The 144,179-nt window shown below is 43.1% G+C and overlaps 4 protein-coding genes, 6 long non-coding RNA genes, 1 other non-coding gene and 1 pseudogene across 19 annotated transcripts; 4 read left to right on the forward strand and 8 right to left on the reverse strand.

Moving 5' to 3' along the window:
* Positions 1-3,532: 3,532 nt before the first annotated feature.
* LOC113006520 (histone H1 pseudogene) lies at positions 3,533-4,586 on the reverse strand (annotated as a pseudogene). Its single transcript, XR_013901669.1, has one exon. The product of XR_013901669.1 is annotated as a histone H1 pseudogene (transcript).
* A 20,162-nt stretch (positions 4,587-24,748) lies between these two features.
* LOC113006522 (uncharacterized) lies at positions 24,749-25,849 on the reverse strand. The gene is made up of 2 exons (XR_003269764.2): positions 25,039-25,849; positions 24,749-24,962 (listed from the first exon to the last, which is right to left on the reverse strand). It is a non-coding gene; the product is annotated as an uncharacterized LOC113006522 (long non-coding RNA).
* A 66-nt stretch (positions 25,850-25,915) lies between these two features.
* Positions 25,916-29,763, reverse strand: LOC145420365 (uncharacterized). Its single transcript, XR_013901670.1, has 3 exons — positions 29,510-29,763; positions 29,257-29,431; positions 25,916-26,327 (listed from the first exon to the last, which is right to left on the reverse strand). It is a non-coding gene; the product is annotated as an uncharacterized LOC145420365 (long non-coding RNA).
* A 2,662-nt stretch (positions 29,764-32,425) lies between these two features.
* Positions 32,426-36,896, reverse strand: LOC113037624 (uncharacterized). 2 transcript variants are annotated; one of them, XM_026194894.2, is made up of 6 exons: positions 36,738-36,896; positions 36,550-36,631; positions 36,396-36,458; positions 36,221-36,283; positions 35,938-36,104; positions 32,426-33,139 (listed from the first exon to the last, which is right to left on the reverse strand). In XM_026194894.2, exons 1-6 carry the CDS (start codon positions 36,751-36,753, stop codon positions 32,577-32,579), a joined length of 954 nt encoding a protein of 317 aa, XP_026050679.1. In that variant the 5' UTR covers positions 36,754-36,896; the 3' UTR covers positions 32,426-32,576. The 2 variants fall into 2 exon arrangements, 1 of the variants encoding a protein (XP_026050679.1); XR_013901668.1 differs by lacking the exons at positions 32,426-33,139; positions 35,938-36,104; positions 36,221-36,283 and having other exon boundaries at positions 36,550-36,643; positions 36,738-36,871.
* A 2,835-nt stretch (positions 36,897-39,731) lies between these two features.
* On the forward strand, positions 39,732-45,342 carry LOC113006518 (ankyrin repeat and SOCS box protein 2-like). Its single transcript, XM_026142534.2, has 10 exons — positions 39,732-39,806; positions 40,443-40,793; positions 41,125-41,235; positions 41,326-41,495; positions 41,566-41,721; positions 42,227-42,472; positions 42,570-42,741; positions 43,282-43,852; positions 44,242-44,395; positions 44,497-45,342. Exons 2-10 carry the CDS (start codon positions 40,450-40,452, stop codon positions 44,622-44,624), a joined length of 2,052 nt encoding a protein of 683 aa, XP_025998319.2. The 5' UTR covers positions 39,732-39,806; positions 40,443-40,449; the 3' UTR covers positions 44,625-45,342.
* A 1,426-nt stretch (positions 45,343-46,768) lies between these two features.
* Positions 46,769-49,412, forward strand: LOC113006521 (uncharacterized). Its single transcript, XR_013901671.1, has 2 exons — positions 46,769-46,878; positions 48,035-49,412. It is a non-coding gene; the product is annotated as an uncharacterized LOC113006521 (transcript).
* Positions 48,866-62,596, reverse strand: LOC145420364 (uncharacterized). The gene is made up of 2 exons (XM_080289525.1): positions 62,401-62,596; positions 48,866-49,032 (listed from the first exon to the last, which is right to left on the reverse strand). The coding sequence occupies exons 1-2, from the start codon at positions 62,594-62,596 to the stop codon at positions 48,938-48,940; spliced, it is 291 nt and encodes a 96-aa protein (XP_080145651.1). The 3' UTR covers positions 48,866-48,937.
* On the forward strand, positions 62,469-93,974 carry ubr7 (ubiquitin protein ligase E3 component n-recognin 7). 7 transcript variants are annotated; one of them, XM_080289521.1, is made up of 13 exons: positions 62,469-62,609; positions 63,194-63,330; positions 66,322-66,444; positions 71,224-71,357; positions 71,474-71,534; positions 71,720-71,815; positions 79,048-79,101; positions 81,196-81,301; positions 81,414-81,484; positions 81,558-81,722; positions 81,908-82,073; positions 93,567-93,628; positions 93,710-93,974. In XM_080289521.1, exons 3-13 carry the CDS (start codon positions 66,328-66,330, stop codon positions 93,797-93,799), a joined length of 1,122 nt encoding a protein of 373 aa, XP_080145647.1. In that variant the 5' UTR covers positions 62,469-62,609; positions 63,194-63,330; positions 66,322-66,327; the 3' UTR covers positions 93,800-93,974. The 7 variants fall into 7 exon arrangements, with proteins under 7 accessions (XP_080145647.1, XP_025998324.1, XP_080145648.1 ...); XM_026142539.2 differs by having other exon boundaries at positions 81,558-81,635; XM_080289522.1 differs by lacking the exon at positions 63,194-63,330 and having other exon boundaries at positions 62,475-62,609.
* On the reverse strand, positions 79,352-80,553 carry LOC113006523 (uncharacterized). Its single transcript, XR_003269765.2, has 2 exons — positions 80,485-80,553; positions 79,352-79,678 (listed from the first exon to the last, which is right to left on the reverse strand). It is a non-coding gene; the product is annotated as an uncharacterized LOC113006523 (long non-coding RNA).
* Positions 93,975-95,621: 1,647 nt separating the features above from the next.
* LOC145420366 (uncharacterized) lies at positions 95,622-102,714 on the forward strand. Its single transcript, XR_013901672.1, has 5 exons — positions 95,622-95,897; positions 98,390-98,487; positions 99,120-99,180; positions 99,630-99,710; positions 102,475-102,714. It is a non-coding gene; the product is annotated as an uncharacterized LOC145420366 (long non-coding RNA).
* Positions 102,715-117,894: 15,180 nt separating this feature from the next.
* Positions 117,895-123,046, reverse strand: LOC145420587 (uncharacterized). Its single transcript, XR_013901911.1, has 3 exons — positions 122,585-123,046; positions 118,447-118,536; positions 117,895-118,226 (listed from the first exon to the last, which is right to left on the reverse strand). It is a non-coding gene; the product is annotated as an uncharacterized LOC145420587 (long non-coding RNA).
* A 449-nt stretch (positions 123,047-123,495) lies between these two features.
* LOC145420665 (uncharacterized) lies at positions 123,496-124,360 on the reverse strand. Its single transcript, XR_013901981.1, has 2 exons — positions 123,816-124,360; positions 123,496-123,684 (listed from the first exon to the last, which is right to left on the reverse strand). It is a non-coding gene; the product is annotated as an uncharacterized LOC145420665 (long non-coding RNA).
* Between the last annotated feature and the right edge of the window lie 19,819 nt (positions 124,361-144,179).

Below are 144,179 nucleotides of genomic sequence, written 5' to 3' on the forward strand. Positions count from 1 at the left end.
CATCCGCTGGAACGTTGAAGGCAATATAATTACACTGCAAAGCAAGACACAAGTAGGCAAGCTTCTTCATGTTTCTCGTGCACGGGAGAGAACCGGATAGGCACCGTTCCTTCGCTTGACCCCAGTTGCTCTCGTCCGTTCTCCCGTACCACTCTTCTTTTATTGAGGTTACATGAATATGCATAAGTTCATTAACATATGACGTCTACATACACACAAAGAGTACCTTGCCTGTGTGTGTGTGTGTGTGTGTGTGTGTGTGTGTGTGTGTGTGTGTGTGTGTGTGTGTGTGGACTGCTGATCAAAGGGTCAAACATCCTTGGTCAGGAAGAGGGTAGCCTCCCCCTCACCCTGGATGGTTCATCCTAGATAACACGGTGAGGAAGTCCTGCAGTTCATCTAAACAAAGAGCACTTAGACTAGAACAGATGCAACTACGTTAATCCTACCATAAAACAATAAGACACGGTATGACCTCTCATGCTCCCAAAGTGCTGTCTAATACACACAAAGTTTGCAGACTATCAAGGATCAAAACCTCTACCAATCTACAACTAATCACAAAACTCTAAGCATATATAAGTAAATATTTCTAAGCATAAATGACAATCAACAATACAAATCTAACATTTCCCCCCTTTTTGACCTTTATGCTTGAAAAGTTCCCAGGTATGAATACCTCATGTCTGACAGTTTCAATGCAAACATTTTTATACTCAGCATATGTCAAATCACCCTAAATTACTGTAATGATACACAGTTTAACAAATGTATTAGCAGTTATCCCATTCCTCATTGATCTTATCTCATGGCAAACTGCATCCCACAAACAAACAAAGAAATTGTTAATTTAATAGTGAAAATAAGAAGATAACATTTTCAAAAACATCTCAGCTTGGTGGTGCTTCCTCCGGGTGTGCACATCACATGTCTCTCTGCAGAGTGGTTTAAGCTCTGCAAAGCGTCATGAATGTCTCTTCCAGTTGTTTCCATCACTGTCCATAGGACCAGAGTCCAAATGTATGTAGAATAGACATTCAAACATACCAGTTGGTTTTGTTGTTCGTCAACATGGGTCTCAGCTATTTCCAAGCTGCAGACCTCTCAGCACTCTAGTTTTATGGCCTCCACCAACCCCCATCACCTCATTCAAGCCTTCGTCCTGTGAGGGGGATATTTGACTATATATATATAGATATATGACTCCTTAATTGTCCACGCTCATGGGTACACCACTTGCATAGGTTTAATATTTGTAAATAAAACGGCTAACCACACAAATCACTGCAACAATAATAAAAAACATTGTTTAATGTTAATCCTTGGACCCCTCCTCTTGACGCATGGACACACCCATGCGTCAACTCACCAAACCTGGATTCCTGTCTTAAAGAAAAAGATTAGCTAGATCATATCCCAGGCAACATCAGGGCATCTCCTCCCCTGGAGCAGCACCACCCTGGACCTATAATCCTGCAATAAAAATGTTAGTGTGTTTTGCATATTAAGTTTGCTTAACACCTGGTTCTCCCAGGAGCCTGCATACACACCATCATGGCCTGGAAAGCAAAATCTGGAAGTAAAATCAAACTTCATACCTGTAAACAATTGTATCATAAGAACAAGAAGCATTCAACATCAGCAAGACAAGTGTCATGTGCAGGTTTTCTCAAATCAGTAAACTACAATTATTTTCATAAGTCGCCTCAGACATGGATCATCCCATGTACTCAGGCAACATTAATGTAATCGGTGACTGCTCTTAAGCAAAGTCACTCCACTTATATATTACTATGGGCTCAAAAGTGGCCAGCTAATGAGCCCATATCAAACTATCCCAGAAACACTGTATCTCTTATTTGTTTTTCTCATGTCACTTGTCCGCTTCTGCCGAATCCTCTACACGCAGTCATAGAAAAACAAACATTAGCAACACAGTGACCATTGGTGGTCAGACGCAGGTCGACAGGTTCCAGAGGTGCCATAAAAAGACCATAAAGTTAGCCATCTATAGCTGTGGAAAGAAGTAACACCAGTTCTCAACACAGGAAATTTCACACATGTTATTCACATTATCAAAGTAGCCATCACATTTTCCCATCAACACAATGCAACAGCATCACCACTCATAACCTGTAAACACAGTTTTCCTCACACATAAACCCAGAAATCCTGTAGTAGGAAAAAACATCAACCAGTTGTCCTGGTATAAATCGCATCATCAATCCACATGAAGAACTGGCATGCTGTAAGAAAAGAAAATGCAAATATTAGCGCTTGCGCAGGCGTATGCATACTTTGTCACAGTTATCTCTGTGAGCAACACAAGCCTATGAATAACACACCTGATAAATGCACAGACGCAGAAAATGGCATTTAAAAGGTTAAATCATCATGCAACCTCGAGTGTTGCTGTCATCTTTCTGCTCCTGTAAAAGGAAACACATGGGTTCATCTGCACCTTTGTCAGGTGGGGGTTAACTTCACACAATCATGTTCAGTCAGTCAGTCAGTTATTTTAAAATTCTCACTCATTCACTCAGTGGTTCCTTCTTTTGCTAATTGTGGAAATTATCATCGCATTCGTTTCCACGCTCAGCAAAACGACGTTATTTCAAAAAGAAAAATAATTTAGACTGGATTTCCTCGTTGAATCCTTTTTGGGGGGGACTCTCATTTCCTAATTGTCCCAAATAAGTGGCTTTCTCCTGAGCCCATTTTAAATGTGGAGAAACTCACTTGCAACAATTTTCTTGACGACGTGTAACGCTTTTAATTCCCAACTTGCAGATCTGCTCAAAGAAAAGAAATTCACAAGCAAAAATCAGTGCTTGTTCAAAAATGAAAAATAAAAAATAACAGAGATTATCAAACCAAACTTTCAGTGCACTGTGAAAGTATCAAAATAAAAAGGCCTTGTTAAGTCATGACACAAACTCCTCATCAACTTCACAACAGGAGAAGAATTATCAGCTAGATTCACTCCAAACCAACCATCAACTGCACAACACACAACATAACCCTAATGTCATATTAGCTATGAGTTTAATCACCAGGTCTGTGCTCTTCACTCATTTAAGCCACAGATCTATTTTATTCAATTTTTCCTTTTCCCCTTCATCATAAAACATGTGACATGCTGTCATGCACTTCACAAAAGACGTTTGTTCTGACGTATTCAGAGTTGTGTATCTAAATACAGGATTCACTCGCACATCAAAACAGGAAACTCAGTGTTTTAGAGTCTCCACTCTAACAAACTCCAACACATCCCATTCACTCGTGCTAGAATTCAGTCACCTTTCATTAATCTAAAAACCAATCAAATAATTTGCATATCGGCTATTAACCCACTAAGTTGACAGGACAACAGAAATGCATGTTCAAAATAGTATCACAAAAGACAATTTCCCTCATACAGTAAATTACTTGTGCTGCTCAATCAAGCAGGAAGCTTCTCCCAATTTACTATATCAACAAATAAATTTATTGTCTGATCTCTGGTTGGTCAAACCAGGATCTTTTTTCCCCACAAAAGTTAAACTGTTGTCCTGCAACCTAGAGAGTCAATTTTTTGCATTGGATAAATTCAGCATTTGATAACAAGTGTCTGCTAAATTGACACTATTTTAACACTGATGAAAGATAACAAGCTAATTTTCATTGCATGGGTGTTTGTGTTATTAGGCAGGTCTAATGCATGTCTGTGGAGCTGCATATCCAGCAGAGCATGTTCTTACAGCTGCCTTTCCTACACACTTCTCTGCTATTATTTAATCATTTCTTAACTAATGTGCTGTGAGTCCACTGGTCTTTGCATCACACGGGGTGACTTGGACAAGATGATAAACAGACTCACGCTTAAGATGTTGTCTAATCTTCATAAGCTCTCTTGTGTTTGTGTTAGTAGGGTTAATGCATGTTCTGCTTGTGTGTTGTGATTCTGTATATATTTCTATTTTCGCAGTGTTTCAGACTCCTTCACAATTTTCCAACTTAAGCAGTCAGTTTTGTTTTCCCCAGGTTTGCTAACCCAAATTTTGATTTCCCACATTTAATAACAAAATTTGTGTTCTCACCACTCTCACTATTGTCCTCTGCCACATCAATAGTCCAATAGCAGGCAGTTTCTCCTTCAGCTTTGTCCTGTCCCTCCTCTGATGCGGTTGACTTTGTGCTAGTGGCTGAAGTGCTGCCGCTGCCTTCTTGGGCGACTTCTTAGCAGCTGCTGCTGGTTTCTTGGCTTTGGCCGCGGCGGGCTTCTTGGCTTTGCTCTCAGTAGCCTTGTTCATCTTGAAGGATCCGGAGGCCCCGGTGCCCTTGGTCTGCACCAGAGTGCCCTTTGCCACCAGGCTCTTGATGGCGGTCTTGACACGGGCCTTGTTCTTGTCCACATCGTAGCCTCCGGCAGCCAGAGCCTTCTTGAGAGCGGCCATGGACAGGCCGTTGCGCTCCTTGGAAGCGGCCACGGCTTTCACAATCAGCTCGCCCACGCTGAGGCCGACCTTCTTGGGCTTGGAAGTCATCGTCTTCTTCTTCTTGGCCTGAACCTCTGCACAGGGCGCAGGGCGTGTTTATGATGGAGCCTTTCCCACCACAGCACTGGCACGTTGAACGCATCATGAAGGGTCCATTTCTTTCATGTCGCTAGCCAGCATGCTAGCCGCATGTGGCTTGCCCGAGTCACTCAGTCCTTTCTGAGCATTTCAACATGCTGCCACCGCCATCTTGCTCGCCCCTCCGTGGAATTCATCCAATCAGACAGGAAGATGGGTTTGCTTTCTTCTGCTGCTGCTGTTTATCCACATTGCTGCTGCTTTGCTGGGACTTTTTGTGCTCAGGACTTGCTGCTGTCTCTTTATCATGTTATTGCTTTGGAGCTGCATTCCTTATCTTCAGGGAGGAGTGAGCTCGCTTGTGAGGTTGAGAAACACATGGCACTGTAAATAAGTTAGCCAGAAACTTGGCCTGCATGTTTCCAATGATGTTAAAGTATAACTTTCTTCCGACTGCTGCATGTGGAAAATTGATTCAGGTCTGCTTTTCACCTGAAAGTGACAAACTAAGACATGTTCATTATTATCATCACTGCTTAATCAACACACATCTCTCTCTCTGTTTTTGTGAACAATCCTTTCTTAAAAGCAAAAAATAAAATCGTGGTTGTTTTTGGCTGATCAACACAAAACCTTTTCCCTATGATTTATTTTTCATCTACAATATAAATTCTTCCTCTTTTTCATCTGCATAAATAAATCACATGGCTGATGATACCATGGTGATCCATAAATATAATCACCAGTTTATTCAATTATTTTTAACCCAACAAAACAAATAAGATAAGATAAGATAACCTTTATTAGTCCCACACGTGGGAAATTTGTTTTGTCACAGCAGGAAGTGGACAGTGCAAAAGTTATGAGGCAAAAATTAGAATACAATAAGAATAAATACAGTACACAACTGTACAGAATAGAATAAAATACTATATACAGTAGAATACAATAAAATAAATATACAATAAGATAAAAATAGAATACAAATACTATATACAACTGAGTAAAAATACAACGATGACAGAAAGGATTATTGCACTTAGTATTATTGCATATGTATGGATGTGTGTGCTTGATCAGTTAAAGTCTTTATTATGGAGTCTGACAGCAGTGGGGAGGAAAGACCTGCGAAATCTCTCTGTCCCACACCGTGGGTGCCGCAGTCTCCCACTGAAGGAGCTGCTCAGTGCTGTCACAGTCTGCTGCATGGGGTGGGAGATGTTGTCCAACAGGGATGACAGCTTAGCCGCCGTTCTCCTGTCACTCACCACCTCCACTGGGTCCAGAGGGCATCCTAGAACAGAGCTGGCCCTTCGGATCACCCTGTTCAGTCTCTTCCTGTCCCCAGCAGAGATGCTGCCGCCCCAGCAGACCACACCATAAAAGATAGCAGAAGCCACAACAGAGTCATAGAAGGTCTTCAGGAGTGGGCCCTCCACTCCAAACGACCTGAGTCTCCGCAGCAGGTACAGCCTGCTCTGCCCTTTCCTGTAGAGGGCGTCTGAGTTATGAGTCCAGTCCAGTCTATTGTTCAGATGAACACCAAGGTACCTGTAGCTGTCCACAGCCTCAATGTCCATACCTTGGATGTTCAGTGGTTGCAGTGGAGAATGCTTGTGCCTGCGGAAGTCTACCACCAGTTCCTTGGTTTTACTGGCGTTGATCTGGAGGTAGTTCAGCTGGCACCAGTCCACAAAGTCTTGGGTCAGACCTCTGTACTCCTTGTCGTCCCCATCAGTGATGAGGCCGACTATTGCAGTGTCATCAGAGAACTTCTGCAGGAAGCACTGGGTGGAATTGTGGGAGAAGTCTGCAGTGTAGATGGTGAAGAGGAACGGAGCCAGAACCGTTCCCTGTGGGGCCCCCGTACTGCAGACGACCCTGTCCGACACACAGCCCTGAGTCCTCACATACTGTGGTCGGTCGGTGAGGTAGTCCAGGATCCAGGTAGTGAGGTGATGGTCCACTCCAGAGTTCACCAGCTTGTCCTTTAGAACCGAGGGAAGAATGGTGTTGAAGGCACCATAAAGGCAAACAAACAAGGCAAATAAAGGCAAATAAACAAAAACATGATGCTGATGCTACACACACACGAGTCAAGGTGCAGGAAAACTGCTCACGGGAACGCTGCACACTCCAGTTATCACAGTTATCAGAGCTCTGTTCCCCTCTCTTTGAGTAGTTCTCAGACAGCTCTTGATCTGATAATGTGTAGCTTGCTCATCAGCTCAGAAGAAAAAGAAAAAAAAAAAACGCAACGCAACATCACACAGTAGTTGCATGCTCTGCCCACAGCGGCAAAGTCTTACACTTTCATATTCAATACAGCTTCTCCATCATGTACTATTAGATGTTTCATACAGGGTTCAGCATATTAGTTGTCTTCACAGGTGTGCTGTATATCTCAACAATGGCTCATAATAAGTCTTTCACACAGGTCAAGTGCCTATATGCACTTCATTAGTTTGAATATTTATCTATATCACTTCACCTCATATGTCATTTTACAAAATTTGAGCAACCACAAGCTTAATGTAGATTACTTTTAACAACTATCCACCTCAATTAAATCTATGGTCTGGCACACAGGCTGTTGTCGATCAGGGCAAGCTAAAGAGTTAACATTTTGTGTCAGCAAGGGGTGGGGGAAAAGCCATCCACCAGAGCATATCTCAAGTGCTACTGATGTGGGCTGGCCCTGTCCACACACTCCTGGCTGCTTAGGAAACCATGATAACAACAGCAGTCGGTGTCACAGACCACGTGTTCTACTCCGTACACACTCACACAACAACAACAACAACAAATATCCTCACTCACAACCAACAAAAATTAGGCCTATTGTCTCAACGCAGTCTCACACAGTGACCGCATGCTCTGCCGCACACAGTGGCAAAGACTTACAACGCAGTCTCACACAGTGACCGCGTGCTCCGCCGCACACAGTGGCAAAGACTAACAACGCAGTCTCACACAGTGACCGCGTGCTCTGCCGCACACAGTGGCAAAGACTTAAACTTACTTGGCGTTGCTTAGCGTGTAATATCAGCATCGAATCCCGCCGATCGCCATTCATCGAGGAGAAAAGACAGACAGCGAATCCACAGGAACTTCCTGGCTGACGTCAGTCTTTCAGCGTGTCCCTCCTCCCCTCGGTGAATGCGATTCCAGGGCTCCGGCTCTCGAAGGACCAATTTATGATAGGTTTGTAGCTTGAACCCATCCGCTGGAACGTTGAAGGCAATATAATTACACTGCAAAGCAAGACACAAGTAGGCAAGCTTCTTCATGTTTCTCGTGCACGGGAGAGAACCGGACAGGCACCGTTCCTTCGCTTGACCCCAGTTGCTCTCGTCCGTTCTCCCGTACCACTGTTCTTTTATTGAGGTTACATGAATATGCATAAGTTCATTAACATATGACGTCTACATACACACAAAGAGTACCTTGCCTGTGTGTGTGTGTGTGTGTGTGTGTGTGTGTGTGTGTGTGTGTGTGTGTGTGTGTGTGTGTGTGTGTGTGTGTGTGTGTGTGTGTGTGTGTGGACTGCTGATCAAAGGGTCAAACATCCTTGGTCAGGAAGAGGGTAGCCTCCCCCTCACCCTGGATGGTTCATCCTAGATAACACGGTGAGGAAGTCCTGCAGTTCATCTAAACAAAGAGCACTTAGACTAGAACAGATGCAACTACGTTAATCCTACCATAAAACAATAAGACACGGTATGACCTCTCATGCTCCCAAAGTGCTGTCTAATACACACAAAGTTTGCAGACTATCAAGGATCAAAACCTCTACCAATCTACAACTAATCACAAAACTCTAAGCATATATAAGTAAATATTTCTAAGCATAAATGACAATCAACAATACAAATCTAACACATTTCACCTCTCATCCTAGAAGCTTCTTCAGCTCTAACACCAAATGGTGGAGAATCCCAGGTATTTAAACCCTTGTGGGAGTTGTCCCTCAATAGGGTTAGAACCAACACAGACAAATCATGTCTAAGTGACTCCAGTTTGTTCATGTAAATGGGGAGTCCTCTTTCAACACGTTCTCATCCCAAAGTGTAACATATTACGCCATGTGACAAATTGTCGGTATGTTACACTTCTGGCTACCCAAAACGTCTCTATGTTATGTGTACGGAAATGTCAGGAAACACGAGTACCGTTTGGAATTAATCTACACATGTACATTTCGTTTTACTTTCTCATCATTAATCACTTTGGAAAACACTATCTAATACGATTAAGACTGTGTTTATGTCATGATAGCTGTGTGGCAGGCAGGATGAGGACCCAAAATGCAAACTCACGGACTCAGGGGATAAACTCAAAATCACAGCTTTAATGCTGGAAGGCAGATCACAAGAAATACAAAACCTAAACCGGGAACAATAACTAACACTTGCAGAGAGACACAGGGAAATCCACGCAGCTAAGAGGGAGACTACGACACAGAACTGAGGGAGACGCAGACGCGGAACAGAAAACAAAAAGGAAAGCACAGCTCAGTTCAGGGGGCCGGCCGTGCACAAGGCAACGGCGACGACGTGGAAACAGTTCAGGGGGCCGGCCGTGCGCAAGGCAACGGCGGCGACGAAGGAGACGACGGAGCAGTTCAGGAGGCCGGCCGCGCGGAAGGCAGCGGCGGCGGCGGCGAAGGGGACTGAGCAGTTCAGGAGGCCAGCCGCGCGGAAGGCAGCGGCGGCGGCGAAGGAGATGACGGAGCAGTTCAGGAGGCCGGCCGCGCGGAAGGCAGCGGCGGCTCTCCAGTGTTAGGCGTGCTGGCCATGGCCCGGTGGGCACAGGACCAGACGAGGCAGGACCAGACGAGGCACAAGCTGAAGCTGGACCAGGAGGAGCAGAAGCCAAAGTCGAAGCTGGGCCAGACGAGGATGAAGACTCTGAGGCTGGGCCAGACGAGGACGAAGACTCTGAGGCTGGGCCAGGCGAAGATGAGGCTGAAGCCGGAGTCGAAGCTGGACCAGGCGACGGTGAAGCAGGAGCTGAGACTGAGGCCGGACCAGGCGAAGCACAGGCTGGAGCTGGACCAGGTGTGGCAGAGGCGGAGGCTGGACCAGACGGCGACGTGGACGGAGACACGGAGGCCGCAGCTAGCGTGGATGAAGACACGTCCACTGCAAACGAGGACGAGGCTGCTGGGGGAGCAGCTGGTGGCTGAACGGGCCCCTCGGAGAGGTTCCCCTGAACCCCCAGCGGAGACGAGGAGCGGCTGGAGAGGTTCCCCTGAACCCCCAGCGGAGACGAGGAGGTGCTGGCCGGGCTGAGCAGAGCCGCCAGCGGAGACGAGGTGCTGGAGAGGTTCCCTTGAACCCCCAGCGGAGATGAGGAGCTGCTGGAGGGGTCCTCCTGAACCACCAGCGGAGACGAGGTGCTGGAGAGGTTCTCCTGAACCCCCAGCGGGAACAGAAGCAGAGCCAGCAGGTGCAGAGATTTCTGCCTGAGGGGACGCTAACTGTAGCTGCACAGGGCACGCAGTCGGCTTGGGATGCAACCGCTGGGGCTGTGCAGGACAAACAGTCCGTCCAAGCTTTGTTAGCACGACGCTGTCCTCAACTGGCTGAGTGAGCTCACAAGAGCCTCCAGCAGAGGATGGCGGTGACTGAACGAGTTGCTGAACTACTAACTGAGCTAGTAACAGAGTTAATGACTGAGCTGATAATGGAGCTGATAACTGTACTAGAGACTGAACTGGTGACAAAATAAGAAACTGTGCTAATAACTGAGCTACTGACTGCGTTATGGACAGAAATGCCAGTTGTAGTGGTAGTTGCGCTTGTGGTTGAGCAGGTGTCTGACTCTTAGCTGCTCTCCTTCTGGGAACAGGAACAGGTGCTAGGCCTGGCCGAACACTAGTCATCCCCACTCCCACCCGAGTAACTGAGACGGGTGCAGTAGTCGGCAGGGTCACGGCTGACCTCACCCGGGGAACCGGAACAGGCACAGGCGACGGCTGGGTGTCCATCAACCCCACCCGAGGAGCAGGTACGGGTGCCGGGATGAACGGAGCCTCTGCCAGGCTGGGGATAGAAGCAGGGACCGGCTGGACCTCAGCCACCCTCTCCCGAGGAACTGATACGGGAGCAAGGGAAAGCTAGGCCCGCGCTGCCCTGGTTACAGGAACTGGAGTTTGAGAGCAGAGTTCAGGAGCAGCAACAGACACTGGGAAAACCAAGTTATTGACGCCAAACTCAGTTTTAGGAGATCTAGGTTTAAAGCAAGCAGGTCCTAGGAAATCCACTGCTATAACACTCTCCAGGTTAGCGCTAGCAGTCCTGGAGGAGGTTAGCTCAGGGACAGTCACCGAAGCAGTTTCAAAACAGACAACATCAACAACTGTCTCTTGAGGAACGGTGTGCTGTCTAACACAGGTCAGAGAAGGAAGAACGCCAGAGACAGTTCTTTTCAGAATCGAGGCTGGAAGGACAAACACAGGTTGAGAAACAAAGTCAATTTTCATATAGTCCATAGGTGAACCAACTCGGCAGGCTGACTCAGATCGAACTGGATGGGGAGCCACACAGTCCAGGGACGAAGTAACACCCACAACAGTTTTCACAGCAACAGGTTCAGAGGAGTAGCGAACAGGATCAAGCATGCGTTGCCGTGGGTCACAAAACTTGACCTGATCAAGCAACTCTTTAACGCTTAACCCTAGTCTTTCAGTTAGCTTAGCAAAGGAAGCGACCATCTTGTTATCGCTCACTCGAGAAACTGAATGATTAAACACTGGTTGTGGACCTGACTGGGCACCACTGGACATGTCAAAAGACAGAACGGGTTGGCACATGAAACAGTTACTAGAAGGAGCATCAGTTACAGAACACTCAGTCTCAGATGGTTTGGCTGATGATGGTGGTGGTGTGTGGCTGAGTTCAGACTGGAAAACCCCAGAGTGTACAGGCTGGTTAAAACAGTTCTGTGGGGCTACAATGCTGGTAGCAGTGTGTGGGTGAGTCTGGTGTAGGATAGCTGTCTAAACAGGGAACTGAATACAAAAATACAAGAGAACTAAGAATACTGGGCCAACACGGCCCAGGACCATGACAGTTTAAGGTTAGAGATAAGGCTATGGTAAGGAATAAGATTTACGGTTGGGGCTGGAATACACGGCTGGAACGTGTATTACCACCGGGAGCATCATTCTATTCCCTGAAGTCACTAAATTAGCCCGATTCCATCCACAATCCGGCGCATATCATAGGTACATGCAAGGGTACCTTTTGCTTTCCTATGGGACACCTCGGGACGTGACAAATCATGGGTATGTTATGCATCGGGAATGAGAACGGTCTGCCTCTTCACACAAGAAGGTTAATAATGGAGTTCTACAAGGTTCTGTGCTAGGTCCAATCCAACATTATATATTATTACAACATATACCCTAAACCCATATACATTCATTGCTATGTACTGTAGATGACACCCAACTTTATCTATCCATGAAGCCAGATAACACACATAAATTGGTTAATACCATATACCGTTATTACCGGTAGTTCCCAACTTTAAGAAGGGGGACCAAAGGGTATGATCCAACTATAGGGCAATCACGCTCCTCAGCCTCCCTCGGAAAATATATGGCAGGGTGCTGTAATAGAGACTTGGTCTGTTAGTTGAACCCAGATACAGGAAAAGCAATGCAGTTTTTGTCCTGGTCATGGAACGCTGGACCAGGTCTATTCTCTGAAGAAAATTTCAGGATACATGGGTGTTTGCCCAACTAGTCTACATCTGTGTTATGGAAGCATTTCACTGCTTTCTTTATAGTGGAAGTGATCCAATCAAAAATGATCTCTAAACCTTTTATATATTTTAGTTAACTGAAACAACTTTAGATTTAATCTACGATAATCTTAGGGTATTTAGTTTACTAAAACTAAAAGAATTTAGGTTCCCAAATTATGACTGAAACTAAACTAGATTCGAGGTTCGACTAGCGGACAAATGCTCCTTTCCAGCACCCTGGCATAGACTTTCCCAGGGAGGCTGAGGAGTATGATCCCCCTGTAGTTGGAACACACCCTCCGGTCCCCTTTCTTAAAGATGGGGACCACCCCGGTCTGCCAGTCCAGGGGTACTGCCCCTGATCTCCACGCAACATTGCAGAGGCGTGTCAACCAGGACAGCCCTACAACGTCCAGAGCCTTCAGGAACTCGGGGCGGACCTCATCAACACCAGGGGCTCTGCCACCAAGGAGTTGTTTAACTGCCTCAGTGACCTCGCCCCCGGAAATTGGTGGGTCATTCCCCTCATCCCCAGACTCTGCTTCCTCCTCGGAAGACGTGTCAGTGGGATTAAGGAGGTCCTCAAAGTATTCCTTCCACCGCCTGACAATTTTCTCAGTCGACGTCAGCAGCGCTCCGCTAGCACTATACACAGTGCAGGTAGAGCACCGCTTTCCCCTCCTGAGACGCCTGACGGTTTGCCAGAATCTCTTCGAGGCAGTCCAAAATTCTTTTTCCATGGCCTCTCCAAACGAGGCTTTTCTTGTACAGTACTCAATCCAGGCAGTGCACAGGTTGGTCAGTCTGATCTTACAGTCTTGGGTGACTGCACTATCTACCAGTAGCTGGTGTTTTGCCCCTCTAGTGTTCCTGGCAATTCTTTTCTGTGCCCTGGACATGTATTGAGCCTTGCGCCTGTTCATTCTGGCCACTATGATGCCTGCCAGGAGCTTCCCTATGGTACTGAGGCAGGTTATTGTCTAGCGGTTGCATGGTACTGGTCTCTTCAGTAGCTCTGAACCATTTCAGGGCCTGGTGATGTCCTCCTCTTCATGTTTGATATCCTTTCTTTCTTAGTCTGCCACTATAATGGTTACTGGATCCTGTTAAGGGAAGCTGCTGTGGTCTGCTCTTAGATCCACTACCCACTGAGCATTGTTGTTATGGTTTGCTGTATTTCTTCGGCATCCATTTCTTTATCAGTTCCAGTCTGGTTTTAGAGCTCGGCATAGCACAGAAACCGCCCTTCTGAGAGTTTTTAATGATTTGCTTTTAACTGTTGACTCTGGTTGTGCTGCTGTCTTAGTAACCCTGGACCTGACAGCAGCCTTCGACACTGTTGATCACAACATACTGCTATCCCGCCTTCAACATTGTGTCGGTTTAAAGGGCACTGTCTTAAAGTTTTTCCAGTCCTATTTGAATAATAGGAGTTTTTCTGTTCACCTTGGTGAACTGTCATCTCCCAGAGCTCCTTTAACCTGTGGCGTACCTCAGGGGTCCATACTAGGCCCCCTGTTGTTTATTCTGTACTTGCTCCCTCTGGGCGATGTGCTCCGTAAACATAATGTGTCCTTCCACATCTTTGCCGATGATATTCAGATCTACCTCCCTCTGAGGTTGAACTGCAATGTTTCTTTGCAGCCGCTACTCTCCTGCTTGTCTGACATTAAGACTTGGATGACTCTTAACTTCTTACACCTTAATGAAAGCAAAACTGAAGTCATTGTGTTTGGGCTTCCTAAAGATCCCAACTTCTCTCTTGACTTTTTGGGACCCCTAACCTCCGATTGCACTTCTTCCATTAAGAGTCTTGGTGTTATTTTTGACAATGCTTTTAAACTTGATAAACAAATCAGCTCTGTAGTTAAGGGATCTTTTTATCATTTGCGGATTTTAGCCAAAGTCAAGTCTTACCTTTGCAGGAACGATCTAGAAAGAGTGGTCCATGCTTTTATTACTTCACGGCTAGACTACTGCAATTCCCTCTATGCTGGCCTAGATCGTTCCTGTCTACATCGCCTTCAACTGGTGCAGAACGCTGCCGCTCGCCTGTTGACCGGTTCAAAAAAAAGAGACCACATCACTCCGGTTCTCTGCTCTCTCCACTGGCTCCCAGTTGCCTTTAGGATTGATTTTAAAATCTTATTGCTGGCTTTTAAGGTTTTAAATGGCACTGCACCTTCTTACCTGTCAGAACTCCTTAGAACTTATCGCCTCAGGAGATCTTTGAGGTCAGCCGACCTGATGCTTTTAGATGTTCCCAGGTATAAATTAAAGACAAAGGGAGAGAGGGCGTTTGCTGTGGCTGCACCCAGACTGTGGAACAGTTTACCTCCTCACGTCAGACTCTCCAAAAGCCTAGAAACTTTTAAAACCGCTCTTAAAACTCACCTCTTTTCATTGGCTTTTAGAAAGGTTTAATTTATTTGTTTTATATATTTTTATTTTATTTTTATCAGCGAGGTGTTATTACGAAATTGTGTTCTATTGTATTTTTATCTGTATTTACTGTACAGCACTTTGGTCAGCCTTGGTTGTTTTTAAATGTGCTCTATAAATAAACTTGACTTGACTTGACTTGACTATCACACCTTTTTGCATTTCTTATAGTTAACTTCAATTCAATTCAATTCAATTCAATTCACTTCAGTTCAATTCAATTCAGTTTTATTTATACAGTGCTAAATTGCAACAAAGGCCAACTCTATGTGCTTTATATTTAAAGGTAGACCCTACAATAATACATAAAGAGAAAAACCCAACAATCATATGACCCCCTATGATCAAGCACTTGGAGAGGAAAAACTTCCTTTTAACAGGAGAACCCTGTCCAGGGAGGAGCGGCCATCTGCCACGACTGATTGGGGTGAGACAAGAGAGACAAAGAAAAAGACATGCTGTGGAAGAGAGCCAGAGATTAATAACAAGTATGATTCAGTGCAGCGAGGTCTATTGACACAAAGTGAGTGAAGAAGAAACACCCAGTGCATCATGGGAATCCCCCAGCAGCCTACACCCATTGCATCATAACTAAGGGAGGATTCAGGGTCATCTGATCCAGCAACTATATGCTTTTGGAAAAAGGAAAATTTGAAGCCTAATCTTAAACGTAGAGATAGTATCTGTCTCCTTAATCCAAACTGGAAGCTGGTTCCACAGAAGAGGGGCCTGAAAAATGAAGGCTCTGCCTCCTATTCTGCTTTTAAATACTCTAGGAACAAGCCTGCAGTGCGAGAGTGAAGTGCTCTAATGGGGTGATATGGTACTATAAGATAAGATGGGGCCTGATTATTCAAGACCTTGAATGTGAGGGCAGGATTCTGGATTTAACAGGGAGCCAATGAAGAGAAGCCAATATAGGAGAAATCTGCTCTCTCTCTCACCAGTCCCTGTCAGTACTCTTGCTCCGGCATTTTGGATTAACTGAAGGCTTTTCAGCGAGTTTTTAGGACATCCTGATAATAATGAATTACAGTCCAGCCTGGAAGTAATAAATGCATGAACTAGTTTTTCAGCGTCTCTCTGAGACAGGATAATACTAATTTTAGAGATAAAGCAGTCCTACATATTTGTTTAATGCGTGTATTGAAGGACACATCCTGGTCAAAAATGGCTCCAAGGTTCCTCACAGTGTTACTGGAGGCCAAGGTAATGCCATCCAGAGTAAGAATCTGGTTAGATGCCATATTTCTAAGATTTTTAGGGCTGGGTGCAATACCCTCAGTTTTATTTGAATTTAGAAGCAGAAAATTAGAGGCCATCCAGGTCTTTCTGTCTTTAAGACATTCCTTAATATCTATAATTATAAATAGCCATAATTAAGAAACTTCATTTATTCAACTTCAGAGTCTCACACTTGAACATCTAAACAAGAAAGGTCATAGTTCCATGTTCTTTACAACTTTGATGTCTTATGATAAAGGTCTGCCATGGTTGGAGGCATGGAGATTGGTCATTTAAAAAAACTTACAAGAAGCTGAATGGAATATGGTTTGTTTAAAGTTTCAAACACAGTCAGTGAATATGAGAATGACGCTATTACAACACAAGTAGTTAATGTGAACTTATGTCACCCCTGACTAGTTGGTCTCCTGATATCCCAGACACATCTCTCATCCCTGATGAAGACTTTTTAGTTGATACGTGTATGTAATTTTTGCTTGTTGTATTACTCCAACAATTTCATAATTTACAATATTTTTTTTATCAAAGATTTTGATCATTCTAATTAACAGAGTGACTCCAAAATCTTTCTCCTTTCATTGACATACTGGAAATGTTTAGAAGAAATAGGCACTCCGTTTTGTTGTCTATTGGCCTCCTCAAAACTGAAGAAATGCTGGAAGACTGTTGTTAGACTATATCTGATATTGTTGGTATGTAGCTATCCTGTGAAGCAAAAATGTGTGCTCTTGTATATACCAATACAATACAACTCGAGTAAACTCTAATTGACTGTGGATTCCTGTAGGCCAGGGGGATGATAGTCTTATCATGGAGAAAAATGCAGGTGCCTTCAGTTCATGTATGAATGAAATAAATGGCCACTGATATTACAATGGAGAAACTGACTTACTATAGTCAAAGGAAAATAGCAGAATTTGAAGACATATGGAATGGAAACCCTTACTTGAGTATCTGAAGTCCCCAAATGCATATTATAATATGGTCTTCTGCACTGTTAAAATAAGAAGGGACGTTTAGCTAGCAAAGAGCTATTAAAAAGGTGAGCGTGGTCACTTCCATTTAGGAGATGCCTTTTGAGTTTAAAGTTGCTAGATAATAATGTAGATTATCTACATGATAATCTACATTATCATGTAGATGCTAAATTCAGGTAATTATTTTATCTGAACTGAGCACTAAGTCAGACAAAAAGTCTGAGAAATCAGAGTAAGGGTCAGGAGGATGATAGACAAATACAAACTAAGCTTTTGTGTTTTATTGTTAGGGTGTACGAGTCTTTTGGTTGAATAATAAGCTTTCTGCACCCTCCTTTATCTTTATTTTCCTTAATGGTTATGGCTCCTTGGTTACTAAAGGAGTTTCTAATTTGGACACTGCCATTCTTGTTCATAGCCTTGTTACTTCTCGGATTGACTACTGCAATTCACTTCTTTTTGGTCTTACTCAAAAATCCATCCATAAGCTTCAACGTGTCCAGAACTCTGCTGCCCGTATTATCACCAGGACCCCTTCTATTCACCACATCACCCCTGTCCTGTAGCAGCTTCATTGGCTTCCAGTCAAATATCGCAGCAATTTTAAAATACTTTTGTATACATTTAAGGCTAGTCATCATCTCTCCCCTCCATATCGCTCTGATTTGGTTCATCAGGGTGTCTTAGATCCTCTTCTTCCATTTCTCTCTCTGTCCCCTTCCCCCATCTTGCCACCATGGGGAGCAGGGCTTTCAACTTCTCTGCTCCTTGACTTTGGAATTCTACACTCAAAACTCAAAATTCTCAAAACTCAAAATGAATAAGAACAGAGAAGACCTTAAATTGTCTTAGAAATGAACTTTTAAAGCAAGATTGGAATATTGTATATGAACAAACAGAAGTTAATAAAGCTTACGAAGGATTTTTAAGAACATTTAACACATTACTTGATAAAAACTGCCCAGTAATTGAAATCAATAGGAAACACAACTATGCAGGAAGACCATGGATGACAAAAGGACTACAAAATGCCAGCAAAAAAAAGAATACCTTATATCGAGAATTCATAAAAAAGAGAACAATAGAAACTGAAATGAAGTATAAAACTTACAAAAATAAATTAACTAATATAATGAGATCCTGTAAAAGAGAGTATTACATTAAAAGGTTAGAACACAATAAAGATAACACAAGAGATATATGGAATGTATTAAACAGAATAATCAAAAATGAAACAAGGAATAATGATTACCCTGGGTACTTTATAGAAGGGACAAGAAGTATTAATAACATGGAGGAGATAGTAAATGGCTTTAATGAATTCTTCGTAAACATAGGGCCAAAACTGGCAGAAGAAATAAAGGTTGGTGGAACAGAAAGGGACACTGGTGAAAATATTGAAAGGAATAGTAGCTCAATGTTTTTAAGAGCAGTGGAAGAGAAAGAGATTTATGACATAGTTAGAGGACTTAAGAACAAAACCAGTACAGACTGGAATGATATTGATATGGTAACGGTAAAGACAGTTATTGATGGTATCGTAAAACCATTAAAATATATATTCAACTTGTCGTTTCAAAAAGGAGTTTTTCCACAAAAAATGAAAGTTGCTAAAGTTATTCCCATTTACAAAACCGGTGAAAGACATCATTTTACAAACTATAGACCAGTGTCAATACTCTCCCAGTTCTCTAAGATACTGGAAAAACTCTTCATAAAAAGATTTGACAGTTTTGTGGAAAAATATGAATTAATGACAGATAGTCAGTATGGGTTCAGAAACAACAGATCAACAGCTTTGGCACTGATAGATCTAATGGAAAAGATAACGGAATGTATGGATAATAAGAGGTATGCGCTCGGAGTTTTCTTAGATCTAAAGAAGGCGTTTGATACTGTTAATCATGAAATTCTATTAAAAAAACTGGAAAAGTACGGGTTTAGGGGAGTGGTTTTGGAATGGTTAAAAAGCTATGTAGGGAATAGGCAACAATATGTACAAATAAATGAATATAAATCTAATTTGATGGATATAGCTTGTGGAGTACCTCAAGGTTCAGTACTGGGTCCAAAAATGTTTATTATGTACTTAAATGATATCTGCAGAGTATCGGAGATTTTAAAGTTTGTAATATTTGCAGATGACACAAATATACTGTGTGCAGGTGGGGAATTGCCACAGGTTTTGGAGATGATCACACAGGAATTAACGATATTAAAGAAGTGGTTTGATATAAATAAATTATCATTGAATCTCGATAAAACCAAATTTATGTTGTTTGGAAACCAAAAGAAAAACATCGAAGTAGAAATATGTGTTGACAATGTATATTTAGAAAGAGTAAATGAAATAAAATTTCTTGGGGTGATCATTGACCACAAGCTCTGTTGGAAGCCACACATTACTTATGTTCGGGGGAAATTGGCACGGGGCATTGCCGTCCTGGGAAAAGCAAAGCATATGTTGGATCAGAAAGCACTGCACATTTTATACTGTGCTTTACTACTGCCATATATGAGCTACTGTGTAGAGGTCTGGGGAAACACATACAAAAGTAACACACAAACAATAACTATAATACAGAAAAGGGCCATTAGATTAATAAATAATGTAGGGTACAGGGACCATACAAATGCACTCTTTGTCAAAATGCAAGCTATTAAATTCCAAGACTTGGTGAAGCTTAAAACAGCGCAAATAATGTATAAAGTCAGAAATAAATTGCTTCCCAAAGAAATCTGTAAATTGTTCATAGAAAGAGAAGGTGGGTATAACTTAAGAGGGAAATGGAATTTAAAAATACAAAGTGCTAGAACAACTTTAAGAACTATGTCAATCTCAATTGCAGGAGTTAAATTATGGAACAGTCTAACAGAAGAAATAAAAGACAGTCAAAACATAAAACAGTTTAAAGTAAAATATAAAAACCTAATTTTAAATAAGTATAAGAATGAAGAAAACGGGGTTAACCCAGGACGGTAATGTTGCTGGTAATGGTGTTGCGGTTCTTTTTTTGTTTTTTTGTTTTGTTTTGGTTTGTTGTTTTTCCATAACTTGTGTATCTGCAAATATACACATTCTGTATTTTTCATATGAAAGAAACTATACTGTGGTGGGGCTTGCTAATTGCTTGTTTTTGATTTATGTATGTTATGTTTTGTTTTACTTCATATGTTTCATATGTTTCATATGTTGTTTGTTTAATTTAAGACAAAGAAAAAATTAAATGAATGAGAGGTAAAACTTGAGGGGGTAGGGACAAATAAGTAAATACTTCAGCCTACTCCTTTTCAAACAAATAATGGAATGATATTTTGTAATGATTGTGAAGGCACATGTTTGAAATGTTTGAAATAAAAATGAACTGAACTGAACTGAACTCAAAATTCAAAATAGCTTATCCCACATAATCTTTTCTATTCTGCTACTTTAATCTCTTTTCTGTTTTATGATTCTGTAAATTGCCTGTTTTTATGCTTGTTTTCTATTTTTCTGCTGTGTACAGTGTCTTTGAGTGTTCTGAAAGTCAAATAAAATTTATATTTAATTTCCTAAGTATTTAGAAAATAAAGAACAGTTTCCAGAGTTCATTTAAAACATCCCTCTGCACTCTCAGTGCAAAGTTTGTTAATCCTTGTTAATCCTCAGTTTGGTTGAAATCTTGATACCATCCTTCTTTCTGTGTTCTGGCTTCAGTACCTCCTCATCCTCTGATGCAGCTTTGCAGACTGAAGATCCGATGCTTGGTTGGAGTCCAACGACTCAAACTGCTTCACACTCTGCCACTTCCTGTCAGACTTATTCGCTTCCTGCAATACGACGTCAAGTGTTCACTCACCCTAGGAGTGTGAAATTAATGTATTAGTGTCATGAAGATGTTGCTTTTTGCCTCACTAAATCATCATGGTAACTGGTACTTAACAGATCATCTGGTTTGGAGCAGGTTACGTTCAGAGTTTGAGTTCATGTGGTAATGCAGAAAATATATAAATGTTCTTCAACCTAATTTGAATCTGCTCCTGAGTCTCTTTCGCACTGCTGGAAACACAGAACGCACAGCAAGAATAGGTGTTCAACCAATCACATTCATTTACTCTGATCTCCTGCCGGGCAGGACATTTTTCCATGGATCCAGATTAAAGTCTCAAAGCTCTAATGTGCAGCCATCAGCTTAGAAATAAATAGCAGTAATGATCACACTCAGACAGAAAATCATTAACTGCAGTTCAAATCTTTATTTTACAGCTCTATGCCACAAATAAGAGCTTAACCAGTTTCTGATTTATTTATTTATTTTTTAGATCTTTATGCTCATTATGGATTTTATCGTCATTATTATCTGATAACATCTCTGTTGGGAGAAGTTGGAATTCAAATAGTCGTTTTGTGCAGGAGAAGAGTCAAATGACCTGCAAAATGTCCCTTGTAATGTGAATGTGTTGAGAACCTCTGACTGGGGTTTTAAGTTTGATTGAAACAGCTAACACAGCCTGGATATGTTGAACTTTACTGCTAGTCATACCCATCTAAAGTCACCTGGTACATCTGAGACTGTTTAGGACACAGAAATGTGACACTTTCTATTTTTTAAAGACACAAGCATCCTTTGTTAAGCTCCTCTGTATGTGCTGACTCTTAGTGTGTTGAGTTTACTGTGTGCTGCTCTGGAAGATATTCACCTTTGACCATATTCAAAGTTTGAAATCAGAAAGAGTTCAAATAAACTTTTCTTTTTCAACAGTTGTCACAGAATGGTTTCTATTAGAGGGAAACCCCCAACTATCTGATGATATGCTATAAACAGTACTTGGTGACAGTGGAAAGGAAAAACTCCCTTTTAACATAAAAAACCTCAGACTGCCTCAAACTGGTTGGAGGTGAAGAGAAGAGAAAGGGTCATGGAAGGACATCAGAGGACAGCAGAGGTCAGACTGAGCCAGGATTGGTAAACAGCATTCGCGCTGTTTTTTTTTTTTTTTTTTTTGGGGCCTGTCCCGTTTGGCTCTTTTGCCATCAGAATTGTTGTCTAAAGGCAAAGAAAGATGCCCAACGGATTTACTTTACCAAACTGACCATCCCAGCCTTGCCGTAATGGTCCATTTGATTCACCTTTTATTGTTTATTTTATTTTCACTTACTGAATACGGGACAGACTTGACTGGGGGAAAGAAGGGGAGAAAGAAAGAGGGAAAGAGAAACAGCTGAGAAGAGGGACGGGGGAGAAGGGCAAAAGACAAAAACCAACAGAACGGGCAGAGAAAAAAAAAATGCATATATCAATCACCTGGATCACCTGCTGAGAAAGAAAAAAGAAAGCAAGCAGAAGAGAACAAAAGTAATAGAATAAACAACATCACAATGATATATGGGAATATGACAGTAAATACTAAATGTTAAACATTATTGTGCAGCACATAAGATCAACAGAACACAGTGTGCTTTGAGGTAGGAGCCAAAAAGGGTGTAGTTTGTGGGTGTGATCACCCGTGTGTACACCTGTGAGCATGGACGCGCTTGTTTTTTGTTTTTTTAAAAGGTTCCTTCATGTAATAATCTGCTAGAGGGTGTGGGGGGGCCACAGCCCCGTCCTCCAGGGCGTGAAGCAGGTGTGGAGGAGATCAAAACTCCAGACATCCAGAAGCCCCCAGAACACAAGAGACCAAGGAAGACCAACAGAGGGGCAGCTGCGCCACTGTCCCGGAAAGAGCTGAGGAGAGTCCCAGATGAGGGCTCACTCAGCAGCCGCGGAGCAGAAGCCAGGGGGAGTTGCAGTGACGCGCCCGTGAGCTCCGCCGGCAGCCAGCTGCGCCTGAGTGACCGAGCCCCAGGCCGACATTCGCGCTGTTAATGTCTGAACGCTTACACGTTGTCTTTGGCCTGATCTTACTTTCCTCAGTAGTAGTAATACGATGGCACCTGTCCAATATGGCGGCCAACCAAACCGGTTTGACAACCGGTTTGACCGGTTTCGTGCGTGTGCGCATGCGCGTTCAGTAATACGATGGCACTAGTCCAAGATGGCGGCCAACCAAACCGATTTGACCAGTTTCGTGTGTGTGTGCGCATGCATGTTCAGGTGTGGAAATACCACAGGGGATCAGAGGGGTTATATGAGTTTGTGTTTTTAACGGGGTTTTAATTTAATCAAACCATAGGGTTTTTAATTAAACTATTTTTATCACTTAGGTGTATCGCAACATTCAGTTATGCATGTGTTCTTAAAAGCAATTCTTTGTTTCTTGTTTCATTCTTGGCGGAGTGGAAGCTGTTTTGGTTTCTTTCCAGGGTTGATGCGATCATTTTATTTAAAAGTCGGGATTTCGGAATGTTGAACTAAGAGTGAGACAAAGCCAGCTAGTTTTTTAACACAGTAAATGTCACAAATAGCATTCAGTCCTTTAGAAAATAAATGCTATAAGCAGCCAGTATCGCTCTTTTCAAACTAATCGTCTTTTAAATACACTCATTTTGTGATTCCGGTGTCAACACCTTGCACCGATGCAAGCATTTTATTTATTTAAAAACGGATCAAACGGGCCATTTCTTCTGTAAGGGGTTTCATGGTTTCAGAGTAGTTTTTAACACAACAGATAGTCGCAAATAACATTCAGCAAACGCTACAGTGATACTTCTAAAACGGTGCACACAATGTCGTCTTTTCCCCCAAAGCAACCAGTATCGCTCTTTTCAAACTAATCGTCTTTTAAATACACTCATTTTGTGATTCCGGTGTCAACACCTTGCACCGATGCAAGCATTTTATTTATTTAAAAACGGATCAAACGGGCCATTTCTTCTGTAAGGGGTTTCATGGTTTCAGAGTAGTTTTTAACACAACAGATAGTCGCAAATAACATTCAGCCCTTTAGAAAATAAACGCTACAGTGATACTTCTAAAACCAGTCGCCCAGACCCGCTCCAACTTTTCAACAGCTGGCTAATTGTTTGAATTTGTTCAGGATTGTAAAAGCCCACCGCGGGTATCACTAGTTGAGAGTACCATGCGAACAAGGGCCCCGCCTATTGTTTAAAGTATCGGCTCCTTTGTAATTCCTTGAGAAGACAAAAGCCCTGTAGGGTCTCATTTAAATTGATTGGAGACATACCTTTTCTTTTTGGAAACACTCACCCTATATAAAAAACACGTTCAGAGCCCGAAACCCTGAGCCATTTACGCCTCAAGAGTCGCTGCAGAGCACACCATTTTCTTTGCGATCATCAACACTAACATCGTTCTTTATAACATGGCCATCGTAAACGGTAAGTAAAACAAAACCTATTATTGTGTGCTGTTCAAGTATCCATTGTCTGTGATTGTGTCTTTGTGAAAATTAAATAAAAAGACTTGTTAACATCAACATCTTAGTCATTTGTGGTTTGTAAATCATGGAAAGCACATTGCATAAAATATATCATGATCCAGCCCATCCTGCGCGGTTGGCCAGTTTAAATAAGCTACGTATAGCAGCAGGGGAGGCATCAGATGTAACACCTCCACTATCTCAGGTCAAACATTATTTAGAACAAGACGACACTTACACACTCCACAAACCTGCGAGGATCCATTTCCCCAGAAATAGAGTATTGGTGACAGGGGTCGACAAACAGTTTCAAGCCGATCTGGTTGACATGTGTGAATATGTGGCAGATAATGATAATGTGAGATATCTGCTAACATGTATAGATGTATTCTCAAAATACGCATGGGTTAGATGTCTAACAAACAAGACAGGGTGTCACGGGAGTGGAACGGACTCAGGCGCAGACTGAGGTAGCACAGTTCAACAACACTTTATTAATCACACTGGTGCACTATATACACGTGAAGGGGGGGGAAACACCAGGGTCCCGGGGATCACTTGGCTGGGGAGACACACTTCTTCGCACTCGCTCTGCTCCTCGTCCAAACAGTCTCCACACAAGCAGCTCAGCTCACTCTCCTACTCACGGGGTCCAGGGGTCACAAAAGGGCTGATCCAGGTAAACCTGTTTACACAGACGAGGGTAAGTCGAAGGCAAACACGGGAACAGTAGAATCGCAAGGAAGCCAGGCAATACTAACGAGAGTTACTCAATATTCCAGCGACGAACAGCTCAGAGCCCCAGCCTTAAGAGCCAGAGAACTGCAATCCGCTCGAGATCAGCTGCAGGTGCGTGGGCCAAGGGCAGGAGCCCAATCAGAGCTCCGCCCAGGCAGACAGGTAGGAGAGACAGAGTGAGAGAAAAACAACAAACACTTGTGGCCACACTGGGCTGGCCGGGGAGGCACAGGGACCATGACACAGGGACTGTTGTATCAGCTGCTTTTGAGGATATACTTAGTGAGGGTAGGATCCCTGTGAAACTACAAATAGATGAAAGCAAAGAGTTTTATAATGCAACCTTTAAACAGCTAATGAAGCGATATAATATCAAGCATTTCTCAACAGCTAGCGAGGTTAAATGCAGTATTGTCGAGAGATTCAATCGTAGCTTCAAGGGTAGAATGTGGAAGTACTTAACATCAGCCAACTCCCGGAGATATGTAGATGTCATACCAGATCTCACACAAGCATATAACAATGCTTATCACAGATCTATCCAAATGGCTCCGGCAGAGGTGAATAAGCATAATGAGAAGTCGGTCTTTAACGCGCTGTACAAAACGAGACCTCAGAGGGAACTGCGCTTTAAATTTAATATCGGTGACACTGTACGAATATCAAAACTGAGAGGAAAGTTTCGAAAAGGATACGAGCAGACCTACACCGATGAGATTTTCACAGTCAAGGAACGTATAGGGAGACAGCCCCCAGTGTACAGACTAGTGGATCTAGCAGGAGAGGTATTGAAAGGGTCATTTTATGAGCCTGAGATACAACGTGTGGTTGTTGATGAAAACAAAACATTTAAAATTGAAAACATATTGGCTAGAAAAAAAGTGGGTCGGAAAAAGCAGGTGCTAGTGAAATGGCTAGGATGGCCCAACAGCTTTAATTCGTGGATTCCAGAAAAAGACATCGTTGAGGCGTAATTAACTCAGATGACGCAGCTCTACATACATTCATTCAACACTGAGCATAGACTGAGAAAGCATGAATAAAAAGAACAACAATGCAGGCTTCTATGTAAGCCTCTTCTCGAATGCTTCAGCACATGTTTACCCGGGTAATAAGATATCTAATTTTAGAACAAAGCTAGCAAAACCTATTGTTTTGGATCAGCCGTATGAGGTCGCTGTTATAGAGATACAGTACCCACGCATATGGCGGACTTTTCCACAATCAGATTCGGAAGTGGAAATTCAGGACCCAGTCAAAGATGGAACCTTAGCCGTAACCACGATCGAACTGTCTGTGGGCCATTATGCATCTGTGGAACAGATAATAAAAGAATTTAATTTTAAATGTCAGCAGCACCAAGCCACTGGAGACATTAAAATGCAGTACAACGCAGTTAGTAACCATGCCTGTGTTATGGGGCCTAGGGGGACTATTCTCACATTTAAAGGGAGACTGGCGGAAATCCTAGGATTCAAAACAGGAGACCCGTTTGTACTTCATTATAAAAACACATATGCCCCACACCCCGCAGACATATACGGGGGAAAATATAACATCTTTATTTATGCAGATATCGTTGATTACCAGCTTGTGGGTGACGCCCACGCGAGGTTATTAAGAGCTATAAATATTACAGACGATGACCGCCGCTTGCCTATTCTACAATTTGACAGCCCACACTACACACCTGTGTCAAAGACATTAATCGACGACATAGAAATTGATTTGAAAGACGATCGAAATCAACACATACCCTTTTTATATGGCAAAGTGTTTGTCAAGTTACACTTCCGACCGATAACCCAGCATTTTTGAAAAAAAAAAAAAGGATGGCCGTCTACAACACTGATGACTCAAAATATGTAAAATACTACTTATCACAGGCTGGTGGAGAGCTCGGAGGGTATGTTGGGACCAGTACACAATATGGGACAGGTCTGGGTGGGTTGTTCCGTAGCTTGTTTAGATTTGCAGTACCGCTGTTTAAAAAAGGAGTCAGCATAGTCAAACCACACCTAAAAACAGCCGCATCGGGCATAGTGTCTGATGTCATAACCAACATAACCAGACCCTCAACCACTAAGCAGGACGGTAACGGCTTGTATGTGTATACGCCCAAACCATCTAAGACCCCACCCCCAGGGCAGCCGTTGTCTAAAAAGCGTAAAACCACAAAACCTAGCAGGAGAGCCACCAAACGGACACCGTCACGCAGAGTGAAAAGACCCAGAACCAGTCGTTCAAAAACTGCAGCGTTTGACATATTCTAAATGGCACTGTTACACAGTCATTCGGGAGAATGTGTAAAAACAGAGCTCGATCTTTTTACTGTCCCATACACACAGACTAGCATTGAGAAAAGTACATTTATTGAAATCCCACCTGTATCTGCAATCACTGATGGAGGGCCGATCGAGTTTTACATCTCATCGTCGGGTGAAGATTACCTGGATCTAAATGACTCATATATCTACACACGGGTGAGAATCACAAACGCTGATGGCTCAAACCTGGCTAGGGATGCTAATGTAGGATTTATTAATTATCCTGGATGCAGCATATTTAGTCAAGTCGATATTAATTTGGGAGACCGGCTCATTAGTCAATCATCCAATACATATCCATACAGAGGTGTGATAGAATGTCTTATCAATTATAATAAGGACACTTTAGACACACAGTTCAGCACCGGGTTATTCTGTAAGGATACATCATCACACATGAATGACACATCTATAGAAGGAGAGAACCAGGGTCTGGTGACCAGAGGTGGCTACACAGCAAATAGCAGTATTGTTGAATTGATTGCACCAGTACATGCAGACCTGTTTTTTCAAGAAAAACTGTTACTTAATGGAATCGACCTGTCGCTGAAATTTGTGCGCTCTAAAGACGAATTTGCTCTCATGACAGCGGATGCCAATGCATACAGAGTTAAAATTGTCTCAGCCAGTCTCTTTGTCAAGAAAGTTAGTGTATCACCAAGCGTCAGACTTGCACACAGCAAGGCATTGCACCATGGCATTGTCAGGCTTATCCTGCTAAACCATTCCAACCAAATTTCCAGAGAAAACACTATATCAGAGAATTTTACCAGCTGATACAAACCACAGGAAGACATTTAAAGGACAGATCCTTGGCCATAACACGTGACGACTTTGGTAACGGCTACACTTTATTCTGTTTCAATCTGGAAGCTGACGAAGGACATTCAGGGAATGTGTCGTTAATTAAAACTGGGAACGTGAGATTGGAAACCCGTTTCAGAAATCCACTACCCCGTACAGTGAACCTCTTGTGTTATTCTGTATTTGATTCAGTCATTGAAATATCTAACATGAGACAGGTGCTCTTGGACTACTATTGAGACAAAAACGGTCATGAACACTATAGAACTATCAGCCGTGGTCGGCGGCATTATCAATAAAAACACACATTTCCTAGTAGGGATGGGTATTGATAAGATTTTAACGATTCCGATTCCATTTTCGATTCTGTTTAACGATTCGATTCTTTATCGATTCTCTTATCGATTCTTTTTTTTTTTTAAAAAAGGAGAACACTAAGGTCGATTAGCTCAGAGCTTTGTTTTATATCTTCTCTTTGAACAAGATAGAAATTTAGGAGTAACATGGCCTTACAAACCCAACAGTGAGATCTTGAGAGATCCAGCCTACGGCTCTTCAATGGGGTGTCACAGGGTCCCCAGGAAAAAAAATTGTAAATGTAAAATAATAAAATAAATATTCTTGTGAGACATATCACATATTGACGGGGTCGGGTTATGTTAAAAAGTATAAATTGTTATACTTTGTTCATTGGTTCAAAGGTACCCCACACTTCTTTTTTTGTTTGCTTGTTTGTTCTGGTGTATTTTTCATTTGAACTGTTACTCTGCCAGAGTACTCATATTTACAAGATGGCATTGAACGCCCCATTGGTGTATCAGGAAAACTATTTTGTACGTATGTTCCTTGAAGGGGATTGAAGTCGTTCTTTTTTTCCACCGCAGCGAAGGGCTAGGAGTAGGAGAGGAGCTGCTGTATGTTTTTGTTATCGAATCGATCTGATTGTGAAATAAAGCATATGCAGTGAGAAAGCAACTCCAGGAGTCATCCCTGCCTTAAAGCTGCAACATTCTTCTGTAGCAATAACAAAGTATAACATAAATTGTTCTGTGGCAATTACACAAGAATATCCAGTAATGTCCCTGCCCACAATTAAACACATTCACTTACCAAAAATCGGGGGCATCTGCTGTGGCAAATGGGTGCAAGCCTTTGACCACAAACTTAGACACTGCTCGGTGACATTAGTCTATCCTGGCCTGAAAGGAGACGCTACCGGTAGACTGCAGCGAGAACTACCAGCGAGCGCCAGCCAGACTCTGTCTGTCTCTCTCATCATGGTCACCTACATGTACAGTAATGGCAGGTTTTGGAATAAGGCAGATTGCGCTAACATAATATGCACTGTTAGTTGATTATTTACCTGCCGCATTAACGGGAGAGGACGTGCAAACGTTAGCGCTGCTGCTGGGTTGAGAGTCACGAGTCCGGAGCGGAATTAAAAACGCGTGTCATCGCGTGTTTTGTGAGCAAATGCTTTTGCATATTCGTAGTGTTTCCTCCCTTAAATGAAATATCTACTTTGCAAGTTGCCCTGTTGTCATCGGTTCTCATAAAGTATAATCAAACTTTTGAGCGTTTGAGCCGCTTAGGCGCCGTGTTTCCTGCCAGGTAAATGACGCTCCGCAACGTGGTGACGTCATTCGGGGCGACTGGAATCGATAAGGGAATCGTTTGCAAAAATGGCAAACGATTCCAAGGAATTGAAACAGTGGGAACCGGTTCTCAGCAAGAACCGGTTTTCGATACCCATCCCTATTTCCTAGGCGTGTTAGCCTATGATCAGCTAACCACAGAACGGCTTCAAAGACTCCCCGCTATGGGTATTGTAAACACCCACCCTTCTACGATGCCAGGGGAACATTGGCTTGCTGTTTATATTTCGAGAGACAGACTCGGTTATTTTTTTGATAGTTTTGGACACTCGTTAGACAGTTTTCCCCCAGCAATAAAGATGTTTCTTCTAAAAAACTGTTCCACTGTTTTATGTTCAGGAAAACAAGTGCAGAACGACTTCTCCATCACATGTGGTCAACATTGTGTGTTTTTTTTTATATCATATGCAAAATGGTGTATCTTATGCCCGCCTGCTTAACATGTATGGGTCTGATTTAATTTGTAATGATGCTATGGTGTGTCGATTTGTCAACAACATACAACCTGTTGCTGTATGCAGTGATTATGTGTGTGTGCAATGTGGATACTGATATGTACTAATGAGAATAATAATAAAAACAACATGAGAGCATGATTTAATCGAGTCAATGGTATTTATTATCAAATCTCGTATATATATATATATATAGATTCATAACATACTTTGTTTAAACATAAAAGAAATCAAACATTAACCAGTAATAAAAGACATAAAATATTTAACAGTAATAAAAGAAAATAAAACAAAACAATTTAGCAGCAATAAGTGAAAAAAAAAAAACATAACAGTAGAAAAACACCAAACAGCAAATATTTTTAGCAGAAAAACAATTTCTGCAATAAGAAAAAAAAACCTGAATTCAAAAATCCAACCACTCTACAGGACCCCCCTTTAATTTGTTTTTTTTATTCTTTATTTTTTTTAGTGTACTATGTCGCAGCGGTCCACCGGGGGTGTTCTTTTTTGGTGTGTGTTTTAAAAAACCACGGTCTTCAGACAGTGTGTGATCGGTTTTATACAAGGCGACGGTCTTACGTATGCCTGTGTTAGATATGGCTGATAACGGTATGTTTAAATCTGAGAAAGCTTTTAAAAACTCTGTCCAGCCGATAGGTCTCAAACCCTCAGAAGGTGTGTGTGTGGTTGTGACGGCTTTAATTAGATCATAAATGTGTGAACCAGGGATGGTGTGTTTATCAACAACAATTTCGCCTTTGTCATTGTAAGAGATCAAGTGTGGCGAACGGTTCACCGCTGATAGAATAAGTTCTGCATTCCTCCTACTCCTTTTAGGTATGTGTGTTAAAACATTCTCCGCAACAAGATCCCTCACCCCGGCATCACCATGAACAGGCGATGTGTCCGGTGACTGGGGTTGCACATCCCTGTTAAATTGTTCAGGTAATGATAAAGACAGTACATTCTTTTCACGGGCACCTTGTCTCACAAGGGTAAGGTATCTTTGGAGAATATCGCTGTATTTTTTAGCCTTCTCATACGCATCTATGTCAGAATCTTGTAACACTTGTAACATCTCCTTATCCAACTCGTGCTGAGACTGTTGTCTGATGCTGCCTGTTTGCTGCTGCTGCTGCTGCTGTTGCTTTATTAAGTCCAACTGATGTTGGGGTACCAAAAACATCTTTTGCACATGTTCCATTTTCACCTGTTTGCTATCAGACTGGTTATGAAAGGGATTGCAGCCCCTAATAACGGCAGTAAAAACCCTCCAGATTGGTTGATTGTCTTTCTCTTTTTCAAAGTTTTTATTTTTTTGTCTGCAATCAGTCTGATTATTGTTTTTTTCTTTTTTAGCTGTTTGTACTGCTGATTGGTCAGTGGAATGTTACCATGCAATACATTAAAGGCTATCTCACACAATGCATTGATAAAATCTAAATTTGAATTACTAATAATAACTCTGCGTAGAGTAGGAGGAGCCCTGTATATCATCTCCAACAGAGACAGATTCCTCCGCATGCGTGATGACATCCTTTCACCTCTTTGCTGATTTTTGTTTTGGAATGTAAACAACCAGACGGTCTGATAGTAAATTTGTTCTGAGTCTTAAATAGTCCGGGGTCTTAGCTTTATAGACTATTAAAAGATACCCGTATGTTGTGGATGTGGCATCATTAAACGCTTCTATAAAATATTTAGTATTACCCGGAAACATTTGCCTACCTAAAAGCATAACCTGATATTTATCTCTCGGATTTTTAAACAATATTAGGTAATTAGTGTTCAAGGAAATGGTTCTACTGGATTTTCCTTGAATAAACAAATTCTGAACTAGATATATACAACTCAAATTCCTATGATGCACATACTTTGTAAACACATTTTGTACTTCTAAATTGTTAGCTGCGTCGTTCATTACATCGTCTATAATTAACAAATTGTTCTTTTCTGTAGGCAGAAGGGTGTCATCAGCAAGAGATTCGGGTATACCGTTAACAAAGTTTATGTTTCTTATCTTAAGAAGCTGGTCATATAGTGGCTGCCATCCTTATCCCATAGTGATTCGGGTAATTTGTCAGGGCCTTGGAAGGGTGGCCATATCAGGATACATGTTTTAAAAATGCGCTAAATGTAGGATACATGTTTGAAAAATTATACATGCTTTTAAAAATGTGGTAAATGCAGGTTACATGTTTTAAGAAAGAAAAAATCTGGATGCATGTTTGAAAAAATAAGCAGGGTAGCTGTTTGAAAGATATGGTACAATACGTTTTTTGTTTTTTTGGAAAGAATCAGTCTTTCAGAGAAAACATTAGCAGCCTCCTTTGTAACACTCTGTGACCAACCGTAGCTGCCCGATTTTCACCACGTCCAACCCCACCAGATTGTGGTATGCCTCGGCGATGGCGTCAAAGACTTTCCTTACCGATTTCAGTTCGTGCAAGAGAGTTTCCGCCACCATGCGGACTTTGACGTCGTCCATTTTGATGTTGCGGGCAATCAGCAGATGTTGAATGGAAGGAATGAAGCGAGGGGTGAGGAGTCTTTTTCTGATGCTGTAATAATTTTCAGCGTAAAAGTCATCCACCAACACTTGCAGACACTCATGCTGTCTCTGGCTGGGGTGATCAAACTTGCAGCCGTTGCATTTGTCAGTGAGGTACTTGTTGATTACTAGGTTGACTAGGTGATACACAGCTGTTTTCACGGTATCGATAAATAAAGAAGATGCCCGACCGTCAAGCTCGACGGCTTGCTGCTGCTGCTTCTCCAAGGGGCTATAGTAACCGGGCGTGTCAGGTACTAATGAGCCCTCGTCCGAGGAACTGTGCTCCTCCTCAGTGTGACGCAGGGGTGCAGAGTCCATCCTTCTCGCTGTTTTGAGATTAAAAAAAAAAGGTTTTTGGAGGAATGAGACGGCGGTCTTGTTTTAAAATAACAGAAGGTGGGGCGTGATCCTGAAGTGGGATGATCTTAAAGGGCGGGTAGGATATGTAGCGTTTGAAATGCAAAACGTCTCCTTATCAGCTGGAAATATTAAAGCCAGAACTTGCAACATGATACTTTTTACTTCATGTACAGGGTTTCCAAAATAAATTTTATTTCAAGTAAACAAACTAATACATTTGATTCAGGTAAAACAGATCATCACATTTATTCTTGTAAAGGGTTTTCTAAAAAGTTTTATTTCATGTAAAGCGTTTCCAAGGCTGTTAGCCGCGTTGCCCTGTATTGAACTTATTTACAGTTTGTCAGTAAAGGGTGACATGCACTTCTGGCCCCTGTGTTGAATGAGCCCATGTTGGGTTTGTGAATTTGACACCTTAAGGTTTTGAAGTTGGGGATACATGCTCCTGGTGAGCACAAGATGTCTGATATCAGCTTGACATCTCAGTTATAAATGGAATTCAAAATGTTTTTGGAAGTATGACTAACGTATAATCTGACTTCTAAGGTACGCACGCAAAGGCCTAGAAGACAAGGGGACAGTTTACTTTGTGCTATAAAAACACAAACCTTAATCTTTGATCCTCCAATTTTATCTTTCTGTTCTGGTTTTAGAGTCTCTGTTTATTGAGTCGTACTTTGGGAATCACCCTGTTGTGAGACAAGGGTACGCTGGGAGAGAATATGGCATTATACAAGCAGAGTGTTTTGGCTGTTTCTGTAGATCTAAGAAATACACCTGTTATTGGTTATTAAAAAGAGTTAGCTGTGGTGCAGGTTTAATTTATAATTGTTGCATGAACTGTTAAAGAATTAAAGACAGCTTTACACCGATAGTGCAGGCATTTTTTTTTTTTTTTACTTAAGTAAAAGTATAGCTGGTGTCAGAAATACTCAAGTAAAAGTTTGATAATGTATGGGCTCGGAAATGTGCTCAAAGTAAGAAAGTCAAAGTAGTAACCTAGCTGAATATTGCCCTGTAATAAAATAATATTAGTAGGTGAGAGTACAAACTTAGTCTGGTGGTGAACAGGCACAAGAGGGTCAGAGGCACATTTGGCAGCCAGAGCCAGGGTTAGAGTTCAGAGACCCTGAGCCTGGTGGTTGGGCTAGCAACATGGTCTGGTGAAAGAGTCTAACATCCATGCATTACATGGTGTTGCGGCTGATAAAAAACAAAACAAACAAACAAACAAAAAGCCTATAAACTGACCCCTTGTTTAGAGGTGATTGTCAGTTTGCTGGGTTTTTTAGAGACGCTGAGAGTGAGAGAGATCATGTTCTACATTACTTTAAAAGTGATTTTCAGAGCTGTTGATGTATGAAACACTGTCCATAGAAACATGGATTAACTCTGTTTATGGCATTGAGTGTTAAATTGTGACAGTTTCAATAAAGTCTGCAAAATTCTTGCATTTATACTGGGGAGCTAGGAAAAGTTAGACCTTGGTTGTACTATTAAAAATCAGTTTCATAAAAAACCAATTAAACCGATATGAAGAAGAATGTGTTTGTAAAACTAGCGGTAAAGTATGGGAACTATAAGACAGACTGTTTCTGCTATCAAAACAGTTTGTGTTGTTAATCCTGAATGATTCTTGGTCACAACATTTTACTCCACACACATTTGGAAAATCGCATAGTTTGACAATAAATATCCCAGTAAAGACACTTCATTTCTTAAGAAATATGCAGAGGGAGTGATCTTTATCAAAAGTAGAAGTTATATCTTTAGCTAAACCGTTGTACACAAGAGCTTTAAAAATCTATAGTGTGTGAGGTTGTGTAAGTAAGGGTTGGCTTGCCCTTCTCGCCCACGTGTGACAAACCATCTGTTGGATCATGGATTTGATGCCTCAGCATTGTGAAAGTGGGGAAACATACTCCTGGTTGAGCATACGATTTCTGCTTACAACTTAGAATCTCAGTTCTAAATGAAATTAAAAATGTTTTTGTAAGTATGGCTAATGTATACTTTGACTTCTAAGGCATTCACACACACACGCACGCACGCACGCACGCACGCACACAAACAACATAAATACAGAGAAGAAGAGGGTGTAGTTTATTACGCATCATAAAAGATATCACTAATCTTTCAACTGTATCTTTCTGTTCTGAGTTTAGAGTCCTTGTTTGTCGTACTTTGGGAGTCATACTGTTGTGATACTGGGAGAAAGGGGTAAGGTGTGAGAGGCAAAACCATCACACACAAAACTTCAAAAATCTAAAGAGTGTGTGGGACTGCTAGCTGTGTCGTTCAGCAATAAACTTATCTACAGTGTGTTAGTAAAGAGTGACTTGTACTTCTGTCCCATTAAACAATGGTTTAAGAAATTTCACTGCAAACTATAAAAGGAATCTGGGTTTAAATAGAACATAGCAGATGTTGTCTAATGTACTACACACTTTGTTTATGAATTTGGTAAACTGTTGCCTTTGTACCTGTGCTTCTTGGTGGTATTGATTGAGTCTAGCTTCAATCAAACATAATTTATCAGCTATTGAAGCTATATGACTCTGTTCAGCAGGCTGAGCGTCTGGAAGCTTCATGTAAGCATCATACGCCGGTGATATTTGAGAGTCTGTTATGCCGCCTTCTTCGAAATCTATGCGTGAATCAATGCTATTTCTGTCACATTCTGGGGTGGTGGGTATATGAACTAGATCAAAATCTGATATACTGTACTCAAAAACATCAGAGAAATCGCGAGGTAGCCACTCACTCGGGGGTGTTGCAGGTTCGCTGATGAAGATCTGTTCTGACTCTCCACTGTTGCACAAAGCTCCAGGTTTTTGTTGTTCTGGGAGGTCGATACTGCTTAAACATTCCAAAAACGTCTGGAATCGTACGGTGTCCTGATCATTATGAGGAGGGGTGCTGTTCTGCAGTCTGTGAAGATAGATAGACATGTGTTAAAACATTTTATACATGTACCCATTTCAAACTGAATAAGCGTGTCTCCCTCTCTATCTCTTTTTATCTAATTTATATATGCCTATGCTTACCTTGTAGTGTGCGTTATTCGGGATGGTCCTGCTTCTCCACACACCCGGTTCTCTGGCGTGGCTCTGTAGGTGTAAAACGGTCAGTTTAGAACATTTGTAATTGTTTAAACCTCTTTTAAATTTTTTTTTCTTTTGAAAAAATAATACACAACTATACATCCCGTTGTATACACACCTGATGTAAGGTTGGGCTCTGTGGTCGCGGTGTCTGAATGTTTTCCTGCTCAGTTTGTTAACCCTGGAACAAACAAAAACGTTATTACATAATTTAAAACAATCGCTAGTTTAAAACATACATACGTTTTAAAATCCAGTAATGCTGTACACACCTTGTGCCTGTTAGAGGACTAGTTCCAGCTGTAAAAGCGCCCGTTTCTAAAGAAAAGGGCCCTGGGCCGTTCTCCCGAACTCCTAAAAATTAAGCTTTTGTTTTAGGGAAAAAAAATAGTTTGAATATCCTATAATATGTTAACATAACACTTTTTAAAAATCCAATAATAGGTTTTGTTTTACTTACCGTTTACGATGGCCATGTTATAAAGAACGATGTTAGTGTTGATGATCGCAAAGAAAATGGTGTGCTCTGCAGCGAATCTTGAGGCGTAAATGGCTCAGGGTTTCGGGCTCTGAGCGTGTTTTTTTTATATAGGGTGGGTGTTTCCAAAAAGAAAAGGTATGTCGCCAATCAATTTAAATGAGACCCTTCAGGGCTTTTGTCTTCTCAAGGAATTACAAAGGAGCCGATACTTCAGACAATAGGCGGGGTCGCCACCCGACTGGTACACCTGCCCCATTTACCTTGTCGAGGAATTACAAAAAGAGCCAATACCGGCCACTTTAAACAATAGGCTGGGCCCTTGTTCGCATGGTACTCTCAACTAGTGATACCCGCGGTGGGCTTTTACAATCCTGAACAAATTCAAACAATTAGCCAGCTGTTGAAAAGTTGGAGCGGGTCTGGGCGACTGGTTTTAGAAGTATCACTGTAGCGTTTATTTTCTAAAGGGCTGAATGTTATTTGTGACTATCTGTTGTGTTAAAAACTACTCTGAAACCATGAAACCCCTTACAGAAGAAATGGCCCGTTTGATCCGTTTTTAAATAAATAAAATGCTTGCATCGGTGCAAGGTGTTGACACCGGAATCACAAAATGAGTGTATTTAAAAGACGATTAGTTTGAAAAGAGCGATACTGGTTGCTTTGGGGGAAAAGACGACATTGTGTGCAGCGTTTTAGAAGTATCACTGTAGCGTTTGCTGAATGTTATTTGCGACTATCTGTTGTGTTAAAAACTACTCTGAAACCATGAAACCCCTTACAGAAGAAATGGCCCGTTTGATCAGTTTTTAAATAAATAAAATGCTTGCATCGGTGCAAGGTGTTGACACCGGAATCACAAAATGAGTGTATTTAAAAGACGATTAGTTTGAAAAGAGCGATACTGGCTGCTTATAGCATTTATTTTCTAAAGGACTGAATGCTATTTGTGACATTTACTGTGTTAAAAAACTAGCTGGCTTTGTCTCACTCTTAGTTCAACATTCCGAAATCCCGACTTTTAAATAAAATGATCGCATCAACCCTGGAAAGAAACCCCAGTAGATGTGTAAAAACTAGTTAAATTAAAACTAGGGGTTTGATTAAACGAAACGCTTGTGAACATGCTGACATCACCCATTCAGAAGAAATTCCCATTTGCGCCATTTATAAAATAAAATGCATGCCTCACTGCAAGCTGAGACATTGTCAGATTTAGAAAATTAGTGTGATTAAAACACTATTACCAACACTTTTGACTAGAGCACACCCTCTTTGTTAAGGCGCACTGTGAACCAAAACAGCTTCCACTCCGCCAAGAATGAAACAAGAAACAAAGAATTGCTTTTAAGAACACATGCATAACTGAATGTTGCGATACACCTAAGTGATAAAAATAGTTTAATTAAAAACCCTATGGTTTGATTAAATTAAAACCCCGTTAAAAACACAAAATCATATAACCCCTCTGATCCCCTGTGGTATTTCCACACCTGAACACGCATGCGCACACACACACACGAAACTGGTCAAATCGGTTTGGTTGGCCGCCATCTTGGACTAGTGCCATCGTATTACTGAACGCGCATGCGCACACGCACGAAACCGGTCAAACCGGTTGTAAAACCGGTTTGGTTGGCCGCCATCTTGGACAGGTGCCATCGTATTACTGAACGCGCATGCGCACACGCACGAAACCGGTCAAACCGGTTGTCAAACCGGTTTGGTTGGCCGCCATCTTGGACAGGTGCCATCGTATTACTACTCTCAGTAGCTCAGTCTAAAAATAACACAATCGCACATGCGTGCCGTGATAACAATCCATGGATTTGTGTGGAGACTTTTGAATAAACAAAGTTATGACTGAGCTGAAGTTAAAACTCTGGTGTAACTTGAGACAGATCTGGGATTCATTCTGGAAAGTTTTTGGATTTCAGTCATGGCAGCTCTAAAATTTCACTGATATAAACACAAATTTTTTTAAAACGTAAACATTTGCATTAAATATGGTCTAGTAGTGGCTGTAGCACAAGAGATAGAAAAGGCCATGTATTAATTAGAGGGTTGGTGGCTTGATCCCTGGCTGCTCCAGTCTGCAGGTCAGAGTATGGACATGATACTAACCCCAGAGGTTGCAATCTGATGTGTTCAACAGAGCATAAATATTACATAGAAAGCACTGAGGCACAGAAAAACGTACATACTTGTGTTAAGTATACACTTGCATATAGAGAATTATTCTTTAACAATCCTTGACAGGTGAAGGTTATGTTTTTCTTGCCTTGTGCAGACCTATTACTATGACACTCCATCGTGAGGATAATGGCAGCTGTTTGTTCTGGTAAGTAATGTTTCTGATTGGTTTCTAACAGTTTTTATTCTTTCACTTGCAGTCCTGGTGGAGATTTATACTTAGTTCTTTTTGGGTCAGGCTTATAGAGTTATTAAATCTTTTTTTAAATGACATTTTTGGCCATTAGGAAAAAAACAGAAATAAAGTTTCACTAAGAATCTTTAGACGCTCCTAAAAACCTCTAGTCCCTGCTGCAATCTGCACTCTAAGGGATCATCTAGGAATAGTGATTTTTTTTTCCTGAGGTCTGATTGGTCAGTAAGTGGAATTTTCCTGCCATTGAGTCTCTAATTAGGAAAATAAGATGCCCTGGAGCAAGTTAGGTCTGCTACATTGTGATGTACCTTAGTAAATGAAGCAACTTCAAAATCCTGAAAAAAAAAAAAAGAGTTAAAACTGAAGTTAATCTGTAGCTCTGAGCAGGTCTGGGATTATTTTGGGGGTGATCCAGTTTGTGAAACAGCTCTTCAGCATTTGTTTGTGTGATACAGCTTCATGTGACTCCACCTGCAACATTAGAGCAGTGAAGAGGTGGACCGGTCAACAAGCTCTGATAGCAGCTTCCTAAAATAAAAATTAAGTAACACCCCCACCCCCACGCTGGGGTCAGACTAGATTACAGACAGACAGCTGGAGAACAGACGGAGGAAAGGACGAAGCTGAAACTCAAGGGAAACACTGGATTTCTGACAGTGGTAAACAACTTCAGTGACTGAAGCTGTTAGACTGAAATCTGACATTCAGTTTTTCTGGCTCATTGTTTATCTCAGTTTCCTTCTTTTTGTTTATCTGGCCATCAAGATGGTTGTTATTAATTTTCTCCATTAAGCTGGGCTGTCTGCTTTAGGCTCTGAGTGCACACATTAAAAGGTGCTTTTTGTGGGTAATTCCACTCTTCTCCTGATGAAAATGATCGCTGTGAGTGTGCCACCAACTTCAATCAGAGCTGTTCTCAGATGATGATAAGATCTGTAAAAAACACAAAACTTTAACAGTAAAATAATCTGAGAGATTAATGCTTCACAAACTGGTTAAACTGGTGAACTTGAACTTTGAACTATATTACACTTTCTGCCTCCAAGTGTTACCAGCATGTCTTTAGCAGCTGTTTGTCCAGTATTTGTTGGTAGTGAACATGGGGGCGCTTGAGTTTCCATGCTTTTAAGCTTGCAGGTAAACCTTGTTGTAGTTATTTTTATTTTTTTTTAAATCATCAAACACTGAGTTTGTACAAAGTATGTTCAGAAAGACTTTGCAGCTTCTTTACGTGATAAAACGATTAAGTTAGAAACAATAAATATCTGATTGGTGTCACTTCCCATTTGTTACAGTGACATCATGGCAAGACCCAGGATCTCTCGCTCCACATCATCTGCTTCCAGTCTGACTTCTGACGATTATTCTCTCTATAGTAATCTGAGTGAAGAAGAGCTGCTGCAGCTTGCAATTGAGCGCAGCCTAACTGACACACATGGCAACACCACCGAATCCAACACCATCAGTGCCAACAACACCATCAGTGCCAGTACCCCCAGCTGTGTCCAGCCTTCTCATTGTCCTGACAAACTGAACCCAGCCATAAACACAAACCAGCCCAGCTACAGAGCTCAAAATTCATTTCAAGCACAGACCACAGCACACTACAGCTCACCAAACCCACCACCTCAAAAGCCTCCTGATCCGTGAGTAGCCTCCATTTTTATTCTTAGTCTCTTCTGACCAAGTATGTGGATAGTTGAATATATTTAGAGCTTCGGATCATTGATGAGTTTGCATGTAGAGTGATTGATTGATTGTTATTGAATGTGTTCTGATTGGATGCAGACCCTGTGTCCTTGTTCTCATTAGCTGCAGGTTCTGTGTCTGTGTCCTGATTGGCTGCAAATCCTGTCTTCGTGTTCTCATTGACTGTAGTTTCCTTGTCTGTAGTTTGATTGGCTGTTGTCTTTGTGACTGTGCTCTGATTGCTTTCTCTTTTTGGAACTGTGTCCTAATTGGCTGCTGTCTCGTCAGGAAGACATTTGATGGGACAATCAGTCTGTTTGTCACGGGTTCTGGGAAGAGGATGGTGGCATATCGCAGACATGATGGCAGTCTGGTCCACATCTGTCCCGAACCTGAAGAGTGAGTTTAGTTCTGCTCCTAACATGTACATCCATTTGACTCACCTCTGAACAAGGTGTTCCAGTTGGCTGATTGGTCTTGTCACTGCAGGGAGGAGGAACCTTTGTTCAAAGCAATCCGTGAAGGTGATGCAAGCAGAGTGAAAGCACTTGCAATGTGCCCAGGAACAAACTTGATGTTGCCGAGTAAACCGGGCTGGCTGGCAGTTCACCAGGCAGCGTGGTTCGGCAAGGAAACCTCTCTGCGCATGCTGCTGTCAGGTAGGTTCACCTATTCAAAATTACAGAGAACAACTGAGCACACCTGCAATACCATCTTTGGTTTGAGCAGCTCAGCCTGGGATGATCAACAAGAGGACAGAACATGGCGAGACAGCACTGCTGGTTGCCGTCAGTAGAGAGCATCTGGGATGCGTTGAGGTGCTCCTGGGAAGAGGAGCTGATCCTGACATCCCAAACTATGACAAAGAGACACCACTGTACAAAGGTAAAAGAGACAGGACACACATGGAGAAGAGAAACCCCCCCAAAGAAAAACAGAAATGATGATGCAAATGGATGAAAGGGTCCTAACCTTTTTTAAATGTAGGATTTTTATCCCATCTTCATAAGTTTTAATTAGGAGATTAGACTCTCTTTGACATCCAGTAGGAACAGCTTCACCAAGCCACTAAAAACAACCAATTTGACCAGCTCTGCATGAAATTTTAATCTACGTGGACTATATTTTGGAGATTGCCAATTTATAAACATAGACCGAGCAGTCATACCAGCATGAGTCCCAGCTTGAATCAACTGCATCTGATTCTTGTTTGGGTGAAATGTCCCTTTTATGTCTCCAAAAGTTGATTCTGTTCATCTGGACGTAGCGTTTTCAGTGGAAGACCGAAAACACTATGTTCAGATCAACAGAATCAACTTTTGGAGATTTACTTACCTGGATAATTGAGAATGTATCAAGATGTCCCTTTTATGTGTTTTCCAATCTGTAGCCTGTGAGAGGAGCAACCCAGCAATTGTGGCAGTGTTGCTGAACCACGGAGTAGTGGTGAACACTCGCTGCATTCAAGGGTGGACAGCACTACAGGAAGCTGTTAGCCGAAACAACCTGGACATCTGTGAGATGCTCCTGAAGGCCGGTGCCAAACACAGCATCAGCAACATGTATGGCATCACACCACTCTTCACCGCTGCTCAGAGTGGGCAGCTCGCCACGCTGCGTTTTCTGCTCAAACATGGTAAATAACGTGGTTAATGAACTTGTTGCACACTGAACACCTCTGTTGCCACTGAATTAACTCCACCTTTGACCCCACCCCATCTCCCATTTTGCAGGTGCTGACATCAACAGCCAGGCAGCTGATGGCGCGACAGCTCTGTATGAAGCCACTAAAAATGGACATGAACAAGTCGTTGAGCTTCTCATTTCCCAGAATGCTGATGCCAACAAACCAGGAAAGAGGGGACTGCTACCTCTTCATGTTGCCGCCCAGAGAGGAAGTGACACGTAGGTACACTATGAAATGTTTACCGAGTTGTGCAGACTCACTGGAGTTAATTTGGTATTTAATAGTGGCATTGTGTTAAGTGTGGCTACCTTGACTCATCCAGGTATTAGGTATCTGGAGCAATTTTAGGGAGCAACAGCATTAACCTTAAGTGTTCCCAGTGTTTCTAGACCAAAGTAGCGATGGGGTTTCGGCCACAAGTGGCCCAGATGTTCCTGGGCACAAGTGGCATTCTTTCTGGCCATGGTGTTTCTGGTCATAGGTGACCCAGGTTTTTCTGGTGCTAAGTAGCCAAAATGTTTCTGGCCATAAGTGGCGAAGTGTTTCTGATTGTAAGGGCACTAGGTTTTACTGCTTGTACAGGGCCGAGGTGTTTCCGGTTGTAAGTGGATAAAATGTTTCTGGCTGTGAGTTGCCATTGTTGTTCTGACTGTAAATGCCCCAGCTGTTTCTGATCGTAAGTGACCAAGTGTTTCTGTCCGTAAGCGTGACTAAGGTGTATCAGTTTAGGCTAATTGCTAGGTGTTTCCTGTTCCCAGCATAGTCTCCATGTTGATCCCAGCCACCAGTAAGGCCAGAGTCCGGCGGACTGGCATTAGCCCTCTGCACATGGCAGCAGAGCGTAACCGTGATGATGTCCTGGAGACTCTAATCGGGGCAGGGTTCGATGTCAACACCCAACTATCAGAGGAGTGGTCTAGGTTGTACGAGGACCGCCGTAGTACGGCACTCTACTTTGCTGTTATCAACGACAACATCGATGCTGTGCAAATGCTCCTGACTGCTGGCGCTAACCCAAACTTGGATGTGTTCAAGCCTGTGATGGTAGCAGCAAGGCAGGGCTGCATCCAGACCATCACACTGCTTGTAGAACACGGCGCTGAGATCAATGCTACCATCCCCACCCACCCCACTACTTTCCCTGCCGTGTACATGTTCTCAATGAAGTACCTGCCTATGTTCAAGTACCTGCTAGACCATGGAGGCAATGCCCTTTCCTGCTTCAATTGTGTGTATGGCAGTCGTCCTCACCCACCAATCAAAACCAGTCGAACAGAGAGGGATGAACTCCATGATATCGACCAAGCTGTCCCAAGAAGAGCCATTCAGGTGACCTCTATTTTTCCTTTTAATTTTATGTTTATCTGGTAAAATGAAACAAATCCAGGTAAAAATCAAAACAACAAAACCATTACCATAGCTACTCAGGTGGCCTTGTTTGAAACGGGGTATTTAAAAACTTTGTTAATGTGTGTGAAAAGGGGACATTTAAAGACATATCCAGGATAACTTTTTATTATCTAACAGTGATCATTAACATTGTTCATAAGCCAGGTTATCTGAATCTAGCTCTGAGTGCATGCAGTTGGGCTGTATGCTTGGGTAATACCTGAAAGTACCTGGCAAAACCTTACTGCCTAATCACAGTACGGCCTTCAGGTGACCTCACGATAAAGTTAAGGTGTAACTAATTGTTTGATACACTCACGGACTGACAGTTCTGTGAGATGATATCCGTCCCCAGTATCTGTCGATGGGCGGGGCCAATTATTGATGTCTTGTTGGATTACGTCGGCCATGTGACTCTTTGCTCCAGACTGATGGAACACCTGGACAGTTACTCTGAATGGACCTGCATAAAGGAGAAAGCGGGTAAATCAAAAAGTGATAATTGATTCCTCTGCAATTTTACTGATTTCAGTGTTAATAGTTATTCTAGTGTATTTCCAGGCTAACCAGTCTGTTTGTTTCAGCTCCACCGCGCCCACTGCTGCAGCTCTGCAGGCTGCAGATTCTTCACCTGGTTGGTCGCCGTTGGTTGAAGAAGTTGCCACTCCCTGGGGGTCTGATCCGTTTCCTGCAGCATCAGGAGTTGATGTAGATTGACTGATGTTTATAATCTGGATGGTTTGACTGAGAGTTATTGATTAGCTCTGATTTTTATTTTTATTTTTTTTAAGTTGGTACCCTGATGGTGCTGGAGACAGCAGTGGTAATCCACTCTTAATGCTGCACGAACCTTTTTTTTTTTTTAGTTTGGATTTTGAATAAATAAATGCCACAAGTCAAACCCCAGGGGGCACAAAGACTTGGCCTAAACAGCCAAGATGACTCTGAACTGTCTCTGACCGATTTTGAGTGATTCAAAGTCCAGACTCAAAGGTTGTTTTTTTTTGGGGGGGGGGGGGGGGGGGGTTGTGTGTGTGTATGTGTGTGTGTGTGTGTGTTTGTGTTGTTTGATGTGTTGACATACTGCAAATCAATTTCCCATTGGGGACAATAAAGTTACCACTGAGCACTGAGACTGATCATCTGGGGAGACTCCTGAAGGTCTTCACTAATGACTCCCACCTAAATGGAGACTGAGAGGGTCTTTCTGATCAAGCAATGCAAGGCCTGCATATTTACCCAGGAATCATTTGAGGATCTGAAGGTTTCTTGTTCTGAATAATCTGAAAGAATAGAAATAATTATTTTTTTAATGACAAAAGAAACAAGGAGAAAGACTGTGATCCTCATTTTCAACTCATGACATTGTGGAAGGACAAAAAAAAAATCAACTTGACGGGGAAATGATTAAAAAAAAATACAAAAACAAACATATTCTGATTTGCTCAGGGTTAATATCCCGAAGAAGCAGACAAGATGTCCAAAGCTTTCCTGACTTCACTTTATCTAAACTGCTTTTTGCAAGGTTTGAAATTATTTGTTTAATTTTCTTTAAATGATTCTAGAAGCTTTATTTCCCAAAGTAACTGTTTTTTTTATCATTAATTGTTCATAAATTGATAAAACAAATCTGACTTCACCAAGCATTTTAAAAGGAAGATACATCCATCCATTATTGAGTTGTAGGTTCTTAATCATACTTTTGTCCCTGAATATTTAAATTATTCCACGTTAAACTGGAATCTGGTTTCTTCATTCATTTTCACCTTGTTTGAGTGAATATTCTGAAATATCTTGATAAGCTCATAATTTAGCAGTGCTCTAGTGTAATGTTCAGATGAACAGAATTGCATCATTAGTGTACAGTGAGAGCATTTTCAGTCTGTTACTAGACAGATTTGTGAACTGTTACAAAGATTTGCTGTTAGTCTGAGAAGCAGTGGTGATGGTGAACAGATGTTTTGTCAGCTGTTTTTGATAAATTGTTACTGAGCTGACAGCACAGCAACCTCTCATCTCAGTGTTTAAGTCTCTGTACCTCACTAACAAAGACTGTTGATTAGTTAATTGATTTGACTGTTTACTGATGTTTTGATGTAAATTGATTCTGTTTTATTGTGAAAGGGCCTTAAATCTAGCCTGGAAGAAACAAAATATTACTTTACCAGGAAAACAACCAGCATCATCCTGAATCGACTTCAGTCCCACTCCAGGTGAGCAACTTTAAGGTCCACATTGAAGCAGTCCTAACCCGGTCCCAGCTCCTCATCAGATGCTGCTTCACCTCAAAGTCAACTCTTCCATTACCAGCCAATTTTCACTGCCTGGTGATGGAAGAGGTTACACACATAATGAAAGTAATGGCTGCTATAGGTAAATCAGTGTGAGAGGAAACACCCTATATGAAAGTGTTTGTGTTTTAAATGTTTGGGTCTGTCAGACTGGAAATGAGCTGCTATATTAATAAAGTTTAGGCTGTTTGAAGGCAAAGAAAAACTGTCTTAAAATCCAACTGTGTGAGAGAACAGACTGATCAATATCACAGCTTTATGATTAGGACACTGAAGAACTTGATGGCTTATATTTGATGATTTCATTAAATTAATGAAATTTCATTAAATTATCAGCTGAATTTTATCATCTGAGACTCTCAACTATAAGATTATTCAATGAAGGATCCAAACTGCCACAGAAACAAGTAAAAGTGAACAAAGACAAACGAACATGAAAATGATTAAAATCAGTTTGTATGCAGTTATATTTGATTTCATACTGACTTGTAGTATTAACGCGCTGATGTGTAATGACGCTGTTTAAACAGCAGGCGGCACTGTGTAACACATGACGTAATCCTTTGGCATCAGGTGACTTACCCGGAAGAGAGAGACGAGACTTCACGGGAACAACAGCGATCAAAACACGATCCTGCAGCTGGATTTTAATTTGAAATATCAGCGCGAAGGAAGGTAAGAAAACATGAGCTAACAGGCAGAGAGGAAGATGGAGGCCGGCAGGAAGCAGCTCAGTGTGTCATCTACAGGGAAGCCGTGCGAGCATCTATGGCAGCAGGAAAGAGGGCCAAAGACACACAGCTATTAGCAGGCGTTAAATCAGATAAAAAATGAATGGAGTCTGGTACAAAGCTCACAGCGCTAAGTTGAAATAAATCAGAACAAAGACGCAGAGCTACATGCTAGCACAGTTTGGATTAGAGAAAAATGAATAGTCTGGTGCAGAAACCACAGCTCTCTGTTAAAGTAAATTAGTGCACGGAGCTACATGTTGGCATACTTTGAATTGGATCGGGGGTGGGGGAACTCCAGTCCTCGAGGGCCGGTGTCCTTCAGGTTTTATGTGTCATTGATCCAAGAGAGCTGATTTAAATGGCTAAACTACCTCCTCTTTATTTCTTGAAGTTCTCCAGAGTCGTGGTAATGAACTAATCATTTATTTCAGGTGTGTTGACCCAGGGTAATATCTAAAACCTAAATGACACTGGCTCTTGAGGCTGGAGTTCTCCACACCTGGATTAGATGAAAAGTGAATTGACTAAGGTGGGAACCGTGGCTCAGGGGGTTGGGAAGCATATCTGTAACCGGAAGGTTGCCGGTTCGATTCCCGGGCTCTCTGTCCTGGTCGTTGTGTCCTTGGGCAAGACACTTTACCCTACCGCCTACTGGTGTTGGCCAGAGGGGCCGATGGCGCGATATGGCAGCCTGGCTTCTGTCAGTCTGCCCCAGGGCAGCTGTGGCTACAACCGTAGCTTGCCTCCACCAGTGTGTGAATGCGAGAGTGAATGAATAGTGGCATTGTGTGCCTTTGGGTGCCTTGAAAAGTGCTATATAAATCCAATCCATTATTATTATTATTATTATTAACTGAACATTAAAACCTGCAGTCTCCAGTGACAAACTGTTTCTTAGATTTAAATCAGATGGAATTGAAATTGACAGGGGCAGAGATTGTTTATCTCAGCACTGATGGAGTAGTTATTTCATTGATCCTAACATTGATTGTTGATTTGCTCTTTTGGATGATGTAATGACCTCTGACCTGTTACTGGATATAAGAGCACTGATGAATGTTGATCTTGTTTTGATTTTTAATCTGTTTCTTCCGCAGTATGGAGGATGATGAACTTCCGTCAGAGGATGGGATGGGTGGGTGTGGCTTTCTACTTGCTGCTCAGCGTCATGGCGGCGTACTACATCTTTGAGGTCCACAGCTTTAGTTTGGAACGTGTGCAGAGAGCAGGTACCAGCCCATCGGCTCCACCTCCTGCTATCACTGTCCATGGATCACTACTTCCTGTGTGGATGTGGGCATTGATCTTCCTGCTGCCATACTTGCAGCTCTTTCTCTTCTTGTTCTCGTGCACAAGGGCGGACCCCCGCGCTGTTGGATACTGTGTGCTTCCTGTCTGTATCGCCCTTCTGTACAGCCGCCGCCATGCCGCCAAATTGGCCAATCACAGGGCAGCAGGATCGCTCATTGACACGTAGGGGACGACCAATCAGAGAGCCTCCCACGTGATGAGGGGTGGGATGACAGCAGGACTAGTTTGTGATGTCATTTCCTGTGTGCCTTTTAAACACTCCTACAAGTTTTGCCCTGATTGCGGCCTGACAGGAAGTTCTGCCGCTCTCAGTACAGACTCACAGCACCCTGTGAAAAAAGCCCCTCCCACCAGTGGCAACCAGTCTTTTTCCCCTCTTTTTTTTTTTTTTTTTTTTTTACTGTTGTGACATCAGTAATGTGTTGTGATTTGTTGCTTGGCTGTGAGTCACTTTATTTGCATTAGTTATTTGTTTACTGACAATGCAGTGATGTTGCCATGGTTACCTGATACATTATTTAGGTTAAGGTTAACTGAAAACCTCACAGCCAATCGGTGAGCAGGATTCCTCCGAAATGTGGTACTTTTCTCTATTTAATGAGTCACATGAAACACTGTTTACCTTGACATCTTTATTGTGTCGTCAATTTAAAAAAAGAAAAATCAATGTGAAAGTGTTCTCAGGTGTTTCAGGTTCGTGATCTTTTTGAGGGAGGATGCACTTCACAGTTCTCTTCTTCCTCAGCTTTCTCGTCCTCTTCACTGCTGTCTTCTTCGTCCTCATCTGTGACAGGTGAAACAGACAGGTGATGATTCTACATTGAACCTGGAGCATCAGACACCTGCAGTAACCAGCATCCTGCCAATTCACCAATCAAAGCGCTCAATCCACCAACAATAGGTCTTCAGTGACAATATCACAGTTAGTGATTCTGATTGTTTGATCAGGTGAGACAGGTGCTACAGGTGTTTAGCACTGACATTCATCAGTGCTCATATTTATTTATTTATTTTAAATGAAACCTTTATGAAGTGAAAACAAACATTGACAAAAGGACACAGGCAGAGGTCAGTGCTCAGGTGTGCACTGGTACGATTATGTTTTAAACATTGTTTTTTTGTATTTTTTTTTCTTCTGAGAATAAAACAAACCAGCTGTACGTAGAACCGTGTTTGTGTCATTAATCATCAGCACAAACTCCGGATCAGATTGTGGATGTTCAGGATGAGGTTGTTGTCTAAGCACCACTGTCTGAAGTGGCGAGATGCTTCAATTTTTGGAAGTGTCTCGCAGGGCAATTTTTTCCGTGTTAAGGTTGTGCAATTTGCAGTAAACAATGTGCTCAGAATTGTGTGACTTGTTTAAATACTCTTCTGTTGAAAGTGAAAGGCTTACAAATACATATGCACAAGTCCAAAGATCCTACTGTTCACAACTTTCAATCACAATCTGACTATGAGCATCTTTAATACATACAGCAGATTTTTAACAGAAAGAAGACTTTGCGCTCCGCAGACATCAGTAAATCTGACCCTAAATGTTCCTCCTCCTTTAAAACTCCAGCCTCTGTAATGAAGGATATTTTAACAGTCTGTTCAACAACAGGGTTAGAACACGTTATGAACTAAGATGTGTTTTGTAGTCCTTCTCCAGCACATTGTAGTTTCAACATGGCAAACATCTTACGTCATATCGTTAATGAGAGATGAGTGTAAAGCCATTCCAATTGTATGAAGTTACCAATTCTCAGGGGTCTCTCTTCTCTTTTCTTATCTTAAGTCCTTAGCAATTCTCCTATTTAACCTTCCCTTTATATTGGTAGGCAAAGAGATTTGGAATAGGAGGTATGAGGTACTCAAAATCTCTTGAAGTTCTCCAGAGGGCTGGTAATGAAATAATCATGTGATTCAGGTGTGTTAACCCAGAGTGATGTCGAAAACCTGCAGGGAGTGTTAGGAAGGTTATTTTTAAAATGTATTCCACTACACATTACAGAATACATGGCCGAAAATTAGGGCTGGGTATCGTCACAGATTTCTAGAATTGATTCGATTCCGATTCACAAGGTCTTGAATTGAATCGATCCACGATTTGATTTGAATTGGGGAAATTTTGCATCAGACAATCAGAAATATTATAATTCTTATCACGTATCAGTACATTTCCATATTTTTATATCTATAAAAAGAAAGCTGACACTTGTGAGACTTTATCAAAGGTGTAAGCATCACAGCAGATGCCTTTGTGTCAAAGTAACTGAGGATAAAACACAGAAAAACATGAAGGTGATTTTCCTTGCCTGGGATTTTATAGCAGATGACCTTAACTATTCTGCAGTAGATCAAAAATGAAAGAATACCATTAATTAACCTATGAACATTACCTGATACTGCTGAAGTGAAGCAGAGCAAAGTTACAGAGGTTTTATTAGAGACACAGCTAAGCGTATTGCAATTTTGCATAATTTTTACAAAGTTCAGTAGCCTATTGAACACAGAAATTGGTATTTCTTGTCGGAAGTATGTAAAAGGAAAGAAAACAGCAACCGACAGTGCATGTTTACATCTTTGTGCAGAATCTGTTTACCTGCCCTCATTTACTGTTTTAGCTGTTTGGTGGTTGTTGAAATTTTGTGAGGTTTAAACTGAGATTCTGGCGTTTCGGGCAAAATTAATGTATATTTAAAAATCGATTCAGGATTTTAATGAATCGATATCACGTTATCCAAGCTACAATCGATTTTAATCGAGAAAGCAATGATCAAAACCCACCCCTACCCAAAATGTATTTTGTAACATAATCTGTTAAATTACTCAATGACAGTAATGTATTCTGAATACTTTGGAATACTTAATATATTGTCATGGGTTTTACAGCTAGATGAATGTAGTATTGCTGTGTTACATTACTATTACTGAAGGCTACTTGCTATAGCAATACCAACTAGATTTTTAAATCTTAATATAAAATGAGTAACAGTATGGTGGACATCAGGTAAGGCTGCACTTTTTTGCAGTGATCTTGTATAGAAAACTATTTCTGTATCATTAATATGTTTTCTTTTTGTCTGTTAATAATCATGTGGAATTGCAAATGAATATTTGTAGCTAGCAGGTTGTTAAAGCTATCCATCAAGTCTAAAAAAAGCATGTTAATATGTGGAGATCCTGAAGGCTGCTCCAAAAATGATCAGATTATATTTTAAATATTTATTCAAGTCTCTTCCAAACTCCAGCTGTTTATTTTAAGTTTGAATATTTACTAAAATAAAAATAAAAGCGTTCTAACATCTCACTTGTTTGTTTTTATTCAGGCATACATGTGTACTATGTTTATTCAGGGAGATTAAGCTTGTGTTTTAGTCATGTAGTGTGGTTAACTGTATGAAGCTTATTAGACATTGTGAAACAGATGATATTTAAAAGCAAATTTTGCAAAGTGCTTAAGATAATTTAAAAAAAAAAAAATTCTTAAAGAAATCTACTACATTGTGTGCAATTTTTTTTTATGTCATGTGTAATTTCCATTGCAAATATTACTCAAACTTAAATTAAGAGGGAATGGCAGTAAAAACTCCAGAGCAGTGATGCCATCATGTACATTGCCATACAATGCCATAGAACAATCACGCTGTGTTCTTGGGAAGTTTGGGCTTCCTTGTGAGTCCGGACTCGCGTACCTCAGTACAGTGGTCCCTTGCTATAACTCTGTTCACTTTTCGCGGCCTCGCTGTTTTGAGGCTTTTTTTTGTATGCAATTTTGCATGTTTTTTGGGGGGGGGGGGGGGGGGGGGGTTAACAGCGCATTGTGTTTGTCGAGGAAACATTTTGCAAAGTCACCTGCGTAGCACCCAAAAGGCAGGGGAAGAAACCACTGCACAAAAAGTTGGACTTCTAAAGGAAGGTAGAAGTTGCCGTATTTTTTGGACCATGAGGCGCACCCTCTCCACTGAATTATAAGGCTTATTAAGCGAAACAAAACCGTCAGATAAGTATCTTGATGCATGCTCAATCATCCAGGTAGATGTCAGATAAGTACTTTACTCAACTCATTCTTCTTGCTTCCACTGCCTCCACTTCCATACATTGATTCATTAATGGTGAATTCTCTCGCAGGTGCTCTATTCCCATGTTCTGGACCTGAAAACAGGGCTTGGTCTTTGGTTTCATTCTGTAATACTGGACTTATTTTTCTACGAAGCTTTGAACTTTGAGAGTGTTTAAACAAGAGAGAAAAGTGTGAAAATGTTCACAAAGTGTGTAGTGAGGGGTTTAAAAGCCTTGAGACATGTTGACTGTAGCCATAGCAACTGTGCAAATACTTCCGTGCTACCTCTCCCAAAATGGCAAAAAGAAAGGCAGAAAACAGGAGCTTTCTGAACAGGTGGGAGACAGAATATCTGTTTACTAGGGTAAAATAAATGGTAAATGGCCTGTATTTATATAGCGCTTTACTAGTCCCTAAGGACCCTAAAGCGCTTTACATATCCAGTCATCCACCCATTCATACACACATTCACACACTGGTGATGGCAAGCTACATTGTAGCCACAGCCACCCTGGGGCGCACTGACAGAGGCGAGGCTGCCTGACACTGGCGCCACCGGGCCCTCTGACCACCACCAGTAGGCAACGGGTGAAGTGTCTTGCCCAAGGACACAACGACCGAGACTGTCCAAGCCGGGGCTCGAACCGGCAACCTTCCGATTACAAGGCGACCTCCCAACTCTTGAGCCACGATCGCCCCGTAGGGGTGCAACGATATTCGTATCGATATTGAACCGTTCGATACAGTGCTTTCGGTTCGGTACGCACATGTATCGAACAATACAACATTTGTAATTTATTTTATCAACTTTCCTTCTGACAATGCTGTCTGTGTTGAGCGCTCAGTGAATCTGCGTTCGACTACTCCGCCTAGGCTGCACTGTCGAGCGCAGATCCACTGAGCGCTCAACACAGACAGCATAGTCAGAAGGAAGAGCGCAGGGCAAGCTAGCGAGACAGAAGTTAAGCTCTCCTTGCAACATGGACCTCCCCCACCCTCATTCAGATCTGGCGTTTGGAATTATTTTGGTTTTCATGTGACGTATGACCCTGAAGGTAAGCGAGTCATGGACTAAAGTAAAACAGTATGTTGGATGTGCCATGCAATGCTCAATTACATGGGTGGGAACTAGTGTGTTAGCGCAGTTAGCTCGTTAATGTGTTGGCTGTCTAGCCCCATGCACGGGGCGATCGGCGGTAGCTCGTTAACGGAGATTTGCCGTGTTGTGGCGTTAAGGTCATTTCAACGAGATTAACCTGAAAGCACTAGTGGGAACACAACGAATATGACTGCACATTTACATCCTAGTGCAAAGACAAAAACAGCAAGCATGCTACTAACTTTAGCCGAGTCATTTAGACAGCTGTTAGCACATGATTCTCCTTATGCTGCTGAGAATATAGCCCAGAAGAAGCGGATAGTATAGCTTTTATTTTGGAAAGAGACATTTCTCTGTAATAAACTCTCTTTTCCAAAGATGAGTGATTCCTCAATCAGATACAGGGCTCGCAATATCTCTAGCCCGACGTCCCGGTGCTAGAGATTTTTTTCAGTCGGGCTACCAAAATCTATCTCTGCCCTGCCCGTCGGCCTATTGTAGGAAGGAAAAATATATGTCAATGCTTTTGCATTCTTTCAGAAATGTAGCTGGGTAATTATGTCATTTGCATCGGTGAGCCACTGTCAATATGTGACATTGAAATCGCGTTTGAATTTGCGCTTGTTTTTTTGCTTTCACTTTGCAATCGTGCGAACTGTGTATAGAGAGCGACAGCACTGATCTGTGAGTGATGATCATTTGTGCACCAATTCCTCTGACATCGTCTTATTAATCGTTAGCTTACTATGCAAACATGACAAGTGAAATCTCCCGCAGCAAGCTTAAACATGTGAGAGGTTGATCGCGCAGAGAATCTCTGAGCTTATGTGAGTGCGTGTGTAAAAGCAGCAGGATATATATCTTAGTTCTGCTGAGCCAAATAAGACAGGTCAGAAAAGCTTACCACAAAACGGAGAAGTTATGACAAATCAGACTATAAGGCAAAAAGAAAGTGCAGCTTTATGGTTTCATGGACAAAAGAATTTCTGTGGCTGCAATATGACGAGCTAAATAACCAGGGCTGCACATAAGTGGTCTGCAGGTGCGCATTCGCTGTCAAAATAAAAAACACGCAAAAAGGGTTAGGGTTAAATTTAAAAACTGTACTTTTGAGTTAAAATATATATTTATAATTTTAATAAATGACAAATTAAAAAGGCATGAAAAAAATTTTTGTATCGAAAAAATATCGAACCGTGACACCAAAGTATCGAACCGAACCGTGAATTTTGTGTATCGTTGCACCCCTACTGTTTACCTATGTGAAAGACTGACCTATTTGTCTTGTATGTGGAGCTAATGTGGCTATAACCAAGGAGTACATTAGACGACACTATGAAACGACACACCAAGACAAGAACCTGGACAATGTCCAGGTTCTTGAACCTGGACATGATTCAAAGGCGTCGGAAAACAGAAGAGATGAAAAGAAGTTTTGTTTGAAAACAGACTATGTTCAAAAAAGCCATATCACAAAGTGAGGCTGCTGTAAAGGCTAGTTTTATTGTGGTAGCAGAGATCGCAAAATCAGCCCGGCCCTTCAATGAGGGAGAGTTTGTGAAAAGGCGAATGATCAAAGTTTGTGACCTTGTGTGCCCAGAGAAAAAAGCAAACATTTTCAAATGTGAGCCTGAGCAAAAACACAGTAGCTGATTGCACACGTGAACTTGCCACCAATCTATATAACCAGCTGATGGAGAAGGGAAACCATTTCGTTGCATTCTCTCTCGCTGTGGATGAGAGCAGTGACGCCTCTGATACTGCCCAGCTTTCAGTCTTCATCCGTGGGGTGGACTCAAATCTCTGTGTTATGGAGGAACTTCTAGGATTAAAATCAATGCATTGCACAACCACAGGGAAGGAAATATTTGAAGAGGTTTCCAAATGTGTAACTGAAATTAAGTTGCCATGGGAAAACCTTGTGGGGCTAATGACAGATGGTGCACCAGCGATGTGGAGTCAACGGAGTGGACTGGTGGGCAGGGTACGGGAGAAGATGCGAGCGGAGAACTGTGCAGGTGAGCTAAATGTTTATCACTGCATCTAGTGCTGGGCGATATGACGATATATATCGTTTGGACGATAGAAAAGTGTCTATCGTGCCATTTGTCTTCTATCGTTTCTAACCTAATTTTATAAATTATGACATAAAATATATCATTAACCCTTTAAAACCGGTCGGAGCGGGCATGCTCCGTTTTGCCTAATTATTTTTAAATCCCTGTAGAACTGGAACCATGTAAGCTAGCGCAATAATTATTTTTTTTGCATAGGAAACTGGAGGAGTTGTACTTACATCTCATGCCATCAGCTTGTCCTAGGTCACGGTTTCTTTCCACATATAGCTTTGCAAAAATTGCATAAAAAGCACTTGCAGCAACAAAAACATAATATTCCAGAATCACGCTTTGCCGATCCGATCAGCTATTCATAACACTTCCTATGTTGGAAGTGTTGTTGTTGGTCAGCGTGAACTATTCCTTGTCCGCCATTACCTGCCCGAAACCAGAAGTGACGTCATTTTTGCAGAAAATTTCGTTTTTTACCTTCAGGGCCTTATAAGCCTATGCTGGTGTTTTTAAAAGTTATGTTTGACTTTATGCTTTTCTGTATCATTTCTGGGATGCTTAGAACTCAAATTACACTGTTGGAAATAGTTTATTTTGATGCACATGCTGTTTCTTTGCAGCAAGTTGGGAAAAGAAAAACTATAGCCAGCCGAAGATACAGCAGTCTTTCATACAAGGCTCTTATGAGAAAACGTCCCAGCGCCATAAACAAACCACAGCGAGCCATCTCGCGTTACATTTGTAAAGGCATGGCCCCTGTTTATGTAGTTGAGAAGGACAGCTTTCGTGACCTCGTCAAAGTCCTTGATCCGAGGTACGTTATGCCCAGTCGTAAGCACTTCAGGAAAGTTGAGTTGCCTCGCTTATATGACGCATGCCAGACCAAAGTAGAGAAGGATGTTTGCAGTGTTGTGCACTATGCCTTGACGACTGACCTATGGACGAGCGGAGATACGCAGCCCTACATGAGTGTAACCATCCATTTCATTAACAAAGACTCCACCCGCTGCGCTTGCTGTTCACAGACAGCGTACTTTCCAGATGACCACAGGTCAGGTGGTATATCGTTATATATATCGTTATCGTGATATAAAATAATTCATATCGTGATAAATATTTTTTCCATATCACCCAGCACTAACTGCATCAAACATCAAGAATCGCATTGTGGCACAGCCCTAAAGATGGATTATGTTATGACCCCAGTAACACGAGTAGTTAACTTTATGAGAGCCAAAGGTCTGAATCAGCACCAGTTCAAATCTTTTTTTGAGGAGTGTGGTTTGGAATACGCAGATGTGCCGTATCACACAGAGGTGAGATGGTTAAGTCGAGGAAAAGTACTGAACAGGTATTTCGAGCTACGTGAGGAAATATTTCAGTTTCTGGAAAGCAAAGGGCAAGACACCGCTGAGCTCAGGAAGCAAGAGTTTCTGTGTGAGCTGGCCTTTATGTGTGACATCACAAACCATCTCGATGCGCTGAACCTACAGCTTCAGGGACGGGGGCGTATCATCACGTGTACACTGCAGTGAGGGCTTTTAAAACTAAATTGTGCCTGTGGCAGAATCCGATGCTACAAGGAAACCTGGACCATTTTCCCTGCTGCCACACGATGAACATGCAGATCTGCTGTGCTCCCATGTGCACAGTTTGCTGAAAAACTCTGTGTACTCAGTGCTGAGTTTACCCAGCGATTTGCCGACTCTGATGCCCAGAAATGTCAATTTGAACTGCTCAGTAATCCTTTTGCATGCATCAAGATGGTTGCAAACGCACCAACAAACTTCCAAATGGAGCTGATTGAACTTCACACGCTGAAGTCAAAGTATGATCCCTGACACAGTGTCTGACCGATGAACACCTTCACTCGATCCTGATGATTTCCTCAGCTCAGAGCCTGAGCCCAGAAATTGAGGATGTGTCTAAGCCAGATACCTGGCTTAGACACATCAGAGTAGATCAGTGTGCAGCAAACCCAGCTATAATTAACATGTTTTGTGCACATTTTCTTACTACTCCCAGACATGGGCTTGAATGGTTTCACGTTCAATGATACTTTTATTATTTAATTGCTTTTAAAAAAATTTTTTTTTATATTTACTATTAGCCTGTGGAAAAAGTTTACTGTTAAAATTTAATTCAGAAGGCTGCAAATACAATTTTTATTTAAGAAATGAATTCCACTGATGTGGAGTCAAAGGAGTGGACTGGTGGGCAGGGTACGGGAGAAATTTAAGTGGAATTTCGGTTTTACATGTGTGCAATATTAAGTTATATATATGTTTATATAAGTTATATATAGTTTAGTATTAAGCTTTACTTGTTCTACATTGAGTTTTCAGCAAAACTTGTTTGAGTCCATAAGAAAAGATTCATTCTTATATCTGGAGGAAGATTTTTTTTTCAATAAATATTAATGTTAGCCCACGACTTTGTTCCAGTTTTGAATTTTGGCCCACTGTGTATTTGAGTTTGACACCCCTGCCTTAAGACATCTATAATAATTGTAAAAAATGAAGTTGGCTACTTCACGGATTTCACCTGTCTCAGGTTATTTTTAGAATGTAACTTTCGCGAAATACGAGGGACCACTGTATCGAGAAACGGCCTAACAGTCTGCAGTGAACTAACCACACCTAACACCAGCTAACAATGTTAGCTCGGTGGAGAGTATCCTTCATTAATAGTAATAAAAATCACACAGCAAATAGTACATACTGAAGTTTCGCACATTACATTCTTCTTATGAAGTGGTGTCGGAAATGCATTCCTGCCTGTGGACTGCTGGCTCTGGGTCCATTATGTAAATGACGCCACCAGCATTAACAGGACCCTTACATTACAGCCTCTAATTACGTGTTTTGTTTGGGTTTCCAGCAATTAGAATCAGAGAAACTGCATTAATCCCAGATAGAAATTGAGTAAAAAAAAATTTAAAAAAAACAAAAACACTACTCGAACGTGGCCCGCTCTCAGCCAAGCAATATATGACTACATTATGGGTAGAACTTTGTGCATATTGAAAGAATGTCTCATCCTAGGAGGTCTGTAACATTCTAGGGTGTTCACCCCCACATATAGGAGCATGAGAGAGGTCGTAGCTTGTCTTATTGTTTTACGGTAGGATTAACGTAGCTATGTCAGTTTTAGTTTAAGTGCCTTCTTTACATATGGATGAACTGTTGGATTTTCCAGACCAGCAGGTTAAGGGAAGTCGTTTATGGGGCCACACTCTGACCCCCCCCCCCCCCCCCCCCCACACACACACACACGTACACCTCCACATTCCAATGTAAGGAACAAATGCTTACTGAAGTATAAATAAAGACCGGGGCAGTTTCTCAGCGCGAGTCTCAGTTCTGGAGGCTGCCCTTGCTAGCAAGAAGTTCTGTGTGTTTCTCTTCTCTGAGTCTTTACTGAAGAAGTGTTTTAGAGTATATTTCTTGACAATGTGTAAAAACAAATGGATTTACGCAGGTATTTTAGTTCTGCTGAGCCAAAAAAGACAGGTCAGGATGAAGAAGGGACAGGCAAAGAAAGGCCTACCACAAAGCGGAAAAGTTACGACAAATCAGACTACGAGGCAAAAAGAAAGCGCAGTTTTTTGGTTTCATGGACAAAAGAATTTCTGTGGCTGGAATATGACAAGGTGAATAACATGATGTTCTGCCGGGTGTGTTGGGACCAGTAATTTTAGGAAAGACCCCATCAGAACCCATGAGAAATTTCTGCATCACAAGAAATGCATTGGTGCTCAGTCTGCAGCATCTTTCCCAGAACAAACACCCATTGCAAAAAACATGCTAAAAATAAACCAAGCACAACAAGAAGTCCTGAAAAAGTTGTTTAGAACTGCGTACTATGTGGTAAAGAGTGAACTACCATTGGCAAAATTTAGCAGTCTTTGCAAACTTCAAATAGCAAATGGCCTAGATCTTGGTTCCACAATGACCATGCTTGCAGAGAGTTTATTGGAGCAGTAGCACAAACTTCAAGAGACTAGAATAAAAAGGAAATTCAAGAAAGCAGGTTCTTATCCATTCTTGCAGATGGCAGTACAGACACTGGTATAATAGAACAGGAGTTGGTTCATGTCAGGTATGTGAGAGATAATAGTGACATAGCTACATACATGATCAAATTTCAGCCAGTCAAGAGTACAAATGCTGCAGGTATTTTAGAGGCTATTGAGAAGCAGTGAACACCATGGGTATCACAGAAGACACGTGGAAAAAGAAAGTAGTGTGTGCAAATGTTGATGGTGCTGCAGTGATGATGGGTGAGAAAACAGGAGTAGCTGGGAGACTGAAACAGAGGATACCCCACATCATAACAATCCACTGTGTGGCACACAAACTAGAGCTAGCTGTGCTGGGTAGCGTGAAAAGCTGTGACTGTCTGGTAAAATTTGAAGTTACACTGAAAACCATCTTAAAGGTGTACTACTATTCCCCAAAGAAGCGAAGAGAGCTGACAGAAATAAGTGAACTGCTAAATGAGAAGCTGCCACATTTCAATGGCCTGAAGAGCACACAGTGGGTTCCAAGCTGGCTGAGATGCCTGAAGGCTGTGGAAAAAAAATTACACTCCCACTGTTGTTCATATGGAGAACATGGCAGAAGGAAGTGATGTCAAAGCCGAGGATGCAGCCAAGGCTAAGGGGGTGGTGCAGAAAATGAAGACTGAGAAATTTGTTTCTGCATTCTGCATTCCTGCATTTCATGTTGGACTACAGTACCATCTTATCCAAGTGCTGTACTGATTTTCAGCATGAAAACCTAACACCCCCCCCCCCCCCCAAACAAAAAAAACAAAAACCTAAACATTACACCTAAACAAATCAGTTAGTTGAGAGCACCACATCACGCTTACTCAGCCTGAAAACAAAACCAGGAGAATATCAGAAACCCTTGGACACAAAGTTCACAGCGAACCAGGATGGTAGCATTTGCTACTGTGGAACTCAGCTAACAAAAAGTCAGCGACCTACTAGAAGAGGTGAGGGCACAGACAGAGACACCTTTGGTGCAGAGATTCAGAAGATTATTGACAACACAGTCAAGTACATGGACAACAGATTTAAAAATCTGCGTGGAAAAACCTCTCTCTAGTTTCAAGGTTTTTGACCCTCCCACTCTTCCCTACCCTAGAAAAGAGTTGGCGAATTATGGGGATGAAGAGGTGGATTATCTTGTCACACATTTTGCCTGTTTGCTAGATGCAGAATAGAAAGAGAAAATTCCACAAGAGCAGATGGATCTAAAAATGTGGCTTGCAGAACACCGGGGTAGCAAAGTATATTGCTTGTACAGAGATCTCCTCTCTGAGAATCCAGAACACCTCTCTCATATCTTGTTGCTGTTGAAATTAATGCTGACACTTAGTCCATCAACAGCCATCTGTGAGAGAGGACTTTCTTGCATGAACCGAGTGAAGAAAACACATCTCTACACCCTGAAACACTGAATGACTGCATGCAAGTCTCCATTAATGGGGAAACAGTTGAATCTTTTTGCCCTGACAAGTCGATTCATGTCTGGATGCTTTCTGGAAAAGGTTCAAGACACCTGGATCGTCAAGGAAAGGAAAAAAGAAGAAAAAAAAGACAAATGAATTCTGAAGTCTTAATCCAGCTCCAGCTCAAGATGCTATAGATTCCTGACAGTAACACGTTCGGTCCACTGGTAAAACGTAGTTCTATTAACCTGTGCTCGATTGCTCTGGAACAGGTGTTGTGTCAAAAAGTGATCGCCTGCCAAAAACTGATTTCTAATGTTTCCATGTGTTTTTATGTCTTTTTAATTATTTACCAACATACGTAAAGATGACTTCGGTGAACATGGTTTACAAAGGGGTTATATATAAAATTTAAAAATGACCTGTTTTTCAACTATCTTTATAACTCTGTTATTGTACTTACATTATAACCAATCCGGTCCTTTTTGTCCACTTAAAATATATTTACAGAATGATTGTAATATTTGTTGCAATTTCTGCTTTCTTCTTGGCCAGTTTACTCTCACAAAAGACATTTTTAATGTCAACGAGACATTCTTTTAACTGCATAAATAAAATATATACAAAAGTCACTGCCAAAAACTGATTGCAGCTTTAGCAGTTTAAATACGAGCAATCAGTTTTTGGCACAACACCGGAACCAGATGTAAGTCCCAAAAAAACTGAATTTTGGAACTGAAATTGAATTTTAGAAATGAAACTGAATGGTGAGAAGTGAAACTGAAATTATTTGAAAGCTACATTTTTAAAGGATAAAATACAGTTTCAAAGCAAATGAATTCATTTTCTAAATATAAAATTCAATTTCAATTTAGTGACAATCATTTTCAAACCAATATATTAAATTTCAAATTAGGCTAATTCAAATTTAGTTTTAAAAAGCATTTATTCAAGTTACAATTCAGATTCAATCTGAGCAATTCAAATTCGAATTTAACTTATTCAAATTCAGTTTCTGGTGGCACAAAGTTCTACCCACCACTACTACATGCTCACCCAACTAAGCTAAACTTACGCCCGACCACATTAATCACCAAAATTGGGGAAGGAGAGGGGATAGCCTAACATATGAAACAGGAAATGACCGCCGTGTATTCCATTTATTCCAACAAAGCAACTGTATTCTGATTACCACCTATTTAAACTGCAACGGAATACAGTTACTCATATTTTGTATGTTAAATATGTAACCCCGGTACATGTATTTCATTACTCCCGCTTCACGGGGAATTGAAGCCTGGAGTTCCCCACCCCTGCTCTAAGTACTCACGGCATCACTCCGAGTCAGGCTCAGTGCCTTTGATACCCTCTGCTAGATTTGTTTAGCAGGTAATAAAACAGAGGCCTAGAAGCTCGTTCAGCACATCTAGCTATCTTTCTGTTACGCCTGTTCACAGGTAGTTTTTTGTAGCTCACCTTGTGCGCATACTTTTTCACGCTCAACAAGCTCGCTGAGCAGCTGCGACACGTTCTGGTTCAGCTCGGAGATTCCGCGTATCAAAGAGCTAAGGTCTGTTTCTACCTGCACGCTGACCGTCTGCCTCTGCCCATCTCTGAGTCTCAGCTCTGTCCGCAGCGACGCCATCTTCCTCGATGACGTCATCGCGGACATCTACTACTTTCAGGTTCGCTTTATGATTTATTTATCAAATAATCCTCGTCATGTGGCACTCTGATCTACACACCGGAACTGAGTAATAGTTTACAATAACGGGCTTTAAAGTTTCAGGGGTCAAACTTTGCTGATGAGTCATGTTTGGAATGAAAGCTGCGCTTTAATCAGTTGTAGGAGGACATTCGTTAAACACGTGAACGCGACACAGCGCTTAGCTTATTTTTTATTTTATTTATCAGGTAATTATTATAAACTTTATTAATATTCAGACTCAGTATATAATATTTATATTGTACGAACGTGATCCTATATTTTACGAACGTGATAATTATGTATATTGTAATAACGTGATATTATGTTGTTCAAACGTGAAAAGTATATTGTACAAACATGATAGTATATTGTACAAACAGGAAAAGTATCTTGTTAGAACAATAAACCTTTCACGTTATAACGTGATACACTTGTATTTTTCTTTTGCCTGGGTGGCAGCATACGCTTCCGTACAGTGGAGCTTGACCTGTTTACTAATTTTATTTGTGTTTTTGTTCCGGTGACGTCTCGCCTCACCGTCCCGCCAAATACGATCTGAAGAAGTGAACCGGAAGTTGTCATTGGTTAATGGTAGCTAGCAGCTCGATGACACACATCAGAACATCGGACTTGATTATTTATTCTTGGTGCTTCATCGACTAGTTCACAGTCAAGCGGAGCAATCTGACCCTAGATCGGTGAGTGTTTTTGTTCTCAGAGCGAGCAGCCTTAGCATTAAGCACGCTGCCCGTTCGTATTTACCGAGGATGCGGGCTGGTGCTAACTGGCGCTAACCGTTAACATGCTTATTGATTGTCGCCGGTGTTCCAGATCTACTGGCGTTTAGATCAACTGGCGTTGGTCGAACAGATGTGTGGCAGTCTTGCGTTTCAGGAGCTGCTACCGACAAACCAGCAAAAAAACGCCAAATGTGTCACCTGTGACACTTGTGAGGTTATCTCAAACACACTCCGTCAGTCTTGATGCTGTTGAACAACAAAATGTTTAAAAATGTGGCGAGTTTATCTGGTGATATCCTCATTCGCGACACGATCGCGAAAACGGCAAACAATTAATACCACGCCGATGTTGTTCACAGGACAGCAAGAGTAAACGATCGGGAGACTCTTGTCGTCGTTATCGTTCCCCTCGCACGTTTTATTTCTCCGGTTTCAGCGTTTTTGCTTCACAACTAAAGCGAGCAGTTTACTTTGTGCACTAACATGGAGTCGAGTCAACCAGCGCCACCTCTGGCCAAGTGCCACAGCCTACAGCCAGATCAACCTGTGACACACATCTGCACCACGTTTGATTTCGTTTCTTGCACAACACATTTGTACCTTTCAATTGTGTCTGTTTGTGCGTCATGCAAATAAACCTTTGAAATGAATGAAATGATATCATATATTCCTTATTAGCCTACATTTGTACAAAATTCCAAATTATATACACAAAGTCATAGAAATCACCACTCCAATTGGTCATCATGATTTTGATATTCTCTTTTCCCATAACAATGAAATACACCTTGGACAAATATGACACATCAATATTTCATTAGTGTTGTCACATCACATCATGTAAGCATCGTCTGCCTGTGTCCTTTCCCTGGAAATTAATATTTCCAGCCAATATACGCAATTCATCAACATGGCTGGAGAGTTGGTAGTTATATATAAAGTCAGTGACTCAGGTGTGTCGCTTGGTTTGTCATCTGTTTGTGAGACTGGAGGAGACGTAGAAATCTTTTGTTTTAAATCTTAGTTGGGAAGATTCCTGTTTTAAAACAAGCACTTTTTGTGAGAAATGCAAGAAGTACATCTGCAGAAAGCACACAGTTACATTCTGTCCATCATGTGGACAAAATCGAAAATGTTGAGCATTGAAAAACTGAGAACGTTGGGCAAGTTCAAAATACGTGTTTGTAAGAACGAAAAACCAAATTGTTCCTAAAATAGTTATGTTGTATGTCTGTGTTCTACATGTTTATCTGATGGGAAATAAAGTTGCTATTGTTTTATTGCAGTTTTTGGATAATTCTGAGTGGATTTACACAGTACAGATTTAAATGACCCGCAATAAAATCAATGTCAATTGTTTGTTCTTCAACATAATACAAGGGTTAATTTCCAAAACTTGCTTATGATCTTCAATTTGTAGCAGATCCACTATCACGCAGCAGCTGGAGCAGTTTCAAATGGAGCTCAGTCCACTACTGCCATAGCCTACTACTAGATTAACTTGTGACACATCTGCACCTGCTGCTATGATCACATTGAGTAGAGGCTGAGTGGCTGCACTAACCCCTGGTACATCCAAATCTACCAACAAACATGTTGAAAGATGCAATGCCAGCAATGTGGATTGTCAACACTGAAAACAATCAGTAAGCAAAGACAACAGGGATCATTTTTTTCTGTTTATTTAGCACCCACAACATTTGTAGTCGCCTTCTGCACAGGGGAAGTCCACACACACTGTGTGGTACCACTTTCCACAGAAGGTGCATTCATTCTGCAAGACTGAATGAGATTGTCAGAGTCATTGTCTGACTGTTTATTACTAATCACCTGCTGTACATTCACAGTAACTGCCATCTCCTTACAAATGTTTATTAGATTGACCACACTTATGCAGACTGTATATCACAACCAACTCTTACATGTTCGTTTGCAGAGGGAAGACACAGGCAGACTATGCTAACGACATGTGATGTTACAACACTGGTGAAATGTTAGTGTGTCATATATTTGTTCACCACATTTTTCTTATGGGCCAAAGTATTGATATCAGGATGGTGATTCTTATGACTATGTGTATGTCATTTGGCATTTTGTACAAATGTAGGCTGATAATAAATACATGATATCATTTCATTAATTTCAAAGGTTTATTTGCATGACGCACAAACAGACACAATTGAAAGGTACAAATGTGCATGACACGAATTCAAACGTGCTGCAGATGTGTGTCACCAGTTGATCTGGCTGTAGGCTGTGGCACTTGGCCAGAGGTGGCGCTGGTTGACTCGACTCCATGTTAGTGCACAAAGTAAACTGCACGCTGTAGTTATGAAGCAAAAACGCTGAATTCGGAGAAATAAACCGTGCCAGGAGAACGATAATGACGACAAGAGTCTCCCGATCGTTTACTCTTGCTGTCCTGTGAACAACATCGGCGTGGTGTTACTTGTTTGCTGTTTTTGCGATCGCGTCGCGCGTGAGGATATCACCAGGTAAACTCGCCACATTTTTAAACATTTTGTTGTTCAACAGCATCAAGACTGACGGAGTGTGTTTGAGATAACCTCACAAGTGTCACAGGTGACACATTTGGCGTTTTTTTTTGCTGGTTTGTCGGTAGCAGCTCCTGAAACGCAAGACTGCCACACATCTGTTCGACCAACGCCAGTTGATCTAAACGCCAGTAGATCTGGAACACCGTACGCTTCGTAGTACGCGCACTTCGCTGACTACGTACAGAGGCAGCAATATAACATAGCTAACATTAACAGTGCAGTGAATCCTGCTTGTGCCGTGACATTCAGGACTGCAAACCAAGCAGCATTCACTGACTTTCAGCTAGTTGTGTTTGTGGATATATTACTGACTGTATATTGATCTGTGTCTAGCCAGTAATTCTTACTGCTCTGCCCCTCACCATGGTGACCTATTTGTGTACCTGAGCAGAGGAGGATGTGTGAGGAACAGACGGTGTCTCTGGTTGATGTTCTGGAGGAAGATGAGGAGCTAGAGGAAGAAGCTTCAGCTGTGCTGGCAGGAAGTGACTCTGACCACTGCTCCTATCCTCAGGTGAGTAAAACGTCTGGCAAAACATCCCCACAGACTGATAAACCTATCTCCACTAAGGTTGGGCATATGTAAAAATTTTCCAGCCGACAATCTTCAGTCCAATAGGTGATATATTTGCGGAGACTTTTTGCTGGGTGGTGCAATATAATCATTCACAGTAGGGCTGCCACAAATGATTATTTTGATAATCAACTAGTCACTGCATTACAGTATACAATATTATTGTCACTGCTACATTTCCGTAACGTATACCAGAAATTATTTCCACTACTAATTAATTACCGTTGGGCTCAAAGGTCCTATTAATAAACTGTTAACAAATGTGTATTTATGAAGACGATTTGTGAGACTGGTAAACTTATGATATGTACGATGGTCTTTCGTTCTACACGGTGCATTTCAAGGTCCTGTACCCATCCTTCGGTAAACTGTACCTGGGCTTGTTGCAGTGACCTGAAGTTACTAAAAACTTCATGAGTGTATGCACTCACTCCAAGAACTGTATAATTATAAATCTGAGCATGGTGAAAGTTGGGCAGCACGCTAACGTCTTTTGTCCACTCTGTGTGCTCATAAGGGTCTAACCCTTTCACTCCTTTGATTTTTTTCCTCGTATCTTTTTTTGACTTTTCATCAAGTCTGTCTTTGTACGGACCGGCATTGTTCTCCTTCGTTTTGTACATACCTTTTTGGGGGCCAAAGAAAAAGCAAGAATGTATTGGAACCGGAGAATGAACGTTTCGCGGTGCTGCAAATGCTTGCATTTGATGCGGTACTTGGATTGTTTTGCCACGAGTTCCCGGCATGCAATGCGCGAAAGTCACGTGGTCTGTCAGCCTCTATAAGTGCTACCTCCGAAGGATGTGGCCCCTGAATTTGGACACAAATACCGGAATTTGGACATACGATACCGAAGACTGCTGCTTCTTCTTCTTCTTTGGCGTTTAATGGCAGCTGGCATCCTTGTAGATGGACTGCTGCCATCTTCTGTCCGTTATTACACTCTTAAATCCTACTACTTATTCCTGCGTCTTTCAGGATATTGCCAAGCTTCAAACGACGCCTCGACTATTAAATAACCTGTAAACATGGTTATAGTTTCTCCTTGTTTCCCTCCCCATCACTGGTTTTTTTTTTTTGTTTGTTTGTTTTTTTATGTAAATAAAGTGTTTGGGGCTTTTTTCTGAACATAGGCTACTTGCCTTTCTTTCTTTCTGTTATGAGTTTCAGTAAATGAATTGTTGCATTTTGGCGCAGCTGGAAGAGGGTGCTGTTAAAAACAGCTATTATTTTTCAGTTAACTGCTTCTCTTAGCTTCAACCAATATTATTAGCAAACTTACTGTGGGAGGACTCGACTTAAGCGGTCAAAGAAGTGCAGGAGATGATGCTGTCCAGTGTAGCAAGTGATTTATTCACCATTTTGTGACCCAAACAATATTTACAAAGAAACAAATAAGAAACTCAACTCTATAATTAACTCAGTTCAAATAAACATAACTGAACTTAAATCAATGGAAATTAAGGTCAAACTGCACACAGCTACACTGACCTGAACCTTTCTTTTGAAACACCTGAGTTCTTCTGCTTAAATACTCCACATAACCAAACAATTTGTCCTCTGGACTATTCCATTCAGTAGGTAGATAAGATCAACATGATTATATTCAAACCTCTACTACTCCTCTTTACTGGCAACATGAACTCAGTGGTGTAATCAATACATATTACAACAATAAATCTATTTCTTCATAAACCCTCTAAAATCAACTTTATTAAATTATAAAAGTTCTTCCCCGTCTGCACTTGGTCTCTTCCTGTGGCCTCAGATGAACCCAGAAGGTATAAAGGAGGAATTAAAACTACATTTCCTCCTTTTGTTTCTGGAAGACAGGTAGGTAAGGTAAGTTCTAAACAATACAAATTAACAGTTGAAATAAAGAACATGTTAACTTAACAAACTTGTAGGAATTGATTTAAACCAAGATGTTATATTATATAATCTGTAAAAGTGCAAAACATAAACAAACCCGGGATAGTAGATGCTTGCCTATTGCAGACTATATATGAAATATGGTTAAATCAAAACAATAATGTTGACTAAGAATATAGACAAATGGTCTTCTCACCCACTTTGTCACACTTACTCTTGGGCAAATAAATAAATAAATCTCTCTTGTAAAAATGATCGATGATAGGGTCAGTCTATCATCTACTGCTGATTATGGGTTTGAGGGTAAAGGTTTGATGCATTCTCAATCATCCAGGTAAGTAAATCTCCAAAAGTTGATTCTGTTCATCTGGACGTAGCGTCCAGATGAACAGAATCAACTTTTGAAGAGGGTAAAGGTTAAATAGAATTCAAACATAGCCTGTGTACAGATCTGATTTGAAGTCAGCAGGTACAGATCTGATTTGAAGTCAGCAGGTACAGTGTAGGTGTTCTGTTTTAGGATCAGATATAAATTAATTAATGAACAATGAAACTGTTCGAAAATTGTTTGCTGCTAACAGAGAAAATTAAAATAAAAAATAGAGTTCCATCTATTATTTATTATCTATTTACTGATGCTCATTAGAAAAACACAAAGACGTTACATAATACGTCCGGAGGCAGCCGACAGGTATCAACAGGCCAAGCGGAATGCGGCTCGGGCAGTGGCTGAAGCAAAAACTCGGGTGTGGGAGGAGTTCGGAGAGGCCATGGAAAAAGACTTTCGGACTGCCTCGAAGAGATTCTGGCAAACCGTCAGACGTCTCAGGAGGGGAAAGCGTTGCTCTACCTGCACTGTGTATAGTGCTGGCGGAGCGCTGCTGACGTCGACTGAGAAAATTGTCAGGCGGTGGAAGGAATACTTCGAGGACCTCCTTAATCCCACTGACACGTCTTCCGAGGAGGAAGCAGAGTCTGGGGATGAGGGGAATGACCCGCCAATTTCCGGGGGCGAGGTCACTGAGGCAGTTAAACAACTCCTTGGTGGCAGAGCCCCTGGTGTTGATGAGGTCCGCCCCGAGTTCCTGAAGGCTCTGGATGTTGTAGGGCTGTCCTGGTTGACACGCCTCTGCAATGTTGCGTGGAGATCAGGGGCAGTACCTGTGGACTGGCAGACCGGGGTGGTGGTCCCCATCTTTAAGAAAGGGGACCGGAGGGTGTGTTCCAACTACAGGGGGATCATACTCCTCAGCCTCCCTGGGAAAGTCTATGCCAGGGTGCTGGAAAGGAGAGTTCGTCCGTTAGTCGAACCTCGGATACAGGAGGAACAATGCGGTTTTCGTCCTGGTCGCGGAACACTGGACCAGCTCTTTATCCTCTCCAGGATACTTGAGGGTGCATGGGAGTTTGCCCAACCAGTCTACATGTGTTTTGTGGACTTGGAGAAGGCATTCAACCGTGTCCCTCGGGGTGTCCTGTGGGAGGTGTTGCGGGAATATGGGGTGTCTGGCCCATTGCTACGGGCCATTCGATCCCTATACAACCGTTGCAAGAGCTTGGTTCGCATTGCCGGCAATAAGTCGGACTCGTTCCCGGTGGGTGATGGGCTTCGCCAGGGCTGCCCTTTGTCTCCGGTTCTGTTCATAATTTTTATGGACAGGATTTCTAGGCGCAGCCAAGTGGCGGAGGGCTTTCGCTTTGGTGGCCTCAGAATCTCATCTCTGATTTTTGCGGATGATGTGGTTCTGTTGGCCTCATCGGGTGAAGGCCTCCAGCTCGCACTGGAACGGTTCGCAGCCGAGTGTGAAGCAGCGGGAATGAGGATCAGCACCTCCAAATCTGAGGCCATGGTTCTCAGCCGGAAAAGGGTGGAGTGCCCACTCTGGGTCGGGGATGAGTTCCTGCCACAAGTGGAGGAGTTCAAGTATCTCGGGGTCTTGTTCGCGAGTGATGGGAGAAGGGAGCCGGAGATCGACAGACGGATTCGGGCTGCAGCTGCAGTAATGCGGACGCTGCACCGGTCCGTCGTGGTGAAGAGGGAGCTGAGTGTAAAAGCGAAGCTCTCAATTTACCGGTCGGTCTACGTCCCTACCCTCATCTATGGCCACGAGCTGTGGGTAGTGACCGAAAGAACGAGATCGCGGATACAAGCGGCAGAAATGAGCTTCCTCCGAAGGGTGGCTGGCCTCTCCCTTAGAGATAGGGTGAGAAGTTCGGCCATCCGGGAGGGGCTCAGAGTAGAGCAGCTGCTGCTCCACATCGAAAGGAGCCAGCTGAGGTGGTTCGGGCATCTGACAAGGATGCCCCCTGGGCGCCTCCTGGGTGAGGTGTTCCAGGCATGTCCCACCGGGAGGAGGCCCCGGGGCAGACCCAGGACACGCTGGAGAGATTATATCTCTCGGCTGGCCTGGGAACGCCTTGGTATTCCCCCGGATAAGCTGGAGGAGGTGGCTGGGGAGAGGGAGGTCTGGGCCTCTTTGCTTAGGCTGCTGCCCCCGCGACCCGGCCCCGGACAAAGCGGATGAAGATGGATGGATGGACGTTACATAATATATAAAAAGCTTAGGAATCTTCTAGCAATAGTGATGCTATTTTCCAGAGATCCAATCGGTCAGTAAGTGGTGATGTCATAGCTGTTAATCTCTAATCTGTAAATTAGCATCTGTAAATACGTAAATTTAAAAAAAAAGAAAAAAGTAAAAGTTGGTTCAACTTAAGAATAAGTGAACCATCTTTATAGTACAGAAGATTCAGGGTTATCTCTGAAGTTACCTGGACTGGAATAAATCCTTCCTTGTAGTGCAGACCTCAGGTGACCATGTGACCAGACATCTCTCTCTCTCTCAGGGCTATGTGAAGCGGCAGGCTCTGTATGCCTGTAACACCTGCACGCCAAAGGGCAGCGAGGCGGCCGGCATCTGTTTGGCGTGCTCCTACAAATGTCACGAAGGTCATGACCTCTTTGAACTGTACACTAAGAGGTGATCAATGCTTTTATTGATAAGTTAGTGACTGACCAGAAACTACTGGTCAGTTTCTGCAGTTATCAGTTCACACGGTGAGGTGGTCAATACAACTGTCTCTTATTCTGGTGCAGGAACTTCCGCTGTGACTGTGGAAACGGGAAGTTCTCGGAGCTGCAGTGTAAACTCCATCCGGTGAGTCCTCGTTGACCTGAGTCACTAGCAGGAGGTACCTCAGAGCACAGACATTTGTGTTTACCTGACAGATCACCATGATAACTGATGCTGATCACTTGGTTGGGTGTGTGTGTGTGTGTGTGTGTGTGTGTGTGTGTGTGTGTGTGTGTGTGTGTGTGTGTGTGTGTGTGTGTGTTTTCCAGGACAAAGATGAGGTAAACAGTCTGAATAAATACAGTCAGAATTTCTTTGGAGTTTACTGCACCTGCGGCCGACCGTACCCGGACCCAGAGGATCAGGTAACCTCTCTCACCTGAGAAATCAGACCACTACTGACCCTTATACACAGATCTATAACCCAGTATGAGCACGTTTCAGTGACCTAAGGCTTTTGCACACCAAACGCAAATCCATGTGAATATTTTGCTTGTTGAAAATATTGTTTGGACTCGTACTTTTTTTTTTTTTTACCCTCTTTTTTTTATGTAAATAAATGGTTCTGACCAATCAGACTATTTGGAAACCACTGCTATTATAGCTGGATCAAACTAGAAGTGTTGCTGTCTGCTCCTGAAATTCAGATAAACCATGCTTCATGTCCACTTCATTTCTTTCATAGTCCATTCTTTTAAAGGGAAAACTTTTCCAAAAAACGCAACACCTTAAGTGTGTACATGTGTCACATGAGAAATTCAAATCCAAAAAATTATTTTTGTCATTTTTTTTTTCTCAGCGCAGTCGGTTTTAAAGGCCTTTAGAAATTTAGAAATAAAGACTGTTAATGACATAAAGAAGAAGGAAGTGCCTCGGTGGAGAATGAGAGAATAATGTCTGGTGATAAACTTCACCCTGATGATGTCCTTCACAAAACCTTAACCCATCCTCAGACAGTAAAACAAATCAGTACTTTACTGATCTGGGCCTGTTCCAGGAAGCAGGTTCGGCAAACTCTGAGTTTAAAAATACATTCTGAGTTTCATTTTCAGAACTTGATCAGAGTCCATTAACAACTGGCTATGCCGACTCTTGAGTTACGCATGTGTGTGAGTAGAAACAGCCATCATCAATGAATCCCTCAAATGATTCACTATGGTAAAGGATAAATAGAGAGCAGAGCTGCTATTTCAGTCCAGCAGACAAAGGAATTTGAACATGTGTCAGTGCTGACTCATATTTATTTATAAAAACGGGATGGGGAAAAAAGGGTCATTTTAATCAGTTTGGGCAACTCTCATCATATCAGTGGAACAAAGTTGGTTATAAAATATATAATTTTATTATAATGTTCTTGTTCATTAATTTGACCTTAACAACTTGAGGTTTTATTAGATGAGCGTGAATCCTAACTTTACATCTGGTTTTAAATCAAATAATTAAACTGTAATGTGACAGATCACTGATGTACCTGTGAGATTAGTTACCCATGACAATAGACTACAGAGTGGATCTGCCCTCAAGTCTGTTTATGCCCATTTCATTATTTCAGTAATTCCAACAATAATAGTAATGCTAATAAAGAGTTACATTATTTCTGCCATTATTAGATAAAAATGCTTTAAAAATTCTTCAAACGCAAATGAAACTGACTAAAGAGAGGTTCAGGTGCTCCTGGGCTAATCAGATTTTTCAGTCGGCATTCTGGAGAATGTCAACTGAAAAATCTGATTAGCCCAAGTGGCTATATTGATCCGAAGAACAGTCCCATTTAGACATGAGTCCACGGTTAGTGATCAGAATGGTCGATTTGTTCTGGTGATGGGCCATATTCATGCAACCCATGTTACTTTATTGAATTTATATGGTCCTAATTTTGATAGCCCAGCTTTCTTTCAACAAATATTTTATTTATTACCTAGTCTCGCTGATACTCATGTAATTTTAGGAGGCAATTTTAATTGTGTACTTGATAAACACTTGGATAGATCTACTCAAACCTCCCAGTTGTTTAACGCTTCGACTGTTCTGAATAATATGTTGAGTTCTACTAACCTAGTTGATGTTTGGAGACTGTGTAATCCTACTGGTAGAGATTACTCTTATTTTTCACAAGTGCACAAATCGTACTCCAGAATAGATTTATTTTTTTTTTGCTTGATTCTAAATTGATGTCTAACGTTGTATGCTCAACTTATCACAACATCTTGATCTCCAACCTCTTTAGTCCTGGACTTCTGTGGTACGAAACAACAGGGTAACTGGCGTTTTTACCCGTCAGTCCTGTCTGAGACATCCTTTTGCCAATTTATGACAACTAAAATATCAGAATTCTTGGAAACTAATGATAAACAAGACGTTTCTGATTCGATTTTATGGGAATCCTTTAAAATGGTAATGCGAGGAGAAATTATTTCTTTTGAATCTTCATTAAAAAAAGAACGCCGGAAATGCCTGTTAGAAATAGAAACTGAATTAACACAGTTAGAACAGGACCACAAGGCCTCCTCTTGTCCCTCTTTGTTTCAAGACATCATTAAAAGGAAGTTTGAGTATAACACAATTTTATCTAGTCAAGTAACAGATCAGCTATTTAGGATCAGACAGAAGCATTTAGAGTTTGGAGATAAGCCCCATAAGCTTCTTTCTCGGCAGCTGAGAGGCCTACAGGCCAGTAGGGCTATACACAAAATTAAGTCAAGATCAGGCGAAATTTTAATCAGCCCTAAAGCTATTAATGAGCAATATAGAGAATATTATGAAGATTATGTCGAAATCTTGGGGCAATATTTCTGATTGGTTAGGGAAGCTGGATCTCCCGAAAATGAATGACGCTGCTCGAGAGGCTTTAAACCCAGATATTACTATTGAAGAAGTTTCGAAAGCTATTAAGTCATTCCCCCATGGAAAGTCCCCAGGCCCAGATAGGTTTGGCATTGAATTGTATAAGAAATACTCTGAAAAGGTGGCCCCGCTTTTATTGAGAATGTTTAAGCATTCTTTCCATACTCAAGCATTTCCCCGTACGCTATATAAAGCTAATATTTCGTTGTTATTGAAAGAAGGAAAGGATGAAACAGAATGTTCCTCTTATTGACCTATTGCTTTGTTGAATTTGGATATGAAAATTTTCACTAAAATTTCGTCACTCAAAATAAGCGTCACACTCGCGGAAGCTGGTGTACCCGCCGAAACGCCGTGCATTTACTGAGACTTTCAGCCCCAGATAGGCCAATTATGGATTTTTGGATCCACATTATGTCAGCAGCTCCACCACGAACCATGTTAAAAGCAAACACCGCTCACGCCTCACAGATGACGGCTTACAGTCCTGCGTAAAGCTGAAAGTGACTTCACTGTGCGCAGAGGTTCAGGAGCAGAAGTTCCATTGTAAACATATCACGGCAGACCCGACGATGTTTCCATGAACATGCTTTTCAGCATCTCTTTATTGACCACTTTTCACACACGGTTGCTGTACACATACAGCCGGCTGTAGCTTTTCAGCTCACAGCCCGACAACACAACAGCAAAGAGAGCACAGACTTTAAGGCGGCGAGGCGTGATTGCGGGTGCCGCTCAGGTGCGTCCGACTCGCATGGGAGTCGGGTTTTGGTAATCGATTAAAATCGATTCTGGCTTGGATAACGTGATATCGATTCATTAAAATCCTGAATCGATTTTTAAATATAAATTTATTTTGCCCGAAATGCCAGAATCTCAGGTGAAACCTCACAAAATTTCGACAACCACCAAACAGCTAAAACAGTGGGGGCGGGCCCCACACTTTGGGAAGGTCTGGGTTATACAATTAATTGGCAGAAGAGTGAGTTTGTGGCCTTAACTGCAAACTTGGATGTTGATTTTTTTTTTTTTTTTAAATTTTGCCTTTTAAAATTACAGACAGATTGAAATACTTGGGTGTTATTTTGCCTAAGGATCCTAAATTGATCTTTAAGTTGAATTATCTTGAACAAGTTGAAAAATTGAAACGGGACATTGAGAAATGGAGGGCTCTTCCTATTTCCATGGTAGGTCGCATTAATGTAATCAAAATGGTTTCCCTTCTTAAATTTCTATATTTATTTTTAAACTTACCTGTTTTTTTGAATAAGCAATTTTTTAAAGTGATCGACTCAGTAGTATTACCATTTGTTTGGAGCTTTAAAACTGACAGGATATCAAAAGTTTATCTATGTAAGTCTAAACTTAAGGGTGGATTTGGTCTGCCACTGTTTCAGTTTTATTATTGGGCTGCAAATGCTAGAACTCTTGCTAGACAGGAAGGGTACAAAAAGGTCATGTCTGCCGATACCCCCCCTGGGTGGTCATAGAGAGTGGTGGGGTTGAGAATGGTTTCCTCCCTGCACTTCTTTTTTCGTCCTCTAATCCGTGAACCAAGGTCAATAATTTTATAGTTTCGAACTGCGTTAAAATCTTTAGTCGGATCAAAAAAGGTTGTGCTCTACCAGACACTTCGACCCATACTCCAATATATTGTATATATTTCCACCCTCATGTTTAGATGCCTCTTTTGAGGTCTGGACACAGAAAGCTATTGTTACTCTCAAAGACGTATATATTGACAGGCAGTTTTTGTCGTTGCAGCGTAATCTTTTGCCTTATTTGTGTGTTTTTTGCCCTTGCTGTTGTGCTGTTTGTTGTTGGTTTTTTTTGTTTTTGTTTTTTTGTGTGTGTGTCTTTTGTGTCTTTTTTTCCCCTCTTATATCAAAAAATCTCAATAAACATACTTAAAAAAAAAAACAAAAAAAAAACTCTTCAAATTACAATTGCTGTGTAAGCAATTGTAATTTGAAGAGTTTTTTTTTTTTTTGTGGAACATTAAAGCCGAACATTGATCTCATATCAGTCTTTACTGATAGATGACACATTTTCATCTTAAAGGCAAACATATTAGAAATCTTTTAACTTTTACGTATTTTGGATATTTCAGGGTAGTTTTCAGCAACCTATTTTTATTCCCTGGCTTTTAACTCTGTGGGTAACTGACATTTTTATTTTATTTTTATTTTTTATTTTTTTTTATTTATTTATTTATTTTTTAATTGTTTTTTTAAACTTTATTGCTATGTCTGATTTTATTACTATGTGCATATTAGTATTGTACAGCACTTTGGTCTACCAGGTGTGTTTTTAAAGTGCTATATAAATAAATAAATGATGATGATGAATATGGCTCATAAATGCAAAATAGGATGAATCCAGGTGGGATGAGCTGGGAAATGACCGGAGCCAGTCTGGGACTGAATCTAAAATGTGATCCGGTTGATGTGTGCCTGGGTTGACCCGCTCAGCCTGATTTAAAAGACAACACATCCTCACTAATGCTGTCTGATATTAAATGACTGAACCGCAATCAGTGAACACATTTCAACGTAAAGCGTAATCAGATTACAATCAGACTCTCTGCAGTCTACATTTTAAATGTTACTTAAAACACATTTGGTTCAGTTTCAGTCTTAAAATCATTTCAGCCTCAACATGAATATTTGAGTGAAGTTATCTGCAAGATCCAAATGTGACACATTTTTTCCATCAGTATGATTGATTATAATAAGACAAACAATTGGTCATTGATCAGTGTGTAACATACTAGGGCTGGGTATCGTCACTGATTTCTAGAATCGATTCAATTCCGATTCACAAGGTCCCGAATCGATTCGGTCCACGATTCGATTTAATTCGATTCGAATCTGGGAAATTTTGACAGTCAGAAATATTATAATTCAGATCAGTACATTTACATATTTTTGTATCTATTAAAAGGAAGCTGACACACGCAAGACTTTATCAAAGGTGTGAGCATCACAGCAGAGGCCTTTGTGTCAAAGTAGCTGAAGATAAAACACAGAAAAACATGAAGGTGATTTTCCTGGCCTGGGATTTTATAAAAATAATCTGCAGTACATCACAAACGAAAGAAAACCATTAATCAACACATGAACATTACCTCTGAAGTTACAGCGGTTTTATTAGAGACACGGCTAAGCGTTTTGCATTTTGCTTAATTTTAAAAAGTTTAAATTTGTTCAATATTGAACGGCAGAAATTAGGTTTACTTTTCAGAAGTAAGTAAAAGGGGGAAAAAAAACGTCTGCCGACAGCGCTGTAAACAACGGTAGACTTGTGCGTAACAAGCAAGCGAATAATGCAGGAGAGAGAGAGAGAGAGAGAGCTGTGCATGAAGTGTGATTTTTATCCTGAAAAGTCAGCAGAAGTCAGAGGGAATTCATGACGATGTTTATGTGAAGCGTAGTTTGGATCTTCTTTTGCTGCTGGTTCGGTCAATATTGTTTGGAGAGAGATAAAACTAAGAGCCATATGATCAGCGCAAAAAGGGCATAAACACACAGCGCGGACCCGCGGATCAGAATCAGCGAGCTGTCGGCTTTCAGCCCCGACCATCAGGTGAGAAAGGCGACATCTCACTGATTCTGATCCGCGGGTCCACGCTGTGTGTTTACGTCTTTGTGCAGAAGCCGTGTACCTGCTCTCATTTTACTGTCTTAGCTGTTTGGTGGTTGTTGAAATTTTGTGATCTTTCACCTGGGATTCTGGCATTTCGGGCAAAATAAATTAATATTAAAAAAATCGATTCAGGATTTTAATGAATCAATTTTACGTTATCCAAGCCAGAATCGATTTTAATAAAAACCCACCCCTATAACATACCATAAATATTTACATAGCAAAGGAACTGGGATTCTGACAGCATCACTATCCACAAAGTCAAGTTGGAGGCTATAGATCAGCAGTCCCCAACCTTTTTTGTGCTGCCACGGACCGGTTTATTCCCGACAATGTTTTCATGGACCGGCCTTTAAGGTGTCGCGGATAAATACAACAAAATAAAACTAGTACCGGTACCGAAAAAAAGGAGGTTTATTCATAACACACGTGAAAAGACCCAGGAAAACCGAGTAAACGATAAAAACGATAACAAAATAATGCTGAAAGCCGATTAAAAACCCTGAAAACTATACATTTCACACCTGGGCCTCAACTCTCGCGGCCCGGTACCAAACGACTCACGGACCGGTACCGGTCCGAGGCCCGGGGGTTGGGGACCGCTGCTATAGATTTTATTCTGAGCTGATAATAAATCTGTTAATGTTCATCTTTAGTACACAAATGTGGTTACAGATTTTGCAAGAACATGAACGAAAAACGTGAAGTTAACGTAAGTTAATTTCTTTTTGCACTTTGACAGCTTTTACTATCTGTAAGGAAATGACTCAGTGTCAGTCAGCTGGTTTAGGTGCAGCAAGAAGGGAGGAGTTGGAACTCAGAGTTTGTTGAAGAAAACCTGCTAGCGAGTGGGTTTAGTTCACTGTTATCACGGTAACTGACTCAGAGTTAACGTCGATGCTTTGTCTGGAACAAAAAAATCAGAGTTTCTCTTATCTTGGGATTAACAAACTCAGATATGTTAGCTAAACCTGCTTCTCGGAATAGTTCCCTGCGCTGGCAGGTATTCTTGTAAACAACTAAACTACTCCTGTTAATGTCTCACCTGATGGTTTTAGCTCCTCCTCCTGTGCTGGTTTCGCTTTACTTAAGCTGTTTGTGTCTGCAGGTGGAGGATGAGATGATTCAGTGTGTGGTGTGTGAGGACTGGCTGCACGGCCGGGTGAGTCATCAGTTTACCTGTTCCTGCACTTGTCTGGTGTGCCTCTCCTGACTCTTCTCCAAAAGTTGATTCTGTTCATCTGGTTTCAGTCATTATGCAAATGTATTTGTAGCACTTACGTGGAGTTACATAAAGTACCAATGGATAATTACCAAAGTAATGAGTAATTTGGGCTAGTGTCAGAAGACTGAGAACGACTCTTAGAGCTCTGGTACACGAATGACAGAGAAACCAGACAAACACAGTTGTGTGGCTTTTAAAAATACTTTAGTGATGTTAAGCCTTGTAAAATAAATTTGTAAACAACACAGTATCACAACAGGTTTTAACAGAATGTCAAGTATAAAAATTTTTCCCCGAAGTAGCAAAAATCTACAATCCTACAATCCTACAATCTACAATCCTCTACTTGTTACAGTAGAGGATTGTAGTCCATCAATGTGAAAATGAGTGTGCGTGTATATGTATATCGTCTCCTAGGATCTTGGGTTGGCTCGCCATCCAGTGAACACTGGAACACTCTGGGTTCTGGAATCGCTGACCTGGTCTTTGGATTCGTCCCATATAAAAACCTGACCTATAAACAATGGCCAAATATATGTCACGTGCCCTTTAAGGATAACTTTCACAAATTAAACTAAAGTAGTGTCACAGTGCAGTAACAACTATTCAGATCAGCTATCATCAATTCAATCATCATCAGTTCAGTCACGTTGTACAACATTAAAATATCAAATTTCAAAGTTCAAAGTATCAATATCCAAAATTTCACAGTATCAAGGTTCAATTATTTGTAACCTGCAGTAACATTAAAGATTATCTACAAGGTTTTAAACATTCAGGAATTATAGTCACCATATAATTCACTTTCATTGTAAACATTAATTACATCCATCAAAAAAACTCACTGTACATATATATCCAATCACAAATAAATAAGTATATTACCCCTTTTAAGAAATGGAATAATATGCAAATGCTTATCAGAAATTGAACAAAGTGCAAATAATCACTTTCAATAACACGTAAACACAAGGGCTCAGTCCACAAATAGGAGTACTAAAATAGACGTGCTTAATCCCGCTTGTACCATAGGCCTACTAGTACAGGTGGAAATACACTAAAAATTACCTCCAAGTGTTCAATACTGAGTATTGTAAAACAACCGATTGACATCAAAATTTAAACAGGAAGTAGGATAAAGTCTGCTTACAATTATCTCTCATAAAGTTATTTTTAGCTGCTTTAACCATTTACAGCTTTTCACATGTTAATGACTTAGTTAATGATCTAACTAGCATAACAACAGTGCGTTTCAGAGACATGCAACAACTGTACCCACACTCCGCACATCACGTGTCTGATTAGCCACATTTAGCTTACCGCCGTCGAGTGGATGCTCAGCGTTTATGTGAAGCCACAGCTCAGTAAACCTTCCGGTTTCGCTCTGCCCTTGACGACAACAAGTGCAAATACATAATTTGTGAAAAATATCAGTTTAGATGGTATTTTTTTTTAACTCGTTAGAGGTTAATTTCTCCAGCTTACCGATAACAAAAGTTTTAGTCCGTCTGCTCTGTTCGGCTGTAGAAGCAAGAGACTGAAAACTTGGGAGCTGGTACTAAGGAGGGATAAGAGCTGCCTAGAGCTTCACCGATTGGGTGACATGCGAGGAGTGGAGTAAAACAATAGGCTCTCATCAGAGCTCATCAATCCTCTGAAAAAACTTAACCCTTGTTTGACCAGAGCATATCATATATAATCTGCGTCCCTTCTACGTTTAAATAAATATTTTGATCTCATTTCACTTTCATTAACAGGGACAGTAAGAACAGAACAATGAACATTAAATGTTTTAATTTTTCTTCTCTTTTTGTTTGAGATGATTTTAGGAACTGGGTTACATATTGTTTATAAGATTGGGGAAAACTGCAGTCAACTGAGACTGAAGAAGTCACTTGGATGAGTGACAAAACGTTTCTCCCACAAAACGCTACGTCCAGATGAACAGAATTTACTTTTGGAGATTTACTTTCCTGGATGATTGAGAATGCATCAAGATCTCCTGACTCTTGTACCTGTATATTGTTGCAGCACCTGGGCTGTGTGGTTCCAGACTGCGTGGAGCTTCAGGAGATGATCTGCGAGTCCTGTATGAAAACACACTCGTTTCTCTGGACCTACGCTTCGCACCTAGCAGGTAAAGCGTCCTGTTATCTTACAGTACTAACCTGGCACAAACATACTGTCATACACATGTTGTGCACTTCTGTGTGTCTATGTTTGTGTGTGTGATGCACTTCCTGTTTTAGTACCGGGTGGAGCAGCGGAGGTGAAGGAGGAAACGGCAAAAGAGCCCACCATTCCCATCAAAGAAGAAGAGGTGAGGGGGTCACAGCAGTTTGCATCACACTCACTGATCAGGGTTGATTAATCAATAATCCAAAATCTGGCAGGTTGATGATGCCATTGAGCCTAGCTGCAAGCGGAGCCATGAGGAAGTGGAGCCGAGGTGCAGACTGAAGGAGCTGCAGGTAATTGGTCAGAAAAGAGTCCAATCAGGAGCTGTGTTCTGGCCTTCACCGTGGCGTTCCAAACTCTGCTCCTGCAGAATTTGCCAGGTACTGTGTCTGTGTTTAGTGTGTCTGAGCATGCTCTGATTGATATATAATGAGATTTTACTGAAGAGATTTATTTATTAATTTCCCCCAGGGATCAATAAAGTATTCTGATTCTGATTCTGATTATTTATTTATTTTATTTTTTTTTTTTTTTACTCGCCTGGCGGACCGACCTGTGTGCTTAGCTGCGCCTGCTTGAAGCTGGTCTGTCCTTCCTGTTGGACGAGTCAGACACAGTCCTCGCCTACGAAAACAAAGGAAAGAACAGTGAGCAGAGACGACAGGAAGACGACCCTCTGATGTCAGCGCTCGACAACCTGAACCACGTGCAGCAGCTCGAGATCATCCATGGTACTGATACTACTACTACTACTACTTATGATTGTAATATTACACACGCGAAGTTGTAATAATTTGGTAAAAAAAAAAGAAGTGTGAGAAACTGAGTCCAGTCATTCAGGACCAATAAGTTTGAGTGATGATTTGCTGTGTGACTTTCTTATTCTCTCACATCACTGAGGAGAAAGTTTGGTCCACACTTGTTTACAGTATTACTTCAGTTCATTTAGTTTTGCAGCATTCATTTATGCACAGCTCTCTAAATGTCCCACCACAGTCTCAGTCAGGCAGCACCTTGATACATTTCTTTTTCGGTCGTTCTGTTTGAGCTTTGCTGCTGTGCTTGGCGGGACAATTGTGCCGGTGTGTGTGGCTCGCCATCTGCCCCTGTCAGCTCTACTTGTGGGTTTTCTTTTCTTTCTTCTTCTTCTTCTTTTTTTTTTTTTTTTTTGCCTGTCCTGTTCGGCACTGTAGCAATCGCAATTAATGCCTGAAGGCCAAGAAAAATGCCCAATGGATATACTGTATTTTTTCCAAGTAGATCATTATTGGTCCACTTTATTCATCTTTGTTATTGTTTTTTATTTATTTATTTTTTGTTTAACTTTTAAGTCATTGTTGGGTCTGTGTTTCCACAAGCCCCGCTAATTCTAGAGACTTATTCATCATGAAGAAAACAAGACAGTCTTGTTGTTCGATTATTTGCGCAAGGGAGGCCTCGTTTGTGTCCACCACGAGAATGACCCCGACTCTGACCTCCTCCTGCTGCCTTTTTATTGAGAGACAGTTCACACAAAACACGTCATAGGAAAGCAACGCCCACTTGGTTCTAAGACAAGGCATTGTTTGTATATGTGTGAACTTCTGTATCTAGGTAAGTGTGTGTGTGTGTGTGTGTGTGTGTGTGTGTGTGTGTGTGTGTGTGTGTGTGTGTGTGTGTGTGTGTGTGTGTGTGTGTGTGTGTGTGTGTGTGTGTGTGTGTGTGTGTGTGTGTGTGTGTGTGTGTGTGTGTGTGTGTGTGTGTGAGAGAGACCTCCTGCTGACCAAAGGGTCATAAACGCAGAAAGCTTACATCAAAAAGAAGCAGATCTTCCAGATAGGATGTATCTGCAATAAAACATTACAGCCCCCCACCCAGAACCTTGAGAATCTGGGGGGAAGGACAGTGGAATCCTTTTCATCAGAGTTGGCAAGCATAGAAATGACAACATTTAACAATTCACTCTAATAGTTATTACAAATGGAACAGACTTGACTGGAGGATAGGAAAGGGAAAGACGTAGACCAGAGAAGTTAATGAAAAACAGAGGGAAAGAGGGAGTGAGAAAAGATATTAAAAAGTCCACTGAATCACCTACTGGAAGAAAAAAAAAACAAGCAGAAGGAGAACAACACAGTAGGGAGACTACAGCAACAACCTAGATAAGTAAAAGTAAATAATAAATATTGAATGTTCTTGAGCAGGACACAAGCCTGACAACGCACGGTATGCTTTGAGACAGCAGCCAAGGAAGATATAGTGTGTATCTGTGCACGCCTGTGAGCACGAGCATGCTTGTATTCAAAAGGTTTCCCCATGTAACTATCTGATGAAGCAAGCACGGAGGAGATCCGGGCGCCAGAGCAGTCTGAGCCCCGGACCCCGAGGCCCGAGGGCACCCAAATTTCCGGAAGGGGCCCGACCGATCAATGGGTGCCAGGCCTCTGCCAAGCAACCACCAGAAGTGAGTCAGTGCATACCTGAGTGCCCAGCCCCGAACATCGAGAAACACCAATGCACCGATGGTTGAGGGTATCTGAGATGTTCCCAGAGAGGTGAAGTCTAATGGTGTGTTCACACCGAACACGATAGACGCGAGCGAAAACGCCCCAAACGCCCCTAATTTGACGCGTGCACATTCGCGTGTCCAAGAAAACTCCATCGCGCCTCAGAAATGCATATTTTGACGTGCGTGAACCGGAAATGTAGGAGGAATGTGGGAAGAAGTTGTGCCAGACCGGTATCTTTGCTAGATGGCAGCTGTCGAGCTAGTGTTTGAAGAGAGAGTCTCCCTTCTCTATTTACTGTGGAGAGCAGAGCAGCGGCGTTAAGGACGTCCTCGCCGTACCTGGGTTCATCAGTGCTTCCTGTACATCTGATGCTACAATTACATACCTGTGGGTGCAGCAGCAGGAGCTCAGGGACTGGGAGCCCGGAGAAGCAACAGGGGATGCTCTGCTGCAGAATCAGTTGGTTCTATCAAGACGGTATTAAATGTTAACAGGTTGAAAACAATAGTCATATTGTCAGAGAAAGTATATATAGTGGTCCCTCATTTATTGCAGCAGGGGTTCTCAGAATAACTAGCCCCCCCCAGGTCAGCGGCTTCCCCACTGACCTGGGGAAGCCGCACAAAAGCGGCTTCCCCAGGTCAGTGAAAACTTTCAAAAGAGAAATGAATGAACTTACCAGGTTGCCCGATCTCTTCACATATCTTCCTCCACTTTATACACTGTTTTCCCCACACACATGAACATTAGTCACAGTTCTCACAAGTTGATTCTCAAAGTGCAAACCTTTGTAGATTGCAAAACGTAAAAGTATTATTATGCCGTGTTTTGTCTTCATCTGCCCGCCACTTTCGTGCGCCTTTTTCCCTCGCGGTGCAGGTGTCTATTTCTGAATGAGGGTCATAGTTATGGGTGTTTTTGTGCTGTTTTTTCTATTGAACGTGATGGTTATCAAAACCAAACGTGATAAATTTGGCAAGCGCAGGAGACACAGCACAGAAGAGATTTGTCAATCAGGCTACATAATGCAATGCTGCACTCCAATAAAAAAAAATCAGCAAAAAAGCAAAGCAGTGACGGATGAACAGCGGGACCACTGTGTGCTGTTTATTAATAAACAATAAAATATATTCCTATATGACAAGATGCATAAAAGCAGAACGGTATTTGTACGTCAGTGGGAAAATAGCGGTGGCTTGCTAGCTTTTGTGCGGCTTCCCCAGGTCAGTGAAAACTTTCAAAAGAGAAATGAATGAACTTACCAGGTTGCCCGATCTCTTCACATATCTTCCTCCAAGCTCGGTCCTTTTTATTCCTGTCTCGGTACAGAAAGCAGCTGGTGTCGTACAGCTCCGGGTTGTTTGCTACGGCGTTGATTAGCCTTCCCTCCATTGAAGAATGAAGGGCTCTGACTGGATCTGCCCCTTTGACCTAGGTCACAGCCACGTCACCAGGCTCCTGATTGGTTGTCGTGGCGCGATTTGACGCTGGAGTTCAGATTTTTCCAACTCGAGCGGTAGACACGAAACGCGCGTATGCACAAAATGCAACACAAAAACTCATGCGCTTGGTTTTTTTCGCGAGTCAAACGCGCCAGACGCGCTACACTGACGCGCGTTTCACGCGTTTTGGCGACGCAAATCTGCTTCTGAATTTTCACGGGACCTACAATCGCGTGTCATCGCGCTTTTCCATTGACTTTACATGTAAACTTGACGCTCTGTTCGCATCTATCGCGTTCGGTGTGAACACACCGTAAGACCCGACCTTCACCGAGAGGTGAAGTCTAAGACATAGACAAACAGGCACACACAGACACAAACATGCATTCCTGCCCTCATGCACACATATACCAATACTCAACACTCGCCCACCATTGAGACAAACAGAAATTAACTTTGTACACACACTCCCCAAACATACTCTATACCCTCAGTTCCAGGTGCCATCACACCCAGAGGGGCAATCTATCCCTAGACCCAGGAGATGTTGCCCTTTGCCCTGGGAAGGAGGCAAACAGACTGCTTAAAGTGTATATATTAGGGCTGTCAGTCGATGAAAATATTTAGTCTCGATTAATCGCGTACTTATCAATGGTTAACTCAAGATTCATCCCAAATTAATCACGGACTTTTAAAAAATTTGTTCTAAAGGAACTTAGAATACTTAGATGCTTTTCATGCTTCTAATACCCTTAACAGTATGGGAGTGAACAAATATACTTGCTTTATGCAAATATGTTTATTTTTATTGCAACAATTCAAAACAATCAAAAGTCCAAAATATTCTTTAGAAAAACCTCAAAGGTACTGAATGCTCAAAAATATGCTGAAAGGAAACTTAAGCATACACTCCCACACAATATAACTGTTTAATTTACCATTAGACAGTTAAGGCTCACAAAACATATTTCCATCTAAGTGTGGGAGACACAGTACACATTAAAAATACAATAAATAAAATGCATATGTAATAATACTTAATACTTACAGTGTCTTTGACTAAAACAGTTTGGCTGTACTTGTTGCTCTCCAGTTGCATTTAGCAGAAGCTGAACAATGCAAGCTTCTTCCTTTTTCAGTTTTCCTAACAAAACATGAACATGGAAACACCACAAAGGAGAAAGGGAAGAAAGAACTAAAAAAATACAGTGCATGGGTTGTCCCTATTACTTTTGTTTCTTTGCACTGAACCAGTTGCTCAAACAGACAAGCATTTTGACATTTTCAGATGACATGCCCAGAAAGTGTGACCCACCTGACCCCAACGCAGGAAACTACACCCACCCATAACCCCTCACATGGTATGGATGTGGCAGGTATTGCCAAGTACTTGCATGCAAGGTATGCCATCTCACTGTGTGCCCCTTCATGCTTGGGCCACCATTTCTGGGGACAGTCCTCTATGTCAACAGTTGGCTCTGCCCAGTATCACTCCACACATTTCTCAATGCAATCCTCTTCTTCATCAGATGAAGACTGAAGCAAGCACGAGAGCTGATCTTTTCTTAGATGGCTCAAATGTTACTGGTTGTTCAAGCTGCGCAGGCCTCTGCCTCTCCCTCAGCAATGCACTGATCAAGCGCCACACCTCAGCCCTGTCAGGTCTGCTCAGACACTTAAGATCCTTAAACCTAGGATCCACATGATGTTAGCTTTTTCCTTGCGCTTCTCCATTTCTGTTTTGAAGGTCACCCTTGAACTTAACCATGTAAGCTGGATCGTCCTCAGAGACCTCCATCACTCGCAACTGGTGACACAAAGCTGGCAACACCACTGAGCAGGAAACAAACTTCTCCCCTCCCTCCATAGAGAAATACACTTCATTAAGAATTTGTTACATTCACTCACATAAGGTTAAAATATTTTACACACACACACACACACACACACACACACACACACACACACACACACACACACACACACATTCCTATGTCAAAAGTGGTAAGAGGAAATATTAATAAATTACCTGCAGTGTTCCAGCAGTCTCCAGCTTCTTCAGTTGTTGTTGATGGCATTGTGACATTGGTTGCATGTAGTGCCAGTGCATTTCTTCAGTGGTTCTCGATCTCTTAGAACACACTTGATCATTTCCAAGGTTCTGTTCCGTCTTGTTGATACGTCCTGTGTAAGTGACTCTTTCTTATGAAAATTTGCAATTTGCTGTTGTTCGATTCCCCACTGTCTAGCCACCGGCATAAAGTGCTTAGCGCACGTGTCAGCAAAGTGCCTCTCCTCCGTCTTCATAACAGTCACAGCATTCAACTGAAGTTCCCACTCTGGTGAAAAATAATGCGCTGTTACCCCTATGTTTACTTAGAGAAGTCCAATAGTCTCTGGTGAGTGCAACCGTGTTGGTCAGCCCCAAAGCCTCCACGACTTTGGCTTACACAACTTGTATGAAGATGAGAATCTTTGTCCATCTTACAGTGGTGGCTCTCAAAGGGAATTCATACGTGCAGTTGTTGGATGCTATGCTATGTGGAGGATGCTCATCCTCCACAATGTTAATCGACCTGCAAGCTGTAGCCGCCCATTTTGCTATGGCTGTTGAAAGTTTGTTGGTTGTAGAATTGTCCAGACGTCTCCTTTGAAAGGTATCCAGCGTGGTCTGCCTTTGGTGAGAGGGAGGAGGGCTCTCTGCGTTAGCTGTGTGCTTGGCTAGCAAGTGGTATTTGAGACTGGACGTAGTACGTCCAGGGAACGGGGGTGCCTAACTCAGTTCAGCCACCACCGTTTCTTGGAAACCAATTAAGGCCAGGGTGCCTGGGCCCATCCAGACCGGGGCCCCCCACTGTAGTAGCACCATCAACCGCCACAGAGCCCATGGCGGCCCACCTGACCCCAACGCAGGAAACTACACCCACCCCATCATATAATCATCTTCCAGACTACATAACAAAATAGACACCCAGATTGAGTTCATTCTGCACCTCTGCTAGAGCTCTCCCTCCATCTTCAGAGGGAACTGCTGGAGAGCAGAGACCTCGTGCAAGGATGTAACAACCTCCCCGCCAGCTGAAGTGGCCCCCAGTTCCGTCAATGTACCAGGGCTGGCACGTACCCACCCACAACCCCAGCGACACCAACCAGAACCCAAGCCCCCGAGGCCTAGCCCGGAAGCGGAGCACCCCAGAACCCTAAGCCTGCCCCGGAATCACACCGCGGCAGCCAAGCTACCAGGCCAGTAACCCTCTTCTGCCAGCACAGACCCTCCCCCAGCTCTGCTGCACGTAGCCACCAGGAAAACACTACCCAAGAGCCACCAGAGCCCCAACAAGGTCATGACCACAGCCCCTGGGTTGAGCCCTCCAGGAAAAATGTCCCTAGGGAGTCCCCAGATGCCCCAAGCACGCACCTACTCCTACATCAACCACAATTGCAAAGGCGGGACAAAACCATGACTGGGATTTCTAATCACTTGAAAGGTTTTTAAGCATACCTGAGAGCAGAAGTTTTGGTCTAAGCCGACTGATAAATCTGCTTTCCACTTTGCAGAAGGGATGTTGATTGATCTATGTTGTGTATTCTAAGGAGCTTGGAAAGAAAAGTGTCAACTTTTGGATTACTTAGAACCTTCAGAGATATATTTTGTGTATTTTAGACAGTAATTTGGGTTTAAGATTAAGACATTGTACCACACTTGATTGTGTTTGTAATAACTAGTACCGTATTTTCACGACCATAAGGCGCACTTAAAAGTCTTAGATTTTCTTCAAAAAGTACGGCGCGCCCTATAGCGCAGTGCGCCCTGTGTGTTGTAATGAGGACGTAGTAGAGAACACCATGAGAACGCTAAAGGGTGAAGTGTGGCCGACTTGGAGGAAAGACTCGAGCGGTGGATCATCGAGCAAAGAACGAGCGGGAGAAGCGTTTCGACGGTCACCATTTGGCTAAAAGCAGTTTCACTTTCACTTTTTATGAAACGGTGCCATTTTTCCATCAGGACCGGGACTACGGTAGCGGAGCAACTTCCAGCGGATTATAATGAAAAGCTGGCCATCTTCCGCTCCTACTACAGCAAACACATCGGCGACAAAAACATCCAGCCCAGCCACATCACTAACATGGACGAGGTCCCGCTCACTTTTGACATCCCGGTGAGTCACACTGTGGAGAAGAAGGGGACCAGCACGGTAGCGATACGCACAACGGGGTATGAAAAGTCGTCTTTTACTGTTGTGCTTGGCTGCCATGCTAATGGACAGAAACTGCCGCCTATGGTGATTTTTAAGCGAAAGACTTTGCCTAAAGAGAAGTTTCCAGCAGGAATCATCATTAAGGCAAATGAAAAGGGCTGGATGGATGAGGAAATGATGAAAGACTGGCTGAGGGAGGTGTATGTAAGGAGACCAGGTGGTTTTTTTCCACGCATCACCATCGCTCTTAATCTGTGACTCTATGCGTGCCCATCTCACAGCCGATGTGAAAAAACTAGTGAAACAAATGAACTGTGAGCTATAATGGTTGTATTGATGTATAGCAACTTGAAATGCTCCCAAAAATGGCACTACAGCATGTAAAAATATAATATAAGCTCTGGCGGACTTGGTTCTATGGTATGGAGCGCCAGGACTGCCATAATGAATTAATTAAATACACCATTAAATAATTAATTAAATGTGTCAATAATTAATTAAAATTGGAATTAATTAATTAAATAAATAGTTGACACATGTAATTAATTAATTATTGACACATTTAATTAATTATTTATGTATTTCACATTTTAATTAATTATTGACACATTTTAATTAATTATTGACACATTTAATTAATTAATTATTGACACAATTAATTATTTATGTATTTCACTTTTTAATTAATTATTGACACATTTAATTAATTATTGACACATTTAATTAATTATTTAATGATATATTTATTTATTTCATTTTGGCAGTCCTGGCGCCTGGCTCTCATCATGAAATAATTTTATCTGTCAGCCTCACCCATCAAACTCAGGGGGCGGGGTTAACGCTGCCCATGCAGCTTCTCTAACATTTGATTGGTTGCCGTGCAAAGTAAGTCAAAACAGGTCGATCCTAGATAATCGATTGCTTGTGTAGACTTGGGGCAGCCAGGTATCGCAGAATGCAGATCAAATCACAGGCAGCAATGGTGGTGGTGTAGTTTTAAAATACCCCGTTTTTCTGTCACCAGCTACACTTTTAACAGTGTTTTAGCCGCGAATGTCGCGACGTATGTCTGGTCAGGTTGTCAACATAGAACATGTTTGCAAAAGTGCTCAGATGTTTTCAGAGATTTCACTAGCTCTGCTAACAATTAGCATTCAGAGTGCATCCAGGGGGTTACGTTAACTGGTTTGTTTACATATTCCACTCTCCGTGTTCCACATGTTGCATTCGCAGATTCTCATTTTCACCGAACGATCGTCTCTTTCCGCCTGGTCTTGTGTCTCTGTGCTTCTGTAACATAAAGAACGAGCTGACATTTTTCTCACGAAACCAGCGATCAGCTCAACAGACCCTCAGTTTACCTGCATGCATCCTCCTCCTCATCTGTCAGCTGTTTAACACCTGCTGCTAATTCAAGAAACACGCCTACGTTACCTGGTGATAGTCAGGTAACGTAGGCGTGATAGTTACCTGGTGATAGCCCAGTTAAACTGTGATAGTCACAGTTTAACTGGGCAGCCGGTGCTCGATATAAAGCAATGTCAGCGCATTTTTCTGCACAAGATGAGTAAATATAGTGTTTTCCCCGAGCGCTGTTTTATTTACAACTGAGCAAATCGGTTTGGCTGAGGTTAAAGTTACGTTTCATAACTGCATAGTTTCACAGACGTTTAATGGTTCACTGGCACATGTGTTAGACTGAACTATCATCTAAATATCATCTGTTTTTTAATAGTTATTCAACTGTATTCTAAGCACCAGCTGTCTGTTAGAATGTGATTTTTTTTTTCTCTCTCTGTTGGCAGAGGTATAAAAATGTGCAGGAAAATCTTATGTCAACACTCTCTCTCTTTTTTTTTTTTTTTTTTTTTTTTTTTTTTTTTGCTTTTTCGGTCATGTTATGTTTACCTGTCAAAGGCTTGTTACAAACTATGAAACACATCGTGCAGACTTCTGGATGTTAGAAGAAAACTAATACTGCTCATGAAGGAGACTAAAGGCAGGAAGGTGTCCTTTAAAACTAAACATGTTAATAGGACCTCCCTATTTATATCATAGTCTATGATATAGCACGTGTATTTCAGTAATAGCCTGCTGATTTCAGTGTAGTGGTGAACAGTCGCACAGCTCACGTAGGCGTTATCTGTGATTCTCCTTAACTATAATTTATCCAAGTTAACTTCAGTTAACCATTCAGACAGTTCTTTTGCAATGAAAAACATAAACACCCATGCTGCCGGTAGGTTTCCTCAGTGCCAGCTGTTAACATTATAGCTGCTTATGCAGTAACCATGGTAACCACGGACTCTGAGCGGCTGGATCGACGGAGGTCAGACAACAATTTTACATGTATGATCTTAAAACAGGACACAGCCACTATACGTGCTGGCCTCATATAAAATGTGAAGGCAGACTAAATCTATGTTTGACGTTTGTTTATATCTAATCTTCCTTTTCAAACATTTAAACAGCAGCGAGTCTGCAGCTGAGGGAATACAAACTTAACATAACTCAAATTATCGGAACAGGTTTGCTCCTTTCTTGGATTCATTTGGTGATTTATTAAATGTATAACTGTTATTCTAATCTGCTGCTGAGTCTCTTACACTTTTCTTTATGCTGTATATTTTCACGTCTCTGGAATAGTTAGATAGTCAGCTGGGAAACTTTGTGTTAACTCATGGAGCTGTGGATATGCTGACCTCGCTGCGTGGTGTACAGAGCGAGGTCAGCATGATTAATATTCACAATAAAAATATTAGCCGAACATCATGAAGTCTGTATGTGTTTCATAGTGTCGAACAACCTTTGTACAGTTAAAGCCAGCAGTTACTACATGACAGAATCACCAACGCTATCTCTTTTATGCGTTTATACACAGGTCACGCTGATTACTGAACAAAAACCCAAAGATCAGATGTTAAACAGATTTATTTGCTCTCTCTCCTCCTTAAACATGTTTTTAATGTTAGTTATAATTCAGAATTGGCGACTGAAACACATAGGACACATAAGAACATCAGGAAATAAAACACCGATAAATATAACCTCAGTAAAAGAAGTCAGCGGGGGTTACTACAGCTGTGTACCGGGGCCTGCGCTTTGTCGGTGGGATTGCTTGCGAGGCGAGCGGGTCTATCCCGCGCTTTGCCATGAGACTGGGCAGACATCTCCGAAATCATCGAAGCACTTTTGCAAAGAGGCTGTATCTTGACAAACCGACCAGACACATGAAGATTAAACCACTACATTCTCGGCTAAAAAAATATTAAAACGGTATTTGGTAACACACAAACAGGGTTTTTCAAAGTTCAGTTCTGTTAGCTTCCACATGCCGGTTGTTGTGTGCTAGAAACAATGGCCACCAGGCCAAAGCAATGGTTTTGACTCGATCAGCATTAACCCCGCCCCCTGAGTTTGATGGGTGAGGCTGACAGATAAAATTATTTCAAGATGAGAGCCAGGCGCCAGGACTGCCAAAATGAAATAAATAAATATATCATTAAATAATTAATTAAATGTGTCAATAATTAATTAAATGTGTCAATAATTAATTAAAATGTGAAATACATAATTAATTAATTACATGTGTCAATAATTAATTAATTACATGTGTCATAACTATTTATTTAATTAATTCCAATTTTAATTAATTATTGACACATTTAATTAATTATTTAATGGTGTATTTAATTAATTCATTATGGCAGTCCTGGCGCTCCATACTATGGTAGGTCTTAATGGGTTAAATGAGAATAAGAAAGAAACGTATTTCTTTGTGCCCCCCTTTCCCTGTTAATGCCCTACCCCTGCACACTTACCAGCTGTCAGCTACCATTCATAACTTCCGTTCAACTCATTCATGTCACCTAAAAGGTAAACCTGTTTCTCCATCACCTGTTCAACAGTGGTGGTATCGCGCATCGCAGTTTTTTCCCCCCTCAGTACTCTTTTAACGCACACGTGAAATCTTTGCTTTTATGCAGGTGCTCACACTAACTTAACAATTCTGTAAGTGGACTCTGTAAGAAGAATGTTTGAACCTGCAGAAAGTCTATGAACAGATTAAATAGTCCTGATTATTTTTCTTGCAGGATACAATGACATGAAAACTGAGCTGAAGGACTTCCTGCAGAGATTTGCAGCTGAAGGAAAAGTGAGTCTTCCACCTGATAGGTCAAGTGTCTTGTGACTGTTCTGATAGGTTAACTGATATAATTTAACTATTCTATGATAGGTTGTGACATCTGATGACATTCGTCAGTTCTTCGAGCAGCAGAGTCGTAAAAGACGCAGAGTTGATGCCGGAGAGTTCTACTGCACCTGATCCCCCCTGACCTCGCCTCCATCTGCTGATCTTTCATCCCTGATTAAATGGAACCTGTTGTGTGTTTCCTGTTTTAACTTTTCTATAAAATCTGTCTGACATGTTGAACAACCTCTTTGTTTCTCAGTATTGTTTCCTTTTTAAACAATCTAATAAAACAATCTGAACATGGCAACATTTGGAGTTACTTCATGATCAGTCAACTGATTAGTCAATCAATTCTGCCAACTAATCCTCTTATGAATCAGCTGATAGAATGATTGAAAACTGAAAAACAGCTCAGAGACAATAAATACTTAAGAAACAAAGTTTCAGTTAAAGAAAAAAAAGCTAAATGTGTGAATGTGAAAGAGTAAAGAACCAGAAAATATGAAAAACCAAACTACAGAGGCCAAATCAATAACAAAACTATTCAGGTGGGTTTTTAAGCGATCAATAATATTCAGATGTTATTTTTAAAACTTAGTTTATTTTAATGATCTGATTGATGTTATCTAAGATGAGGCTAACGCAGCTGGCGCTGTCATCTCATTGGATGGCCACTTAAACATCCACAAATATTTTGAAAAATGTAGTGTTTTTCTTTATTTTAAAAAGACAAAACTGTGAAAGTAAGCACAATTTTTTTCCCTCACTCTTACTTAACTGAAGCCTTTCATTGAACTACTAATTAAACAAATTGGTACTCTCTGGCCAGGCATGTGGCAGCACTTCTTCTATCATTCTGTTCATATTTAACAAAAATGCTGCCATAAGGGTACACATTAGTTTTTGACTGCTAGTGAAAATGGTTTTCATTACAAATATCTCTAACTGAAAACCACATGCAGGATAATTGGGTTTATCAGCACTATTAACAGTGTAAGAATCACACACCAGTAGAGCTTTGGACACATCCCATTTGAGCCAACAGATTACATTTTCTCTGATATATTTGTTGTCAGGTGCAGTTGCAGCTACAGTTACTGTTGCTATGATGAGAGGAGCTCCGTAGCCTAGAGAGAATCCAATGGCCAGCATAGATGCTTTAGACAACCCCCCAAAGACATTAGTTGTACGGTAGAGCAGCAACAAAGCTGAGGCAAACATCCAGAAAAACAGAGCTAGGTAGAAAAATGGATTAAAAAAAAGGTAGCTGCAGTGCACGCTGGGTTTTTTGTTTTTTTTTTTAACTTTTGCATCTGAAATGGCCGCTCCAATTATAAACCAAATGTTTGCAATCAGGAGGGACAGTAATGTTGACTATGGCAACATGACGCACGTAAGAGGTTTCAGTCGTTATTTTTCTCCATATGAGTCCTTCAATGATGAGACATATGACCAAGGAAATCATGGACAGGCCAACTCCAATGTAGGTTATAATGTCTAAACAGAGTTTCTTTGGAATGTTTGGTGACATGAGGATGGAGAATGAGGTCAGGTGGTTGCAGTTGCAGGTAACAGTTCTGTTAGAGAATTGTGGATCATTATGGTTGTCATTGTGCAAGATGATTAGATCTTTAGCATGAATGTTCACCTCTGTTTTCTACACAGACGCACACTCACGTTTCACTGATCACATCACATGCTCACAGACACATTCACACACACACACACATCACATGTTCACTGTTGCAGACACACACGACACATGTTTATATGTATTTTATCTATCGCATGATTAATGAGATGTTTGTGTAAACACTGAGTTAATAAAAGAACTGCAAGAGGGGGCCAGAGTTGGAGTCGTCTGAGGTTTGGGTGCAGAGCTCACAGCTCTGAGATTCTGACTGGGCTCCCCTTGCGCAACTTAAAACCAATTGATCTCTGTTCGTCTGGCTTTGTTCACGGGACTAAGTCTCTGAGTCAGCGAGGCCTGCAAGCACAGACCTAACATTTATTTGGTCCTTCGGAGCCGGACTCCAACAAATGGCCTTTCATTGAGGAGGGGGTAGGACATACCGAAGTCTGTGGACAGCCAGGACACTAGGATGCCCGAAGAAAGCCCTGGAATGTGAATTTGTGGCCAGGCCGGTGAGATAGCGTCTGAACTCCCCTTGGTTGGATGGTGATTGACGGGATCCTGAGACCCTCCCCGTGAACGAGAAGCAGCACAACAGTAAGTAAACAGAGCGCCTCTATAACTGTGCGAATGATCGTAGGGTCCGAGATAGAAACGTGTCACCGTGACTGTGTGCGTTTAAGCAGGAGTGCTGGTCGCGCGAGTGCATGCGATAATTGGTGTGTGGATCGATATTGAAATATCGATTCTTCCGATCCCAGTAATTTATGTTCTAGAATCGATTCTCATATTAAAATATCGATATTTTAGTATTTTGGAGTAAATTTGTAGTTTTTCATTAACAGGAACACAATGGAAAGAAACTATATCATTTGGATCGTCTAAATTGGAAGAAACTACTTCCTCTTACGCCTTTCATAGTCATATGCGAAATACGGCTGTATAAATGTGTCGCAGCCCCTGGCCAGTGTTGCCAACTCCTCAGCAAGAAAAATCACTTTTGGCTATTCTAAAAGTCTCTAGAAGTCGCTAAACGACGTCATCGCCTAATTTGCATGAATTTGCAATCCTACAAATCCTACAACATTGTAACCCATGTTGTAGGAGAGAAAAAAAGAAGAAACAAAGTGAGTAAAAAAACGTCCTAAATGCATTTAGAATTTATTTAGAACTTCATATTAAATTTCTTTTAGCGATTATTGTTTTTTTTAATGCCACAATTCCAACCTTACTCCTTTATCTGCGCTTGGACCTGCAAAAGTGACTCGAAATAGGCACTCTGGTGGAGTTACTTTGTGTGTGTGTGTGTGTGTGTGTGTGTGTGTGTTTAAGTAGTTTTAAACCTTGTGATCCACAAAACAACATAACAGTAAAAGAAGAACTGAACTGATTGCGTTACTGTCAGTGCGGGAGCAGAGGCTTCACTCATACGTGATTCATTTGCAGTTTGGACGCATAGGTGGGAACATCTCCTGCCCTGATAGCAGCTGGGGGTGGACTATCCTCTGCCCGTGAGCGCTTTGGTATGGAACGCCAGGACTGCCATAATGAATTAATTAAATACACCATTAAATAATTAATTAAATGTGTCGATAATTAATTAAAAATTGAATTAATTAATTACTTAAATAAATAGTTATGACACATGTAATTAATTAATTATTGACACATTTAATTAATTATTTATGTATTTCACATTTTAATTAATTATTGACACATTTAATTAATTATTTAATGATATATTTATTTATTTCATTTTGGCAGTCCTGGCTCTTTTGTCCTGGCATTTTGGCAGTCTCATCATGAAACTAGAAAAATTTGCATTTCCTGCGAAAATGCTGTGTGGATGCCTTAACGCTGAAGATGTCTGCTGAAAAAAGCTGAAAAAGTTGAAAAAACAAACAAAAAAATGTTGCCCTGAGCAGGATTCGAACCTGGCACTTCTGGTACTCAAGGCAGGTTCTCATCTCACTGCGCCAAACTCTTTCTCACAAAGAAGAGGTGGAGAGACTGACAATTGTGCTGAAATGAGCAGAAGAGGCTGAGAATTGTGCTGATAAGAGGTGAAAAGGCTGAAAATATTTCAGAAAAGAGGTGAATCAGAAGAATATCTGCTGAAAAGAGGTAAAGAAGCAAAAAGATGAGCTGAAAAGAGGTGTAGAAGCAGAAGTGCTTGCTGAAGATGGCTGTATGTGTAATGACACACTGGAGAGTGTCAAGAAAGCAGAGCGCATGCAAGCAGGGAACATGTGTAGCAACTCTCACAGGATTCGAGCCTCTGCCACCGGGTCTCACGGCAGCTGCCCTACCCTCTGAGCCAAATGAGTTCTGGTCACAAGCAAAGATATGATGAGAGGGAAAATGTGCACTGTGGAGCAGAAGCTCAAATTAGCAGAAAAGAGGTGAAGAGGAAGAACTTTGTTGTGAAATGAGGTAAAGAAACTGAAATTTGTGCTTAAAACAAGTGAAAAAGCTGAACTCTGAAATCCTGCTAAAACAGCAGAAGAGGCGGATATTTTTCAGCTACTCATTGAGCCAAACTGGTTCTCACGTAACTGAAAAAAGGTGGAAAAGCTTAAAATTCTAATGAAAACAGCAGAAGAGGCTGAGATTTGTGCTGATAAGAGGTGAAAATGCTGAACCAATCAGAGGTACTGCTTCTGTCTGCTTCATCAGGCTGTGTACTTGTATGTATTTCTGCCACAGAGAATCTGAGGTCCATATTAGAAAAGCTGGTAAAATCATAAAACTTTTCAGAATTGTAATAAATTATCAATACGAATTACCGGTCTGTGATAGTGTATAAATTTGTAGTTAAAAAAAACATGTTGACCAAGGTGGAATCGAACCCAGGACCTTTGGTCTGAAGAGCCGTGTCATTATCAATCGCGCCACCTGAAAAGGGGGCGGGGCGCCTTAAAAATCAGGGTGATCAGCAGTCAGAATTTGATCGCGGTGAGCGGTGAAAAACGCCGTTTTTTGGAGTTACAAAACGTCGTGTAACTCAAAAACTAGGTGGGATAGAAGCATAATTCTTGCACTGTTTTAAATGCTGTTGAAGATGCATCAGGACTTTCGATTGGTCTTAGGCGTGGCGATGCTGGAAGGTTGAGCCCTTGTTCAACAGCAGACTGAAGGTGAGCTATGCCAGAAGCTGAGAGGACTGACAGATCAATGGAAACAAAAGGTATTTGCCTTGTGTTTGGTGTGTAAAGTTTGCAGTACTGGGAGGAACACTTTCTTGTGAAGTGAACACTTGGATTTTCAGTCATTGTTTTTTGAATTACTGTGGACACATGGCACTGTGCATCAACACGATGAACACCAGTCTTCAACTGAACAGGGCAGAATATTGAGCTCAGCACCTCTGCCCTCAATGAATAGGCATGTTCAGTGACACCCTTTGAAGCAAGGGATTTCACAAGCTGGAATACTTTGTTCTCCTCTGAACTATTCAACATGTTTTGAGCAGTACGACTGTCACAGTAAGCGCAGCACAGACTTTGACAGAAGGCATCAAAGGCACAGGTGTTCATGACACAGTATTGTCCTTTGCCAAGTTTTACTGCACTGTAAACCCCAACAGTCTACCTGACTTATAAAGTTTGTGGATATAACAATTGAAATTCCTCAAAGTTGAAACAACTTAAAACTTTTGTTCTGTTAACGATTCAAACAGTTATAATTGTACATGGCTTAGAAGTTAAGAGTAAATACTGCTTTCTTAATTATGATTTAATTATGGTTTTTTTCCGAGCTCCGCATGTGTATGTCAACTACGTCATGACGTTTTCTCTCTAACCTGAACGACGTTGACAGAAAATTCTGTTCAATATGGCTGCCCTTCTCGAGCGACTGGAGAGCACATTTGGAGAAACTTGTAAGTAAAACGGAACCTTCGTTATGTTTATTTTTTCCGTAAAAAAGCAAGTATATGTTGCAGGCAAGAACTTCTATTTCGAATGCGCTGTTGTGTTAAAAAGCACAGACCCAGGTGGTGAATAGTGGTTCGCTGTTGTTCGCGCTCTTTTTCAAACATAGATTATGTCGTCAGTTTTAACCGATTAAAACAGTTTTACTAAGAATTACATAAAAAGACAGGGTCTTAATGATATTTTAACGACCACTTGCCAACGCAAGAAAGTTGGCGTTTTTACAACAGCAGCCTCATTGTTCGGCAGGTTTTTTTTTTCTTCTTCTCATTAGCATGATTCAAAACTGACTTAGCTAGCAGTGGCAACTTCGATCTAAAACAATTGAAATATAGCAAGGTTTTGTATATTTAGTGTGCTAATAAGGTTTTCAATATTTTTATTTTTTCCTTCCAAGGCTGAAGACTGAAGACAAAAGGACAGAAGAAAGAAAAAACTTCAGACTGCAATTAATTTCAGGTGGAGACAGTAAACACAGGTGAGTTGAAAGATCTATTGAAGAGTCCTTTCTTCATGGCCATTAAAACATTTTTAGGTTAAAAGACCCGTGTCATGAATCGCTGTGCGGCAGGCAGGAGTTGGACCCAATTCAATTCAATTTTATTTATATAGCGCCAAATCACAACATAAGTCGCCTCAAGGCGCTTCATAGATACAGAGAAAAACCCAACAATCATATGACCCCCTATGAGCAAGCACTTTGGCGACAGTGGGAAGGAAAAACTCCTTTTTAACAGGAAGAAACCTCCGGCAGAACCAGGCTCAGGGAGGGGCGGCCATCTGCTGCGACCGGTTGGGGTGAGAGAAGGAAGACAGGATAAAAGACATGCTGTGGAAGAGAGACAGAGGTTAATAACAGATATAATTCAATGCAGAGAGGTCTGTTAACACATAGTGAGTGAGAAAGGTGACTGGAAAGGAAAAACTCAATGCATCATGGGAATCCTCCGGCAGCCTATGTCTATTGCAGCATAACTAAGGGAGGATTCAGGGTCACCTGGTCCAGCCCTAACTATATGCTTTAGCAAAAAGGAAAGTTTTAAGCCTAATCTTGAAAGTAGAGATAGTGTCTGTCTCCTGAATCCAAACTGGAAGCTGGTTCCACAGAAGAGGGGCCTGAAAACTGAAGGCTCTCCCTCCCATTCTACTTTTAAATACTCTAGGAACAACAAGTAGGCCTGCAGAGCGAGAGCGAAGTGCTCTAATGGGGTGATATGGTACTACAAGGTCATTAAGATAAGATGGGGCCTGATTATTTAAGACCTTGTATGTGAGGAGCAGGATTTTCAATTCAATTCTGGATTTAACAGGAAGCCAATGAAGGGAAGCCAAAACAGGAGAAATATGCTCTCTCTTTCTAGTCCCTGTCAGTACTCTTGCTGCAGCATTTTGGATTAGTTGAAGGCTTTTCAGTGAGTTTTTTGGACATCCTGATAATAATGAATTACAGTAGTCCAGCCTGGAAGTAATAAATGCGTGAACTAGTTTTTCAGCGTCACTCTGAGACAGGATATTTCTAATTTTAGAGATGTTGCGCAAATGGAAGAACGCAGTCTTACATATTTGTTTAATACGTGCGTTGAAGGAGATATCCTGGTCAAAAATTACTCCAAGGTTCCTCACAGCGTTACTGGAGGCCAAGGTAATGCCATCCAGAGTAAGAATCTGGTTAGATACCATATTTCTAAGCTTTTCAGGGCCGAGTACAATAACCTCAGTTTTATCTGAATTAAGAAGCAGAAAGTTAGCGGCCATCCAGGTCTTTATGTCTTTAAGACATTCCTGCAGTTTAAGTAATTGGTGTGTGTTATCTGGCTTCATGGACAGATAGAGCTGGGTGTCATCTGCATAGCAGTGAAAATGTATGCTATGTCTTCTAATGATGCTGCCTAAGGGAAGCATGTATAATGTAAACAGAATTGGTCCCAGCACTGAACCCTGTGGAACTCCATAATTAAATCTCAGTGTGTGAAGAGGACTCTCCATTTACATGAACAAACTGGAGTCTATTAGATAGATATGATACAAACCACTGCAGTGCAGTACCTGTAATACCTACAGCATGTTCTAATCGCTCTAATAGGATATTAAATGGTAAAATGGCCTGCATTTGTATAGCGCTTTACTAGTCCCTAAGGACCCCAAAGCGCTTTACACTACATTCAGTCATTCACCCATTCACACACTGGCAATGGCAAGCTACATTGTAGCCACAGCTGCCCTGGGGCGCACTGACAGAGGCGAGGCTGCCGGACACTGGCGCCACCGGGCCCTCTGACCACCACCAGTAGGCAAACATGGGGTTAGTATCTTGCCCAAGGATATTTGGCATGCAGCCAGGAGGCAGCCTGGGATCGAACCACCGACCTTCTGATTAGTGGCTGACCTGCTCTGCCACCTGAGCTACAGCCACCCAGTATCGAATGCTGCACTAAGGTCTAGCAGGACAAGCACAGAGATGAGTCCACTGTCAGTGGCCATAAGAAGATCATTTGTAACCTTCACTAAAGCTGTTTCTGTGCTGTGATGAGCTCTGAAACCTGACTGAAACTCTTCAAATAAACCATTCCTCTGCAGATGATCTGTTAGCTGTTTGACAACTACTCTTTCAAGGATTTTTGATATGAAAGGAAGGTTGGAGATTGGCCTATAATTAGTTTCATCAGTTGTTCAGTTCTTATAAAATGTTGTATAATTGTACCAAATCACTGAGGATACATCCAATGTGTAAATCACAATCAACAATTTTACTGTGATATTCGCTCGTGTTTAGAGAATCTCCATTATCTTTGTTACTGAGTTTCCATTTTTGTAGGGCCAAATTTGTATTAAAAATTAATATTTTCATATGATGTGAAATGACTCAATCATTCCTAATTTTTAGAAGAAACCATTCATTAAGTCCCTTAAGGTGAAGATTTCATATATTGATAATGATAAAATTAACACAAATTAAAGGTTTCACTGATAAACACACAATTTTTCCTTGCTTTGAACCCCATGTTCTATATAGATTACAGCTCTGATCTGGAGAACACTATTTTAAAATACTGTGTAGGGTTTTTGTCAAATGATTAAGAAACAGACTCTCTGTCACAAGAGACAGAAAGGTTGTATCTTAAAAGAAAAGTCTCCAAAATTTGGTAGAGTCTGATGTCATGCAGTTTCATAAACATGTATTCTCCCCAAAGAATGACACCTGAAAACTTTGCGTTAAATGAACTTTTCTTTTCCCTTTTTAGGAGGCGCCTGATATCAACGTGAAACGCACTGCAGTACTTCGTGCCCTTCCTCTATATCTATGTCTGTGTCAATTTTGGGCTCCTGAGAGGGGTTATCATCCACTTCCTGCTCCACAAAGGCTTTGTGTGGATACTGACGCTTCACTGTACCATCCTGTCTGGCAACCTCTGCTTCTTTTCGTATTTGTTTTGCAGAACAGATCCGCATGTTCCCTTCAATAAAACCAAGATGACGTGCAATGAATTTATCTATCCTTATAGGGAGATTTTCATGCTTGAACAGACCATGTTTAATGTTCTTGAACTCTGCTTCAACATTAGCTGAAGTTGCAGTGAGTTTTTCGCTCTGAAATAGGGGAACCATTTCTCCAGTCCAGAGTGGTAGGTATCCTCCCAATCTAATTAGGTGTGGGACGAGCTCAGGTAGATAGTGCATATTGTCTCGATCACCATGATCTTCAGCATGGCACCTGCTCCTCTCACAAATATCTGCCACCCACTGCCTTAAGTCGGTGTTTATTTCTGTGCATGGATCCAATCTAATGTCTTCTTCTTCCTTGTCATCAGAAACAGACAGTCTCATCTGCAATTTTTCTTTTCAGATTTGATTTGGACACTTCTGACATAATGGGGTTTCCAAAACTGTCACAGCCTTCTGTCTCACTTAATGCCACAATAGCAATGCTGCGTATTAGGACCTTTGCTTCTTCCAAGGATTGGGACTTGACAAGTTGACAAGTTGATCGCACGTAGAAATCCCTCACCCGATGAGGCTTTTTTCTCAAACAGTCCCACTGGCAAATCATTTTGATTAAGTGTGCCACACCCACTCTAATGAAACATTCAATTCAATTCAATTTTATTTATATAGCGCCAAATCACAACATAAGTCGCCTCAAGGCGCTTCATAGATACAGAGAAAAACCCAACAATCATATGACCCCCTATGAGCAAGCACTTTGGCGACAGTGGGAAGGAAAAACTCCCTTTTAACAGGAAGAAACCTCCGGCAGAACCAGGCTCAGGGAGGGGCGGCCATCTGCTGCGACCGGTTGGGGTGAGAGAAGGAAGACAGGATAAAAGACATGCTGTGGAAGAGAGACAGAGGTTAATAACAGATATAATTCAATGCAGAGAGGTCTGTTAACACATAGTGAGTGAGAAAGGAGACTGGAAAGGAAAAACTCAATGCATCATGGGAATCCCCCGGCAGCCTACGTCTATTGCAGCATAACTAAGGGAGGATTCAGGGTCACCTGGTCCAGCCCTAACTATATGCTTTAGCAAAAAGGAAAGTTTTAAGCCTAATCTTGAAAGTAGAGATAGTGTCCGTCTCCTGAATCCAAACTGGAAGCTGGTTCCACAGAAGAGGGGCCTGAAAACTGAAGGCTTTTATTCAATTCCATTACTGTGGGGGGGCTGGTTGACCTTTTGACCTTTACATTTTCATTAATATCTTTAAAACAGATGCAGCACAAACGACAATTTTTGCAGCACATACCAGCACAAACGTAGCACAGTTGATTGACACCAGTTTTGTTTCATTCCATTAATGTGGGGGGGGGCTGGTTGACCTTTTGACCTTTACATTTTTATTAATATCTTTAAAACAGAGGCAGCACAAATGTAAATTTTTGCAGCACAAACCAGCACAAACGTAGCACAAATGTTTGACATCAATTTTGTTCGATTCCATTAATGTGGGGGGGCTGGTTGACCTTTTGACCTTTACATTTTCATTAACATCTTTAAAACAGAGGCAGCACAAACGACAATTTTAGCAGCACAAACCAGCACAAACGTTTGACATCAATTTTGTTCGATCCCATTAATGTGGGGGGACTGGTTGACCTTTTGACCTTTACATTTTCATTAATATCTTTAAAACAGAGGCAGCACAAACCAGCACAAACGTAGCACAGTTGATTGACACCAGTTTTGTTTGATTCCATTAATGTGGGGGGCCTGGTTGACCTTTTGACCTTTACATTTTCATTAATATCTTTAAAACAGAGGCAGCACAAACCAGCACAAACGTAGCACAGTTGATTGACACCAGTTTTGTTTGATTCCATTAATGTGGGGGGGCTGGTTGACCTCTGATGACCTCTAGAAATTTGTATGGATTTCTTTAAAATGATAGCAGCACAAACGTAAATTTTTGCAGCACAAACGTAGCACAGTTGATTGACACCAGTTTTGTTTGATTCCATTAATGTGGGGGGGCTGGTTGACCTCTGATGACCTCTACAAATTTTCTTGAATATCTTTAAAATGATAGCAGCACAAACGTAAATTTTTGCAGCACAAACCAGCACAAACATTTGACATCAATTTTGTTCGATTCCATTAATGTGGGGGGGCTGGTTGACCTTTTGACCTTTACATTTTCATTAATATCTTTAAAATGAAAGCGGCACAAACGACAATTTTAGCAGCACAAACCAGCACAAACGTTTGATACCACTTTTGTTGGATTTGAAGAAGGTGGGGGGGCCAACTTCACTCACATGCTTAATGGCTCAAAACACCTTATCCAATTATAAACTGATACGCACCTACTGGCATGCCCCTTTTAATTTCTTCATAAATGTTATTTAATGTTATTATTACGGCAGCACGGTGGTTAGCACTGTTGCCGCACAGCAAGAAGGTCCTGAGTTCAATTCCACCATCACGCCAGGGTCTTTCTGTGTGGAGTTTGCAGGTTCTCTCGCCATGTTTGCGTGGGTTCTCTCCGGGCTCTCTCCAAAGACATGCAGCTTCTGGTGATAGGTTAATTGGTTAATCCGAATTGCCCATAGGTGTGAATGTGAGTGCGAATGGTTGTCTGTCCCTGTGTGTTGGCCCTGTGACAGACTGGCAACCTGTCCAGGATGTACCCTGCCTCTTGCCCTATGACAGCTGGGATAGATTCCAGCACCCCCTGCGACCCTTAAAAGGATAAGCAAATGGATGGATGGATGGAATTTTATTAATATCTTTAAAATAATAGCACCACAAACAAAATTTTTTGCAGCACAAACCTGTGACATCAACTTTTGTTTGATTTGGGTGATGTGGGGGGGCTGGTTGACCTTTTGACGTTTGCATTTTCATTAATATCTTTAAAACAGAGGCAGCACAAACGACAATTTTAGCAGCACAAACCAGCACAAACACAGCACAGTTGATTGACACCAGTTTTGTTTGATTCCATTAATGTGGGGGGGCTGGTTGACCTCTGATGACCTCTACAAATTTTCTTGAATATCTTTAAAATGATAGCGGCACAAACGTAAATTTTTGCAGCACAAACGTAGCACAAATGTTTGACATCAATTTTGTTCGATTCCATTAATGTGGGGGGGCTGGTTGACCTTTTGACCTTTACATTTTCATTAATATCTTTAAAACAGAGGCAGCACAAACCAGCACAAACGTAGCACAGTTGATTGACACCAGTTTTGTTTCATTCCATTAATGTGGGGGGGCTGGTTGACCTTTTGACCTTTACATTTTCATTAATATCTTTAAAACAGAGGCAGCACAAACGTAGCACAGTTGATTGACACCAGTTTTGTTTGATTCCATTAATGTGGGGGGGCTGGTTGACCTCTGATGACCTCTAGAAATTTGTATGGATTTCTTTAAAATGATAGCGGCACAAACGTAAATTTTTGCAGCACAAACGTAGCACAGTTGATTGACACCAGTTTTGTTTGATTCCATTAATGTGGGGGGGCTGGTTGACCTCTGATGACCTCTACAAATTTTCTTGAATATCTTTAAAATGATAGCAGCACAAACGACAATTTTTGCAGAACAAACCAGCACAAACGTAGCACAAATGTTTGACATCAATTTTGTTCGATTCCATTAATGTGTGTGTGTGTGTGTGTGTGTGTGTGTGTGTGTGTGTTGGGGGGGGGGGGGGGGGGGGGGGGCTGGTTGACCTTTACATTTTCATTAATATCTTTAAAACAGAAGCCGCACAAACCAGCACAAACGTAGCACAGTTGATTGACACCCATTTTGTTTGATTTAATTAATGTGGGGGGGCTGGTTGACCTCTGATGACCTCTAGAAATTTTGATTAATATCTTTAAAATGATAGCAGCACAAACGACAATTTTTGCAGCACAAACGTAGCACAAACGTTTGATACCACTTTTGTTGGATTTGAAGAAGGTGGGGGGCCCAACTTCACTCACATATGTCATGTCTACTGAATTCTCATTTTTCATGCCTGTGGAGTTTATTATATGGACGTGGTGACAGTGTAAAGACAGCCTGCTCTTCTGATTTAACTTTTCAAGCATTCATACTAATTAGTGTTTAAACCTCCCATGGTTCTATATCTGGGGATGTGGCTTTGGTTTGCACTGATGAAAGCTTATAGTTGAAATGTGTTTGACGGTAAATGGTCAATAAAGAAGACAGCATTTTGTTTTGTTTTTACACAATGATTTTGTCATGTGCTGTGTGCAGGCAGGAACTGTGGACCCAATGTGCAGACACTTGGAGGTAAAAGTGTAAACTCAAAACAGCTTTAACGCTAAACACAAATATAACAAAAGCAAGAATACCAAAAGAAACTTACACAGGCAGCCAAACAGAACACACAGCATAGGATGAGGGAGATCGCAACAAAGACCAAAGAAAACTCAGGGCTTACATACCCAGAGAGAGCCATCAGGGAATGGGAGACAACAGAGAAACACAGCTGGGACAAATAAGGGTAGCGAGACAAGGGAAGCAAATCCAGATACATTAACATGAGACATGGACTTTCAAAGTAAAACAGGAAACATAACACAGACAACGCGGACTTGACGAGGGGATACAGCAGACAGGGGGAGACAGAACAACTATGTAACACAGAGACAGAAACCAGAAGACAGAACTCTAAGAAACCAAAAGACTAGAAATGATAAATAATGGCAAAATCAAAGTTCAATAATAATGTAAAACTCAAAATTTTGGGTCAACGAACCCAGGCACCCTAACAGATTTATTTTTACAGTTAATTTTTTTCTATTTAATTATTTAGTTACAGTCCACCATACCTCTGATCCCCTGTCAATCCATCCACCTCCTTTTTAATGGTGTATCTGATTCAGGGTCATGAAGGGCTGGAGCAGCTGTCACAGACTGAGCAAGGTACACCCTGTACAGGTCACCAGTCTATGGCAGTGTCCCACTGTGTGTATTTTAAAAAGTACCATATCTTAAAAACCACGGCTGCAGATAGATGGCCTTGGCAACTCTTCACTACATTATGAGGGGGATTTTATTATAGCAAATGACAAAAAAAATGGACCACTCATGATCTATTCAAAATACAATCTAGAGATGTTTTAGTCCCTTAAAGAGAGCTAATTATGTTTATTTCCAGCTCCATACTTTAATTTGTGCACGACAGCAAATTTGTGTGAACCATTGCTGAAAATATGCTTATTTATCCTATACTGAGTCTTGGTGCAGTCCTTCAATTTATCTTCCATTTGAAATATGCCAGTTTAGCTGTCCTCTCTTTGAGCCAACCTTTGTCTTATTGGCTGCTCCTCAGAAGTTTTGAATAGCAGGTGGGTGGTACTTCTGTGCTTGGAGCAGGGATTACTTGTACATATACTGACCTCATTATTTGAAACTTGGCCCATGTTCGATATGAGCATTCACCATTTATATATACACAATATCTGTTGGTGTGTGTGTGTGTGTTAGAAAATATGGAAAAGGAATATTAAGTATTGGTCGAGGAGTTTGATTTCCAAACCAAATGCAAATCTTACTTTCATTCAGCAGTCCACCTTTTCTCAAAGCTCAGTTAAAGACACTTTTGACAATGTCATCTGGGTTGTAGCTTTGTTCCTGAAGATGTGCATGTCTTCAGGAATGAAAAGAAAGAAAGAAAGAAAGAAAGAAAGAAAGAAAGAAAGAAAGAAGTCCAGGAGATCTGAGTAGTTATTATGTCTGATGAAAAGAACAATCGAAAACAACCAAGGCACTTTGTCTTCAGGTATTTGTATTAGGATCAGCACAGATTTCACTCTCTGGCTTTATTTATAGCATAATAAGACATTTTACTTTTAAAAATCAAGGACACCAACAAGGCAGATAGGGCACATGCACTGGGGCCACAAATGTCCCAGGTTTAGTCCGTAATTCAATTCAATTCAATTTTATTTATATAGCGCCAAATCACAACAAAAGTCGCCTCAAGGGGCTTCATAGATACAGAGAAAAACCCAACAATCATATGACCCCCTATGAGCAAGCACTTTGGTGACAGTGGGAAGGAAAAACTCCCTTTTAACAGGAAGAAACCTTCAGCAGAATCAGGCTCAGGGAGGGGCGGGGCCATTTGCTGCGACCGGTTGGGGTGAGAGAAGGAAGACAGGATAAAAGACATGCTGTGGAAGAGAGCCAGAGGTTAATAACAGATATGATTCAATGCAGAGAGGTCTATTAACACAGCGGTCCCTAAGCACCACGGACCGGTTCATGCCCGACAATATTTTTACGGACCGGCCTAGTACCGGTACCGTAAAAAGGAAGATTTATTCATAACACACGTGAAAAGACCCAGGAAAACAGAGTTAACGAAAAAAAACGATAACAAAATAACGCTAAAAAAAACGATAAAAATCCTGAAAACCATACATTTCACACCTGAGCCTCAACTCTCAACTCTCGTGGCCCGGTACCAAACGACTCACGGACCGGTACCGAGGCCCGGGGGTTGGGGACCGCTGTATTAATACATAGTGAGTGAGAAAGGTGACTGGAAAGGAAAAACTCAATGCATCATGGGAATCCCCGGCAGCCTACGTCTATCGCAGCATAACTACGGGAGGATTCAGGATCAGTGCCTTAAGTGCTCTAATGGGGTGATATGGTACTACAAGGTCATTAAGATAAGATGGGGCCTGATTATTCAAGACCTTGTATGTGAGGAGCAGGATTTTGAATTCAATTCTGGGTTTGAAGGGAAGCCAAAACAGGAGAAATATGCTCTCTCTTTCTAGTCCCTGTCAGTACTCTTGCTGCAGCATTTTGGATTAGCTGAAGGCTTTTCAGCAAGTTTTTTGGACATCCTGATAATAATGAATTGCAGTAGTCCAGCCTGGAAGTAATAAATGCATGAACTAGTTTTTCAGCGTCACTCTGAGACAGGATCTTTCTAACTTTAGAGATGTTGCGCAAATGGAAGAACGCAGTCTTACATATTTGTTTAATACGTGCGTTGAAGGACATATCCTGGTCAAAAATTACTCCAAGGTTCCTCACAGCGTTACTGGAGGCCAAGGTAATGCCATCCAGAGTAAGAATCTGGTTAGATACCATATTTCTAGGCTTTTCAGGGCCGAATACAATAACCTCAGTTTTATCTGAATTAAGAAGCAGAAAGTTAGCGGCCATCCAGGTCTTTATGTCTTTAAGACATTCCTGCAGTTTAACTAATTGGTGTGTGTTATCTGGCTTCATGGACAGATAGCTGGGTGTCATCTGCATGGCAGTGAAATTGTATGCTATGTCTTTTAATGATGCTGCCTAGGGGATGCATGTATAATGTAAACAGAATTGGTCCCAGCACTGAACCTGTGGAACTCCATAATTAACCTCAGTGTGTGAAGAGGACTCTCCATTTACATGTACAAATCGGAGTCTATTAGATAGATATGATACAAACCACTGCAGTGCAGTACCTGTAATACCTACAGCATGTTCTAATCGCTCTAATAGGATATTATGGTCGACAGTATCGAATGCTGCACTAAGGTCTAGCAGGACAAGCACAGAGATAAGTCCACTGTCAGAGGCCATAAGAAGATCATTTGTAACCTTCACTAAAGCTGTTTCTGTGCTGTGATGAGCTCTGAAACCTGACTGAAACTCTTCAAATAAGCAGGAGGAGAGAAGCTGCAGAGATGCGTGTAAGACTGCAACTCTGCTTCCTGGTCCCAACTCTGGATAGTCATATTTTGGGGGGGGGGGGGGGGGGGGTTAATAAATTTGTCCATATTTCTAGAAATGAGAGCTGCTCCATCCAAAGTGGGATGGATGCCGTCTCTCCTAACAAGATCAGGTTTCCTCCAGAAGGTTTGCCAATTATCTATGAATTCCACATCGTTTCTGGGACACCACTCAGACAGCCAGCAATTTAAGGAGAACATGCGGCTAAACATGTCACTCCTGGTCTGATTGGGGAGGGGACCAGAGAAAACTACAGAATCTGACATTGTTTTGGCAAAGTTGCACACCGATTCAATATTGCTTTTAGTGACCTCCGATTGGCGTAACCGGGTGTCATTACTGCCGACGTGAATTATGATTTTACTGAATTTACGTTTATCCTTAGCCAGCAGTTTTGCATTTCCTTCAATGTCGCCTGCTCTGGCCCCTGGAAGACAATTGACTATGGTTGCCGGTGTCTCTAGCTTCACATGTCTGAGAACAGAATCACCAATTACCAGAGTTTGACCCCCGGCGGGCGTGTCGCCGAGTGGGGAAAAACAGTTAGACACATGAACAGGTTGGTGGTGTACCTGGGGCTTCTGTTTAGGACTATGCTTCCTCCTCACCGTCACCCAGCCGCCCTCTTTCCCCAGCTGCTTGGGGTCTGCCGGGGAACAGCTAGCGGGGCCTACGCTATCTTCGGCTGCACCAATTACAGGGGCCTGGCTAGCTACGGGTGAATGAAAGGTCCGAAGCCGAGTCTCCCTTCCAATGTGGATCACATCAGCCAGCAACACAGGCTCTGGTGAAAATGTAGATTACCTCATACAGTAGTGCAGGCCCTGCTTTCGTGAAGTTGGCCTCAGAGGGAGCACTAGCCCTGGTGCAATGTGGATGGCCTAAGCCAGCAATACAGGCCCTGGTGTGTTGACGATAGCCTCACAAGGAGCACATGCCGTGGTATAATGTGGATGGCCTCAGCCAGTAGCACAGGCCCTGTTGTAATGTGGATGGCCTCATCTACCAACACTGGCCCAGGTGAAATGTGGATGACATCGGCAAGGACCAATGGCCCTGATGTAATGTGGATGGTTTCAGCCAACAGCACAGTCCCTGGTGTGGTGAAGATGGCCTCACAGGAAGCACTGTCCCTGGTGTAATGTGGATGGCCTCAGCAAACAACACTGGCCCTGGTGAAATGTCGGTGGTATCAGCCGGCACCAAAGGCCCTGGTGTAATCTGGATGGCATCAACGAGCAGCAGAGGCCCTGGTGTGGTGAAGATGGCCTCACAGGAAGCACTGTGTATGGCCTTTGCCAAAAACAGTGGCCCTGGTGAAACGTGGATTATATTGGCCAGCACCACAGGCCCTGGTGTAATGTGAATATCCTCAGCCAGTAGTAAAGGCCCTTGTGTTTTGTGGAACGCATCAGCCAGCAACACAATCCCTGGTGAAATGTGGATGGCCTCATCCAGCACCACAGGCCCTGGTTTGGTGATGATTGCCACACAGGAAGAACTGTACCTGGTGTAATGTGGATGGCCTCATCCAACAGTACAGGCCCTGGTGTGGTGAAGATGGCCTCACAGGAAGCACAGGCCTTGGTGTAATGTGAATGGCCTCAGACAGCAGCCAGGCCCTGGTGAAATGTAGATGGCCTCAGCCGGCAACATGCGCTCTGGTGAAAGGTACACCTGGGCCTGTGGTGCTGACCGATATCATGCACATTTCACCAGGGTGTGTGGTGCTGACAAATCCCATCCATATTTCACCAGCGACAGAGTTGTTAGATGAAGCCATCCACATTACAACAGGGCCTGTGCTACTGGCTGAGGACATTTACATTTCACTAGGGCCTTTGGTCATGGCTGAGGCCAACTACATTTCATCAGGGCCTGTGGTCATGGCTGAGGACATTCACATTACACCAGGGCCTGTGGTGCTAGCCAATACCATCCACATTACACAAGGGCCTGTGCTGCTAGCCTTCCATATTACCCAAGGGCCTGTGTTGCTGGCTGATGCCATTCACAATACTCAAGGGCCTGTTCTACTGGCTGATGCCATCTACATTACAGCAGGGCCTGTGGTGCTGGCAAATACCATCGACATTTTACCAAGGCCAGTGTTGTTTGCTGAGGCCATCCACATTACACCAGGGACAGTGCTTCCTGTGAAGCCATCTTCACCACACGAGGGCCTGTGCTGGTGGCCTAAGCCATTCAAATTACACCAGGGCCTCTGGTGCTGGCCAACACCATCCACATTTCACCAGGGCCACTGTTGTTGGCTTAGGCCATCAACATTACACCAGAGACTGTGACGCCGGCTTCTACCATCCACATTACACCAGGGCCTGTGCTTCCTGTGAGGCCATCTTTACCCCACCAGGGCCTTTGATGCTCGTTGATGCCATCCACATTAGGGCCTGTGATGCTGGCCGATATCATGCACATTACACCAGGGCCAGTGGTGTAAGCTAAGGCCATCCACATTACACCAGGGTGTGTGGTGCTTACCATACCATCCATATTTCACAAGGGCCAGTGTTGTTAGATTATGCCATCCACATAACACCAGGTCCTGTGCTGCTGGCTGAGGCCATCCACATTGCACCGGGGCCATGGGGTTGGATGAGGACATTAACATTACACCAGGGACTGTGTTGCTGGCTGAGGCCATTCACATTGCAGTAGGGCCTGTGTTGCTGGCTGAGGCCATTCACATTGCAGTAGGGCCTGTGCTGCTGGCTGAGGCCACCTATATTTCACGAGGGCCTGTGTTGACGACTGATGCCATCCACAATACACCAGGGCCAGTGGTGTTGGCTGAGGACATTCAAATTGCACCAGGGCCAGGTGTGCTGGCTAATACCATCCACATTTCACCAGGGCCAGTGATTTCTGTGAGGCCATCTTCACTAGACCAGGGTCTGTGCTGCTTGCTGATGCCATCGAAAATACACCAGGGCCAGTGATTCCTGTGAGGCCATCTTCACCAGTCCAGGGTCTGTGCTGCTAGCCATCCAAATTACCCAAGGGCCTGTGTTGTTGGCCGAAAACAACCACATTTCACCAGGGTTTGTGTTACTGGATGATGCGATCCACATTTCACCAGGGCCAGTGTTGTTGGCTGAGGTCATCCACATTTTACCAGGGCCTGTGCTTTTGGCTAATGCCATTCACATTACACCTGGGCCTGTGGTGCTGAACCATTTCATGCACATTTCACCAGATCAAGTAGTGTTGGCTATGGCCATTACACCAGGGTGTGTGGTGCTGTCCAATACCATCCATATTTCACCAGGGACAGTGTTGTTAGATGAGGCCATCCACATTACAAAAGGGCCTGTGCTACTGGCTGAGGACATTTACATTTCACCAGGGCCTGTGTTGGTGGCTGATCCCATCCACAACATACAAAGGCCTGTGCTACTGGCTGATGCCATCCACATTACACCAGGGCCAGTGCTCCCTGTGAAGCCATCTTCACCACACCACTGCCTGTGTTGCTGGCAGACGCCATCCACATTGCACCAGGGACAGTGCTCCCTGTGAGGCCATATTCACCACACCAGGGCCTATACTGTTGGCTGAGGCCATCCACATTACACCAGGGCCTTTGGTGCTGGCCAATACCATCCACATTTCACCAGGGCAACTGTTGTTGGCTTCTACCATCCATATTACACCACGGACAGTGTTTCCTGTGATGCCATCTTCACCTGACCAGGGCCTCTGTTGCTCGTTGATGCCATCCACATTACACCAGGGTGTGTGGTGCTGACCAATACCATCCATATTTCACCAGGGCCACTGTTGTTGGCTTCTACCATCCACATTACACCAGGGACAGTGCTTCCTGTGAGGCCATCTTCACCACACCACTGCCTGTGTTACTGTCAGGGGCCATCCACATTACACGCGGGCCTGTGGTGTTGTCCGAAACCATCCACATTTCACCAGGGCTTGTGTTTCGGCCTGATGACATCCACAAAACATAGGGGCCTGTGGTGCTGGATGAGGCCATCCACATTACACCAGGGCCTGTGGTGCTGGCCAATACCATCCACATTTCACCAGGCCCAGTGTTGTTGGCTGAGGCCATCCACATTACACCACTGCCAGTGCTTCCTTTGATTCATTCATCACCACACCAGGGCCTGTGGTGCTGGCCAATACCATCCACATTTCACCAGGGCCACTGTTGTTGGCTGAGGCCATACACTTTACACCAGGCACAGTGCTTCCTGTGAGGCCATCTTCACCACACCAGGGCCTGTACTGTTGGATGAGGACATCCACATTACACCAGGGACAGTTCTTCTTGTGCGGCCATCATCACCACACCAGGGCCTGTGCTACTTGCTGATGCCATCCACAATACACCTGGGCCTGTGGTGCTGACCAATATCATGCACAATTCACCAGGGCCAGTGGTGTTGGCTCAGGACATTCACATTACACCAGGGTGTGTGGTGCTGACCAATACCATCCACATTTCACCAGGGCCAGTGTTGTTGGCTGGGGCCACCCACATTACACCAGGGACAGTGCTTCCTGTGATTCCATCATCACCACACCAGGGCCTGTGGTGCTGGCCAATAACATCCACATTTCACCAGGGCCACTGTTTTTAGCTGAGGCCTGTGACAAAGTGGCTAGGACAGAATTCATTTGCCATTTGTCACTTGCGTATATTGTTATTCTGTGTTCTGTTATTTTACAGTCAGCCATAATGCTTTAATTTAGACATTGCTGGTGTAACTTCTCTTAACACACAATATCCCGGGTTTTGTTTGTGTTAACAGTAGTTACATTCTTTACATCCATGCATGTGTTTTAAAGCAAACACTACTAACTAGTGATGGCCTGCTTGAAGCTGACACTCCGAAGCGTGTCGAAAAAAACAACACACTGGTTCAGAAGCACTGTGTCGAGGCTTGCTTCGTTTGGCAAAAGTCACGTGACCAGTGACGTCCGAAGCTTCATTACGCACGTAACTGCTTCGGTACCTGATTCAAACGGATATAAGGAAGTGAATCATCCTCGGGATTCGTGGAGTGTGTTGATGGTGACAGATAGCGAAGAGGTGATCATTCCACTGACAGATATGGAGCCAGCGAGGAAGAGAGGACGTTCTGGCGTGTGGGAATATTTTGAGTTGATTTTGCTCAATTCATTTTATCTGCCGAAGTGAAAAACTTGAAATGTCCAAAATCATGTTTTCATAATGTAAATATCATTACAGCATATGACTTTAGGAACACTTCCATGTGAATTAAAGCTAATGAAGACTACAAAAATGTATTTGACACTATACGTACATTACATTGCTACACAGTTTAGAAAATCATTTTGTTTATTGTTTTTAGGTGATAGTCTGCAGGACCCAGGAATACCTGCATATCTACCAACTTACAGTGTAGTTCCTGCACTCCACAGCCTCTTCTGTTCCATGCAAGTGGATTTTCTCCAGGGCAGGAGAAACTATTTCTAAGAAAAGAAACAGATTCAGCCAGCGCACAGTAACACTAATCCTCTTTTTAAATGTAAATAACAAAAGGGCTACCTGACATAGATCATGTTTTTACTTAGCAAGTTCTTGATTAGGGGTGGGTTTTGATTATTGCCTTTCTGATTCCAATCCATGCTAAATTGAATAAAGTGATATTGATTCATTACAATCCTGTGTCGATTTGTAAATTAACGTTATTATGCCTGAAACGCCAGCATCTCAGGTTAAACCTCACAACATGTCGTCAAACACCATGCAGCTAAAACAGTAACCGGGAGCAGGTTTACGGATTCTGCATACAAACGTGAACACAGAGCGCGGACCCAACGCGTCAGAATCAGATTTTGGTGTGTCGTCGGGTCCGCGCTGTGTTTGCCTCTTTTCTTCGCTGGCTTCTGCAGCTGCAGGTTTCATAACTCTCTGTTTACATCTCTAATTAAGTCTCACATGTGTCAGCTTTCTTTTAATAGATACGAAATTATGGATATATACTGATAAATGACCAGAATTGTAATATTTCTGACTGAGGCAAAACTTTCCAGATTCCAATCAAATTGAACCGGATCCTGTATCGAATCAAAATGATTCTACAAATCAGTGACGATGCAGCCGTACTCAGCCCCCTAAGCATTTTCCCTTTCCAGTTCACAATCAATCCCACCCCTAGGTCAAAAATATGTATAGGACAATTGGTCTAATCTAATATTTTGTATGAACCTGTCCAGCTGTCCAGTGATTAAATGACAAGTAGATGGAGGCAGGACTTCACAGCAGGGGCATACTCCATAATGTGCTGTTCAGTCTCATATGTATATTATATATATTGCTCACTTATTGTATTTACCAACATCAAGGACTTATGAGCAAAGAAAGGCCACACCATAGTGCATGTTTAAATAGGGAAAGTTTATTGATCAAAATGTATTACGCAAATACGCATTACATTTTTTTTCAGCCCCCCAATCGAGAAAACAAAACCAATTACATGTTCAAAGCAACGGAACGGTGGCCCAATATCAGAGAGAACTCCACTCTTGAGTGAGCAGTGATAATTGAGCAGTCTGTTTTATTCTGCAGATTCAAGCTGCTCTTTAAAATTTTCGCCACCAGATGTCACCGGAGAGGACTGTGTTGAAAAGCTTCGAGTAATGAACCGTTTTTCAATACAAGCTTCAGTGCTTCGGAAAGCTTCATTTGGCCATCACTACTACTAACCATCAGATCATCTGAATTCTCTTCTGTTTACAGGCACATGTCTAGTAAATTATGTTTCTTTATGTTGCTTTGGTTATACTTACCATGGTGTCCATGTTGTGCTTGCAGGTCCTATATGTGAGACAGGTGTATGAGAAGGGCCGCCCACTACTTCCTGTTTATATAGGGTCATGAGGTCAATGATTGGATCACCGGGTGTAACCAAATGGAGGGTTTTTCATTTTGTATAGTATTGTTTGTTTTCTTTAAAGTAGCCTTTTGAGTTATATTGTATGCAGTGTTTTACTTTACAAACTATTTAGTTGAGTAAATGAGTTTGTCAGTTTCATGCATGACTTTATTCCTGTTCTTTGTTTAGAATTGTATTATTTGGTTTGACCTATTTTGTTCAATGGTAGTGACTAACGAGGTCAGGTGTGGGCAAAGTCTTGTATAAAGCCAGTGGGATTTTTGCATGCCTGATTGATTGTTCTATGGTAAAAGGGAGATGCTAGCAATAAAGTATGCTTAAAAAGAACTTCAATTGTCTGCTAATGCTATTTATTTATCACCTTCCTTGCTGCTTAAGCTATGCTACATCACAAATGGTGGCAGCAGTGGCTCCAGGCCAATAGGTTATAGCAATGCAGAAATCAGCCAAGTCAAGGAAACCTCAAGGGCCAACAGATTTTCCCCCAGAGGAGGCCCAAGATGATGGCAACCTGCCAGAAGCTACGGGTGAGCACAGCACGGAAGCACAAAGTCTCTCAGAGCTCTCAACTTTATTAAAAGGCCTGATGCAACAGCATGCTGACCGTGAGGCAAAATGGGAGCAGGACAGACAACGCCAGGATGAATGGTGGCATAGAATGCAACACCAGTTCAGCCAACTGCAGCAGGAGGTCCAGTCGGAGCGCCGGGAGCATCAGATGCTGTGGGAAGGTGCAGTAGCTGATTCCAGAGTGCCTCTGAGTTCTTCAGTGCGGCAAAAGGTGCAGCAACTTGTTCAACAGCGAGGAAACCCCCCTGAATCTTCCACAGCACCACATTCATCCAATCTGGACAGAGTAAGCGGTTGGAAAGGCCCGAAGATGCAGCCCTATGGTGAGGATGAAGATATTGAACATTATTTAACCACTTTTGAGAGGATTGCAACAGGATGTCAGTGGCCACAAGAAGAATGGGCACTGCATCTGGCTCCACTTCTTAGTGGTAAAGCACGTGCGGCATATGTTGCTATGGACACTGAAGAAACAATGGACTATGATAAGGTAAAAACCGCCGTTCTTGAAAAATTTGAAATAAGTGCTGAGACTTACCGAACCGGATTCCACAACATGATGGTGAAGGACGATGAGACACCCAAAGAGCTGCGAACCCGCCTTAAAGACCTATATGAAAAGTGGATGCTTCCAAAGGAGAAGACAAAGGACCAAATAGGAGATGTCATAGTGATGGAACAGTTTCTCAGAGTTCTTAACCCAGAGCTGAGGACCTGGGTGAAAGAGCGCAACCCCACCACTTCAAAAGAAGCTGCAGAGATGGCAGAGGCTTTTCTTGCAGCCCGACGCCCACAAAAAGGGTACATGGTAGGAAAACCCAGTTCAGCCAATGTTTTTGTGGGTAGGTCAGGGGGTGGGAATGGGTAAAAAGCTAAAAGCCCTAAACAAAGTTCCCCAATCACTAGCAGTAGCCGCGCTAGAGAAGTAAAGCAGAGAGGCCCGTTGGTGTGTCATGCCTGTGGTCAAGCAGGTCACTTTAAGGCAGATTGCCCAGGTCAGCAAGTCAGTAAGACTTACATGTGTCTTTCACCACAGTGTTTTGACTTGCTAGAGGAAGAAACAGAGTCTCTAGTACCCTCCAGTGATCAGGAGCACACCATCTGTGTTTTCATTGAGGGAAAACCGTGTGTTGCCCTCTTGGATTCAGGCAGTAGCCGCACACTTGTCAGGCAAGATTGCCTCCCTAGCGACACCACATTTTGTGGTAAAGTTAAAGTCTGGTGTGTTCAAGGTGATAATGTTGATTATCCTATTGCCAATGTTTGCCTGCAAGTTAATGAAAAGGAGTACGTACTTACAGTTGGAGTAATGGATAAACCTCCCTACCAGATTGTGTTGGGCCGGGACATGCCAATTCTTGGGGAGTTATTAGCAAAGACAGAGAAGGACAGAGAAGAGAAGAATCTGCATGTTGCATGTGAAGGTCTGCTAGTAGTCACTAGGTCTGGTAATAAAGCTTCTCAGTCAGAGCCAGGTTTGAGTGAGTTGCCCTATGCAGACAGTGAAATTCCAGATATTGACAGACCAAGTAGGCCACATATAAAGAAAAGTAAAATGCAGAGAAGACAGGAAAAAGTGAGGGGGACAGAAATTGCTGAGTCACTTCCTGAACCAGAGATCGATGAGCTCCTGGTTGTCCCGAGCAATATTGTCCAACTCCAAAGGGAGGACCCCTCTTTAGCACCCCTGTTCGCTTAGAGCACCCAAGAATCAGCACAGATTACAGAAAGAGTACGGGAAGTATTCATTGTTAAGAATGAACGACTATATCGTCGTAGCAAAGTTGGTGACCAGTTGGTTGTTCCCAAAAGCTTAAGGCCTGTAGTCTTGCAGTTGGCTCATTCAGTTCCTTGGGCAGGCCACTTAGGACATCTTAAAACCTTTTCCAGAATGGTAACTCGTTTTTTTTGGCCACAGCAATTTTCAGACACTGCCCAGTTTTGCAAATCATGTCCACAGTGTCAGTTGACAGCCCCAAGTAGGAAAGGAGACAGAGCCCCACTCATTCCTATGCCTGTAATAGACGTCCCCTTTTCTCGTGTTGCCATGGATATTGTCGGCCCATTGGACAATGGTCCAATGGGCCCACTGGTTCAGGGCATAGGTACATTCTAGTGATTTGTGACCATGGAACAAGGTATCCTGAAGCTTTTCCATTGAGAAGGGTCAAAGCCCGCCAAATAGCTAATTGTCTGATACAGATGTTTTCAAGGGTGGGTATTCCCAAAGAAATCTTGACAGACCAAGGCTCAAACTTCACTTCCAACCTGTTGAAAGAAGTCTACAAACTTCTGGGAATTACAGGAATCAAAACGAGCCCTTATCATCCACAAACTGATGGACTTGTTGAGAGGTTTAATAAAACCCTGAAATCAATGCTGAGGAGGTTCGTAAGAGAATCGGGAAAAGACTGGGACCAATGGCTTCCATTTTTGCTTTTCGCCTATAGAGAGGTACCACAAGCATCAACTGGATTTTCTCCGTTTCAGCTCTTGTACGGCCATAATGTCAGAGGTCCACTGGATGTACTTCGGGAAGCTTGGGAGGAAGCTAGCCCTGAAAAACAGTGCTCTTCCCTCTCTTATGTGTTGAAAATGAGGGACAAGCTTGAACAGTTTCAGGAACTGGCTCATTGTCACCTAGTAAGTGCCCAGCGACGTCAAAAACAGAACTATGCTAAGACAGCTCGCAGGAGGACCTTTAAAGAAGGACAAAAAGTGTTGCTCCTTTTGCCAACCACTGAAAGCAGTCTCTTAGGGGCCATTTGTGATAAACAGGAAAGCAGGTCCTGTCACTTATGAGCTCAACATGCCGAATCGTCGGAAAAAGCAACAGGTGTTTCATGTCAACATGTTGAGGGAGTGGATTGAGAAGCCAGAGCAATCACTTCAGTTGTGAGCTCGTGTTGTACTGCAGGAAGAAGAGCCTCAAGAGCAATTCTTTCCCACCAGTACTGAAGAAAAGCTATTTCCGGATTTGAGCCATCTATCACCAGAACAGCAGGAGGAGCTCGCGGCCATAATGCCACAGGAGCTTTTCAGCACAAAGCCAGGCTACACCCATCTTATTCAGCATGACATACACCTGCGTTGTTCGAATCAACCACCCATCAGGGATACCACCCCCAGAGTTCCAGCAAAGCTAATGCCAGCATTGAAACAGGAGGTGGAAGAAATGCTTGCAACAGGGATTATAGAGCCATCTAGAGGTGAGTGGTGTAGCCCTGTGGTACTCGTCCCCAAGAAAAATGATGCAAGACAGAGATTTTGTGTTGACTTCTCAAAACTTAATGCTGTCTCTGTTTTTGATGCATATCCTATGCCAAGAGTGGATGAATTGATTGAGTGCTTGGGTAATGCCAAGTACCTCACAACACTCGACCTTTGTAAAGGTTATTGGCAAGTCCCCCTAACAGAGTCCTCAAGGGATTTAACTACATTCAGGGTTCCCAGCGGACTTTATCGTTTCAGAACTATGCCTTTCGGACTACATGGAGCTCCAGCCACGTTCCAGAGGCTGGTGGACTTGGTTCTGAAAGGAGCTGATGGCTATGCAGCAGCGTATATTGACGACATTGTGGTGTTCAGCGAGACATGGGAGGACCATGTGAAACATCTGGCTGATGTCCTGCAACGCATCAGAACAGCTGGACTAGTCATCAACCCTGGGAAGTGCCACATTGCACAGACCGAGGTGGAGTACCTGGGTTACGTCATTGGGGGTGGGGTCATCCGCCCTCAGGTGAGTAAGGTCGAGAACCTTGCCTCTTGTCCAACTACAAAGAAAAAGTTGAGATCCTTCCTGGGTTTAGCTGGCTGGTATCGTTGTTTCATCCCTAATTTCTCTACCAGATCAGCTATTCTTAGTGATTTAACTCGTAAATCATGCCCCAACAAAATTAAATGGACTCCAGAGTGTGAGGCTGCATTCATGGATTTGAAAAACTGTTTGTGTAATGAGCCTGTGTTGCAGTGTCCAGACTTTACGTGCCTGTTTATTGTACAGACTGATGCTTCAGGAGTTGGGCTGGGAGCTGTGTTGCTGCAAGGTGATGGAGAGGACCAAAGACCTGTGCCGTAAGCTCTTCCCCAGAGAAATGAAGTATTCCACAATTGAAAAAGAAGCTTTGGCAATAAAATGGGCTTTGGACACTCTGAGATACTATCTACTGGGAGGTGAATTTGTGCTTGAAACTGATCATCGAGCTTTACAGTGGATGAGCAGAATGAGAGACACCAACGCAAGAATCACGAGGTGGTATCTTTCACTGCAGCCATATTGTTTTAAGATTCTGTATAGAGCAGGGAAAAAGAATGTTGTGGCAGACTTTCTTTCCCGTTCCTATGAAGAGTAACGGACTTAAGGGGGGGGGGGGAAATGTGACAAAGTGGCTAGGACAGAATTCATTTGCCATTTGTCACTTGCGTATATTGTTATTCTGTGTTCTGTTATTTTACAGTCAGCCATAATGCTTTAATTTAGACATTGCTGGTGTAACTTCTCTTAACACACAATATCCCGGGTTTTGTTTGTGGTAGCAGTAGTTACATTCTTTACATCCATGCATGTGTTTTAAAGCAAACACTACTAACCATCAGATCATCTGAATTCTCTTCTGTTTACAGGCACATGTCTAGTAAATTATGTTTCTTTATGTTGCTTTGGTTATACTTACCATGGTGTCCATGTTGTGCTTGCAGGTCCTATATGTGAGACAGGTGTATGGGACGGGCCGCCCACTACTTCCTGTTTATATAGGGTCATGAGGTCAATGATTGGATCACCGGGTGTAACCAAATGGAGGGTTTTTCATTTTGTATAGTATTGTTTGTTTTCTTTAAAGTAGCCTTTTGAGTTATATTGTATGCAGTGTTTTACTTTACAAACTATTTAGTTGAGTAAATGAGTTTGTCAGTTTCATGCATGACTTTATTCCTGTTCTTTGTTTAGAATTGTATTATTTGGTTTGACCTATTTTGTTCAATGGTAGGGACTAACGAGGTCAGGTGTGGGCAAAGTCTTGTATAAAGCCAGTGGGATTTTTGCATGCCTGATTGATTGTTTTATGGTAAAAGGGAGATGCTAGCAATAAAGTATGCTTAAAAAGAACTTCAATTGTCTGCTAATGCTATTTACTTATCACCTTCTGTCACGGACCGCCGTGGCAGACCGTGTGGAGTGAGTGGAGGACCCAAGAGCAAACAGTAGTGATGGGCAGATGAAGCACTGAAGCTTTTCATCCAATTGGTTCACCCCAACGCGAAGCTTCATGAAGCTTCATTTGCTCTAGCAGGACACCTACTGGACGTAAAAATAATAGCTGGCATGAATTTGAAGAGTGTGGCATTTTGCACACAGCCTGTAAATGTCAACAACAAAAGGAGTGTGTAAAACATGTATATTGTAGTGATGGCAGTATACTGTGTATATTTATAGTGGCAGTATGGGAAATGATTATTTGGAAATGCTTGAAATGGAAATGATCATTTACTGTGAGGTGAGGTGTGGTTGGGGTGTGGACAGTGGTTGTGCTTTTGTAACGTTGAGGTATGGACAGCTACACACTGAGGCTTTGAGCCTCAGTCCTGCCTGTTCACATTTTATTCTGTAAAAACTAAATTTTCACTGCTTTTATGACCTTTTTAGTGGGGAGAACATAGCTAGGATTTAATGATTTAACAAATCTTTTGAATCCTTTGTCCTCCACAATGCTAAATGGCTGGGAGTCCTCAATCACCATGCTGACCAGGTCTTCATCTATTTGAGATTGTTCTCCTGAGGAAAGACAATAAAGATAAAGCACAAATATAAATATCACACACGTAACTTATAACAGTTGTATAATATTGTTATATCATTTAGTAACATTACTGCATGCTATATTATCATTGCATTTGATGGCTCACCTGGTCTTGCTCCACGATCGGTGTCCCCCTTATTCTCATGCAAAGCTCTGTAGTGCCTAAGCATGGATGAGGTGTTGCTATGTGCCAGCTCCCTGGCACATAGCAAACACTTCACCTTGTACAAAAGTCAAGACAGCTCAACATAAATTGTATTGCACCATCAGTATCACGAAAATACATCTTCTGTAGAAATTTACATACCTTGTTGGGAGGAATAAGATCAAAATGTTCCCACACAGGGGAGGACATCCTCCTCTTCTTAGCTGGCTCCATTCTCTCCTGACTTTCCTCACTCTCATAAACCTCCATACGGTCTCCAAACTCTCACTAACCGCAACTCTCCATCAAACACCCACATTTTTGAATGAAGTCTGAGGGGTTTATATCGCTGTCATATCTCGCGGCAAAGTTCGAACCACTTCATGAACCAGTCACGTGGTACAGCCGGGCAGCGAGGCTTCGGACGTCATCATTTTCAGCTCCTCCCATAAATGAAGCAAGCCTCGATACGCGCTTCGCGGAAACGCCCCCTCCATTACTCGACACACGCCTCGATACAGAACGTCCCATCACTAGCAAACAGAGGTGAGGACACAAAACCGGACTTAACAGAAGGCGAGCCTTTATTTAGGGCCGAAAACTTAAGGAACAAGGCAGCAAAGCAACTGAGGGAAAACCTGAACATAGACTGGGAAAACTATGGCTAAACAAAGTACAAACTAGGCCTCGTTAAGGCTGGGAAACTATGACAAGGGGTAGGGGAGATAACACAGACGACGCGACGCAGACTACATGAAACACAGAGACTAAATACACATGAGGGATGATCAGGGGAAGTGGCCACACATGGGATCACAGCTGACACACATGAACCTAACGACAGGACAGGAGGGTGCAACTGAATACACTGACAATGAATACAGACTTACAAAGTAAAACAGGAAACATGGAAATTAGACATGACAAGAACTAAACATAACCACGCAGACAGGATTCATGACCCAGGGAAACTTAGTACAGGGGAGATGACATAACTGACAGCATGAACTTGACAGTACAAGACACACAGACATAAACACACGAAGGGCAAGGGAGACTTAATGCAAGGGTAATATATACAAATGGCTGGGCTACCTTAGAGAACCTAAACAAACCATAAACATCAAAATAGGCTAAACATAACACACTGGGTCACACGACCCAGAACCATGACACCTTCCTTGCTGCTTAAGTTATGCTACATCACAAGGCCATACACATTACACCAGGGACAGTGCTTCCTGTGAGGCTGTCAGGGTCCTGGGTCTCCTGACCCAGCATTTTAGTTCTTTGTGATTTTTGTATTATTGTACTTGGTGTGAGTTATTCTATAGTTTCTAGTTTCGATCCCTTGCCCTTCTCGTTTCTCTGTGTCCCCTCTGTTCTGTAAGTCTATGTCTGCATGTTTGAGTTCCCCTCCGTGTCTATCGGTTCTTAGAGTCCTCTGCCTTATGGTTTATGTCTCTGTTTCTTAGTTGCTGTCTCCACGGTGTCAAGTTTGCGTCTCTGTGTGATCCTTCCTGTTTTACTTTGAAGGTCCGTGACTTATGTGAATGTGTCCTGCTTTGCTTGTCTCGTCAGTTCTAATTTCCCCCAGCTGTGCTCTCCTTCTGTGTCTCATTCTCCTCGTTACTTCCCAGTGTATTTAGACCCTGTGTTTCTCTGAGTCAGTGTTGCGTCGTACCCTCAACAGGCTATGTGTGTTTTGCCTCCGTGTTGCCAGTGTTTTGTTTCCAGTTCCAGTTCAGTGTTTTGTTTCCAGTTCAGTGTTTTCTGCTTCAGTGTTTTAGTCCACCAGCGTTTTTCTTTGTCTTTTGATGCCTTTAGTTAGTAAGAGGGTTTCCAGCAATAAAGCTGCGCTTTAAGTTGAACTTCTGTGTCTGAGTCCTGCATTTTGGATCCACCACTCCTGCCACACAGCCAACCATGACAGAACGATGCAACCATCAAATGGATCCTGCGGACTCACAGTCTCAGTATCTCGCGCAGTTGTGGAATTACTGCCGGGGCGTAATCCACGCTGAGGACACCCCCAAGAGACTCATTCAGGTGGTCTTTTTCGACAACTTTTTGTCTTCCACCCTCTGCACAGCTGGTTTTTTGGACATTAAAAGATTAAAACAACTAATAACAGCTCTGAGGGCCAGGATTTGCTTCGAACTGTTTGGCATGGGTGGTCCAGGCAAGGAAGGGTCAGCTACCCTCCTGGAAGCCCTCGCTGCCTGGTATTCTCAGCATCAGCATCCTTTCCCATCAAGATTTATCACTAAATCATTCGATCCTCCCTTAAGAGAGAAACTGCATCCTCGCTGCCTTCACCCCAGTACACCAGTGTCACCTGTGTCTCCAGTAGCTCAGCTCCCAGTGTCACCTGCCCCGCAGCCACTCTCAGCTCGGTTAGCCGCCCCGCAGCCTCCCTCAGCTCGGTTAGCCGCCCCGCAGCCTCCCTCAGCTCGGTTAGCCGCCCCGCAGCCACTCTCAGCTCGGTTAGCTACCCCGCAGCCACTCTCAGCTCAGTCTCCAGAGTCACCAGTGTCACTGTCAGTTCAGTCAACAGAGTCACCAGTATCACTGTCAGCTCAGTCTCCAGAGTCACCCTCAGTTCAGCCTCATGACAGAGGCCATCTTCACCACACCAGGGAGTGTGCTTTTGGATGAGGCCATACACATTACACCAGGGCCTGTGGTGCTCGTTGATGCCATCCACAATACACAAGGGCCTGTGGTGCTGACCAATATCATGCACATTTCACCAGGGCCAGTCGTGTTGGCTGAGGACATCCACATTACACCAGGGCCTGTGGTTCTGGACAATACATCCACATTTCACCAGGGCCACTGTTGTTGGCTGAGGCCATACACATTACACCAGGGACAGTGCTTCCTGTGAGGCCATCTTCACCACACCACTGCCTGTGTTACTGGCACAGGCCATCCACATTACACCCGGGCTTGTGGTGTTGTCCGAAATCATCCACTTTTCACCAGGGCTTGTGTTTCTGCCTGATGACATCCACAAAACACAGGGGCCTGTGATACTGGCTGATGCCATCCACATTACACCACTACCAGTGCTTCCTGTGAGGCCATCATCACCACACCAGGGCGTGTGGTGCTGGATGAGGCCATCATCACCACACCAGGGCCTGTGGTGCTGGCCAATACCATCCACATTACACCAGGGCCAATGGTGTTGGCTGAGGAAATTAACATTAGACCAGGAACTGTGTTGCTGGCTGAGGCCACCTATATTTCACGAGGGCCTGTGTTATTGGCTGATGCCATCCACAATACACCAGGGCCAGTGATTTCTGTGAGGCCATCTTCACTAGACCAGGGTCTGTGCTGCTTGCTGATGACATCGAAAATACACCAGGGCCAGTGATTCCTGTGAGGCCATCTTCACCAGACCAGGGCCTGTGCTGCTAGCCATCCAAATTACCCAAAGGCCTGTGTTGCTGGCCGAAAACAACCACATTTCACCAGGGCCTGTGGTGTTGCTGAATGAGGCCATCCACATTATACCAGGGCCTGTGCTACTCGTTGATACCATCCACATTTCACCAGGGCCTGTGCTGCTGGCTGATACCATCCACATTTTACAGGGGCCTGTGCTTTTGGCTGATGCCATTCACATTACACCAGGGCCAGTGGTGTTGGTTGAGGACATTCACATTTCACCTGGGGCTGTGGTGCTGAACCATTTCATGCACATTTCACCAGATCAAGTGGTGTTGGTTATGGCCATTCACATTACATCAGTGTGTGTGGTGCTGTCCAATACCATCCATATTTCACCAGGGACAGTTTTGTTAGATCAGGCCATCCACATTACAACAGGGCCTGTGATACTGGCTGAGGACATTTACAGTTCACCAGGGCCTGTGGTCATGGCTGAGGCCATCTACATTTCACCAGGGCCTGTGTTGGTGGCTGATCCCATCCACAATATACAAAGGCCTGTGCTACTGGCTGATGCCATCCACATTACACCAGGGCCAGTGCTCCCTATGAGGCCATCTTCACCACACCACTGTCTGTGTTGCTGGCAGAGGCCATACACATTGCACCAGGGCCAATGCTCCCTGTGAGGCCATCTTCACCACACCAGGGCCTGCGTTCCTGGCTGATGTGATCCACAATTCACAACGGCCTGTGCTACTGGCTAAGGCCATTCACATTAAACCAGGGTGTGTGGTGCTGACCAATACGATCCATATTTCACCAGGGCCACTGTTGTTGGCTGAGGCCATACACATAGCACCAGGGACAGTGCTTTTGGCTGAGGCCATCATCACCACACCAGGGCGTGGGGTGCTGAGTGAGGCCGACCACATTACACCAGGACCTGTGTTACTCGTTGATGCCATCCACATTACACCAGGGCCTGTGGTGCTGGCCAATGCCATCCACATTTCACCAGGGCCAGTGTTGTTGGATGAGGCCATTCACATTACAGCAGGGCCTGTGTTGCTGGCCGAAACGATCCACATTTGACAAGGGCCAGTGGTGTTGCTGGCTGATGCCATTCACAATACCACAGAGGTCCAGTCGTTGGGCCTGTGCTACCTGCTGATGCCATCTACATTACACCAGGGCCTGTGGTTCTGGCCAATACCACCGACATTTCACCAGGGCCAGCGTTGGTAGATGAGGCCATCCACATTACACCAGGGACAGTGCTTCCTGTGAGGCCATCTTCACCACAACAGGGACTGTTCTGTTGGCTGAAACCATCCACATTACATCAGAGCCATTGGTCCTTGCCGATGTCATCCACATTTCACCAGGGCCAGTGGTGTTGGCTAAGGCCATCCACATTACACCAAGGTCTGTGGTTCTGGCCATTACCATCCACATTTCACCTAGGCCAGTGTTGGTAGATGAGGCCATCCACATTACAACAGGACCTGTGCTACTGGCTGAGGCCATCCACATTATACCACGGCATGTGCTCCCTGTGAGGCTATCGTCACCACACCAGGGCCTGTATTGCTGGCTTAGACCATCCACATTGCACCAGGGCTAGTGCTCCCTCTGAGGCCAACTTCACGACAGCAGGGCCTGCGCTGCTGTCTGAGGTCATCTACATTTCACCAGAGCCTGTGTTGCTGGCTGATGTGATCCAAATTACACAAGGGCCTGTGCTACTCGTTGATGCCATCCACATTAAACCAGGGCCTGTGGTGCAGGCCCAAACCATCCACATTTCGCCAGGGCTTGTGTTGCTGGCTGATGCGATCCACAATACACAAGGGCTTGTGCTACTGGCTGAGGACATTCACATTACACCAGGGCCTGTGGTGCTGGCTAATACCATCCACATTTCACCAGGGCCAGTGTTGTTGCCTGAGGAAATACACATTACACCAGGGACAGTGCTTCCTGTGAGGCCATCTTCACCACAACAGGGCCTGTGCTACTGGCTGAGACAGACTACATTTCACCAGAGCGCATGTTGCCGGCTGTGGCCATCTACATTTCACCAGGGCTTGGCTGCTGTCTGAGGCCATCCACATTACACCATGGCCTGTGGTGCTGGATTAGGCCATCCACATTTCACCAGGGATTGTGTTGCTGGCTGATGCGTTCCACAAAACACAAGGGCCTTTACTACTGGCTGAGGATATTCACATTACACCAGGGCCTGTGGTGGTGGCCAATATAATCCACATTTCACCAGGGCCTGTGTTGTTGGCTGAGGCCATACACATTACACAAGGGACAGTGCTTCCTGTGAGGCCATCTTCACCACACTAGGGCCTGTGCTACTGGCTGAGGACATTCACATCACACCAGGGCCTGTGGTGCTGGCCAATACCATCCACATTTCACCAGGGCCAGTGTTTTTGGATGAGGCCATTCATGTTATACAAGGGCCTGTGGTGCTAGCCAATACCATCCACATCACACCAGGGCCAATGGTGTTGGCTGAGGACATTAACATTAGACCAGGAACTGTGTTGCTGGCTGAGGCCACCTATATTTCACGAGGGCCTGTGTTGATGGCTGATGCCATCCACAATACAACACTAGACCAGGGTCTGTGCTGCTTGCTGATGACATCGAAAATACACCAGGGCCAGTGATTCCTTTGAGGCCATCTTCACCAGACCAGGGCCTGTGCTGCTAGCCATCCAAATTACCCAAAGGCCTGTGTTGCTGGCCGAAAACAACCACATTTCACCAGGGCCTGTGGTGTTGCTGGATGAGGCCATCCACATTATACCAGGGCCTGTGCTACTCGTTGATACCATCCACATTTCACCAGGGCTTGTGTTGCTGGCTGATGCGATCCACAGTACACAAGGGCCTGGTCTACTGGTGAGGACATTCACATTACAACATGGCCTGTTGTGCTGGCCAATACCATCCATATTTCACCAGGGCCATTGTGGTTGGCTGAGGCCATACACTTTACATCTGGGACAGTGCTTCCTTTGAGGCGATCTTCACCACACAGGGACTGTACTGTTGGATGATTCCATCCACATTACACCAGGGCCACTGTTGTTGGCTGAGACCATATACTTTACATCAGGGACAGTGCTTCCTGTCAGGCCATCATCAGCACACCAGGGCCTGTGGTGCTGGATGATGCCAACAACAACAACAACAATCTTTATTTATAGAGCACATTTAAAAACCAATGGCATGCCAAAGTGCTTAACATAAAACAAATTAACACAAGTATAATCAAAGTCATAAAAACAAAAATTAAAAGTGTAAAATTATGTTCACAGGAAAAAGCCACCAATAGAAAAAGTATAACTATAGCACATAACTATAGCATAATATAACTATGCCATCAAAACACAATGGTGATATGACATGCACAGCGCAAATAAAAGCATAATAGCAAAATTAATAGAATAAATCACTGCAAACAAGGCCAGCATTTAACCGGTAGAAAAAGCAAGATTGAATAGAGTCAGACACCCGGATGCCAATCGGAAAGTTGTTCCATAACTCTGGTGCAGCCAGAGCAAATGCTCGATCACCTCTAGACTTCAGCCGAGATCTAGGCTGCACCAACAGTAACTGTGAGGATGATCTTAAAGCCCTAGTAGGAACATATGAGCTTAGGAGTTCCTTAAGATAGCTCGGTGCTATGTTGTTAGTGATTTTAAAAGTAAACAGCAGAATTTTAAATTGGATACGGTATTTCACAGGCAACCAGTGCAAATCAGCTAGGACGGGAGTAATGTGGGCAAACTTCCTAGTTTTGGTTAGAATGCGTGCAGCAGCATTTTGGACTGTCTGAAGGAGGGCAGAGTGGAGACCAAAATAGAGTGAATTGCAGTAATCCAGTCTCGAAGTTACAAAGGCATGGATGAGCTTTTCCAGGGCTTTATGCGGGATATACTGCCTGGCCTTAGAAATAAGGCGGAGCCATTGCTTGACCTCACACATGCACTCTCGAAAACAATTCAAGGACAAAGCTAGGTCATCATTTACCTCAAAGTAGATCTGAATGTCATCGGCATAATAATGAAAAGCGATGTGATATTTCTCAAAGATAGCGCTTAAAGGAAGCATGTACAATGAGAACAGAGTAGGGCCTAACACAGATCCCTGAGGGACACCACAGCAGACAGGTACAGCAGAGGAAGAGGAAGTGGCCAAATGAACCGAGGAGAGCCGATTGGAGAGGTATGATTTAAACCAATCCAGGGCAGTACCCTTGATGCCTACAGTTAGGGCTGCTCAATTAATCGAATTTTAATCACGATTACGATCTGGGCTTTCAACGATCATTAAAAATGACTGAGCCGATTATTAGTCCCTCCCTCATTTATCCGCGACACCTTAAAGGCCGGTCCGTGAAAATATTGTCGGGCGCAAAAAAGGTTGGAGACCGCTGATTAAGAGGACCCGAGGGAAGCCCGGAAAGCTAAACAGAAGTTATTTGGAGAGGAGAGTGACTGCCGCTGGTTGAAAAGAGAGGTAAAAAAAAACTTCAGTGGTGTTGCACACTATTTTATATTATTTTTTAAAGTCATTGTTAACCCTTTAAAGCCGGTCAGAGCAGCAGGCTCCGTGTTGTGTAACTATTTTTAAATCCCTGTAGAACCGGAACTGTGTAAGCTAGCGCAATAATTTGTTTTGCATATGAAACCGGAGGAGTTGTACTTACATCTGATGCCATCAGCTTGTCCTCGGTCACAGTTTCCTTCCACATAAAGCTTTGCAAAAACTGCATAAAAAGCTCTTGCAGGAACAAAAACACAATATTCCAGAAACACGCTTTGCCGTTCCTATCAGCTGTTCGTAACACTTCCCACAGTGAAACAGACATCAGCGGGAACTGTCGCATGTCCGCCATTTCCTGGCCGAAACCGGAAGTGACATCATTTTCGCGGAAATTGTAGTTTTTTACTTGTAGGCCTTAAAAGCCTATACTGGTCATGTTTGACCTTTCTGAATAGTTGCTGGGATGCTTAGAACTCAAATTGCACTGCTGGAAATAGTTTATTTTGATGCACATGCTGTTTTCTTTGCAAATTTGCATCATAGGATTGTTTTTTCGTTTTTCCTGCAGTATATAAAAATTGGTGTATCTCCAAAATAAAACTATGAAGACACTCAAAATAAATTTCCTGTTGTTGTAAACTTTTTTTTGCAACTTTTTTGTATTTAAAGTTTTGAGGGATAAACCTCTTAAATTTCTCCAAGTAGAAATACATGTAAAAAACAAAACCGATTTTCAATTTTTTTGTAGTTTATTGCACTTTTTTGCAATTAATGTAGTTACTATGGACTTAATGCATACATATTATTAAAATATGGGCTATAACAGTTGCATAGCAAATTGAAATGCTCCCACAAACGGCACTACAGCATGTAAAAAAAAATAATATAAGCTCTGGCGGACTTGGTTCTATAGTAGGTCTTAAAGGGTTAAATAAATATCGTCAAATAATCGCGATCTCAATTTCAGTGAAAATAATCGTGATTATCATTTTTGCCATAATCGAGCAGCCCTACCTACAGTGTGCTCAAGTCTCGCCAATAGGATGTTATGATCAACCATATCAAATGCCGACGATAGATCCAATAGCACTAGGACCGAGGAGCATCCATTATCGGCCATTAATAGAAGGTCATTAAGAACTCGGAGCAGCGCTGACTCAGTGCTATGATGTGGTTTGAAGGCCGATTGGAATTTATCATTAATGCTATTCTCATCCAGGTAGGCCTGGAGTTGAAGCAAAACTATCTTCTCAAGAAGTTTGGCCAAGAACGGAAGCTTGGAAATCGGCCTATAGTTCGCATAATCATTATAATCGAGGTTCCTTTTTTTAAGAACAGGCTGAATTATAGCATGTTTAAAGGCTGATGGTACGCAGCCGGAAAGCAAAGAAGAGTTCAAAAGGGACAATATACTAGGTCCAATTGCACTGAAACAGTCCTTAACTATACGAGATGGAAGAACATCATATACGGGATTAGTATTGTTCAGTTGTTCAACTAGACGCTTAAGAGTAGGGAGTGAAACGGGTTCAAACTGATGGAAGGTAGAGGAACAGTCAGGGATAAATGCAGGGCCTGTCATTAAAGGAAGAGCAGATTTAAGAGATGAAACTTTATCTGAAAAATAATTAAAAAATTGTTAGCAAGGAACCGGGGAGCACGGTAGCGGCATAGTGGGGCAGGTGTTAACCACAGAGTTAAAAATTTTAAATAAAATTCGAGGATTGTTACCATTGGTAGAGATAATTTTTGAAAGGAAAGCTGCTTTAGCCATTTTGGCAGCAGTTTGAAACTTCAGCTAATACGTAGGATGTCGTAAGATGCCTGGAGTTTATCTTTCCTCCACCTCCTCTCATCACGCCGACACACACGTCGTAGAGCGTAGAGTTGTTAACCAGCATTGTGAATAAGTTCTGGGGCGCTTCATTTTAATAGGTGCAACAATGTCGAGGATGGAGGAACATGTAGTTAACAGGGTATTGGCAAAATTCTCAACCGTATGAGGGGTAAGACAATCTGACGTAATAGATGCAGAATTCACAAAAGAAGCAGAGAAATTCACCACAGTATCAGCATTAACAGTACGCATAGGGCAAAGAGGAGCCTCAAGGTGTAATCCGATATTACCTAGGTCAACATCGAAGATAACCAGGGAGTGGTCGGAAAGACCAGTATTTCTAATATCCTTAATGCATATATCCACGCCATATGTAAAGACCAAATCAAGGGTATGGCCTTTAACATGGGTTGGTTCATTCACCCACTGAGTAAGATTAAAAGAGTTAGTCAATGCAAGAAAATCTTTGGCCAATTGGTCATCCATACAGCAGACATGTATATTAAAATCACCAGAAATAATAACAAAGCCATATTTAAAAAGAATGGATCCCAAAAAGTCAGTAAATTCAGAAATAAACATCTTGTGGTATTTAGGCGGACGATAAACCACAACACACAGAGTAGTCCGAGAGCCAGTCAGCTCCAATAACTGACCTTCAAAGCTAGAGTAGATGGGGGAGGATAGCAGCTGAGCTTCATGTTTGTTTTTAAAAACCGAGGCTAAGCCGCCACCTCTGCCAGTGAGCCTTGGTGAGCTAAAAAAAAAAAAAGCACAGTCAGGAGGGAGAAGCTCAGAGAAGGGGATGAACTCACCCGGAGAAGTCCACGTCTCTGTCAGAAATAGAACGTCCAGTCCCGTGGTGAGGAAAAAGTCATTTAAGAGAAAAGCCTTATTCGAGAGAGACCTGACGTTAAATAAAGCCATCCGAGTCCGAGGAGCTAGGTCATTAGCGGTGGCCCGTCGCAGAGTGCTGAGGTTGTTATGTTGAACACCACGACCGAGCGACGTTATCCAGGACCGAACAGGGAGGCAAGCCACTGGGCAGGCAGGGTAGGTTTGAAGGCCAGCAAGTCAGATCCAACGATGACTCAACAGTTTAACCGCGGAGCGGCTCCTGGAATAGTGGATGAAACGTGAAAGCTCACGGCTTGTAAAAGGGTAATCCGTAGCCATGGCTCTAAGATAAGCCTTGAAGCGGAAGCGAACGCCACTCCTTCTACCCCGTTTCCTGAAGCGTTTCTTACGCAGAGTGGAAAAAGGTAAGTAGGTCACACTGGTGGGGGAAACGGGCATCAAGGGGATTGCATCGCCCAAGGTCCCACAGAGGTCCAGTCGTTGGGGATAGGAAAACCGAAGATTCAGGAGCGTGTCTCTGTCATAAGTAATTAGCGTACAGTCACCTAGTGAACATAAAACCAAAGATAAAACAACAAGGAGTGCTACGCCAAGGCGCAGTCGAAGTCGAAGACGGCCTGCCATGCACATCAACATTACACCAGGGCCTGTGCTACTCGTTGATGCCATCCACATTACACCAGGGCCTTTGGTGCTGGCCAATTCCATCCACATATCACCAGGGCCAGTGTTGTTGACTCAGGCCATCCACATTACACCACTGCCAGTGCTTCCTGTGATGCCATCATCACCAAACCAGGGCCTGTGGTGCTGGCTGACGCCATCCACATTACACCAGGGCCTCTGCTACTCGATGATACCATCCACATTTCACCAGGGATTGTGTTGCCGGCTAATGCGTTCCAGAAAACACAAGGGCCTTTACTACTGGCTGAGGATATTCACAATACACCAGGGCCTGTGGTGCTGGCCAATATAATCCACATTTCACCAGGGCCACTGTTGTTGGCTGAGGCCATACACATTACACAAGGGACAGTGCTTCCCGTGAGGCCATCTTCACCACACCAGGGCCTGTGCTTTTGGCTGAGGCGATCCACATTACATCACGGCCTGTGATGCCGGCTTCTACCATCCACATTACATCAGGGACAGTGATTGCTGTGTGGCCATCTTCACCCCACCAGTGCCTCTGCTGCTCGTTGATGCCATCCACATTACACCTGGGCCTCTGGTGCTGACCGATATCATGCACATTTCACCAGGGCCAGTGGTGTTGGCTAAGGTGATTCACATTACACCAGGGTGTGTGGTGCTGACCAATACCATCCATATTTCACCAGGGACAGAGTTGTTAGATGAGGCCATCCACATTACAACAGGGCCTGTGCTACTGGCTGAGGACATTTACATTTCACCAGGGCCTGTGGTCATGGCTGAGGCCAACTACATTTCATCAGGGCCTGTGGTCATGGCTGAGGACATTCACATTACACCAGGGCCTGTGGTGCTGGCCAATACCATCCACATTTCATCTGGGCCAGTGTTGGTAGATGAGGCCATCCACATTACAACAGGGCCTCTGTTGCTGGCTGATGTGATCCACATTACACAAGGGCCTGTGCTACTCGTTGATGCCATCCACATTAAACCAGGGCCTGTGGTGCAGGCCGAAACCATCCACATTTCACCAGGGCTTGTGTTGCTGGCTGATGCGATCCACAATACACAAGGGCATGTGCTACTGGCTGATGCCATCCCCATTACAGCAGGGCCTGTGGTGTTGGCTGAGGACATTCACATTACGCCAGGGCCTGTGGTGTTGGCCAATACCATCCACATTTAAAGAGGGCCAGTGTTGTTGGCTGAGGACATACACATTACACCAGGGACAGTGCTTCCTGTGAGGCCATCTTCACCACAACAGGGCCTGTGCTACTGGCTGAGGCAGACTACATTTCACCAGAGCGCATGTTGCCGGCTGAGGCCATCTACATTTCACCAGGGCCTGGCTGCTGTCTGAGGCCATCCACATTACACCATGGCCTGTGCTTCCTTTGAGGCCATCTTCACCACACCAGGGCCTGTACTGTTGGTTGAGGCCATCCACATTACACCAGGTACAGTTCTTCCTGTGTGGCAATCATCAGCAAACCAGGGCCTGTGGTGCTGGATGAGGCAGACTACATTTCACCAGGGCCTGGCTGCTGTCTGAGGCCATCCACATTACACCATGGCCTGTGCTTCCTTTGAGGCTATCATCAGCAAACCAGGGCCTGTGGTGCTGGATGAGGCCATCCACATTTCACCAGGGATTGTGTTGCTGGCTGATGCGTTACACAAAACACAAGGGCCTTTACTACTGGCTGAGGATATTCACATTACACCAGGGCCTGTGGTGCTGGCCCATATAATCCACATTTCACCGGGGCCACTGTTGTTGGCTGAGGCCATACACATTACACAAGGGACAGTGCTTCCTGTGAGGCCATCTTCACCACACCAGGGCCTCTTCTGCTCGTTGATGCGATCCACATTACACCTGGGCCTGTGGTGCTGACCGATATCATTCAAATTCAAAATTTTATTTGTCACGTACACAGTCATACACAGTACGATATGTAGTGAAATGCTTGGACAACTGCTCGTGACCTAAAGAAAACAAAAAAGGAAAAGGCTATGAATAAGATAGGAAATAAATATGAAAAATTAAAAAGGGTAAATTTAAGTAGGAAGGAATAAAATATAAATTAAGGTTAAAAATGAAATAACTGTACAACACAAATTAGAATGAAGGGTAAATTTAACTGGGAAAGAATGAGATAAAATATATAAATTAAAGTTGAAAATAAAATAACTGTACAACAAAATACACAATATAGAACTATATAAGAATGTATGAAGAAATATAAATAAATATATACACAATAACAGCAGCTGTACAAGTATTAACTGGAAATGAAGAATATAATGTCCGGTGTTGTGCAATCCACATTATGTCTTGTGCAGTGCAAATATGCTTAAAGTGATTTAAGTGATGAAGTGAAAACAATGTCCAGAATGTCCAGTGTGTGTGTAAGAACTGTATGTGTGGGTCAGTACTGTATGGTGGTGTGATTGAGAAACCGTATCGCCTGCGGGAAGAAGCTCCTCCTCAGTCTCTCTGTGTTGGTCTTCAGGGAGCGGAATCGCTTTCCTGACCTCAACAGAGAGAACAGTCTGTTGTTGGGATGGCTGAGGTCCTTCACAATCTTCCTGGCCTTGGTCCAGCACCGCCTGCTGTAGATTGAGTGCAGGTCAGGGAGCTCGGAGCGGATGGTGCGCTCAGCTGACCGCACAACCCTCTGTAGAGCTCGTCTGTCCTGCATGGTGCTGTTCCCGAACCAGGTTAAGATGTTTCCCGCCAGGATGCTCTCTATGGTTCACGAGTAAAAGTTCCTGAGCACCTTGGAGGGCAGTTGGAAGTCTCTCAAGCGTCTGAGGTGGTAGAGACGCTGTCGGGCCTTTTTCACCACGGTGTTGATGTGACAGGACCATGACAGGTCCTGCGTGATGTGAACTCCGAGGTATTTGAAGCTGTCCACTCTATCCACTGGGCACTCGTTGATGACGGGGGTCTGGTAGGTCCTCTCCTGCTTAGTGCTGAAGTCCACTATCAGCTCCTTTGTCTTACTGACGTTTAGAAGGAGTTTGTTCCTCTGGCACCAGTTCTCCAGATTTGTAATCTCCTTCAAGTAGGCCGTCTCGTTGTTATCAGAGATCAGGCCCACCTGTTCGTCAGCAAACTGACCATCATGCACATTTCACCAGGGTGTGTGGTGCTGACCAATCCCATCCATATTTCACCAGCGACAGAGTTGTTAGATGAGGCCATCCACATTACAACAGGGGCTGTGCTACTGGCTGAGGACATTTACATTTCACCACGGCCTGTGGTCATGGCTGAGGCCAACTAAATTTCATCAGGGCCAGTGGTCATGGCTGAGGACATCCACATTTCACCAGGGCCAGTGTTGTTGGATGAGGCCATTCACGTTACACCAGGGCCTGTGGTGCTAGCCAATACCATCCACATTACACCAGGGCCAATGGTGTTGGCTGAGGACATTCACATTACACCAGGGCCTGTAGTGCTGGCCAATACCATCCACATGTCACCAGGGTCAGTGTTGTTTGCTGAGGCCATCCACATTACACCAGGGACAGTGCTTCCTGTGAGGCCATCTTCACCAGGACCTGTGCTGCTGGTTGAAGCCATTCAAATTACACCACGGCCTCTGGTGCTGGCCAATACCATCCACATTTCACCAGGGCCACTGTTGTTGGCTTAGGCCATCCACATTACACCAGAGACTGTGATGCCGCCTTCTACCATCCACATTACACCAGGGCCCGTGCTTCCTGTGAGGCCATCTTTACCCCACCAGGGCCTTTGATGCTCGTTGATGCCATCCACATTAGGGCCTGTGATGCTGGCCGATATCATGCACATTACACCAGGGCCAGTGGTGTAAGCTAAGGCCATCCACATCACACCAAGGTGTGTGGTGCTTTACCAATACCATCCATATTTCACAAGGGCCAGTGTTGTTAGATTATGCCATCCACATTACACCAGGTCCTGTGCTGCTGGCTGAGGCCATTCACATTGCAGTAGGGCCTGTGCTGCTGGCTGAGGCCACCTATATTTCACTAGGGCCTGTGTTGATGGCTGATGCCATCCACAATACACCAGGGCCAGTGATTTCTGTGAGGCCATCTTCACTAGACCAGGGTCTGTGCTGCTTGCTGATGCCATTGAAAATACACCAGGGCCAGTGATTCCTGTGAGGCCATCTTCACCAGACCAGGGCCTGTGCTGCTAGCCATCCAAATTACCCAAGGGCCTGTGTTGTTGGCCGAAAACAACCACATTTCACCAGGGCCTGTGGTGTTGCTGGATGAGGCCATCCACATTACAAAAGGGCCTGTGCTACTCGTTGATACCATCCACATTTCACCAGGGCTTGTGTTGCAGGTTGATGCGATCCACAGTACACAAGGGCCTGTGCTACTGGCTGAGGACATTCACATTACAACATGGCCTGTTGTGCTGGCCAATACCATCCGCATTACACCACGGACAGTGCTTCCTGTCAGGCCATCATCACCACACCAGGTCCTGTGGTGCTGGATGATGCCATCAACATTACACCAGGGCCTGTGCTACTCGTTGATGCCATCCACATTACACCTGGGCCTGTGGTGCTGACCGATATCATGCATATTTCACCAGGGTGTGTGGTGCTGACCAATACCATCCATATTTCACCAGCGACAGAGTTGTTAGGTGAGGCCATCCACATTACACCAGGGCAAGTGTTGTTGGCTAAGGCCATTCACATTACACCAGGGTGTGTGGTGCTGACCAATACCATCCATATTTCACCAGGGACAGTGTTGTTAGATGAGGCCATCCACATTACAACAGGGCCTGTGCTACTGGCTGAGGACATTTACATTAGACCAGGGACAGTGCTTCCTGTGAGGCCATCATCACCACACCAGGGCCCGCACTGTTGGATGAGGCCATCCAAATTACACCAGGGAATGTTCTTCCTGTGAGGCCATTATCACCACACCAGGGCCTGTGGTGTTGGATAAGGCCATCCACATTTCACCAGGGCCTGTGCTTTTGGCTGAGGCCATCCACATTACATTACGGCCTGTGACGCCGACTTCTACCATCCACATTACACCAGGAACAGTGCTTCCTGTGAGGCCATCTTCACCCCACCAGGGCCTCTGCTGCTCATTGATGCGATCCACATTACACCTGGCCCTGTGCTGCTGAACGATATCATGCACATTTAACCAGGGACAGTGTTGTTAGATGAGGCCATCCACATTACAACAGGGCCTGTGGTACTGGCTGAGGACATCTACATTTCACCAGGGCCTGTGTTGGTGGCTGATCCCATCCACAATATACAAAGGCCTGCGTTACTGGTGGAGGCAATCCACATTGCACCAGGGCCTGTGGTGTTGGCTGGGGACATGCACATTACGCCAGGGCCTGTGGTGCTGGCCAATATCATCCACATTTCACCAGGAAAAGTGTTGTTGGCTGAGGCCATCCACATTACACCAGGGCCAGTGCTCCCTGTGAGGCCATAATGACCACACCAGGGCCTGTGCTGCTGGGTGATACATCCTCCTTTCCCCGGGGCCTGCGTTGCTGGCTGAGGCTATCCACATTTCACCAGAACTACGTTGCTGGCTCATGCCATCCACTTTACATCAGGGCCTGTGCTACTCGTTGATGGTCTCCACATTACACCCGGGCCTGTGGTGCTGTCTGAAACCATCCACATTTCACCAGGAATTGTGTTGCTGGCTGATGACATCCACAAAACACAAGGGCCTGTGATACTGGCTGATGGCATTCACATTACACCAGGGCCAGTGGTGTTGGCTGAGGACATTCACATTATACCAGGGACAGTGCTTCCTTTGAGGCCATCTTCACCACACCAGGGCATGTGCTTTAGGCTAAGGCCATCCACATTACACCAGGGACAGTGCTACCTGTGAGGCCATCTTCACCCCACCAGGGCCTCTGCTGCTCATTGATGCCATCCACATTACACCTGGCCCTGTGCTGCTGGCTGAGGACATCTACATTTCACCAGGGCCTGTGTTGGTGGCTGATCCCATCCACAATATACAAAGGCCTGCGTTGCTGGCTGAGGCCATCCACATTGCACCAGGGCCACTGCTCCCTGTGAGGCCATATTGACCACACCAGGGCCTGTGCTTCTGGCTGATACCATTCTGATTACACCAGGGCCTGCGTTGCTGGCTCATGCCATCCATATTACACCAGTGCATGTGATGCTGTCCGAAACCATCCACATTTCACCAGGGCTTGTGTTGCTGGATGATGCCATCAACATTTCACAAGGGTCAGTGTTGTTGGCTGTGGCCATCCACATTACACCACTGCCAGTGCTCCCTGTGAGGCTGTCTTCACCACACCAGGGCCTGTGCTACTGCCTGATGCCATCAACATTACACCAGATCCAGTGCTACCTGTGAGAACATCTTCACCAGACCAGGGTCTTTGCTAGTGCCTGATGCCATCCACATTATATCAGGGCCACTGCTTCCTGTGAGGCCATCTTCACCACACCAGGTCCTGTACTGCTTTCTGAGGCCATCTACATTACACAAGGGACTGTGTTGCTGGCTTAGACCAATTAAATTTTACCAGGGCCTGTGCTACTCGTTGATGCCATGCACATTACACCAAGGCCTGTGGTTTTGGCGGTTACCATCCACATTTTTACCAGGGCCAGTGTTGTTGGATGAGGCCATCCACATTACACCAGGGACACTGCTTCCTGTGAGGCCATCATCACCACACCAGGGCATGTGATGCTGGATGAGGCCATCCACATTACACCAGGGCCTGTGCTACTTGATGATACCATCCACATTTCACCAGGGCTTGTGTTGCTGGCTGATGCGTTCCACAATACGCAAGGGCCTGTGCTACTGGCTGAAGACTTTCACATTACGCCAGGGCCAGTGGTGCTGGCCAATACCATCCACATTTCACCAGGGCCTGTGTTGTTGGATGATGCCATCCACATTACACCAGGGACAGTGTTTCCTGTGAGGCCATCATCACCACACCAGGGCATGTGGTGATGGAGGAGGCCATCTTCACCACACCAAGGCCCGTACTGTTGGATTAGGCCATCCAAATTACACCAGGGACAGTTATTCCTAAGATGCCATCATCACCATACCAGGGCCTGTGGTGCTGGATAAGGCCATCCACATTACACCAGGGCCTGTGCTACTCGATGATACCATCCACATATCACCAGGGCTTGTGTTGCTGGCTGATGACATCCACAATACGCAAGGGCCTGTGCTACTGGCTTAGGACATTCACATTACAACAGGGCCAGTGGTGCTGGCCAATATCAACCACATTTCACCAGGGCCACTGTTGTTGGCTGAGGCGATCCACATTACATCACGGTCTGTGATGCCGGCTTCTGCCATCCACATTACACCAGGGACAGTGCTTCCTGTGAGGCCATCTTCACCCCGCCAGTGCCTCTGCTGCTCGTTGATGCCATCCACATTACACCTGAGCCTGGACTGCTGACAGATATCATGCACATTTCACCGGGGCCAGTGGTGTTGGCTAGGGCCATTCACATTAAACCAGGGTGTGTGGTGCTGACCAATACCATCCATATTTCACCAGGGACAGTGTTGTTAGATGAGGCCATCCACATTACAACAGGGACTGTGCTACTGGCTGAGGACATTTACATTTCACCAGGGCCTGTGGTCATGGCTGAGGCCAACTACATTTCACCAGGCAGGGCCTGTGGTCATGGCTGATGCCATCCACCTTACACCAGGGCCAGTGGTGTTGGCTGAGGACATTAGCATTTCACCAGGGCCTGTGGTGCTGACCAATACCATCCACATTTCACCAGGGCCTGTGTTGGTGGCTGAACCCATCCACAATATCCAAAGGCCTGCATTGCTGGCTGAGGCCATCCACATTGCACCTGGGCCAGTGGTGTTGGCTAAGGCCATTCACGTTACACCAGGGTGTGTGGTGCTGACCAATACCATGCATATTTCACCAGGGACAGTGCTTCCTGTGAGGCCATCATCACCACACCAGGGCCTGTGGTGCTGGCTGAAACCATCCACATTTCACAAGGGCCAGTGGTGTTGCTGGCTGATGCCATTCACAATACTCAAGGGCCTGTGCTACTGGCTGATGCCATCTACATTACAGCAGGGCCTGTGGTACTGGCCAATACCACCGACATTTCACCAGTGCCAGTGTTGTTTGCTGAGGCCATCCATATTACACCAGGGACAGTGCTTCATTTGAGGCCATCTTCACCACACCAGGGACTGTGCTGTTGGCTGAAGTCATCCACATTACATGAGGGCCATTGGTCCTTGCCGGTGTCATCCACATTTCACCAGGGCCAGTGGTGTTTGCTATGGCCATCCACATTACACCAAGGTCTGGGGTGCTGGCCATTACCATCCACATTTCTACTGGGCCAGTGTTGGTAGATGAGGCCATCCACATTTCACCAGGGCCTGGCTGCTGTCTGAGGCCATCCACATTACACCATGGCCTGTGCTTCCTGTGAGGCCATCTTCACCACACCAGGGCCTGTACTGTTGGATGAGGCCATCCACATTACACCTGGGCCTGTGGTGCTGGCCAATATAATCCACATTTCACCAGGGTGTGTGGTGCTGACCAATACCATCCATATTTCACCAGCGACAGAGTTGTTAGATGAGGCCATCCACATTACAACAGGGCCTGTGCTACTGGCTGAGGACATTTACATTTCACCAGGGCCTGTGGTCATGGCTGAGGCCAACTACATTTCATCAGGGCCTGTGGTCGTGGCTGAGGACATTCACATCACACCAGGGCCTGTGGTGCTTGCCAATACCATCCACATTGCACCAGGGCCAATGGTGTTGGCTGAGGACATTCACATTACACCAAGGCCTGTGGTGCTGGCCAATACCATCCGCATTTCACCAGGGCCAGTGTTGTTGGATGAGGCCATCCAAATTATACCAGGGACAGTGCTTCCTGTGAGGCCATC

This window comes from Astatotilapia calliptera, chromosome 15 (genome assembly GCF_964374335.1).
Source record: "Astatotilapia calliptera chromosome 15, fAstCal68.1, whole genome shotgun sequence".
In the NCBI taxonomy this organism is placed as follows: Eukaryota; Metazoa; Chordata; class Actinopteri; order Cichliformes; family Cichlidae; genus Astatotilapia; species Astatotilapia calliptera.

Coding starts and splice junctions, on each gene's coding strand:
- LOC113037624 (XM_026194894.2), bottom strand. Junction 36,105..36,220: donor CGAATAACGCACACTACAAG/GTAAGCATAGGC, acceptor CTATCTTCACAG/ACTGCAGAACAGCACCCCTC. Junction 33,140..35,937: donor CGAACCTGCAACACCCCCGA/GTGAGTGGCTAC, acceptor ATCTCAAAACAG/CGAGAAGGATGGACTCTGCA.
- LOC113006518 (XM_026142534.2), top strand. CDS start 40,450: ATGGCAAGACCCAGGATCTCTCGCTCCACATCATCTGCTTCCAGTCTG. Junction 41,496..41,565: donor TCTGCGCATGCTGCTGTCAG/GTAGGTTCACCT, acceptor TGGTTTGAGCAG/CTCAGCCTGGGATGATCAAC. Junction 43,853..44,241: donor TCCCAAGAAGAGCCATTCAG/GTGACCTCTATT, acceptor ACGGACTGACAG/TTCTGTGAGATGATATCCGT.
- LOC145420364 (XM_080289525.1), bottom strand. CDS start 62,596: ATGTCCGCGATGACGTCATCGAGGAAGATGGCGTCGCTGCGGACAGAG. Junction 49,033..62,400: donor TGAAAAAGTATGCGCACAAG/GTGAGCTACAAA, acceptor CACCTGTCACAG/ATGAGGACGAAGAAGACAGC.
- ubr7 (XM_080289521.1), top strand. CDS start 66,328: ATGTGTGAGGAACAGACGGTGTCTCTGGTTGATGTTCTGGAGGAAGAT. Junction 71,358..71,473: donor TTTGAACTGTACACTAAGAG/GTGATCAATGCT, acceptor ATTCTGGTGCAG/GAACTTCCGCTGTGACTGTG. Junction 71,535..71,719: donor TGCAGTGTAAACTCCATCCG/GTGAGTCCTCGT, acceptor TGTGTTTTCCAG/GACAAAGATGAGGTAAACAG.